At 36.7% G+C, this 124055-nt stretch overlaps 11 protein-coding genes and 1 long non-coding RNA gene across 13 annotated transcripts; 4 read left to right on the plus strand and 8 right to left on the minus strand.

Moving 5' to 3' along the window:
- The first annotated feature begins 32758 nt into the window (after positions 1 to 32758).
- On the plus strand, positions 32759 to 36814 carry LOC108224918 (potassium transporter 19). The gene is made up of 9 exons (XM_017399679.2): positions 32759 to 33033; positions 33260 to 33485; positions 33848 to 34096; positions 34190 to 34240; positions 34330 to 34590; positions 34672 to 34724; positions 34897 to 35011; positions 35103 to 35357; positions 35453 to 36814. The coding sequence occupies exons 1-9, from the start codon at positions 32866 to 32868 to the stop codon at positions 36547 to 36549; spliced, it is 2475 nt and encodes an 824-aa protein (XP_017255168.1). The 5' UTR covers positions 32759 to 32865; the 3' UTR covers positions 36550 to 36814.
- An 833-nt stretch (positions 36815 to 37647) lies between these two features.
- Positions 37648 to 39062, minus strand: LOC135146974 (uncharacterized). Its single transcript, XR_010284159.1, has 4 exons — positions 38927 to 39062; positions 38724 to 38811; positions 38167 to 38636; positions 37648 to 37966 (listed from the first exon to the last, which is right to left on the minus strand). It is a non-coding gene; the product is annotated as an uncharacterized LOC135146974 (long non-coding RNA).
- Positions 39063 to 43371: 4309 nt separating this feature from the next.
- Positions 43372 to 45291, minus strand: LOC108192984 (probable E3 ubiquitin-protein ligase ARI7). The gene has a single exon (XM_017359536.1). The coding sequence runs from the start codon at positions 45229 to 45231 to the stop codon at positions 43675 to 43677; it is 1557 nt and encodes a 518-aa protein (XP_017215025.1). The 5' UTR covers positions 45232 to 45291; the 3' UTR covers positions 43372 to 43674.
- A 1955-nt stretch (positions 45292 to 47246) lies between these two features.
- LOC135146979 (probable cyclic nucleotide-gated ion channel 20, chloroplastic) lies at positions 47247 to 57496 on the plus strand. 2 transcript variants are annotated; one of them, XM_064079030.1, is made up of 13 exons: positions 47247 to 47438; positions 47821 to 48675; positions 49284 to 49508; positions 49917 to 50015; positions 50487 to 50624; positions 51175 to 51423; positions 52286 to 52540; positions 53600 to 53745; positions 54482 to 54559; positions 55430 to 55559; positions 55686 to 55932; positions 56600 to 56762; positions 57117 to 57496. In XM_064079030.1, exons 2-13 carry the CDS (start codon positions 48196 to 48198, stop codon positions 57241 to 57243), a joined length of 2337 nt encoding a protein of 778 aa, XP_063935100.1. In that variant the 5' UTR covers positions 47247 to 47438; positions 47821 to 48195; the 3' UTR covers positions 57244 to 57496. The 2 variants fall into 2 exon arrangements, with proteins under 2 accessions (XP_063935100.1, XP_063935099.1); XM_064079029.1 differs by having other exon boundaries at positions 48181 to 48675.
- An 8501-nt stretch (positions 57497 to 65997) lies between these two features.
- On the plus strand, positions 65998 to 69967 carry LOC108226664 (homeobox-leucine zipper protein HDG11). Its single transcript, XM_017401658.2, has 10 exons — positions 65998 to 66187; positions 66533 to 66650; positions 66724 to 66915; positions 67084 to 67545; positions 67657 to 67758; positions 67859 to 68068; positions 68151 to 68331; positions 68425 to 68690; positions 68794 to 68883; positions 69405 to 69967. The coding sequence occupies exons 1-10, from the start codon at positions 66075 to 66077 to the stop codon at positions 69765 to 69767; spliced, it is 2097 nt and encodes a 698-aa protein (XP_017257147.1). The 5' UTR covers positions 65998 to 66074; the 3' UTR covers positions 69768 to 69967.
- Positions 69968 to 75854: 5887 nt separating this feature from the next.
- On the plus strand, positions 75855 to 83837 carry LOC108227461 (protein argonaute 1-like). The gene is made up of 22 exons (XM_017402606.2): positions 75855 to 76033; positions 76925 to 77721; positions 77967 to 78175; positions 78265 to 78414; positions 78536 to 78669; positions 78798 to 78907; positions 79648 to 79754; positions 79850 to 79988; positions 80069 to 80185; positions 80473 to 80580; positions 80654 to 80725; positions 81015 to 81137; positions 81227 to 81380; positions 81511 to 81770; positions 81930 to 82075; positions 82183 to 82245; positions 82329 to 82392; positions 82650 to 82785; positions 82878 to 82951; positions 83042 to 83136; positions 83273 to 83304; positions 83420 to 83837. The coding sequence occupies exons 2-22, from the start codon at positions 76933 to 76935 to the stop codon at positions 83617 to 83619; spliced, it is 3282 nt and encodes a 1093-aa protein (XP_017258095.1). The 5' UTR covers positions 75855 to 76033; positions 76925 to 76932; the 3' UTR covers positions 83620 to 83837.
- A 438-nt stretch (positions 83838 to 84275) lies between these two features.
- On the minus strand, positions 84276 to 87455 carry LOC108227462 (protein REVEILLE 7). Its single transcript, XM_017402608.2, has 5 exons — positions 87325 to 87455; positions 86138 to 86269; positions 85937 to 86048; positions 85725 to 85786; positions 84276 to 85603 (listed from the first exon to the last, which is right to left on the minus strand). The coding sequence occupies exons 1-5, from the start codon at positions 87343 to 87345 to the stop codon at positions 84611 to 84613; spliced, it is 1320 nt and encodes a 439-aa protein (XP_017258097.1). The 5' UTR covers positions 87346 to 87455; the 3' UTR covers positions 84276 to 84610.
- A 2758-nt stretch (positions 87456 to 90213) lies between these two features.
- On the minus strand, positions 90214 to 91451 carry LOC108225618 (probable aspartic proteinase GIP2). The gene is made up of 2 exons (XM_017400545.1): positions 91331 to 91451; positions 90214 to 91001 (listed from the first exon to the last, which is right to left on the minus strand). Exons 1-2 carry the CDS (start codon positions 91449 to 91451, stop codon positions 90214 to 90216), a joined length of 909 nt encoding a protein of 302 aa, XP_017256034.1.
- Positions 91452 to 96792: 5341 nt separating this feature from the next.
- On the minus strand, positions 96793 to 98250 carry LOC135146960 (probable aspartic proteinase GIP2). Its single transcript, XM_064078927.1, has one exon. It carries the CDS (start codon positions 98061 to 98063, stop codon positions 96942 to 96944), a length of 1122 nt encoding a protein of 373 aa, XP_063934997.1. The 5' UTR covers positions 98064 to 98250; the 3' UTR covers positions 96793 to 96941.
- A 1248-nt stretch (positions 98251 to 99498) lies between these two features.
- On the minus strand, positions 99499 to 100824 carry LOC108225620 (probable aspartic proteinase GIP2). The gene has a single exon (XM_017400548.1). It carries the CDS (start codon positions 100822 to 100824, stop codon positions 99499 to 99501), a length of 1326 nt encoding a protein of 441 aa, XP_017256037.1.
- Positions 100825 to 107967: 7143 nt separating this feature from the next.
- On the minus strand, positions 107968 to 109628 carry LOC108226408 (probable aspartic proteinase GIP2). The gene has a single exon (XM_017401364.2). The coding sequence runs from the start codon at positions 109480 to 109482 to the stop codon at positions 108148 to 108150; it is 1335 nt and encodes a 444-aa protein (XP_017256853.1). The 5' UTR covers positions 109483 to 109628; the 3' UTR covers positions 107968 to 108147.
- Positions 109629 to 114009: 4381 nt separating this feature from the next.
- On the minus strand, positions 114010 to 115297 carry LOC135147073 (uncharacterized). The gene is made up of 2 exons (XM_064079480.1): positions 114621 to 115297; positions 114010 to 114516 (listed from the first exon to the last, which is right to left on the minus strand). Exons 1-2 carry the CDS (start codon positions 115131 to 115133, stop codon positions 114010 to 114012), a joined length of 1020 nt encoding a protein of 339 aa, XP_063935550.1. The 5' UTR covers positions 115134 to 115297.
- Between the last annotated feature and the right edge of the window lie 8758 nt (positions 115298 to 124055).

Raw genomic sequence — 124055 nt, forward strand, 5'->3', positions numbered from 1 at the left:
CTTTGCAAATGAGTGCAGAAAGCCTAAAGTTGAGAAAAAGTCAAGTGAAAACATTGACTACAAAAAGAAATATTATGAACTTCTCAAACAAAAGGAAAGAGCATTCATCACAAAGGATGATTGGGCAGCTGGAGATGATTCTGATGAAGAGGAGGAGTTTGTCAATCTAGCTCTAATGGCCAACTCCACAGATCAAGAAGAAAACACTGGAAGCAGTAGTCAGGTATTCACTACAAACTTGGTTGAGTTAACTAAAGATGAATGCAATGCTACTATTAATGAAATGTCTACAGAATTATATCATTTGCATGTGTCTTTAAAATCTCTTACTAAGGAAAATAGTAGAATTAAGGAAGCTAACACCTTTCTAAGTGATAGAAACAGTGCCTTAGAAGCTCAATTTATTGAGTTTGAGAAGCTGAAAATTGAGTGTCAAACAGCCAAGGATGATCTCTTGGTTGTTCTGAAAAGAGAAGAGATCATAAGAAAGCAGCTTGATAAGGAACAAGAGATTATTGCCAAATGGAAATCTGGTAGGGATGTTTCCACCAATATCATCAACATGCAAGGTAGAGAGACCTTTGTAGAGAATGAGTGGAAGAGGAATAAGAAAGTTCTTGAGATATCTGAGAACAGTTCAGGTGATGAGAAGACTGATGATGATCATCAGTTGAAGAACAAAGTCTCAACTGATGAGAGTCATCAGTTGAACAAAAAGTCATCAGTTGACAAGAGTGTTCTCAAGAAGCTTAACAAGAAATATGGTCCTGTTAAAAAGAATTTTGTTAAAGGTGAGAATAGTTCTTCTGAGACCAGTGATAGTGTTAATAACACTTTTCATTCCAGTAACAAGAACAAGAAGAAGTTGGATACCAGTGAGCATAAATCTGAGGAGACTAAAAAGAAGAAAGGAAACAGAAATGGCAAAATAGGAATTAACAAGCACACCAATTACACTCCCAATGCTAGTGCTCTTAGGAAAACCTGCAGTAAGTGTGGTAGTGTAAATCATTTATCTGCTAATTGTAAAACTGTGGTTGCCCCTAATTTATCCTTGCCTATTCCTATGACATCTGTTCCTCACATGAATTTATCTGCTATGAATATGATGCCTGGTTTATTGCCTCACAATCCTTATTCTCAGCCTAACATGCCATATATGTTCAATCCTTATTTCAATGCCTTTAACATGCCTCAATTTCATTCAAACTTGCATGGAATGAACAATTTATGCATGTCTCAAAGGCCTGTGTTTGAAAACAGAGTTGATGTTCCAATTTCTCAACCAAAACCAAAGATTGAACCAATTCAATCCAAGGAAAAGGTTGAGAAAGTGGAAAAGGCTGCTAAGACTAACAAATCTGGACCCAAAGCAATTTGGGTACCAAAATCAACTTGATCTGTTTGTAAAATGTGTGCAGGGAAACCACAAGAAGAATTTGTGGTACTTGGATAGTGGATGCTCCAGGCACATGACTGGTGATTCCTCCCTGCTCACAAAGTTTGTGGAGAAAGCTGGCCCTAGCATTACCTTTGGAGATGACAGCAAAGGATATACTATGGGATATGGCTTGATTGCAAAAGAGAATGTCATCATTGATGAAGTTGCATTGGTGTCTGGTCTTAAGCACAACTTGCTTAGCATCAGTCAGCTCTGTGACAAAGGTTACAAAGTCAATTTCACTCCTGAAGCCTGTGTTGTCACCAAAGGAGATGACAACAACAATGTGGTTCTGATTGGACAAAGAAAAGGAAATGTGTATGTAGCTGACTTCAATTCTGTCAAGTCTGAATCTATCACTTGCCTTCTCAGCAAAGCAAGCACAGATGACAGTTGGCTATGGCATAAGAGATTGTCTCATCTAAATTTCAAAACCTTGAATGAGTTAGTAAAGAAGGACTTGGTAAGAGGTCTACCAAAGCTGGAATTCTCAAAAGATGGACTTTGTGGAGCTTGTCAGCTAGGAAAGCAAAAGAGAAGCTCTTTCAAAAGCAAAACTCTTTCATCAATTGTGAAGCCCCTTCAGCTCTTGCATATGGATTTGTTTGGACCAGTCAACATCATGTCTATTTCAAAGAAGAAATATTGCCTAGTGATTGTTGATGATTTTTCAAAATTCACTTGGACTTTCTTCCTGCATTCTAAGGATGAAGCTGGGAAAATCATCATCAATCATATCAAGGCATTAAACAACAATCCAGATGTCAAAGTTGGAAGGATAAGAAGTGACAATGGGACAGAATTCAAGAACTCTGTGATGAAAGAATTTTGTGAAGAAGAGGGAATTATTCATGAGTTCTCTGCACCAAGAACTCCACAACAAAATGGTGTTGTTGAAAGGAAGAATAGAACTCTTATTGAGGCTGCAAGAACCATGATTAATGAAGCTCAACTTCCAACCTATTTTTGGGCTGAAGCTGTGAACACTGCTTGCTTCACTCAAAACATTTCACTAATTACCAAACCTCATAATCTAACTCCCTTTCAACTCTTCAAAGGAAAGAAGCCAACAATTAGCTTTCTTCATGTATTTGGATGCAAGTGTTATGTTCTAAGAAATCAAGGTGAAAAACTTGGAAAATTTGAGGCCAAGGCAGATGAAGCTATTTTTGTTGGATACTCTGATGGAAAATCATTTAGAGTATATAATCTGAGAACCAACATTGTTATGGAATCAATCCATGTGGTTTTTGATGATAAGAAGATTCAAGGATTCTCAGATGAAGGATTTCATGATAATCTCAGATTTGAGAATGAAGGTGAAGGTGATCTGTATGACAGTGATGATGATGATGACATTATTCAAAATGTTGGAATTAATCCTGGAATTAATATTCCAACTGATGACTCTCTGGTGCAAGGAACAACTGCTATTGGAAACTCAACTGAAGCATCAGTTGAAACTACATTGGAAGGATCAGTTGAAACACCTCAAGGATCATCAGTTGAAAGAATATCTCAAAGTTTCAATCAGTCTAGAAATAATGAGATGTCAAATTTAGGGGGAGCTTTCCAACATGGAAACCTGAACTTCAATAATGAAGCCACATCATCAAGACAATCACTTCCACCACAAAGAAAGTGGACAAGGGATCACCCTTTTGAGCTAATTATTGGAGATGCAAATGCATCTGTACAAACAAGAAGAGCAACTCAAGATGAGTGTTTGTACAGTGCATTCCTTTCACAGGATGAACCTAAAGTCATAGAAGATGCTCTCAAAGATGCTGATTGGGTTCTTGCTATGCAAGAAGAATTAAATCAATTTGAGAGAAACAATGTATGGAAGCTGGTACCCAAACCTAAAAACAGAACTATTGTAGGAACAAGGTGGGTATTCAGAAACAAGGTGGATGAGAATGGAGTTGTCACCAGAAACAAGGCTAGGCTTGTTGCTAAAGGGTACTCTCAATCTGAAGGAATTGATTTTGATGAGACCTTTGCACCAGTTGCAAGACTGGAAGCAATAAGAATCTTCCTGGCCTATGCTGCTCATGCAAATTTTAAAGTTTATCAAATGGATGTCAAGAGTGCTTTTCTAAATGGTGAACTGGAAGAGGAGGTATATGTCAGTCAGCCTCCTGGTTTTGAAGATCCAGAATTTCCAGAGTATGTTTACTTTTTATTAAAAGCACTCTATGGACTAAAGCAAGCACCAAGGGCATGGTATGACACTCTGTCTCAATTCTTGTTAGATAATCACTTTTCTAGAGGAACTGTGGATAAAACACTATTTTACAGGAATGTAAATGGTGCCTTCATTCTGGTTCAAATTTATGTAGATGATATAATTTTTGGTTCTACAGATGAGAAACTTTGCAAAAAGTTTGCTAATCTAATGAAAAGTCAGTATGAAATGAGCATGATGGGAGAGCTCACCTACTTTCTTGGTTTACAAGTTAAACAAGTAAAGGAAGGTATATTCATAAATCAAACTAAGTACATTTATGATCTACTTAAAAAGTTTGATTTATTGGATTGCAAAGAAGCTAAGACTCCCATGCCAACAGCCACTAAATTAGAATTAAGTCCTAATGAGAAATCTGTGGACATCTCTAATTACAGAGGCATGGTTGGTTCTCTTCTATATTTGACAGCTAGTAGACCAGATATTATGTTTTCTACATGTCTCTGTGCTAGATTTCAATCTAATCCTAAAGAATCACATCTTATTGCTATAAAAAGAATATTCAGATATCTTAAGGGAACACCAAATCTTGGTATTTGGTACCCTAAAGACTCTGGATTTGATCTAATTGGATATTCAGATGCTGATTTTGCAGGATGCAAAATTGATAGAAAAAGTACAACTGGCACTTGTCAATTTCTTGGTGACAGATTGATTTCTTGGTTTAGCAAAAAGCAAAATTCTGTGTCAACCTCTACAGCTGAGGCTGAGTACATTGCAGCTGGAAGCTGTTGTGCACAATTATTGTGGATGAGAAATCAATTACTTGATTATGGATTAAATCTCTCAAAAATCCCAATATTTTGTGACAACACCAGTGCTATTGCTATAACTGAAAATCCAGTACAACACTCAAGAACCAAGCACATTGACATCAAATATCACTTCATAAGAGAACATGTGATGGCTGGTACTGTTGAAATGCATTTTGTTCCAAGTGAAGAACAGATTGCAGATATTTTCACAAAGCCTCTTGATGAATCCACATTCACAAGGTTGGTAAGTAAATTAGGTATGTTAAATTTCTCCTAATTTAGAGTGAATTTTTCTGTAATTTGGCAGCCAGAATTTGATTAATTTTGATTTATCAAAATTGAATTAATTATATTTCTGGATAAAGTCTATAATATTTCAACTGATGAACTAGTGAAATTGTTTCAACTGATGTTTGAAACAATATCCTTTTGCGTTGTTTTTCATTCAACTGATGACATCAGTTGAAGACGCTTTCAACTGATCTTCATCAGTTGAATAGGAAGTTTAAAGGGGCGCTTATTTCATCCGTTGAAAGTATTATCAGATCTGAGCCGTTGAAATTTCTTTTGTCTCTCTCCCACTTTATACACACGATCGTGTGTGTAATTTTTGTAGAGATAAATAAGAGTAATTTCTTCTCAACGGTAATTTCTCAGCCAATCACAGCAATTTTCTGAGAAAGTATTTAAGCATTTTAATTTATTTTCACTTCTTTTCATCTCACTCTTTCGAATTCTTCAAGTTCTCTCCTCTCTCTCTGTGCAAAAGCAAACTCTAATCTTTCCTCAAGCTTTCTCTGTGACTACAATGGCACCCATGAAGAAGTATACTGCACCAAGTGGGTTTATCTATGAAAAGAACAACTTTGCGTCATTTGTGGATACTAAAGCTGTGGAGGAGAAGGAGTATCACAGGATGATGGAGTTCATCAAGTCAAGCCAGCTCTCTTATGCTATGACTGAAGCTCCCATCATCTACCATGAAATAGTTGAGGAAATGTGGACCTCTGCAGAGTTTAATAGTGAGCATGAAACTCTAACTTTCTCTGTCAATAATAAAACTCACTCTGTCAATGCTGATGTTATGAAAGCATGCTTTAAGATTCCTGAAAATACTGTTTTATCTTTGCCTAGTGATAATCAGTTGGTTAATTTACTTTATGCCATGAATTATGTTTTGCCAACTGATGCCTTAGGTAAAATAGAAAGAAGGGGTCTTAGGAGAGAATGGAGTTACTTATGTGATGCATTTATTAAAGCATTTTCTGGTAAAATTAGTAATTTTAATGCCCTTACTTCCCAGATCTTACAAATGCTTTACATGTACCTGACTAATGAATATTTCAACTTTGGTGGTTTGATGATCCAAGAAATTGGGGAGAAACTAGGTGATAAAACTGATAGACCTAGGAATATTTATTATGTCAGATTTCTTATGATGCTAGCTAATCATCTCAATGATAAGCTAGTTATTACTAACAAGGAAGCCAAGCTTCCCAGTTTTGTGCAGGAAAAGAGAGTCTTTAAAGACCTCTTTAGGATGAATTTATACCCCTCCTTGGAGGTGGTGTACCTGCCAACAATGGAGGCTGGAAAGCACAAAGAGGTACATGGCTTTCCTACTACTCTTTCTCAACCCTCACCTTCTTTGCTTTCTGCCATCAGGGCTGTTGAAGAGGCCCATCAACAGTCCACACAAGTGGCAAAACCTTCTAAAGACAAGTCTTCTAAACCAACCTCAGATGCCTCCCAAAAGACATCTGTTGTAAAATCCAAGAAACACAAACCTGAGGGGAGTGTGATTGGAGGATGTGAGGGGGAGGGAAAGGGTGAACATAAAAGAAACCCTAAGAATAAGGATGGAAAGGTGTGTGCTGACCAGCCTGGCCACTCTGCAGTCTCCCAAAAGACTGTAGATGTTAATATGGAATCAAACTCATCCCTAGCAGCATCCTCCCAAAAGGATGTTGCTATTGAAAATAGTCCTCAACCAGGGACACAGTCAAAAGGGGGAGGGACACCACTTCTTCACCAATAAAAGCTTATGGGAGAAAGAAGCTGAGAAGTGAAAAACTGAAGCACTCTGCACACACACAGGCATCCATTCTGGACTTTATGCCTTTAACTTCTCAAAGTCAGATTGATGTGACTCCAATAAATGTGGAGTCACAGCCCCCCTCTTCATCTCAACCAATCACCCATATTTATGATCTTACCATCTCTACAACTCAAACACAATCCCCAACATCTTCTATGGATGTGGAATTAATTCACACCACACTTGTAAATTCTCCATCTTTGGATTTCATGGAGAAGCCCCCATCTGAGATTGATCATCATCATTTTGATGATTTGTTGGATCTTTCTCTTCCATTTCCTTCCTCTGTGACAATGTGTTCTGTGGATTTTCCTTTAAAATCAATCACTACAGACTCAACTGTCACAGCCTCTAAACCTATTTCTTCATCTTCTTCAACTGATCTCCCTCATCAGTTGACAAGTGTTTGTCCTTCAACTGATATGCTTAACAGCTCTCATCAGTTGAGTGCATCCTCTACTCATGTTTCAACTGATGTCCCTCATCAGTTGACAACTGCTGCTACTTCAATTAATTTACCTTTTTCTACAGCAGTTGATCACATGGTAGCACAGACACTTCTAGGATTGAGTGGAGTGAGCTATGGAGTGGAGAGGCAGCCTAGTGAGCTGGCAAAAGGAGAGGGTGTGGAGAGTCTGGCATTTTCTTCTAGCCAGGAAAAAGGAGAGGATAAGAGTGACCCTTTAGTAAGGGTAAGTGAGGGAGAGGTGAGTTGTGTGGTGAGCCAAGGGGAGCCCTTGATGCAAGAAAAGAGAGATAATGAGAGAAATGCAGGTGTCAATGAAGGGTTTAGTGAACAGGAGATTCAAGCTGAATATAGATCCATATTGGATAGTGTTTCACTAGACCCTGAGACTTTTACTCATGGAATGTCTTCCATTCAAGATTTTGCCAGATTGGATAATCAAGCAGCTGAGAGGCACCTTAATCTGATTCACACTACATCTTCTATGCTTAGAGCAAAGGAGGCATTTACAGCTCTGCCTGCCAATGCTGGAGATGATTTTCATTATGATGATAGTGATGAAGACCTCAATGATGCTCTTGAGGAATCCCTTGGTGAACAACCTACAACCTCTCTACCTTCATGGCTCTCCATGCAATCTGCAAATGCAATTGTTGTTAGCATGGAGCTGGAAAGGCAAGCCTCCACTCTTCTTCAATCACAACCTGGAAGCTCATCCTCCTCTCAAGCCATCTCTGCCACCATTGCCAGTCAAGCTCTGGAAAACCTCAAGCTTCACAAATATCAATCTCTCCACTTTCAGAAAGAGATAGAGCATCTCAATTCTCTCATTGCCTCTGTTAAGACTGATCTGACCAAACAAATTGATGAAAAGCTTCCAGCTCAGGTCAAATCAGCTCTTTCTGGTTCTGAGCAAAAACAACTGCAATTGGAAAAGCAAGTAGAAGCTCTGGAAGGCAATGTCTATATCTTAAACTCTAGAATGGATGAGATGTTGCAGCATCAAAGAATTCAGACTGGACTCCTTCAACATCTTCTTCTTGCCTCTGGTGCTTCTCTTCCCAGTCCATCCCTTACACTTGCTGCTAACAAAAAGGGGGAGAAAGAATTACCAACTCCTGCAGAATTAATCAGTCAAATTCCTCCTCCTTTCCACACTGAAAGGGAAAAGCAAAAGATTGAAAGGATGAAAGAATTGGACTCCATTGCAAAGAGAGTGGCTCAACTGGGCAAGAAATCATCTACATCTCTATCTACAGCAACCACAGCTCAAATCTCTTTTCCAACCACAACCACAATTCTCAGGGTAATTACACCTGAGATTGTTATTCCCTCCAAGACAGAAAAGGGTGAGCCATCATTTTAAATGAGTTCAAGCCAATTCTGTTTCCAAACAATTGTGGTTACTCCAGGCCTGGAAAAGACTCAAGCTCAATCTACTTCCACTAGCCAGGCCTGACAAAAATGAATACAAGCTTTTGGGCCAAGAAATCAAAAGTTATAAAGATTGTGCAGATGTGGCCTTAAAGGCTCATTTTGCAATCATCCACAGAGAAGGCCAGAAGCTGTTTATTGGAACTGGCCATCCTCACTACTCATTTGCAAAAGCTGAAGAGGTGGCCAGAGAATGTGAAAAAGAGGAGTTTGAATCCCAACTCTCTTTGAACCAAATTTTCTGCTAGAATATGATGCCTGGTTTATTGCCTCACAATCCTTATTCTCAGCCTAACAGCCATATGTTCAATCCTTATTTCAATGCCTTTAACATGCCTCAATTTCATTCAAACTTGCATGGAATGAACAATTTATGCATGTCTCAAAGGCTGTGTTTGAAACACGTTGATGTTCCAATTTCTCAACCAAAACCAAAGATTGAACCAATTCAATCCAAGGAAAAGGTTGAGAAAGTGGAAAAGGCTGCTAAGACTAAACAAATCTGGACCCAAAGCAATTTGGGTACCAAAATCAACTTGATCTGTTTGTAAAATGTGTGCAGGGAAACACAAGAAGAATTTGTGGTACTTGGATAGTGGATGCTCCAGGCACATGACTGGTGATTCCTCCCTGTCACAAAGTTTGTGGGAAAAGCTGGCCCTAGCATTACCTTTGGAGATGACAGCAAAGGATATACTATGGGATATGGTTGATTGCAAAAGAGAATGTCATCATTGATGAAGTTGCATTGGTGTCTGGTCTTAAGCACAACTTGCTTAGCATCAGTCAGCTCTGTGACAGGTTACAAAGTCAATTTCACTCCTGAAGCCTGTGTTGTCACCAAAGGAGATGACAACAACCATGTGGTTCTGATTGGACAAAGAAAAGAAATGTGTATGTAGCTGACTTCAATTCTGTCAAGTCTGATCTATCACTTGCCTTCTCAGCCAGCCGCACAGTGACAGTTGGCTATGGCATAAGAGTTGTCTCATCTAAATTTCAAAACCTTGAATGAGTTAGTAAAGAGGACTTGGTAAGAGGTCTACCAAAGCTGGAATTCTCAAAGATGGACTTTTGGAGCTTGTCAGCTAGGAAAGCAAAAGAGAAGCTCTTCAAAAGCAAAACTCTTTCATCAATTGTGAAGCCCCTTCAGCTCTTGCATATGGGTTTGTTTGGACCAGTCAAACATCATGTCTATTTCAAAAGAAAGATTGCCTAGTGATTGTTGATGATTTTTCAAAATTACTTGGACTTTCTTCCTGCATTCTAGGTGAGCTGGGAAAATCATCATCATCATATCAAGGCATAACAACAATCCAGATGTCATTGGAAGGATAGAGTGACAATGGGACAGAATTCAAGAACTCTGTGATGAAAGAATTTTGTGAGAAGAGGGATTATTCATGAGTTCTCTGCACCAAGAACTCCACAACAAAATGGTGTTGTTGAAAGGAAGAATAGAATCTTTTGAGGCTGCAAGAACCATGATTAATGAAGCTCAACTTCCACACCTATTTTTGGGCTGAAGCTGTGAACACTGCTTGCTTCACTCAAAACATTTCACTACTTACCAAACCTCATAATCTAACTCCCTTTCAACTCTTCAAAGGAAAGAAGCCAACAATTAGCTTTCTCATGTATTTGGATGCAAGTGTTATGTTCTAAAAATCAAGGTGAAAAACTTGGAAATTTGAGCCAGGCGCTGAGCTATTTTTGTTGGATACTCTGATGGAAAATCATTTAGAGTATATAATCTGAGAACCAACATTGTTATGGATCAATCCATGTGGTTTTTGATGATAGAAGATTCAAGATTCTCAGATGAGGATTTCATGATAATCTCAGATTTGAGAATGAAGGTGAAGGTGATCTGTATGACAGTGATGATGATGATGCATTATTCAAAATGTTGGAATTAATCCTGGAATTAATATTCCAACTGATGACTCTCTGGTGCAAGGAACAACTGCTATTGGAAACTCAACTGAAGCATCGTTGAAACTACATTGGAAGGATCAGTTGAAACACCCACGGATCATCAGTTGAAAGAATATCTCAAGTTTCAATCAGTCTAGAAATAATGAGTGTCAAATTTAGGGGGGCTTTCCAACATGGAAACCTGAACTTCAATAATGAAGCCACATCATCAAGACAATCACTTCCACACACGAAAGAGGGACAAGGGATCACCCTTTTGAGCTAATTATTGGAGATGCAAATGCATCTGTACAAACAAGAAGAGCACTCAGATGAGTGTTTGTACAGTGCCTTCCTTTCACAGGATGAACCTAGTCATAGGTGCTCTCAAAGATGCTGATTGGGTTCTTGCTATGACAGAGAATTAAATCAATTTGAGGACAATGTATGGAGCTGGTACCCAACACTAAAAACAGAACTATTGTAGGACAAGGTGGGTATTCAAGAAACAAGGTGGATGAGAATGGGTTGTCACCAGAACACAGGCTAGGCTTGTTGCTAAAGGGTACTCTCAATCTGAAGGAATTGATTTTGTGAGACCTTTGGCACCAGTTGCAAGACTGGAAGCAATAAGAATCTTCCTGGCCTATGCTGCTCATGCAAATTTTAAGTTTATCAAATGGATGTCAAGGTGCTTTTCTAAATGGTGAACTGGAAGAGAGGTATATGTCAGTCAGCCTCCTGGTTTTGAAGATCCAGAATTTCCAGAGTATGTTTACTTTTTATTAAAAGCACTCTATGGACTAAAGCAAGCACCAAGGGCATGGTATGACACTCTGTCTCCTTCTGTTGATAATCACTTTTCTAGAGGAACTGTGGATAAAACACTATTTACAGGAATGTAAATGGTGCCTTCATCTGGTTCAATTTATGTAGATGATATAATTTTTGGTTCTACAGATGAGAAACTTTGCAAAAGTTTGCTAATCTAATGAAAAGTCAGTATGAAATGAGCTGATGGGAGGCTCACCTACTTTCTTGGTTTACAGTTAAACAAGTAAAGGAAGGTATATTCATAAATCCAACTAGTACATTTATGATCTACTTAAAAAGTTTGATTTATTGGATTGCAAAGAAGCTAAGACTCCCATGCCAACAGCCACTAATTAGAATAAGTCCTAATGAGAAATCTGTGGACATCTCTAATTAACAGAGGCATTGTGGTTCTCTTCTATATTTGACAGCTAGTAGACCAGATATTATGTTTTCTACATGTCTCTGCTAGATTTCAATCTATCCTAAGATCCCATCTTATGCTATAAAAAGAATATTCAGATATCTAAGGGAACACCAAATCTTGGTATTGTGTACCCTACAAGACTCTGGATTTGATCTAATTGGATATTCGATGCTGATTTTGCAGGATGCAAAATTGATAGAAAAGTATACACTGGCACTTGTCAATTTCTGGTGACAGATTGATTTCTTGGTTTAGCAAAAAGCAAAATTCTGTTAACCTCTACAGCTGAGGCTGAGTACATTGCAGCTGGAAGCTGTGTGCACAATTATTGTGGATGAGAAATCATTACTTGATTATGGATTATCTCTCAAAAATCCCAATATTTTGTGACACACAGTGCTATTGCTATAACTGAAATCCCGTACAACACTCAAGAACCAAGCACATTGACATCAAATATCACTTCATAAGGAACATGTGATGGCTGGTACTGTTGAAATGCATTTTGTTCCAAGTGAAGCAGATTGCAGATATTTTCACAAAGCCTCTTGAATCCACATTCACAAGGTTGGTAAGTAATTAGGTATGTTAAATTTCTCCTAATTTAGAGTGAATTTTTCTGTAATTTGGCAGCCAGAATTTGATTAATTTTGATTTATCAAAATTGAATTAATTATTTTCTGGATAAGTCTATAATATTTCAACTGATGAACTAGTGAAATTGTTTCAACTGATTTGAAACAATATCCTTTTGCGTTTTTTTCATTCAACTTGACTCAGTTGAAGACGCTTTCAACTGATCTTCATCAGTTGAAATAGGAAGTTTAAGGGGCGCTTATTTCATCCGTTGAAAGTATATCAGATCTGAGCCGTTGAAATTCTTTGTTCTCTCTCCCACTTTATACCACGATCGTGTGTGTAATTTTTGTAGAGATAAATAAGAGTATTTCTTCTCACGGTATATTCTCAGCCAATCACAGCAATTTTTCTGAGAAAGTATTAAGCATTTTAATTTATTTTCACTTCTTTTCATCTCACTCTTTCGAATTCTTCAAGTTCTCTCCTCTCTCTCTGTGCAAAAGCAAACTCTAATCTTTCCTCAAGCTTTCTCTGTGACTACAATGGCACCCATGAAGAAGTATACTGCACCAAGTGGGTTTACTATGAAAAGAACAACTTTGCGTCATTTGTGGATACTAAAGCTGTGGAGGAGAAGGAGTATCACAGGATGATGGAGTTCATCAAGTCAAGCCAGCTCTCTTTGCTATGACTGAAGCTCCCATCATCTACCATGAAATAGTTGAGGAATGTGGACCTCTGCAGAGTTTAATAGTGAGATGAACTCTAACTTTCTCTGTCAATAATAAAACTCACTCTGTCATGCTGATGTTATGAAAGCATGCTTTAAGATTCCTGAAAATACTGTTTATCTTTGCCTAGTGATAATCATTGGTAATTTACTTATGCCATGAATTATGTTTTGCCAACTGATGCTAGGTAAAAATAGAAAGAAGGGGTCTTAGGAGAGAATGGAGTTACTTATGTGATGCATTATTAAAGCATTTTCTGGTAAAATTAGTAATTTAATGCCCTTACTTCCCAGATCTTACAAATGCTTTACTGTACCTGAATGAATATTTCAACTTGGTGGTGTGATGATCCAGAAATGGGGAGAAACTAGGTGATAAAACTGATGACCTAGGAATATTTATTTGTCAGATTTCTTTATGATGCTAGCTATCATCTCATGATAAGCTGTTATTACTAACAAGGAAGCCAAGCTTCCCAGTTTTGTGAGAAAAGAGAGTCTTTAAGACCTCTTTAGGATGAATTTTACCCCTCCTTGGAGGTGGTGTAACTGCCACACATGGAGGCTGGAAAGCACAAAGAGGTACGGCTTTCCTACTACTCTTTTCTCAACCCTCACCTTCTTTGCTTTCTGCCATCAGGGCTGTTGAAGAGGCCCATCACAGTCCACACAATGGCAAAACCTTCTAACAGACAAGTCTTCTAAAACCCAACTGCATTTTGTAATCTAGCTAAAAGCTTTGTAAAACTTGGAGTATATACCAAGTTAGTAGCATCAGTTGAACTTGTTCAATTACTGAAGAAAAATCTGAAGTTTAGAACTGCTTTGAGTGATGAACCAGCAGCTGTGGCGAATTGTAAAACAATCCACAGATTCTTCTATATAAAATCTCACGGGTGGATCATTCAATCCACCCGTATTTTTAATACTTGGTGTTTTTCTGTTTAGTGTGTTCTTAGTGTATTATTCTTGAATCTATTAAATTTGTAAAAGATTGTATTCAACCCCCCCTTCTACAATCTTTCTCATAGTTGGTGTAAAATAACAATTGGTATCAGAGCCAGGTTCCCAACAAACAGGGAAAAAGATCAACACTGCTAGAGAAAGATGGGAAAGAAGGATGCTGGAGTGAAGATTCCTGTTCTGACAAAGACAACTATTTTCACTGGAAAGTGAGAATGCATCTGCATCTGTTGTCCATTGATGAAAGCTATGTGAACTGCATTGAAAAAGGACCTCATGTCCCCATGAAGGTCTGCACAAGTATTGGAGCTGATGGTGAAGACATGGTAGGTAAGATGATTCCAAAACCTATCCATGAATATTCTCAAGAAGATACTGAAGAAGTGCACAAGGGACAAGAAAACCATGAATCTTCTGTTCAATGGTTTGGATCAAGAAATGATTGATAGTGTTATTAGCTGCACAAGTGCCAAAGAAGTTTGGGACACCATCAGGACCATCTGTGAAGGAAATGAGCAAGTGAGAGAGAACAAGATGCAGCTTCTGATTCAACAATATGAGTCATTCCATTTCAAGGTTGGTGAAAGTTGAGTGATACATTTAACAGATTTCAAAAACTGTTAAATGGCCTAAAGCTCTTTGGAAGAGTATATCAAGTTAAGGATTCAAACTTGAAATTCTTAAGAGCTCTTCCTAAAGAATGGAAGCCCATGACAGTCTCTCTCAGAAATACACAAGAGTTTAAAGACTATACTCTAGAGAGACTGTATGGAACCTTAAAACTTATGAGCTTGAAATGGAGCAAGATGAAGAAATTGAGAAAAGCCAAAAGAAAGGGCATTCATCTGTGGCTCTAGTTGCATCTCTGGAGGATACTGTCAAGGATAAGGGAAAGTCTCAAGTTGAAGAAACTGAGAAGTTGGTCAAAGAGGAGAGCTCAGAGTCAAGCAAAGGAAAAGAAAAGAGAAAGAAGTAGCTGATTCTGGTGAAGAAAGTGATGGAATTGATGAACATCTAGCCTTCCTGTCAAGAAGATTCTCCAAACTGAAATTCAAAAAGAATTTTAATTCTGCAAAATCTTTTAAAGGCAATCCCAAGTCTGATAGAAGCATGGTAGACAGATCAAAATTCAAGTGCTTCAACTGTGGGAATGCAGGCCACTTTGCAAATGAGTGCAGAAAGCCTAAAGTTGAGAAAAAGTCAAGTGAAAACATTGACTACAAAAAGAAATATTATGAACTTCTCAAACAAAAGGAAAGAGCATTCATCACAAAGGATGATTGGGCAGCTGGAGATGATTCTGATGAAGAGGAGGAGTTTGTCAATCTAGCTCTAATGGCCAACTCCACAGATCAAGAAGAAAACACTGGAAGCAGTAGTCAGGTATTCACTACAAACTTGGTTGAGTTAACTAAAGATGAATGCAATGCTACTATTAATGAAATGTCTACAGAATTATATCATTTGCATGTGTCTTTAAAATCTCTTACTAAGGAAAATAGTAGAATTAAGGAAGCTAACACCTTTCTAAGTGATAGAAACAGTGCCTTAGAAGCTCAATTTATTGAGTTTGAGAAGCTGAAAATTGAGTGTCAAACAGCCAAGGATGATCTCTTGGTTGTTCTGAAAAGAGAAGAGATCATAAGAAAGCAGCTTGATAAGGAACAAGAGATTATTGCCAAATGGAAATCTGGTAGGGATGTTTCCACCAATATCATCAACATGCAAGGTAGAGAGACCTTTGTAGAGAATGAGTGGAAGAGGAATAAGAAAGTTCTTGAGATATCTGAGAACAGTTCAGGTGATGAGAAGACTGATGATGATCATCAGTTGAAGAACAAAGTCTCAACTGATGAGAGTCATCAGTTGAACAAAAAGTCATCAGTTGACAAGAGTGTTCTCAAGAAGCTTAACAAGAAATATGGTCCTGTTAAAAAGAATTTTGTTAAAGGTGAGAATAGTTCTTCTGAGACCAGTGATAGTGTTAATAACACTTTTCATTCCAGTAACAAGAACAAGAAGAAGTTGGATACCAGTGAGCATAAATCTGAGGAGACTAAAAAGAAGAAAGGAAACAGAAATGGCAAAATAGGAATTAACAAGCACACCAATTACACTCCCAATGCTAGTGCTCTTAGGAAAACCTGCAGTAAGTGTGGTAGTGTAAATCATTTATCTGCTAATTGTAAAACTGTGGTTGCCCCTAATTTATCCTTGCCTATTCCTATGACATCTGTTCCTCACATGAATTTATCTGCTATGAATATGATGCCTGGTTTATTGCCTCACAATCCTTATTCTCAGCCTAACATGCCATATATGTTCAATCCTTATTTCAATGCCTTTAACATGCCTCAATTTCATTCAAACTTGCATGGAATGAACAATTTATGCATGTCTCAAAGGCCTGTGTTTGAAAACAGAGTTGATGTTCCAATTTCTCAACCAAAACCAAAGATTGAACCAATTCAATCCAAGGAAAAGGTTGAGAAAGTGGAAAAGGCTGCTAAGACTAACAAATCTGGACCCAAAGCAATTTGGGTACCAAAATCAACTTGATCTGTTTGTAAAATGTGTGCAGGGAAACCACAAGAAGAATTTGTGGTACTTGGATAGTGGATGCTCCAGGCACATGACTGGTGATTCCTCCCTGCTCACAAAGTTTGTGGAGAAAGCTGGCCCTAGCATTACCTTTGGAGATGACAGCAAAGGATATACTATGGGATATGGCTTGATTGCAAAAGAGAATGTCATCATTGATGAAGTTGCATTGGTGTCTGGTCTTAAGCACAACTTGCTTAGCATCAGTCAGCTCTGTGACAAAGGTTACAAAGTCAATTTCACTCCTGAAGCCTGTGTTGTCACCAAAGGAGATGACAACAACAATGTGGTTCTGATTGGACAAAGAAAAGGAAATGTGTATGTAGCTGACTTCAATTCTGTCAAGTCTGAATCTATCACTTGCCTTCTCAGCAAAGCAAGCACAGATGACAGTTGGCTATGGCATAAGAGATTGTCTCATCTAAATTTCAAAACCTTGAATGAGTTAGTAAAGAAGGACTTGGTAAGAGGTCTACCAAAGCTGGAATTCTCAAAAGATGGACTTTGTGGAGCTTGTCAGCTAGGAAAGCAAAAGAGAAGCTCTTTCAAAAGCAAAACTCTTTCATCAATTGTGAAGCCCCTTCAGCTCTTGCATATGGATTTGTTTGGACCAGTCAACATCATGTCTATTTCAAAGAAGAAATATTGCCTAGTGATTGTTGATGATTTTTCAAAATTCACTTGGACTTTCTTCCTGCATTCTAAGGATGAAGCTGGGAAAATCATCATCAATCATATCAAGGCATTAAACAACAATCCAGATGTCAAAGTTGGAAGGATAAGAAGTGACAATGGGACAGAATTCAAGAACTCTGTGATGAAAGAATTTTGTGAAGAAGAGGGAATTATTCATGAGTTCTCTGCACCAAGAACTCCACAACAAAATGGTGTTGTTGAAAGGAAGAATAGAACTCTTATTGAGGCTGCAAGAACCATGATTAATGAAGCTCAACTTCCAACCTATTTTTGGGCTGAAGCTGTGAACACTGCTTGCTTCACTCAAAACATTTCACTAATTACCAAACCTCATAATCTAACTCCCTTTCAACTCTTCAAAGGAAAGAAGCCAACAATTAGCTTTCTTCATGTATTTGGATGCAAGTGTTATGTTCTAAGAAATCAAGGTGAAAAACTTGGAAAATTTGAGGCCAAGGCAGATGAAGCTATTTTTGTTGGATACTCTGATGGAAAATCATTTAGAGTATATAATCTGAGAACCAACATTGTTATGGAATCAATCCATGTGGTTTTTGATGATAAGAAGATTCAAGGATTCTCAGATGAAGGATTTCATGATAATCTCAGATTTGAGAATGAAGGTGAAGGTGATCTGTATGACAGTGATGATGATGATGACATTATTCAAAATGTTGGAATTAATCCTGGAATTAATATTCCAACTGATGACTCTCTGGTGCAAGGAACAACTGCTATTGGAAACTCAACTGAAGCATCAGTTGAAACTACATTGGAAGGATCAGTTGAAACACCTCAAGGATCATCAGTTGAAAGAATATCTCAAAGTTTCAATCAGTCTAGAAATAATGAGATGTCAAATTTAGGGGGAGCTTTCCAACATGGAAACCTGAACTTCAATAATGAAGCCACATCATCAAGACAATCACTTCCACCACAAAGAAAGTGGACAAGGGATCACCCTTTTGAGCTAATTATTGGAGATGCAAATGCATCTGTACAAACAAGAAGAGCAACTCAAGATGAGTGTTTGTACAGTGCATTCCTTTCACAGGATGAACCTAAAGTCATAGAAGATGCTCTCAAAGATGCTGATTGGGTTCTTGCTATGCAAGAAGAATTAAATCAATTTGAGAGAAACAATGTATGGAAGCTGGTACCCAAACCTAAAAACAGAACTATTGTAGGAACAAGGTGGGTATTCAGAAACAAGGTGGATGAGAATGGAGTTGTCACCAGAAACAAGGCTAGGCTTGTTGCTAAAGGGTACTCTCAATCTGAAGGAATTGATTTTGATGAGACCTTTGCACCAGTTGCAAGACTGGAAGCAATAAGAATCTTCCTGGCCTATGCTGCTCATGCAAATTTTAAAGTTTATCAAATGGATGTCAAGAGTGCTTTTCTAAATGGTGAACTGGAAGAGGAGGTATATGTCAGTCAGCCTCCTGGTTTTGAAGATCCAGAATTTCCAGAGTATGTTTACTTTTATTAAAAGCACTCTATGGACTAAAGCAAGCACCAAGGGCATGGTATGACACTCTGTCTCAATTCTTGTTAGATAATCACTTTTCTAGAGGAACTGTGGATAAAACACTATTTTACAGGAATGTAAATGGTGCCTTCATTCTGGTTCAAATTTATGTAGATGATATAATTTTTGGTTCTACAGATGAGAAACTTTGCAAAAAGTTTGCTAATCTAATGAAAAGTCAGTATGAAATGAGCATGATGGGAGAGCTCACCTACTTTCTTGGTTTACAAGTTAAACAAGTAAAGGAAGGTATATTCATAAATCAAACTAAGTACATTTATGATCTACTTAAAAAGTTTGATTTATTGGATTGCAAAGAAGCTAAGACTCCCATGCCAACAGCCACTAAATTAGAATTAAGTCCTAATGAGAAATCTGTGGACATCTCTAATTACAGAGGCATGGTTGGTTCTCTTCTATATTTGACAGCTAGTAGACCAGATATTATGTTTTCTACATGTCTCTGTGCTAGATTTCAATCTAATCCTAAAGAATCACATCTTATTGCTATAAAAAGAATATTCAGATATCTTAAGGGAACACCAAATCTTGGTATTTGGTACCCTAAAGACTCTGGATTTGATCTAATTGGATATTCAGATGCTGATTTTGCAGGATGCAAAATTGATAGAAAAAGTACAACTGGCACTTGTCAATTTCTTGGTGACAGATTGATTTCTTGGTTTAGCAAAAAGCAAAATTCTGTGTCAACCTCTACAGCTGAGGCTGAGTACATTGCAGCTGGAAGCTGTTGTGCACAATTATTGTGGATGAGAAATCAATTACTTGATTATGGATTAAATCTCTCAAAAATCCCAATATTTTGTGACAACACCAGTGCTATTGCTATAACTGAAAATCCAGTACAACACTCAAGAACCAAGCACATTGACATCAAATATCACTTCATAAGAGAACATGTGATGGCTGGTACTGTTGAAATGCATTTTGTTCCAAGTGAAGAACAGATTGCAGATATTTTCACAAAGCCTCTTGATGAATCCACATTCACAAGGTTGGTAAGTAAATTAGGTATGTTAAATTTCTCCTAATTTAGAGTGAATTTTTCTGTAATTTGGCAGCCAGAATTTGATTAATTTTGATTTATCAAAATTGAATTAATTATATTTCTGGATAAAGTCTATAATATTTCAACTGATGAACTAGTGAAATTGTTTCAACTGATGTTTGAAACAATATCCTTTTGCGTTGTTTTTCATTCAACTGATGACATCAGTTGAAGACGCTTTCAACTGATCTTCATCAGTTGAATAGGAAGTTTAAAGGGGCGCTTATTTCATCCGTTGAAAGTATTATCAGATCTGAGCCGTTGAAATTTCTTTTGTCTCTCTCCCACTTTATACACACGATCGTGTGTGTAATTTTTGTAGAGATAAATAAGAGTAATTTCTTCTCAACGGTAATTTCTCAGCCAATCACAGCAATTTTCTGAGAAAGTATTTAAGCATTTTAATTTATTTTCACTTCTTTTCATCTCACTCTTTCGAATTCTTCAAGTTCTCTCCTCTCTCTCTGTGCAAAAGCAAACTCTAATCTTTCCTCAAGCTTTCTCTGTGACTACAATGGCACCCATGAAGAAGTATACTGCACCAAGTGGGTTTATCTATGAAAAGAACAACTTTGCGTCATTTGTGGATACTAAAGCTGTGGAGGAGAAGGAGTATCACAGGATGATGGAGTTCATCAAGTCAAGCCAGCTCTCTTATGCTATGACTGAAGCTCCCATCATCTACCATGAAATAGTTGAGGAAATGTGGACCTCTGCAGAGTTTAATAGTGAGCATGAAACTCTAACTTTCTCTGTCAATAATAAAACTCACTCTGTCAATGCTGATGTTATGAAAGCATGCTTTAAGATTCCTGAAAATACTGTTTTATCTTTGCCTAGTGATAATCAGTTGGTTAATTTACTTTATGCCATGAATTATGTTTTGCCAACTGATGCCTTAGGTAAAATAGAAAGAAGGGGTCTTAGGAGAGAATGGAGTTACTTATGTGATGCATTTATTAAAGCATTTTCTGGTAAAATTAGTAATTTTAATGCCCTTACTTCCCAGATCTTACAAATGCTTTACATGTACCTGACTAATGAATATTTCAACTTTGGTGGTTTGATGATCCAAGAAATTGGGGAGAAACTAGGTGATAAAACTGATAGACCTAGGAATATTTATTATGTCAGATTTCTTATGATGCTAGCTAATCATCTCAATGATAAGCTAGTTATTACTAACAAGGAAGCCAAGCTTCCCAGTTTTGTGCAGGAAAAGAGAGTCTTTAAAGACCTCTTTAGGATGAATTTATACCCCTCCTTGGAGGTGGTGTACCTGCCAACAATGGAGGCTGGAAAGCACAAAGAGGTACATGGCTTTCCTACTACTCTTTCTCAACCCTCACCTTCTTTGCTTTCTGCCATCAGGGCTGTTGAAGAGGCCCATCAACAGTCCACACAAGTGGCAAAACCTTCTAAAGACAAGTCTTCTAAACCAACCTCAGATGCCTCCCAAAAGACATCTGTTGTAAAATCCAAGAAACACAAACCTGAGGGGAGTGTGATTGGAGGATGTGAGGGGGAGGGAAAGGGTGAACATAAAAGAAACCCTAAGAATAAGGATGGAAAGGTGTGTGCTGACCAGCCTGGCCACTCTGCAGTCTCCCAAAAGACTGTAGATGTTAATATGGAATCAAACTCATCCCTAGCAGCATCCTCCCAAAAGGATGTTGCTATTGAAAATAGTCCTCAACCAGGGACACAGTCAAAAAGGGGGAGGGACACCACTTCTTCACCAATAAAAGCTTATGGGAGAAAGAAGCTGAGAAGTGAAAAACTGAAGCACTCTGCACACACACAGGCATCCATTCTGGACTTTATGCCTTTAACTTCTCAAAGTCAGATTGATGTGACTCCAATAAATGTGGAGTCACAGCCCCCCTCTTCATCTCAACCAATCACCCATATTTATGATCTTACCATCTCTACAACTCAAACACAATCCCCAACATCTTCTATGGATGTGGAATTAATTCACACCACACTTGTAAATTCTCCATCTTTGGATTTCATGGAGAAGCCCCCATCTGAGATTGATCATCATCATTTTGATGATTTGTTGGATCTTTCTCTTCCATTTCCTTCCTCTGTGACAATGTGTTCTGTGGATTTTCCTTTAAAATCAATCACTACAGACTCAACTGTCACAGCCTCTAAACCTATTTCTTCATCTTCTTCAACTGATCTCCCTCATCAGTTGACAAGTGTTTGTCCTTCAACTGATATGCTTAACAGCTCTCATCAGTTGAGTGCATCCTCTACTCATGTTTCAACTGATGTCCCTCATCAGTTGACAACTGCTGCTACTTCAATTAATTTACCTTTTTCTACAGCAGTTGATCACATGGTAGCACAGACACTTCTAGGATTGAGTGGAGTGAGCTATGGAGTGGAGAGGCAGCCTAGTGAGCTGGCAAAAGGAGAGGGTGTGGAGAGTCTGGCATTTTCTTCTAGCCAGGAAAAAGGAGAGGATAAGAGTGACCCTTTAGTAAGGGTAAGTGAGGGAGAGGTGAGTTGTGTGGTGAGCCAAGGGGAGCCCTTGATGCAAGAAAAGAGAGATAATGAGAGAAATGCAGGTGTCAATGAAGGGTTTAGTGAACAGGAGATTCAAGCTGAATATAGATCCATATTGGATAGTGTTTCACTAGACCCTGAGACTTTTACTCATGGAATGTCTTCCATTCAAGATTTTGCCAGATTGGATAATCAAGCAGCTGAGAGGCACCTTAATCTGATTCACACTACATCTTCTATGCTTAGAGCAAAGGAGGCATTTACAGCTCTGCCTGCCAATGCTGGAGATGATTTTCATTATGATGATAGTGATGAAGACCTCAATGATGCTCTTGAGGAATCCCTTGGTGAACAACCTACAACCTCTCTACCTTCATGGCTCTCCATGCAATCTGCAAATGCAATTGTTGTTAGCATGGAGCTGGAAAGGCAAGCCTCCACTCTTCTTCAATCACAACCTGGAAGCTCATCCTCCTCTCAAGCCATCTCTGCCACCATTGCCAGTCAAGCTCTGGAAAACCTCAAGCTTCACAAATATCAATCTCTCCACTTTCAGAAAGAGATAGAGCATCTCAATTCTCTCATTGCCTCTGTTAAGACTGATCTGACCAAACAAATTGATGAAAAGCTTCCAGCTCAGGTCAAATCAGCTCTTTCTGGTTCTGAGCAAAAACAACTGCAATTGGAAAAGCAAGTAGAAGCTCTGGAAGGCAATGTCTATATCTTAAACTCTAGAATGGATGAGATGTTGCAGCATCAAAGAATTCAGACTGGACTCCTTCAACATCTTCTTCTTGCCTCTGGTGCTTCTCTTCCCAGTCCATCCCTTACACTTGCTGCTAACAAAAAGGGGGAGAAAGAATTACCAACTCCTGCAGAATTAATCAGTCAAATTCCTCCTCCTTTCCACACTGAAAGGGAAAAGCAAAAGATTGAAAGGATGAAAGAATTGGACTCCATTGCAAAGAGAGTGGCTCAACTGGGCAAGAAATCATCTACATCTTCTACAGCAACCACAGCTCAAATCTCTTTTCCAACCACAACCACAATTCTCAGGGTAATTACACCTGAGATTGTTATTCCCTCCAAGACAGAAAAGGGTGAGCCATCATTTTTAAATGAGTTCAAGCCAATTCTGTTTCCAAACAATTGTGGTTACTCCAGGCCTGGAAAAGACTCAAGCTCAATCTACTTTCCACTAGCCAGGCCTGACAAAAATGAATACAAGCTTTTGGGCCAAGAAATCAAAAGTTATAAAGATTGTGCAGATGTGGCCTTAAAGGCTCATTTTGCAATCATCCACAGAGAAGGCCAGAAGCTGTTTATTGGAACTGGCCATCCTCACTACTCATTTGCAAAAGCTGAAGAGGTGGCCAGAGAATGTGAAAAAGAGGAGTTTGAATCCCAACTCTCTTTGAACCAAATAGAGGTGGATGAAAGGTATGCTATTGAGCTGGAAGAGGAGTTGGCAGCTGAGTTTTTAAATGAGAAAGGATTGCCTCTTGAATCTTCTCCCAAGAAAAAGAGAGTCAAATCTAAAACTAAGATGCCTGAGGCAGCCAAGAGAAGAGAAGAAGTGCCAGAAAAGCCTATCTCAAAGCCTTCTTCTCCAATCAAGGATACCACAGTAGTACATCCAGATGTCAACTTCCATGATGAGCCAATAATGCCAAAGGAGGAGCCAATTGACTTGGAAGATATTCCAATTCCAGCTTTTCTTGTCCAAGAATCTTCCAAGCCAAAGAAGAAAGTCAAATCTGTGGCTAAAAGGATGGCTAACCCTCCCAAACCTCCAAAAGAACCTGAGAACTCTGATGACTATCTCATCATTGCTAACATTGAAGAAATTTCTGAGTTGGATCTGGAGCTGGATGATCTTCAAGAAGTAAGGGGAATAGAAGCAACTTCAAAGTTACCTGAAAGATTGGTATTCTCTTACAAAAACAAGGGTGATGTCATCTGGCCTCTTCACAGAGTTCTGAATTCTGAGGGATTCAGTTCTCTAACAAAAATATATGGATCTATGAAGAGGACTGGAGGATTTACACCACCTGCAAAGCAAATGGTATTAAAGAGAATCCTTGAGATCAGGAAGGAATGGAATTCAGATGCTAGTCTACAAAGAAGGCTGAAAATTCCCTACACTGGAAAGAAAATTCATCATGAACCTACTCCAGTCATGGAATTTAGGGACAATCAAGGTGTTAGGAGATTTTTCAGACCTAAAGATCAACTCAAGGTTGCTAGCTTGAATACTCTGAAGACTCTCCAATCCAAGCTCAACAGACAGGATAGTGATGAAGAATGGTTCTACAGGATCTTTCAGAAACAGATTAATATTCTTGAAGAAAAACTTAAGTCCAGAAGAAGAAGATCTTCTAGGAACAAGTAACTGCTCAGTCTAGAGGAGCATAATCATCTGTAATCTTTTCTAACTCTTGTATTTAAATTCTGCATTTTATTTTATTAATGTTTTGTTATCATCAAGTGTAGAATTTATGTCTGCATCTTCTCCAGTCATAAATTGGGGAAGATTGTTAGGAATCAATAATTTTTGATGATAACATAAACATTTTTGTAACATGTCTTACTTAGAATCTTTATCAAATTTCAGTTGTAATTGTTACATTTCTTGTCTTTGGGAATTATCAACGGATGGGTAGAATAGGATGGCTAATTGTAAATATCCAATGCCATGTAATTTTATCTAAGTGAAGGATATTCAACTGATGAGATGTAACTGTTCAACTGATAAAGACTGGATGATGTTTCAACTGATGAAGATCAAGCATTCAACTGAAGACAAAGTGTTCAACGGATAATGCTGAGGAATTCAACTGATGAGACTGGAACAGCATTCAACTGATGGAGTCTGTAATTCATTCAACTGATGAGCCAGGCATTCAACTGATAAAGTCAATAGCAGTTGAAAGCAACCAGAACCTTCAACTGATGAAGCAAAGAGCAGTTGAAAGTGACTAGAGCTTAAGTCTGACAAATCACATGGATCGAATTACACTAAAATAGACATGGAAGCCTAATTAGGAAAATAAAGAAGAAGCAGAAACATACTTATCTCATGCAGTGCAATCTGGATCAAATCAAGATGATGGTCAAAGATGAAGACATCTCAGAAAGCATGCATAAGACAAAGTTGTGCAGCATTGTTTTTAGATTAGAGTGCATTTTGTAATCTAGCTAAAAGCTTTGTAAAACTTGGAGTATATAACCAAGTTAGTAGCATCAGTTGAACTTGTTCAATTACTTGAGAGAAAAATCTGAGAGTTAGAACTTGCTTTGAGTGATGAACCAGCAGCTGTGCGAATTGTAAAACAATCCACAGATTCTTCTATATAAAATCTCACGGGTGGATCATTCAATCCACCCGTATTTTTAATACTTGGTGTTTTTCTGTTTAGTGTGTTCTTAGTGTATTATTCTTGAATCTATTAAATTTGTAAAAGATTGTATTCAACCCCCCCTTCTACAATCTTTCTCATAGTTGGTGTAAAATAACACACGTTTAGTCTAGCATTTGTAGAGCCTACCATTTGTAGAATTTATCATCTGAAAAGCCTGCCACTTGCAAATCTTCTAGCTACAGAGTCTACAAAACCTATCAGGGGCCGTTTGGTTGGAGAGGGTATGAGATTGAAATTAGGAATCAGATTAAGGTGGTATGGGGTTGAGATATCATTCCTGATATCATGTGTTTGGCTGAGCCAGTTGAATAAATGTGATTGAATTAAAATATTTATAAGTTATTAATTATAATTAATTTAAAATATTATTAAATAGATACTTATATATATTTTTGAATCATTAATTTCATTTTTACTGATAATTTACATGAAATGATATAAATAGAGTTGAAAATAAAAGGAAAAAAAATTGATTTCAGAAATCTATGTTTTAGACCCGCCTCCCCTCTTGGGTATGAAAATCCCATACCTACTTGTGGGTTTAAGCTGAAAAATATCTGTTTGTGTAATAAGTCAGAAGTCGGCTTAAAGTAAAAATAAGCCCGAAACCGACTAAAGCCAGAAGTTAGTTTGAGGTACTTTTTTCAGTGACTTAATTTTTTTGAACTCTTTTTTAATAAAAATCACCCAAAACTTATAAATCACTTTTATTTTTATTATTATATTTTTAATAACTCATAAGTTAATAATAATTCAAAATTTCTGAAACAGACATTTTAAATTCTCAGTTTATCAAGTAAGTCACGTTAAATCATAAATCAGGTTAAGTCGTAAGTCATAACTCAGTCAACCGAACTCAAAATCTCAAGATATAAGAACTTACCAAATAGTAATAATAGCAAATAATACTATCCAAATAGTATACATTTTTAAAGTACGCGTAAATATAGTTAGGGGTCGTTTGGTTCGAGCAGTGGTATCGGGTTGGAATGAGGAATCGGGTTAAGTTGGTATGGGTTTGAGGTATCATATCTGATATCATATGTTTGGTTGAGTGCTGGAATCAATATATATATAATTTTTATAAAAAATAAGTTATTAATATATATTAATTAAAAATATTAATAAAATTATTATTGTCATATATTTTTGCATCATTGATTTAATTTTGTATCAAACATTAATATTTCATTACTTAAAGAGAGGAAAAAAAAATAAAAAATGAATATAGCTCATACCCCCATCTCATACCCACCTCCCCACTTGGGTATCAAAAACCCATACCTTGGGGGTTTAAGGTATGGGTTTCAGATTTTATTTTTCTCAACCAAACACCAGGTATGGGTTTGATATGGACAAACCCCATACCTCATTCCAGAAACCCACGAACCAAACGACCCCTTAGTTCTTTACGTGATAGTCCGAATTCGGACACAAAATTATAAATCATAAATAAATATATTATACTAATCTAAATTTACTGATTTATTTTTATTCTATAATATTACATCTATTTTCATTCTTGTTTTTCTTAAATCAATTTTTAAAAGCTCATATTTTTAATATTTCATTTTTACAATTGACATGACAATTGTTTATAATTTATTATTTCTTAATTAATTATTCTGAGTTTTAATCATTTATCCCCCTGTTACTGCTTGACACACTTTTTAAACTTTTTATAAAACATAGCTCCACTAATTATTTTTAAATTTTTTTTTATATAAAAATATAAATGTGATACTTTTTACTAAAAAAATCTTAAAAATAAATTACAAAATTATACTTTAATAAAGTATTAAAACCCGTGTCGCGGCCTCCGTCCTCCTAGTATATTATTGGTTGGGACGGAAGTAGCAAGATGATATTTGATATTTTCATAAATTATTTCAATCTTATAGTCCAATATAAAATGAACCACAATTAGTTTAATTGTCATCCCCACACACTCTCCCGAAATGGGTTCGATTAATGCAAGACTGAACTCTACCAATGAAACCCTCAAACTTGCAACAACAATCACAAATACTTAGAGAGGTGTTTCGTCTAATCTTCTGTTCTCGTTGTGATGGCATGCGTAAATATTATATAGATATCCCGGTGATATCGAGCATTTTGTCGTCATCCGATCGGTAAAAAATTAAATATATCGTTATCGAGCGGCTGCGACTTCTTTCTTTGTTTAGCATTGTTGCCTCAATTATTTGCGACGCAGTATATTCCTTTTGCTAAAACAAACTGGGTTTGGTACTACACGGCTCCTACACGCATATGCTCTTTATTTTTCTCGACTTCTACAAAAGTAATGTCAACCAATTTGTTGTACATTTATATTTTTATTTTAATATTCTATGACAAAGTGATTGAAATAATATAAAAATACAATGAGAATCAGACAAGACTGAAAAATATCGTTAAATTCTCGCTCACCCTAAAATATACTAGACATATAATTATTTTATTCGTGAAACGTATCACATTATTTAAAAATGGATGAGATGAATAAATACAAAAGAATTTATGACAGGGAGCTCAAAATGAACAGAGTCGAATTCGAAATGGATTTTATCTTTTTGGAACCTAATAAATCCAAGAGATTCTGTTCAAGATTAAAAATGAAAATGCACTAGATGCACAAAACTGCCGTTGCATCAAACAGTCACGTTTCTACATGTACTAATCGGGACGATTTTTCTTATTCTTGTCAATATTTCCACGGAGAAAAGAACAATATACAATTTTTGTTTTCATTCTCTTAAACTGTAAATTCCATTTTTGTTAGTAAGGTTTTAAGCTGTTTACGGAAAAGACGAAGTAAGACAACAGGGAAACCTTTTTACAAAGAACAGAAACAGATGAAAACGTGCATACCTAGGAGAAACTTAAGATAATGAATTATTTTTTATGGTGCATTAAAATAATGAATTATTACTTTTGTCAAAAAAAAAAAAAAAAAAAAATAATGAATTATTACTACTACAAAATTGTGGTCAAACTTAGGGGGTGGTATTGTATCATGATTTTTAATGACTTTTATTGACTTTTAAAATCTAGGTGTATTCAATTAAGATTTTTGAATACTCTTTAAAAGTAAAGAGGTATTGTATTAGGATTTTTAAAAAGTCTTTCAAAGTTTGAGGTATTGAATTACAACTTTTAAAGAGTTATTAAAAGTCAGTTGTTATTCAATATATCAATGACTTGGGTGGAAAAATATAATTGATAGACTTTTAATGACTTTCTTTGGAAAATTGTATAGAAAATTGCCAGGCCATTATTGTCAAGATTTGACATGACTTTATCTTCCCCCAATTAATCGGTCGCTGGCTGTTAATGAAAAATTTCTTGTTCTAATCTTTGGTTCCATGTGCAAATAAAACAGGAAGCTAGCTTCTTAAGGTACTCACTACTCAGACTATTATTTTTTGAATCAACTAGAGATATGTTAGAATTCAGAAATCACAGTTCAAAATACCAATTGCGTATACAGACCAGCTGATGTTCAGCAGAATGCATTTTAAATCAAAAACTATGCATATAGCAAATACCGGCATGATATACAGGCATGATTTCAGTTATGAATTTTATATCGTAGCTAATCAAACCAACAGATTTTCAAATGCTTAATCAACAATGTCTGATTCACACCCTTTTTAACAGGCATGTTGATACAGCATAACTAGCGTTACATATCCCAGAAACTAGCTGAAGTAATTTTTATTTTTGCCTATAAATTGCAGAAGTTCAGTGCTAGAATATAGTAACTCAAAATAGTTTGTAGTATATCCTACCACATCACCTATCACACTATAAACCTCCTAACAGCTAGTTTCTGGGATATGTAACGCTAGTTAATAAAAAGACAGAAGCACCTACTTAATGCCTTTCTGAGTTCCAAACTTAAGACATCACCTAACAGCCACGCTTTTATAAAATCTTAGTGCACCATATCAGTAGCTTGTACTATAGTATATATAATACAACAATAATACCCTGTAATCGATTTTGTAGTCGTCACATTTGAGAAGATACACCCAACTTGGGTTATAGCAGAAGATCGAGAGGGTATAGCAAAAGGTCCCGAGGGTTTCAAAGAGGCTATTTATAATAATAAAAGTCTATTAAAGTATTTGAAAGTCATGAATTTGTAAAAAAAAGTCTGTTAAAGTTTTTAAAAGTCATTGTCTTAGGAGTCATGAATTTTTTTTGAAATCTTAAGAAGTCAACAAGAGTCATTAAAAATCCATAAAATCCACTAAAGTCATCCTCCCAATATTTGTCATTAAAAATCATGATACAATACCAGCCCCTTAGTTTGCTACACGTATCTGATTCGTGTTGTGAGATCGAGGTTTATTTTATAATTATTAAGATTATAATATTTAATCTTGCAATCTATGAAATGTACAGAAATATTAAATATAGAAAAGTAGTTTTATATAACATCACTTACTCGGAGTTCACTCCGTTTTTACTCAGATTCAGATTTACAGGGGTGTATTCGATTGAGATTTTAATGGATTGTTTTTAGTCTTTGAATTTTAATGGATTGTGTGTGATTTTGATTTTGTGCGGATTCTTCATAAAATGTCGCAGAGTTTATAGTATTTAAGCACAATGCTTCAAAATCTCATTGATTTTGATGGGATTTCAAAAAACTTAAAATACACTGAAGAATGCCACAAAATCCATCATTTTATGAAATGCAAAAAAATCCATCAGCATTTGAATACCATCAGATTTTAATGGATTTTAAACAATCCCAATTGAATACCTCAAGATTTTAAAGCATAATTTAAAATCTCAATTGAATACCACCGGATTTTGTAGCATAATTTAAAATCCCAATTAAATATCTCAAGATTTTAATGGATTTCAAACAATCCCAATCGAATATTCTCCCCTCGGATTTCAAGAAAGCAAAAAAATGTTTTAAAATCCCAATTCAATACACCCCTCTTAATCGGGATATTCGTTAAAATATCATCAAAACAGTGTAGATCGAACACGAGCAAAATAGCCACTGCCTAAGCCTATCTTAGTCTTGTACACCATCAACCCCCTATTTAGGTTTCATTAGTACAATCCTAAAATATAATGAAATAATAATTACTTAAAATATAGGTAAGCGAAAATTTGTTTTCCTCCAACGGTATTCCCTATAATCATCTTTATATTTGAAAAATAATATTTTATTAACATTTAATTATGATGAGATAGATAAAAAAGGGAGGGAAGATAAAAATGAAAGAAAACGAGAGAGGGAGATGAGGTGAAAAAAATAGAAGTTTACTTTTCAATCTCTAAATAAGAGTTTTGTTTTCTCTTACCTAAAAATTTTAGATAAGAAGAGGATGGTTGGAGTGAAGAAGTTTTACTCAAACCCCTGTTTTTGTTCACTTAGGTTCGTTAAAGATAAGGGAGATGTTCACCGTTGCTCTTAAGACTCAAGATTCACCAAAATATCATCAATGTTAAGTCAAATTGATTCGAGACAAGATAAATCAAGACCACCTAATCTCGAATCGGTCTCATAATTTCATCCATTACTGACTTCGGCTCAAACTCATCAGAAACTACAATCTACAAAATCTCCCATCCTCTTAAAAATAATAAATTTACAATATACATGATACTTAATAATTTTTACCGGAATAAAATTTTATATAATATAATAATTTATATCATACATATACTATGAAATAATTAATGTTTACACAATATGAAGACAGGGAATACGAACATAATGACAATGATCGGAAAATATTGAGAGGGATGTGTGAATTATCGTTAAATTTGTAAAATATTAACTGATTTTTTATTTCTACTTTCGATAGATTTTCTGAACTCTGATAATATTCTGATCATCGAAAAATAAATATATAAAACTGCTTAAAGCTAAGTTATACGGGAGAAACACGCCATTCGTTATGCTGCAATGCTTTAAACAATACATGTACATACCGCAGTTTTTCTCATTGTAATTAGACATAATGAACAATGAAGTTTCAGTAGTAGCTAGAATGTTGACCTCTCAAATTCTAGAATAGTATATTGATCAATAATTGAACTTATATTAATATTAATATAATATTAAGTTATTTCTCTTTTCCCCCTTTCTCCCCTACAAGTAATAACACAAATAATATTATATAGGAAAAACAGATTTTTTTCGCCACCCAACTTACCGTGTATTTAGAAACTTACCAATAAACTATTATTTTTTTCTTTTTGTCAACAATGTTAGTTTTGGATTTTGTTTTGATCACTAACATTAGGTTTGGATTTGATTATTTAACATTATGTTATTTTTTTAGCATTATTAAAACATAGTTATAGTCTCAATATTATGATGATATGATATATATCTATATCTTTATATACATTTATATACAGTATTCTGTATGTCTTCTAGGTAGTTTACCTTGAAGGACGAAAATTTGACAAACATATTAAGACTCTTCAAAGATTTAGTTTCATCTATTATTTTAATTTTCTTTTGAATAAAAATTATGATATCATATATTGTTTTATAAAACTCAAGGTTAGATGTCATCCGCAATTATTTATATTATTGTACAAAAATAAGGACGAATACTGCTCATTTATGTTATATCACTCCTTCCGTCCCTCCGCGGAAAATAACCGCGGATACATTAAAAACCCAAGATTAGATCTGAGCCCTTGAAATATAAATCTAACGGCTTAGATAACCCTTATTTCACACGCGTTGGCTAAGTAACGACCCATTAGTTATTAGGTTATTTAGACTCCTCGTATTTTTTGGTAACTGAATAACTAACTAAATGGATTATCACCTCCAGTAATACATAGGAAATTTCCGGGCATGAAACGACCTGATGAGTATGAGTTATAGAAAACGGAGTGAGCAAGTAATCTTTATGCAGAACTAGTGACACATGCTCTGAAATATATTTATATGCACATACGTCTGTACAAATGCTTTTAAATAATCCAATAATGGATCCTACATTGTACTACTCACATAGTTTATATTTAGGTACATGCACTAATCTCTGACTTTTGAGTCTATAAATACACTCTCACAAAATGCAAATCAACACAACAAAGAACTGCAGTTCTTAAGCTCCAGTAGCTATTTTTCCTTTGAAATTTTAACAAAATTTCGAGGAAGAAATGGCGGATCAGTCGTCTGAGAAGGTGGAAGTAGCTGCCACGGTCACGGACAACAATGAAACGATGAAAGGTCGAAAGATGTCGTGGGCAAAGCTCCGTCGAGTTGATTCACTGCAGATGGAAGCCGGAAGAGTTTCTTTTACTTCCACCCATGCTAATCACTCTCAGGTTTTGTATAATTATGTTTATTTACTTATCTCTCTGCGATATCCTAGTTATTGAATTAAAACACGATCGGATGTGGCGGGTTTATCATCTGTTGTCCCGAGACACCCAGGTTCGACTCTAGCTCACCCCGAGAAGTATTAGAACAGATACTCATTTGTTAGGCAAGTTATATATTTAAACGGTTCAAACTTGTTGATGAATACTCAAGTTATATATTTGTGTGCAGGCAAGTTGGGGCAGGACACTGAGCTTAGCATTTCAGTGCCTAGGAGTGATATATGGAGACGTCGGGACATCTCCGCTCTACGTGTATTCCAGCACTTTTACTGACGGTATCATCAAGGATAACGATGACCTCCTTGGCGTGCTCTCGCTAATTATCTACACCTTGCTCCTCTCCCCTCTCATCAAGTACGCCTTCATTGTTCTCCGAGCCAACGACAATGGCAATGGTAATTTTTATTTTGCTCAAATCTTAATTTGTGCCGGTCAATTTTTTATAACCGTCTTCTAGTGTTATTTTCCGCTACAAGGCAAAAACTATAGACCCCTGCATTCACAGAATTTTTTTAGGAATAATGCTTTCTAGCGCTAGAAAATAGTTGTATCAGTCGCTTGTCAGACCCTGTATATAATTGCTCACTGGTACAACCCGGTGGCCACCAAGAGTTGCTATTTAGTACAAAGTCCTGAATATGGCTGAATTACCAAGTCAAAAAACTTTTGTTTTTGCTTAATAAGTCTAAACTTTATGATTAAGCTATTTTGGGATTAAGTGCAAATGTAAGCGAAAACCTAAACACAAATGATGCAGGTGGAACATTTGCACTATACTCTTTGATCTCTCGTCATGCCAATATGAGGTTAATTCCAAATAATCAACCGGAGGATAAGGAGTTGTCGAACTTCAGACTTAACACCCCATCCAGCCAGTTTCAGCGAGCTGAGAAAATTAAAAGCAAGCTTTCGAAGAGTATGCCTGCCAAAATCATGCTTGTGATGGTCACCATCCTTGGATGTTCCATGGTCATTGGTGACGGTATTTTAACACCTAGTATTTCAGGTATTTGTATAAGTTATTGAACACACTCAGATTACGAATAAGATGACTTACTTACTTTGGAATCAAGATCTAATTCCTGTAAATCCTCTGTAGTCTTATCAGCAGTGGGTGGAATCAAGAACAAAGTGGACTCCCTTGACCAAAGTACTTGCTCAACTCATTACTAAATTTGTTCCAAAAGTTAATTCATATAGCTAATTTTTCAAAATTATGAAACTGGGGATTGTGTACAGATGCTGTTGTGGGGATTTCAATAGCAATACTGGTAATTCTGTTCTCTGCTCAGCGATTTGGGAGTGATCGGGTGGGATACACATTCGCTCCAATCATTGTCGTCTGGTTTACATTCATAGGGGGCATCGGCTTTTACAACTTATTCAAACATGACATAACTATTCTGCGTGCATTCAATCCAAAATACATCATAGATTACTTCAAAAGAAATGGGGAGAAAGGTTGGAAGTCGCTTGGGGGAGTAGTTATGTGCATCACAGGTGAGATATATGAGTAGTTTGCTCCTTACATGGCTAGCTAACTAGTTTGTCGTAGTTAAAACTTTACATATGAAATTGCAGGCACTGAAGCTATGTTTGCTGACATTGGCCATTTCAGCGTATTAGCAGTCCAGGTAAACATATTTAATTCTTGCGCTATATGTGGTACAATTTATATACGTTTCACATTGCCTGAGTAGTTGAACCTACACAATTCGGCTGAATATATAAAAAGAACCTACACAAAAGTTAATTTGTTATCTTTTTGTTTTGTCATCCTGACCTGCGGCCATTGTACTATCACAGCTTAGCTTTACTTCGGTGGTACTACCTGCACTACTAGCTACCTATATCGGCCAAGCTGCATATCTCTCCAAAAATCCGGGTGATGTGGCTGACACTTTCTATGCTTCTATTCCAGGTTAGTACTATAACACAAACCATATACTGTAAATAGAAAAAGGTACTATTGAACTTCTAATTCCAACATGAAAATGGATTTATTCATGCAGAAAAAGTTTACTGGCCAATGTTTGTAGTTGCGGTGGCTGCTGCCATTATAGCCAGCCAAGCTATGATATCAGGAGCTTTCGCGATTATTTCTCAGGCTTTAAGTCTAGGTTGTTTTCCAAGGGTGAAAGTAGTTCACACCTCTGCCAAGTATGAGGGTCAGGTTTACATCCCGGAGCTCAACTACATGATCATGATTTGCTCCATTTTCGTGACTTTTACTTTCAAGACCACTGAAAAGATTGGCAATGCCTATGGTGAGTAGTAAAAATCAGTTGAAACTTTTTTCCTGTTTTGATACCTCAATTACAAGTGAACTGGAATTGGAATAATAACATATACATTCATGCAGGGATCGCTGTTGTAGGTGTTATGTTCATCTCCACGTGTCTGGTCAGTCTTATTATGCTTATTATATGGAAGGTGAAATTATGGTGGATCGTGCTATTCTTTACGGTGTTTGGTACTCTGGAGGGTGTATACCTTTCTGCTGTCCTATCTAAATTCATACAAGGGGGCTATCTTCCTATTGCATTTTCACTTGTCTTGATGTCAATAATGGGGATATGGCACTATGTATACGTTCAAAGGTACAAGTTTGAGCTCGATAACAAGGTGTCTGCTAGTTATATACAGGACTTGGCAACAAACCCGAACATAAACAGAGTCCCTGGCATTGGGCTACTATATTCCGAGCTTGTCCAAGGAATTCCACCAATATTTCCTCATTTTATTGAAAACATTCCATCTATTCACTCGGTACTTGTTTTTGTATCCCTAAAATTCATTCCTATCAGTACTGTGATGCTTGAGGAGCGATTTTTGTTCAGACAGGTCGAACCAAGAGAGTACAGGATGTTCCGTTGTGTGGTGAGATATGGATACAAAGATAAGATAGAGGAGCCCAAGGAGTTTGAAAACCAGCTTGTGGAAAACTTGAAGGAGTTCATGAGACATGAACAATACATTGTCGAAGCTGGTAATGGCATAACTAAGGATGAACTGATGGCACCTGAGCCTGTTCACGACACAGATGTAATACAAGAATCAGCAGACAAAGCTGACAAGGTAAAAGGAAGAACCAACTCATCTACAATTCACACTGAGGAGTCACTAGCACAACTGAATAACTCCCCACGGATTTCTTCTTCAAGCTCCATCAAATCATTCCGAGCAGCCAAGTCACCCAATACTTCAAGCAAAATTATCAGTGGACCTATTCTAGGAGTTGGAGAGGAGTTGCAGTTTGTGCAGAATGCAAAGGAAAAAGGCGTCGTTTATCTTCTGGGAGAAGCAGATGTGATCGCCAAAGAAAATTCCTCCGTGTTCAACAAAATTGTTGTCAACTATGCCTACAGCTTCCTCAGGAAAAATTTCAGGCAAGGGGAGAAGACAATGCAGATCCCTCAGACTAGGCTTTTGCGAGTTGGAATGACTTATGAAATATAATCTGCAATCCGTAACAAAATAAGATGGGAGATCGCGTGGCTTGGTAGGAACCAGATGAGCTTTTATATGCTTCCATCTGACTGGTCTACTTAATAGTATCTAATAATTTGTGGAATTGTATGTTAGAAACACTATAAAATCGGCAGCCTAACTATTATCTGTTGAACTGCACATTTTGATAGCGTAATCTATATCTATGTACATGGATTTGAATATTGTGTTTCTTGGATGATTATAAATGTAAAGAGTGAAGTTTTAAGTGTTATATTCCTCTGTTCTACATTCTCAAATCAATCTTTTTATCGTTCTCCAGTTTCAATCTTCATCATCTTTTGCATTCTCATACTCTTCTCTCCTGTTGTTGTCTTACCTCTAATTTCTCATCAAAATCTTTATTTCACTCCTACTTAAAACAACTCTCATGTGTGGGATGAATACCGATTGTTCCTCAGTTTTCCTTCATCCCCACATTGTCTCTCGTTTTTTGTTATCTCCAGTGGCGGAGCAACAAGGTGCAAGTAACGGGGATATTATTCACTTGGATGGAATGGAATGAGGGGAAAATGAAATGAAAAATTATATAAAAAATTTTAATGAAAAAGAAGAAAGTATGAGGTAATAGTGACTAAATATGAATTAGTTTAAATTTGTTGTGATAAAGATTGTAAGGAAATATGATAGAAGAAATGGAATGAACATTCCTTCCAAAACACGGATGTTAGAATGTTAGAGTACGATACAAACACACTACAAGAATAAATAATTGCATCTTATACACATCCTATAAAATACATTCATAAAACTATACCAGTTTGCTTCACTTAGATGTTGTAAAATGGTTCTCACATAAATTCCCCTGCATTTGTGATATGAAAATGCTGAAACACATGTGTCTCTGATCACCATTAAGAAAATAATGGATGGCCACTGCTCAAATTTCTTTGTCAAAATGTCTTTTAATTCTTTGCTTAAAAACTGTATAGTTGACATGCCACAAGTTCTAGACCAAGTAAACTTTCTAGGCATTATTCCTGTATAGGAACTATTCCATTGAGAAAAAATCACGACAAATCCAGTTGAAAAAATATAATTCCCTGTAATAAAACACAAAAGTCCCTAGAATCATTTCTAGTTACACAAAATAACTGAACCATGAATATTATTTCTTTAAAAGATATTCAGTTGGTTTCTTGATATGCATAATCATTAGAAGCCAAAGGTAATGGAGCAATGATCCCTAAATTCTTGTAGAAATATAAGATACTTACTATAGCTACTATTGCTGCTGCTAATCATAATATAACTCAAGATGACAACTCGAGAAAGCTCACAAAGCAACTTGCCAACATGTTCCAATTCGTAGCTGGAGATCTGCTACCTTAACATGCCCCCACCACCAAAACGCCTATATAGTGACCTGCATTGAGAGGGATATGAGAATATCGTTCTATAATACTATGCTACACTAAGCAAAAATTAAGCATCTTAATGCGAAACTCTCAAGTGAAGGTAGAGAAAACATAAATAAACCCATGTTGAAACCTGACTTGAAGACTAATGTGCAAACTGGAATTAATTAATGTAAGAGTTTGCTTTAGTCATAGTCTTTTTCCTTACAGATTAAGCTCTATTCTGTACAATTGGCGCGTAAGTACATAAAGCGTATTGCATCAGAACTTGATGCAGTAGATGGACCTGAGAAGGAACCAAACAGAGAACTTTTGGTTCTGCAAGGAGTCCGATTTGCTTTCCGTGTATCTTTTGATTTGAAAATCACCAGTTCTCATATTTAATGATAATAGTACAAAAGCGATTCGCAAACTGCATGTACATGGAGGCTAACAACTCTATCTTCAGTATTTCTTAGTCGTTGATATAAATTTGTTTTGAAATTTCAGTTTGAATGAGGCTTTGATGCAGAGAGCATGAAAGCATTTGAAGAACTAAGAGCATCTTCCTGATGGGAAAGAACCTTCATCAAATCCTTGAACAGTAACCACTCTAGGTTCATTAAATGTAAACCAATTTTTAACCCTGTCTCCATACACATCTGGAAACAGAATTCTGCATAATCAACAAAATACTTCCTGTACAAAACAATTGACATTTATAAATTTGTGAGACTATGCTCTTGTTTTCATAAAGGGTAAATTTATATTTATTGCAGTACTTACACAATTTCGCGGCTTAACAGTCCACTATATCTCTCTTGAAGTGCTTGAGGGACATCATAGTGATTAAGATTAACAAAAGGTGTAATACCTGCATTAAAGCACAACCAAAAAGGATTTTGACTTTACAAATTATATTTGCACTTTATTATAGTTTCATTTGAGATAAATATTTGTTTGATATCCAAATCTTATACAAGTCTAACCTTAATCAAAAGTACTAAACATATACATTTCAGAGTCTTGAACGCGATTGTAATCACCTTTCTGAAGCAACTTCCTTCTAGTTAACAATACCAGTTCCATCTGCATACAATTTACAAAACAATCAGGGCAAACAACACCCCCCCCCCCCCCCCCCCCCCCCCCCCAAACTCTGCAAAATACAAAAACAGCATAGCAGATGCAAATATATTTGATTAAACCATCTAAAGACTAAAATTAAATCAGACTGTGACCATAATTCCCCACCACTTATTCACTTACTATGTATCTGTGATACACACCTCATATTATTATTTTCTTGCCATATCAGATTTTAGAGATTGTTTCTCTTGCACACTGGCACCAAAAAGTATGAGACTCCACTTTTATAGTAGTCCCACTGTTGATAGGTATCATATCTAAATAATAACCCATCAGTATTAGTATCAGGTATGCATTACCATAATAATTATAGTGTTGCCATAGATAACCTGGTCATATTTACGAAGCATGCAGAATAGAAAAGGGGGCATTTCTAAATTCTTAGATGACATGCTAATTATGTTTCTTCAGCTATTGAATGATTTCAATTTTTTTTTAAAGAAATACTATCATAAACAGTGACACTTTTAAGGCATATTAAAGGCAATACAATCATAGTTTCAAAGAAGAATTCCACTCACCTGATAATTTATTAAACCCCGTCCTCGTCCTCATATGGTGCAACTTTCTAAGAAGAACAGGATTCATATATCTCTACACACAGAAAGCAAAGAGTTGTGCACATGAAAAGAACATTAAAATATACGTGACCACTGGCAGAGATATACAAGAGAATTATAGTGGGGGAAAATATGTTTTGATAGGTAACCTGAATTACATATGGCTGTATAATATTTGAGGCTGCTCGATGAAGTTATTTTTGCTTACAAGAAGACTTATGAATTCATTATAGGAGAAAATGCAGATATAGAGTCTTTAACTTAGAGGAGCAGATGAAGAGTTGTAACACAGAAGATCAGAAGGGCAGAGGCCTATGTAGGAAGATATAAAATATATCATAATTGGACATTTTCTTACGTGGCTGCTGAATGGACTGTATTATATATATAATAGATGTATGTGGTGCCATCTTTATCGAGGAATCCAAAGGTCATATAATTCAAAATGTGCAAGTCGGCTAGAAATAAAAAGTAACCAGTAGGAAAATTATTTTCCAGCATCAGCTATTCAGCTGACAAACAATGTAGTAAGAGATTGAGAAACTAAGGCAGAGAATAAAGGAAATATAAGATTACAGCTTCAATCCAATGCTGAAGAGCCAAAATCTGTGTTTTGGGACTCATACTGATTTGAGTCTTTTAACCATTCTCTATCAGAATAATACAAGAGGCTTGCAGATATTCAAGGAAGGAACTGGCTGGCTAACAGTCCAACCACACACCGGGGTTTTAGTCGTAAACATAGGTGATCTAACGCAAATACTCTCCAATGGATTGTACCCTAGTGTTCTTCATCGAGCCCTTGTGAATAGGAAGCAACAACAGATTTCTGTAGCTTACATTTACAGGCCTCCAACAAATGTTCTTATCTCTCCGCTTCCTAAATTAGTAGATCATTATCACCTCTGCCTGTTTAGGCCTATCACTTGGATAGAGTACTTGTAATTGAAAAGTAAACACTTCGCAACACAATCATGGGAAATCAGTATATAGTATATACTTAAGTCTTGCTCTCTTTCGAATTGAAGTAAGGGATGCATCTATAACACTGTTTTCGCCTTTCTCAATAAGATCAGTTGGGATGTTTGCGGCACTTAGTTTATGCAAATAATGAATCGCCCTCTTTCCAATGTTCGCCATGTCTATGACCTGAGAAGAAACAAAGTTTCACAATATTAACATACGCAGATCTTAACAATCAGCAAACCGCAATGAAGAAAAGTAAAACCAAAACTATATACGCTCTGTTTAGAAACTATAACTTATCATCTTGTTAAAAAGCAAAATATTTAATTTTTGAGAGATTCTTGAAATGTTGCTTACATCAATTAAAAAATAATTTTATTTAATATGTGTTACTTGTTGATTATGTAAAGAATAGCACGATCCACCATAATAATATGACAAGTATAATAAGACTGACCAGACACGTGGAGATGAACATAACACCTACAACAGCGATCCCGGCATGAATGTATATGTTACTATACGAGTTCCAGTTCCAGTTGACTTGTAATTGAGTTATCAAAACAGGAAAAGAGTTTCAACTGATTTCTACTACTCACCATAGGCATTGCCGATCTTTTCAGTGGTCTTGAAAGTAAAAGTCACAAAAATGGAGCAAATCATAATCATCTAAATTCTCAATGATTCTTTTTATCCTTCCCCAGTTTCAATCTTCATCATCTTTTGCATTCTCATATTCTCCTCTCCTATCATTGTCTTACCTCTAAAACTTAGAACAACACATGTGTGGGATGAATACCTATTGTTCCTCGTTTTCCTTCATCCCCAAACTGTCTCTCGTTTTTTGTTACCTCCAGTGGGCGGAGCAACAAGGTGCAAGTAACTGGATATCAGACAGACTGTCTACACTTAAAGACGGGATTAAAGGTATACGAGATAAGTGAACTTAAAATTTCCAGAATACTCTGATCAAAAGTACAAACATACAAAGAGCATACTTAGTTATCAGAACAAAACTGACAACATATCAGGTTCCTACAAGATGATCAAAAGTACTACATACAAAGAGCATACTTAGTCATTAGACGTCATGGCATGCTTATATGACGTTGATCTGTCATCGGTTCCATATCATATAAAGATCTTAGGTTCCTACAAGATGTTAAGAATGATGAGCATGGTAGTTATGGAAGAATGATCACACTTGATTCCTTAGAGTTGTGGAGTTACAATGAAAAACAGTGTTTTAAGGAGTTGTTGGAGTTCTCTAAGTGCCGTCTAATCTGTGTCAAAGTAAGGTAAGATGATGGTCCTAGTGAAATAATAAAGATACAGAGAGACGAGAAGAGAAAGGGTCGTATTGGCCTTGTCACAGTAATGCCTAGTGATGGTTCCGGTGAAATGTTAGAGTTGTACAGAGGCGATGAAGAGCGGGTCTGTTGTGATGATTCCAGACTTCCAGTGAAAGGAAGTGTGGAGCTGTTGGCCATATGACATTGATGTGCGGTGATGGTTCTGGTGATAATTGAATCTGAGGGTTATGTAAGTGCCCCTCGCATTTGAAACGTGCTTCTGGCTTTCTCTCGTCGTCGTTAACTGTGAAAGATTGGAATCAGAATAGGGCACAAGTCCTTGTTTCTCTTGCAAATACAGAGAAATGTTTAAGTATTACATAAGTTGCTACTGTTTTATATTACATCAGTAGGAGTCTGAGATCAAACACATAATTTGAGTAAGACCGAAAGAAGGGCTTCAACTGAGCTCTAAAGAAACTAAAATTAAGTGGGGAAAAGCTCAGGACTATTTAACGACCTGGAAGTTGAGCAGAGGGAGGTTTAAACGCAGGAATAGCCCCCGTCCGGGAACTATGAGTCAGAACTGAACTGATACCAGATCAGAATTCATCCACATTCAGTTTGGTGGAAATTCACACAGCATACATCTGTGGATGTGTAGGAAAACACATAAACAGCTAGTAAGAGGATTAACGACTATTTGTTTTTCTTCGGCTTTTGTATTGGGGTTTCAGACAGTTTTACCTTATTTTGCTATTCCTAGAAGCTAATAGCTATATTTCAAGGGTGCAAAGTAATATTTGACCAAACATAAACAAAACACGACTAACTCTTATTTTGTAACACGATTCACATCCAAAATAATATGAATAACAAACTCGTAACATCAACTGAAGGGGATGGATGATGATGAAAAGGCTTTATGGATGTAATCAATCTCATTTGATTAATAAGTGTTCTGTTCTGCAGGAATAGATCGGCCTCTTCTAGACTACTACAACAAAATAAATCCAATTTGTATACACAGAAGTGCAAAAAGCGCAAGATGGGGCAATTTCCCAGGAAGAGATTATAGGCTCTCAGCCTATCTTCTGTTGCTTCAGAATGGAATGGTGCTCCACCATGCCAAGATGTGAGCACGGGGCCATTTCTAAAATTTTAAGGCTCTTAAAGTTCATCAGTCCACATTGTAGAATAATGAGCTGAGAGATTCTGTCAAAAAAAGAGAGGAGAGAGAGAGATAGAAGCCCTTCATACTTTTATGAAAAATTCTCCAAATTTTTGGGCTTCGGATGGAGGGGCAAAAGAAAAGAAAGACGGAAGACATATACACAGGACCCCACAAAATCGACCTTAAAACATAAAATTTCACCCATGTTTTGTTTCAAAGGCAAGCAGTAAGCACTCTGATGACAAACTCCAGGGTTTAACATATTGTACTGACAGAACATATATGCACAGTAGTTAAATAATAAGTCTATCAAACTCTTAACCAAAGGAATGGAAACATGAGAATTGGTCCTACAAAATATATTACATAGTTAGGCAACTGCAAGAAAAATCAAGTCTTACATCATAATTTATTCTACTAAAAAGTGGCTGAATCACCCAGCTCTTTTGTGGCTTCTCTCTTTTAGCTCTTTGATTTGATGCTGGAGGACCCTGCCTTCGTTCAATAAATGTTCTAGGGTAGCGAAAACGAAAACTGGTAAAAGCAAGATGTAGTGAAGCTGAAACATGTTTTCATACCCAAAGATTTGTTCTTCATTAGTTGCTTGAAGAGCCTGTTTTCAATTTTTTATTAGCACTTCCAGAATCTACGTCCGCTAAACCATTCTCTAAGGCTTCGACTAAATTTGCAAAGTAAGTTTTAGTGACACTAGTGAGATTTGCAAGCTTTTCACGAAAAGTAGTATTAAACTCAGCTGTAGTACCATCACGAAGGAATTCTGTTAACTCCTTCTCCGCGCAATGATGAAGGTTTTCCAGAGCAGCCTCCGCCTCACCTTGCAAGTACTCGAATAACTTTGTCTTGGCTATATTATCCTCTGGTAAATAATAGCCATAAGCATATGTCCACTTCAATACTCGCCTACATTCAACTATCTGAGTCCATGCATCCAAAACAAACTTCAGCTGAGAGCTGCTTTGAGCATGTTTTGCCAAAAGCACATCATGATTCTCATCACGCATCCTCTGCAAATCTGCAAATGATTTCTTCATAGACTTGTTATTAGCAGCCCACCTCTCGAAATAATGTGTATACCTCTCCAATGATATCCTAGCCCTTTGCTTCACTCTCTCCTCGTCATTGTTCTCTTTAACTACCCTCCCAGCATAAGAATTACACGAATTATACGCATGTTTGCCCCAATCGTCAAGACAAACCCAACAAAATGAGTACCCACACGGCTTCCTACATGTCATATGCATACACCCATCATTTTTCTCAATTGGCCTCCTACACTTAGGACAAGGCTTCGTATACACAAGTATCCACGTCGTATTCTCACTCTCTGCATTATTCTTCTCCACCCACTTAGCCACCGTCTCACAATCCACTGGACGATGACCATCCTCACCACAATTACAACAAAAGCAATACCCACACCCACAAACAACATCATACCCCTCTCCACTCCCCACAACATCATCATACTCAACCGCAAAGCCACAATCCGGCCCCGGACACCACTTAACCTTCTCATTCCCTTCCACATAAGCCCTAACACAAAGCCTCTCATACCTCAATTTATCATCACCACCAACAATCACACTAACCAACTCATCAGTCACCACAACATCACAATCCGGATCCGGACACCTCAACGACAAGCATCCGGACCCCTCACTAATCGCATTACTAATATATCCATTCCAACAACAATTACAATACTGATGATCACATAAAACACAATTATCCACCCTAACATCACAAACAAAATCCTCGAAACATATAGAACAATTCAATTGATCTAATTTTTCAATTTTTTTAGTACCTACATGTTTTTTCCTCGACTCCGCCAATCCGACATCTTTCCGAGTCTTCCCCTCATCCGTGAACCACGATTCCTGCAATTCATTAACATTCCACTTAAACTTATTAAGCAAAACCCTAGCAACACCACTAGAAACATACAACGACGTCGTAACCCTCTCGATTCGATCGTCCTGGATGCGCTTTATGTCCTCCTCAGATAAAACCTTGTAGCTCTTCTCGCGGTGATCGCCAGAGTTCGTTTCGGGCGTAAAATCGGAATCGGATGACACGACGTCGTCGCTGACGTCATGGTCATCGGAAAAGGTGTCATCTTCAGTGTCCATGTCGGAAAGGTGAGAAAATATCTAAGAATGCAGAAGAATGATCGTAATAATTAATATACCGAGAAATACATAGAAAAGATATATAGGCCGGCTATTTGGGCCTAGTGATACTACAGCTGGACTCAAGCTCGGACACCAGTAAGAAAAAAAATCTATTTGAAACCGAAATCGAACCGAAATCAGAAAAAATTGGAGAAAATCGATCCGAAAATAATTGATCAGAAACCAAAATCGAAATTGAAAAATTAAAAACCGATCCGATTTAAATGGTTGGGTTATACCTTCCAACCGAACCAAACCGATTATTAAAATAATATTTAAATAATAAATATTATATATAATATATTAATAAATATATAATGTATATCATATTTAAAAATTAAAAAAGCTATTCGAATGTTTTTAAAAACACAATTCTGTATCTTTCGGTTTATATTGTAGAACAAGTGTCTTCGTATGAGATGTTGTGCCCACATTCCCAATTTAGTGGTGAAGAATGGTTTAAAAGAATGATACGAGTCAGATTCCAAATGAACAAATTGAAACTTGCGAGAATTCGTATGTTGGTTTCAGGTTTCATCTGTTGCTTCAGAGGCTACCTTTAGCATTGGTGGACAAATTATTGATGTGTATCGGAGTTCGCTTTCACCAAAAACAGTTGAATCTCTGGTTTGCAGTCAATATTGGTTAAGGACTTCCAAAATTTTAACTGATCTTATGGGGGAACTGGAAGAATATCTACAATATGAAAAACTAGAAAATGGTAATTATGTATTTAGATTCTATTTGCTTTTCTGTTTAGTTAATATTGGATTACTGCTTTACTAATTTAATTTTATGAATACTTGTATTTTACAGATGAGCTAAAAGTTGGAAGCTTGTTTCACAAGTTGGACTTCGATGATTGAATTCTGAAATTAACCAGCTTCAAGTAGCATTTTTGGATAACTCAGTGTTTAAGAGCTTCAGATTGAGCACGGTTGGATAGCTCAGTGTTTAAGAATTTATCCACTATCATCTCAGGTCTTGGGTTCGACCCTGACTCACTTCGAGATTTGTGAGAACAGATACTCACTTGTAAGGTTATAAGCCATATTTGTCAAAAAAAAAAAAAAAAGAAAGAAGAAGAAGCACCTTTTGCTTGCATAAACAAATTATGTCTTTTAAATGTTCATGATTCCTTATTTAATCCAAACCAAATATTACCTTCCAATTTTTATCGTAGAATCATATTAATTCCACCATTATATATTTACTTATATCTAATTTATTTTTATAAACAACGCACTAAACAAAAATAATTGATACCAAACAAGCACGAAGTCAAAGGTTAAAAATAATACATGACCAAAATACCATGAGTTTAGTACTATAAAACTAGTTCTAACTTATAAAAATTATACAATTTCGTATACTATTTTTATTAAGTTAAAAATTATGATTTATTATTGATCGCTCATTATTTTAAATATGTTTTATATAAAATAATCAAAAAGACACCGTGCATTGCACGAGTTATAAGTTAGTAAATTAGAATAATATTACGTACCTCAAATTTAGTCTGATTTGAACTGATCATACATTATCAACTAAATTTAATATAATAAAAAAATTGGGGAAGAATTCAGGACTTGCCATTTTTCCGTAAACTGTTCAATTAAAATCAATTATTTGTTAATCATGTAATTTAAATAAAAAGTAAGAAAAAATTGAGGTTACTAACCATTATACTCTATCAAAAATTCAGATTTATTAATGGAAAATGAAAGGAAATCTCAATTAGTAATTAGTAATCGTTTAACGAATTTCTATGGTGTGCCCAAGGGCACACAATAGTCAAATTCTAGCTTTTGATTGGTGGATGGATAATAAATGTAAATGTCCACCTGCATTCACATCAATTCCACCAATCAAAACAAACTATTTTCATGAAAGTTAGTGATTATTGTGTGCAGTTGGGCACAGACCGATCTTTTAATAACGGCAAGTATATTCCAACAAATCAACGCTTTTTCTCCACGAGGTCTCCTTGTTTTTTCCCACCGATATCTTCATTGTACCAGCGCTGTAACAATAAACTCATTCAACTGTCCCATCTTAATACTCATACATATTCTTGGAATCAGTACAGACACTGATACACACACATATATACAGACAGTCAAATTGTAGAAGACCTTTTAGTTCTACATTCCAGCTGCATGCAGGTTCTTGATTGAATGCTTTGTTTTCTTTTGCTGAATTTTGCTTTTATGATAAAATGTACAACTAGTTTACTACTCTTTGTGTTTTTCGTGGTGCGTAAGGTATGCTTGAAGATTGAGATAGATTTGTTATGTTTAATTGGGTTGAAATTTCTGATGCCCCTGTTTTTGTTTTGTTGAAAATTTGCAAAGATATTTTGGGTTAATCCGGATTTAGGTATTTTTTTCCCGCTTCTTTTCTTGATAATAACCGAAAGCGAATTTTTTGACTCCATTGGAATTTATCGTATTTGGTACTTTAGTTTATCTGTTTATGGCGTGTACTGTAATTTGGTTGTTCAGTCTTGGTTAAAGTTATCTTGAACATCCATTTCGGTTTTGTCAGAGGACAATGGCATGGTTTCGAATGGAACTGCATGAAAATTGTGCTAAAGGCCTCAACTTTACAAAGGATGCTTGTTTTCTTCTGAAGAAGAATTGGGCCCTCAATCTATTTGGCTGAAAAATTCAAACTTAATTTTGATTCTCCGCTGTTTATCCGTGTGGTCAGATGATACTTTTGTAGTATAAATTTTAACTTTCTTGGTATTTTCATGTCCTTGTCTGCAATTGTTCTTAGTTCAGAGGATTGCAGCATATTTGGTTTTTTGCCTTTTACATTATTTTGTGTCAGATATACGTCATGCATTTCATTTGTTGTAGTGATCCTGGTTGACTATCTACTCTCTCTATCTTTTGTTTTCAGTGTGCAGCTTGAGTAATGGATGCTTCTGACAAAGCTCAGGAATATATGAAAACGAATGGAAATGAGAAGCCTAAGTCTAGAAGCTCCACAAATGGAATGCGGAGTGCATCAATATCCATTCCGATGTATTCTCTGGATTGCAGTGATACAGAAAATAGTTTCTCAGGTCGTAGTGGTCCGTTGTGTACTGAAAGAAAAATATCATACACGCAAATGAGTGGTCCTCTTTATGCAAACCTTAAAAATGACAACTGTTTTCAAGATACACAAGGTGCAATCGGGAGCAGAGCAACTGAGGCAACATTGGAGAAGTACCCTTCGGTCAATGGATTGGTTCAAATTGATTGGCCACATAACAATCATGTGGTAACAAATGAAAATTTATTAAGTTCTGGTCAACTCGGAATGTGTAATGACCCGTATTGCACAACATGCCCCACTTACTTTGAAGGGCAGCGAAAGAACAAGAAAGTATCCAGTATATCTGATCAGAAGGTTTGTCCCTCCCCTTGGCCACTATATCTTTATCTTTTTTTCCCATCCTATATATCTGATTATTTATGTCTCCATCTTTCCTCGTCTTAAAAAATTGGACTTCTTGCTGTACGTGTATGTGGTTTGACTATGTAGTTGCTCCATTGTTTGATCAAAGTCATTTTTTATCTGAAATTGGGACATAATTTCAGACTTGTAGACCTAGCTAGCTTAATTTTTAGAAGAGATATAAGTGTGTCCACCACCATCAGTCACAAATGCTGCATCGCTAAGTTTGTTTTAGAGTTCTGACACAACACTTGAGAAAACTAGAATCTTCCATATAGGGCTGCAGATAGTAGCAGGCTCGACTCAGATTCAATTCAACTTTTGTCAATAATATTCAGATCCAATTTTAAATGATAAAAATTTGAGATGTACTGACACGTGAGTGTTTCTCTAAATTATTGTAAACTTATAAGCTGGGAGTATGAGTCTTCATTCTGTTTTTTACAGGTACAATGATTTTTGTATAGTCAGTGGCAGTAAGATGTTACTTTTTTTATTTCACCATTCTATGTATATTGCCTCTGTGTGCCCTCTGAAGTTAACTAATTGTGTTTTGGCAGAAGCTTCCTTATATCAATTACCAGCAGTTTCCTATCCCTACCATCAAACAGGGAGATGCAAAAGGCTGGGCATGGAGAATGTTTTTTTCTCTGTATCGATGTATTCCGGGAGTCATGAATCCACATGCTAAAATCGTTCAATACTGGAATAAGTTCTTTGTCATCTCGTGCTTATTTGCGGTTTTTCTAGACCCACTCTTCTTCTTTTTGCTATCTGTAAAGAAGGTATGGACATTTCCCTATGAATGATGAGAGCTATAATCAATCATTAATTCTATTCTTTAAATTCGCTCTGAGGTTTCTCCAATTACTCTGACAAGTCTCTCTTGACTTGGATATAAATTCTTCTTTAACTTCCTTAATTGTGGTAGTGAGTCATGAGAATGAATGTCCTTTTCCAAATTATACTATGCATTCCTCGACTTCAATATAGATAACCATTTTGACATTTAAAAGTCATTTGATCATTACTACCACACATTTTATTAATGCAAACAACACGTGTCATAGTTATCACCTTCATCTTTTTTATCACCTTCATCTTGGTAAAAAATGCTTTTGTGTGCAGGCTTGTTTTTATTTTGGAATTCTTATAGAAGAAAGGCAACTTAGATGCCATTCTCTTTGTAACAGGAACACAAATGCATAGTATTTAACGAGACCATGACAAAAGTTCTTATCACTCTGAGAAGCCTGACTGATTTCATTTACTTCTTGCATGTGCTTCTTCAGGTAACCAAGTTTTCTTTATACAAACCATTCAGTGTTCATATCGTGAAAGTTGGTTTTGCTACATACTGTGAACAACACTACATATTGAAGAGTGGCTATCACGAGATTCTGAACCAAAGTAATTGTGTATATAAATAATATATTGTAGTGTGTTCTTTAAATTATTATGTGTGTAGAAACCGGGAATTAAGCAGTGGGATGCAACTAAACTGTTCATTATCAACTGGTAACATATAGTTCTTAGTTTTGGTGAATTGAGTTGTTTATGACTACCTTATAGCCTAGAATATGTTAAAGTCATGAAAGTGATGCAGCAAAAACTTTAAGCACATAATGACAATATGACATGTTCTGAGTTAGTCCTACATGTTGCTTGTGTTGATCTCAACGTGGCAGATGAACATATTGTGGTGTTCTTGATACTTATATTTGATAATATTCTTATATGCTTTATAACTTGCTGCTTTGCAGTTTAGACTGGCGTATGTTGCTCCTGAATCAAGAGTTGTGGGTTCTGGTGATCTAGTTGACCGTCCAAGGAAAATAGCTCTCAATTATCTCTACGGGCACTTTCTTATTGATTTCTTTGTAGTGCTACCTCTTCCCCAAGTATGTAATATATATATCACTTCCCTTACTATTTTTGTATGTGCGAAAATATATATATTTATTATTATCGATGATTTGGACAAATTAATCATATTCTAAGATTTGCTGATGTTTAATTGGCTAAATGAGTTAGTGTTGATGATTAAAATTATAAAATTTATAATTGTTTTATAAATTATAATTGGTTCCCTAGTCCAACTCCTTCTGTAATTATAGAAACCAAACTCTAAAATATTAAACTTGCCGAAATAACTAAAAACAATTCATTAATAATTGGCACAACTGTAATAAAGGGTCCAGTTATTTGAACAAACACAAATGTATGTTTCCTGAATTAGTCAAAAGTGTTATATCTTTATGATTGTTCACTTTTAATGGAAGGTTTACAAGAGACTGAATAATTAAGTGGAAAAAAGCCTATTGGTTGGAAGGCCAAGTTTAGAAACTGATATAGCTTTTGTATATCTAAGATGTATCTTTTCTTTAACTGTTTGCTCGCTTTTCTGTCTACATACACATGGAAATAAATTGGGTCCTCCTAAATGTGTAGATAATTATATGGCTGGTACTCAAAAAGTTTAAAGGATCTTCTGGTGCAAATTATGCAAAAAACTTCTTGCGAGCAGCAATTCTTGTTCAGTATATTCCGAGGTTGTATAGGATTCTTCCTATGCTTGCTGGTCAGACGGCAAGCGGCTTTATCTTCGAGTCAGCGTGGGCGAATTTTGTTATCAATCTCCTCACATTTGTGTTGTCTGGCCATGTGGTTGGGTCATGCTGGTATCTCTTTGGGTTACAGGTGGGTCGAGGTTTAGCATAATCTTGCTCTATAATTTTGATAACTGATGGTTGCATCTCAAATGTGTAATTTCTTTATGAACATTACATATGCTAAGTTTGAAAATTATATGAAGCATTTCATTGTATTCTGTACAATATAAAGATTTTTGTTTTTTTAATAAATCTTGATTAAACGCTAAGCTACCTGAACCACCTTCCTAAAGGCTTTTAGAAGAGGTCACTATTTTGGTCCATTGAGTAATAACTTTTTGTCTCCTCATTTTGACATCAACTGATTAACTGCATACATTTTCCATTATTCATTAGAGAACTTTTAATGCCTGAGGATATTATAGTGGATAGTTATCACAATTGTGCACTTTGCAGTGCTAAATATAACTAAAATAATAGTTCTGCTATGTTCCACCACTGTTTTTATCTTCTGTATTCTAGATCCCTTCAGCATTTATGATATTTGGAGCTAGTGCAACTTTTGGATACATTTACCTCTTCGAGTATATTGGCGAATTAGATTATCCTGATACATTGAAATTTCATATATTTCTTTGGTAAAAAAGCATTACAAGATGATATGCCATGTCATTTCTAATGTTTGAGCTTTATCAACTTCGGTATCTATGTTTTAGATTATTGTGGAAAGTATATTATCCTGGAATATTGATATTACAATAACGTGGTATGCCACTATCATGTTTCACATGTTGACATAATCTCCTAGTATATTTAAGCACAAGTTTATTTTGGTCCGACATTTCACGAATAAAAGTTGTGTCACTTCTATGTGGTGTTTCATATATTTTCTTATTAGGAGCATAAGTTGCTATCCTTACATTTCTTTTTTCCGCCCCTACAACTTGCAGAGGGTAAATGAATGTCTCAGAAATGCTTGTGATGAGCATTGGTGTATAAAATTTATAGACTGTGGGCAAGGAAATGAAAATGAGAGGTTCAGAGATAATCTAGAGTCATGGAAAAATTGGACAAATAATGCCACAGCTAGTGCTTGTTTTGGTGAAGGCAGTTTTCCATATGGAATTTACGTGCAAACAGTCAATCTTACCACTGAATCTTCTCTAATTACGAGATACATATATTCATTGTTCTGGGGTTTCCAGGTACCTTCTAAATTTCTTTAATCCTTTTGTTTTTCTTCCATATACGTTGTTACCACTTGTGTGACATAAACACGGCCTTTGTTATAATGGTGGGTTCAGACATGTTTGGCATGACCTTTTAGTATGATGGATGATAACCTAATAATTAATATAGTGAAGTTATGTTAATTTTCTTCATATTCAAAGTTTTAGAAGAGTTCCATCCTGATCAAGGATCCTCAATTGACAAAAAATACATAGTCGATAAAGTGTGAAAATAGTTTCTATCATGCGCCTTCTGTCTGTACGTGGTAGGCAGAATACAATGCATTATTAATGTTCGACCAATTTCTCTCTGTTGATGCAATGATTGGCAGTAGTTCTCAAAAATTCTCAAAAGTTGTACAGATACATAAATTTTTGGGGGAACATACAAAAAGTTTGAACAACCTCTCACCCCCTTGCCCTCGGAAAAAAAACAACAAGAAATAGCTATGTTATGCGGACTCTTCATTTTGTCTCGAGTAACTGTGTCGGACACTCGGACATGGGTATGGACACTCCGGACTGTAATATATATATGAACTGTTCTAAGAGTCTTTGATTTATAAAGGTTCTGGAAAAAGTATGGAACTACAGAATTTAGATTGCCGTTATAGGTGATAAAACAAATGAATATGCACAAAAAGATGTCATTTTGCTATCTTTTGAATATACCATGGACGAAAATATAGCCCTAAAATAGCCATGATTATACCACTAATCCAAGACAGTAAATAGATACATATAATTGAACAAATTATCTGATCCATATTCTGTTATTAAGTCCTTTTAAATGTGTTATAGTATCGATCTCTTAAACTTCTAAATGATTCAGTGGTTCGACAATATGTTGGCATTATGTCATGTATAGTTATTGCATTGAATTCGTCATTGCAAGGTGCATTTTCGTGCATCAACAACTGAAAACAGTATAAACTAATTGTATTTATAGAGTACTTTTTTCTATGTATGTATTCAATTAAATAACCATAGATTTGGTGTGTTTGTTATTGAAGTAATTTACTATTTTTAACTTAGCAAATCAGTACTCTAGCTGGAAACCTTACTCCAAGTTTCTATGTTGGGGAAGTTCTGTTCACCATGGCCATCATTGGACTCGGTCTTTTGCTTTTTGCTCTTCTCATTGGTAATATGCAGAACTTTCTACAAGCACTTGGTCGCAGGTAATTTTTAAATTTTTTTATTAGCATCGATTTTAGCAAAGGCCATATGAATATCTTGGATTACAACAGTCCTATGTACAGGCTCCAATTTCTTCCAATTGACTATAGAACTTTATGTACCTACCTTCCTATTAGAGTATGCCTGTTCTAATTGTCTAATTTAGTAAAAAGAGAGCTTTTTTACTTGGACTTTAGAGATCCCAAAAAACATATCCTAGTTCTCACTGCATCACCAGAACAGTTAAACTTTAGATATTCCCAACAGTGAAGGATAGAATGACCTGGTCAGAAAAGTATAGATATCCTAATTTTCTCTTTAATAATTAGAAGTTCAAATTTTTCAGTAGTCTTAACACTTACAATAATTAAGGAAACTTTTAGAAACCAGACAGATATTGACAAGAAGAGGTGAATTCCCTTTCCTATAAATTGAGCATCTATACTATTCGATACATGCAAGAACCCAGTCACTACTCTGAAACATTGCACTCTATTACATATGTCCACATCCAAACATTGGTAATATATAAAACTAGCTATAAGTACTCTCATGTGAGATATTTGAATGGAAAAACAGGTAACCATGTTGATGGTAACTAAAGGGATAAATTATAGTATCAAACTAGCAATTTATGTAACTTTCACAGGACAGACTAACAGTGAAACCATCAGCTAGTGTAATCTATTGTAGCACTTAATATAAATATTCATATTTTGTTGCAAACCTATTCTTTAGGAGACTAGAATTGTCTTTAAGGCGTCGAGATGTTGAGCAGTGGATGAGCCATAGGCGTCTGCCAGAGGAACTAAGAAGGTAAATTTCTGGTTTCTTCCTTTTTTAAACTTGGACATTCTATTAATCATCCTTTCAGTAAATATCCAGTTATTAATTCCTCAATTGTCCATGTTCTTCTGTATCTTCTGTTTTCAGATATTCTAAATGCGTTATGCTATCTAACTGTTCATTGAATATAACCTGTATGAGAATTATGGTTTGCCACTTGAACTCTGTTTTAAATATAAGTTGATTTATATCAAATTAAGACTTACCTTCTTCGTTCTACATAATATTTCATTCTGATTGTTTACTGACTCATCTTGATCCAGTGGCTTTCACACGATGATATTCTTTAGCAAAAACTAATATACTTCGTCAAAAGCATCAGCATATGTATAGTCAGTTTACAATGTATATTTTTATTACAACTTTGTCAAACAATTAAGTTAAAACCTGATGTATCACGCACATTATATGTATTCAAGTATAAATATATAAAAAGCATTTTCTATTTTTCACATGTTTATTGCTAGTTTTGTAGCAGTTTCACATGAAGCCTGACGAGGCAATTAACCTTGTACAACTAACATTTTTAAATAACATTTGATGTGGCTGAATTATGAATTATGGACATGCTGTTTTGGTTGCTCTTAGAACTCTAAATGGATGATTGCTAGAACTACATTACTTTGTAAATCTAGTGTGTTTGAACAATGGGTCCTTTCTCCCTTTCCCTCGTATTGACATCTTACAAACACACACTTTTTCCCCATGCAATGTATAAATTAGCTCCGTATGAGATGACATTTTTGACTTTTTCTTTTTAAACTCAATATGCAGTATTTGTAATTTTGTATTTTTGATTTTGGCTTTAATTAAAGTCGACTTGTTTGAGAGCATGCGCAGGCAGATCCGTGAATCGGAACGTTATAATTGGGCTGCCACTAGAGGGGTTGATGAAAGTATGCTGTTGGAGAATTTACCTGAAGATCTTCAAAGGGATATACGGCGACATCTCTTTAAATTTGTAAACAAAGTGAGCTTGAATACCTTACTGCTATCTTATGCTATCTTTTGGTTTTGATTGCTCTCTTTGCACCAGTTGGCCTCCTTAGCACACCATAGAATTTTTTAAAGATATATTAAACTTCTGTATTTCCAGGTTCGAATCTTTTCTCTGATGGATGAACCAGTCTTAGATGCTATGCGTGAGAGACTGAAACAAAAAACATATATCAAAGGAAGCAGAATTTTAGTTCCCGGAGATCTGGTTGATAAGATGGTATTTATTGTTCGAGGCAAGCTTGAGAGCGTAGGAGAAGATAAAAATATAGTTCCTTTGTCTGAAGGGGATGTTTGTGGAGAAGATCTTCTTACCTGGTGCCTTGAGCATTCTTCTGTAAACAAAGGTGCTAATGCATTTTCTGAATTTTCTATTGAACTTCTTTTGTTGGCATTAATTATCTTGAACCCAGCTGCATGTTACCATTGCTTCAGACAGATTACTATCTATTAAAAAAACAATTATATTTAAGATATTTTTAAAATGTAATCACAGATGGGATTACATCAGCTAGGTAACTTCGTTGGTTGTACCCTTTATTCCATAGCTTATCGCCCATAGGCTCTCTCATTTTTCTTATAGTTAATCTCAGCCCTCTATTGTCGGAGGCAGGATAGAGTTGCACACTAAACTCCTCTCATTTCTTCCGGACTGCAACATATAAATTCAGCAGATATATTCGATTAAACTACTTCTATACTGATCCTAAATGAAGTCACAGTTCTTATCTCTCCCTTCTGAATTACGACAAGGTTACCTAAACATCTGGGTGGATAGTCATATAATTTTAGTGCTCTGTATAGTTTTGTAGCTTTCTTAATTACATTTACTTTTTTTGGATTTGGTCGAACTTAAGTACAATCGTTGTTCATTTTTAAGATTTAGCGTAAATTTTAAAGGTTTCACTTAAATTATTATTGTTCTGAATTTTTTTTCCTTTTAATATGTTAGAAGAAGTAACAGTATTAGCAAAATTATACATCTTATATCAGAACAAGATCGTTTCTCTGCAGATGGAAAAAGAATCAGGAGTCCAGGACACAAGCTGCTTAGTAATAGGATGGCAAGATGCTTAACAAATGTAGAAGCTTTTATACTTCGAGCTGCAGATCTCGAAGAAGTTACTAGTCTTTTCTCTAGGTTCCTGAGAAATCCACGCGTTCAAGGTGCACTCAGGTAAAATCATGTCGCTCATTAAACTGTTGTAATCAGATATATGACGTAATTGACTCCCAGTCTACCCATCAATTTACTACTGAATCATGCATCCATAATCTACTAAATTAACTGGTATACTAGTATTGAGGTCGCAACATGTGGATTTGATAGGGTTTGTCTTGAATAATTTGGGTAATGGGAACTTGTGTGGTTACGACGGTAATGCAAGTTTTACCCGGGTGGAACACCAAATCCCCTTGCGACTCAGCTTGTCTTCCTAAGATATACGAAAAATACCATATATAATAATTAATTCAAATAATGAAAGAAGTTTATCACATTTCATATCATAGTATATTCTGCTACTCGCAGGTATGAATCTCCTTACTGGCGGTGTCTTGCAGCAACTCGGATTCAAGTTGCATGGAGGTATAGGAAAAAGCGGTTGAATCGTGCAACAACTGTTAGTTCTACATATAACCATTCCCCAGGAAACTAATGATAGTCTATACGCATCATACATGATACATGCATTATAGTTTAGGTCATCTCGAGCTTGTTTTGTGCGTTAAGCCAATTTATACTATCTATAATATGGGTATAATCTAAATTGCCAACTGAGTACCTCAGCTATGAGGTTGGTGCACTTTGTATACTTCAACTAGGCAGAAGTAACAGACGTAGTGAAAAGTGTGTATTGCAGTTAGTTTGCTGTAACACCGTTAGTTTGTTGCCACGCCTCTTTGTACCAATCAGCTTGCATGGTTTGTTTTTTCCGAGAGAAAGAAATAATTAAATAAATAAAAATCATAAGGTATTTATAAGAATGATCGAGTCGAACAAATATTGAATAAATTAACACGTTTGTCTTCATATCAAAGATGAGATAAATAAGCGAGGTTGAAATTAATGATGGTATATTTATAAACCGATTTAATAACACTTTCTAACCCCTAACTTTGGGCCAAACGTAGTTCAGTATCTAGATTTTAAACTGCGACAATTTACGATTCACAGTTTATAATCTCTTGCAAGTTGCACATTTTCCATCCATTTTTCAATTATCATTAAATTGCACATGGGTAGGCGGGTAGCACCGATAAGAATCGTGGATAGCCATGTATGCATGTTTTTGTTTTTTGAAATTCTTGATGGTACTCTCGTAGAATTGGTTTTTTTCAATGGTACCATCGCATTTTTGATTTATACCGATGGTACGATCGTATTTTTAATTTATTCTCTATAATACACTCGTGTATTTTTAATTTACTCTCTATTGATTTCAAACTGTAAAACAAATTGTATATTTGAAATTCTTGCGAAAAATTACATAAAATAAACTCTTAAATCATGTAAAACAGAGTCAAAATGACTGAGATATATTCAAACTTCATAATCAAACTTTGATCATTAATATCTCACTCCATAACTAAATTTTGTATTTAAACTAAGAAATTTTTTTAAAAAAATATTATGACACTATATAGGAGTCTTGAAATACTTAAAAAGTGCAAACAGCCAAGGTACACGGGATGGACGAGCAGTAATATATTTGGATCATCCTTTTTATTTACTACTCCCTCAGTTCCCTCATTTGTTTACATTGAGGGACGGAGGCTCGACACGCATTCTAATGTTCTTGTAAAACATAATTTGATAAATTATTTTGAATTTTTTTTCTTGTGAATAAATATTTGATGGTTAAATTTTTATACAAAAAAATATTTTAAAAATAAATTATAAAACTATGTTTTATATGCGTCTTGAAAAGTGTCGAGCAATGTGAAAAAACTGTAAAGACATGAGAGGGACAGACGGAGTATATGAGACAATGGATTTAAAGCGACGTATTTTGCTGAGAGGGATGGCAAAAGTGTAAAATTATCCTACTTTAGAGACATTTTCAATACTCCCCCGTCTCTAAAAAGATTGCCAGTTTAAAAGGTCGTCATTATTCATAACACGAGATAAATTATTAATTTACGTCTAGTTTATATGATAAAAATATAATCATGAGTGATCCAGTTGGATTTGTATTTATGAGTATTTTAATACGGTGAATTTTTTATATCTAATATTAATATAAAATTAATGATAAAAAATATGTACGGACAAATGTGATAAAAACAGACGAGAAAAGTATTTAGGGAACCGAGGAGGTAAGAAAAAGTGATTCTCGTACATATTCTGAATTTGTAATCACTCCTGAATTAACTCAGCTTCTCTTTCCAATTGCATAGCGTGGGACCTAGAAAACAAGCTGCAGAAAGGTGTCTTCTTTTGACTTTTCTCCGGCAGAACTTCCTCGTAATCAGTGCAATATCCCGGCCAGTGAATTTCCGGCTTACCATATCAGAACCAAACGTATAACAAGCCGCACAGTACAATTAAGTTCGGCGGATATCTCTCGTCCTTAACTATAGAACTTTGAAAATTAAAGAAAAAATTTGACTTAATTACCAAAAAAAATTATTAAACTTATGTGATTTTTTCATTTTAACCATAAAACTGTTTTTGTTACAGAATAATGCAAAGCATATGATCGCATAGAATGGGATTTTTTGAGAGAAATTCTGCTGAAAATGGGCTTTTCTCAATGGTGGGTGTCTCTGGTGCTTAAATGTGTTACTTCTGTTAAGTATACAATCACTCATGGAGAGCATGAAATGGGCCCAATTGTCCCTTCTCGTGGGATTCGGCAGGGAGACCCCCTGTCTCCCTATTTATTTATCATTTGTGCTGAAGGCTTCTCTGCTTTGTTAAGGAAATACGAGCTAAAGCAATTGATACATGGTGTCAAAATCAGCAGAAAAGCGCCTATGGTTTCTCATATGCTCTTCGCTGACGACTCATACTTGTTCTGTAAAGCTGATCCAGTGGAGGCTAAAAGGATTCTTGAGATTTTGGAAATGTACGAAAAAGCTTCAGGGCAAAAAGTGAACAGAACAAAATCGTCAATCTTCTATAGTTCAAATGTTCTGCAATACAACAAAGATTCAGTAGGTCAGTGCCTGCAAATGGTGGAAGCGGATGAACACTCGACATATCTGGGTCTTCCAAACTTAATTGGCAGAAACAAATCAGCTCTGCTTGGGTTTTTGAAAGATAAAGTTTACACGAAAATTCGAAGCTGGGAAGGGAATTATATCTCGAGGTCTGGAAAGGAAATATTGGTGAAGCAGGTAGCACAGACATTGCCATCTTATGCAATGAACGTATTTCTACTTCCTTTAGAAATCACAAGGCACATTGAGAAAAGTTTAACAAAGTTCTGGTGGAACTCTTCTCAAACCAATGAATCGAGACTTAATTGGATGTCATGGGAGAGAATGGCTAAGCATAAAAACGCTGGTGGCATGGGGTTTAGGCATTTCCGAGATTTTAACATTGCAATGCTAGGCAAGCAGTTGTGGAGGTTAGCCAGCAATCCGAACAGTCTGGTGTCGAGGATGTATAAAGCTAAATATTATGATTCATCGGATATCTTCCACGCTGAATTAGGCCATAACCCAAGTTTTATCTGGCGTAGTCTTCTCGAGGCTAAAAGTTTATTCACTGATGGTGCACGATGGAGAGTTGGGGATGGGTCAAGAATCCAAATTCTTGAGCAGCCGTGGCTTTTGTCAAAAGAGAACCCCTACATCACGTCGTCGCCAGATCCTTTGCAAGGAAATGTGGTTGCTTCGTTGTTACGTGTAGACAGAAAGGAGTGGGATTTAGATGTAGTAAAGGATGTGCTGAATGAGAGGGATCAAGCAAGTGTTTTAGCTATCCCGTTGTCTGAGGCTAATAATGAAGATCAATTGTACTGGTGCTTGGAAGAAACAGGTAACTATTCGGTCAAATCAGCATATAGACTTTTGCAGACTCAGAGGGGTGATTGGAACCAGGAAGAGAATGACAAGCTCTGGCAAATTCTATGGAGCACAAAAGCACCCCCGAAGGCTCTTAATACGGTCTGGAGAGCTTTATCTCAGTGTCTTCCAACTTTAACCCAACTTCAACAGAAACGTGTCAATGTCCAAAACATCTGCCCAGTTTGTCAAGAGGAGGTCGAAACGATTGAGCATACTTTAGTGAATTGCAGAAATGCTAGACAGTGCTGGATAATTATGTTTCCTGGGATCCAACTTCAAGTTGTCAATTGCTTCAAATCATGGCTGAAGTTGATGTTCGACAATATCAGTAGTAGCAAGCATGCGGATGTCGTAACTTTGTGTTGGTCAATTTGGAGATCACGGAATGATGTTGTCTGGAATCAAAGACACACTAAAGTCACTAAAATAGTTGCGGATGCAAGGCAGTACCTTATACAATGGAAAATAACCCAAACCAGATCCTATGTGACTCCTCTCCAGCCGCTAGTAGAGGGAGACGGAGCTTTAGTATGGGTTAAGCCCCAGCCAAATAAAATTAAGGTATCAGTGGACGCTGCTGTCTTTGACGATCGTGGTGGTGTTGGTTTCGGACTCGTGGCAAGAGACTCTGACGGCCAACTGATAGAAGCAAAGGCAATCTTTCAACCTAGTGTGGTTTCGCCTCTGTTAGCAGAAACCATGGCCTTCAAGGAAGCCTTAAGCTGGATGGAAACTCGAGGCTGGTCGGAAGCTACAGTAGAATCTGATTGTTTGGTAATGGTGCAAGCAGTCAGGAGTACTACCAGTTTTAGATCTTATTTTGGTCTGCTTATTGAGGATTGTCGTAATTCTCTTTTAAGTCTAAACAATGTGAAATTGTTTTATGTCAAACGGTCTGCTAATATGGTGGCCCATCAAGTAGCTAGGGAATCATATTATTTGTCAGATCGTATTATCGACAGGAGTTCTGTTCCTAAGTCGATTCAAGACTGTATTATGTTGGATTTGAATGCTTAATACAACCCAGCTTTTCGTCAAAAAAAAAAGTAATACAAAATCTATTTGACATAACCCAGTTTTAATGAATCTCTAACCATGGTTAATTTATTGTTGACATGAATGTCACATGCTGCACAAGACATCAATTTATTTTTAATTTTATTTTAAAATTTTACATAATTCATTATAACTACTTCAAAAGTCAACTATATTTATATTTTCTTTTTGTGTATAAAAATTCAAATGATAAATTTTTATTTAGAAAAAATAATAAAATAATTTATGAAACTAAATTTTTTAGAAGTATTAAAACGCGTGTCAAACTCTGGTTCTTGAAGGTGAACTACCTGGGGCACATCCGAAGTACTACAAATAAGATATAGACACATATCAGATCACCAAAATATTGCAAACTACCACTATATTTTAATAATGCTGAAAAGAATAATATAGTGTTAATAATCAAATCCGAACCTAACGTCATTGACCAAAAAAAAAATTCATAGTTTAGTGCTAAGTTCCTAAATACACAATAAGTTGGGTGACCAAAAAATCTATTTTTTCTTAAATATATCAATTCGATATAAATCAATATAAATCGGATGAAAAATTATCGATATATAGTATTGATAGACGGTGGTTTCAAAAAATCACACTAACATCGTTGCCTTCAAACATAAGTTTCAATATGCTCTGTCTTTGTGTAGATTGTGTGAATTAGGAATTTGACCCTTAATGAGATAGTAAAAATATTAATAAAACCCATATACCAAATAATTTAATTAATAACTTGATAATATATGTGGCACCCATCTTGATTTTAACTTAACCATGATTATGAACTAGTGAGATTGGGTTTTTAAAATAAAATTTTATAAAGTTACTTGCTTTATCCTGTAACAAATATATTATTATGGTTAAATTGAAAAAACCATAATAGTTATATAGTTTTTTTGATAATTAAGTCAAAAAATTTAAATCGGTAGAAATTTTTATTTTTTTTCGAAACAATTTCTGGAAAATGATTCCCTCCATCACACCGAATTCTTGACGGTTTTTTTTTTGACATTTTACTCATTTCTTTATATTACAAAACTTAAAAAAAATAGTCATTGGGTCGCACGAATTTCCCACTTTTCCTCCATTTTCACACTATTTGTACTCCACTATCTCTCTTTTATACATTAAAAATCAACAACACTTCTCCCACTTTTTTTTTCTTTTTCATTATTTACACAAACCAAACGTAAAAAATTGAACAAGACGGATAATTACCGACAAATTGTACTGACATTCTGCATAAAGTATATACTGAATACGAGTAAAGTTCTATTGAGACCACTTTTATTGGAGACCGTGGAGACCACTTATATTCTGCAAGTGAAATATTGCATAAAAACATTACAAAACGTATAATTTTGCACATCATGTTGTACGAAATCATTATTTCACTTTAAAATCTTGAATATCATAAAAGTTTCGCATGTAGAACATTACAAAATGTTATATTCTACGAAATATATTTAGTTTGCATGACATTGTTCAACTTGCAGAACATACATTATATACTTATGAAACATAGATGATCTTCAACAATTTTAATGAATACATGATATTTGTTGAACATACTTCACAAAATAATGTAAGTGGTGTCCACGGTCTCCAATAAAAATGGTCTCGAACTTTACTCTACTGAATCCGTTCTAATATTTTTTTTATAAGGAGTCGAACCGAATAACACAATATGATAAAGTATCCAACTGCCAGCATCACTCTTTTAAATTAATCAGAAAGATATTATATTTAATTTACTATATTAACTAAATATATCTCATCTCAATTAATTAATAAACCATGATATATTAATATTTAAAATATAATTATCAATATAGCAGTATCATAAAAAGAAAATGTGTTACAGATTTTACAAAATTTCCATAATATCTTATAAATACAATTTAATATATCATTATAGTGACCTCATATTCTTAGTATTATCCTCATATATATTAATAAAATCTGACGACACCGACATTTTTAATTTGGCGTTTATTTAGCCAGATATAGTCCCCTCTGTCCTTTGAATAGTCATGTACACTATTTGCACGCATTTTTGAGACTCTTATAAAGTCTAGTTCTATAACATATTTTAAAAGTTTCTTTTTTTCAAATAAAAGTTTAAACATCAAACTTTTATTCAGAGAAAAAATTTAAAAAAATATATTAAAAAATTATACTTTAAATGAGTGTGCCAAAAAGTAACGTAAATAAACGAGGGGACAGAAGGAGTATATACTAGAGGCGGAAAATGAAAATAGAAAATGCTGATTTCTCGAAATTTAGTTAGAGCATCTCAAACCATTGAAAGCCATTAGCTAAAAGGTGAGTTGTCATACTAAAAATAAAAAAATTTAGCCAACCGCTCGAAAAACTCAACTCCAATTATACTCAGCTGTTGTCTATAATTTTAGCCAACCTCCTATGGATGGCTAAATTTATTGATCCTCTACAGGTTTGTAAAAAATGTGGAGGAAGATTGCATATCATTTATTACCATATTGAACTAATATATTCTATTTTAACAATCTAAAATATTAATAACATATTATTTTTAAATTATAGCCAATCAATATAGCCAATACCGTTGAAGTAAAATGTCATACAGGTTCAACAAATTTTACATAATATCTTACATGTCCCATTTAGCCAACGATTATAGCCAACGCCATTGGAGATGCTCTTAGAGCATCTCCAACCATGAAGACCCCTTAGCTAAAATTCTAGTTGTCATACCAAAAATAAAATTATAGCTAATGGCTTCAAAAATTCACGCTCCAACCATTCCCACATGTTATCTATAATTATAGCCAACCTTTTATGGATGACTATATTTGTCGATCCGCTACAAGTCTGTAAGAAGATTACACATCACTTATTACTATATTAAATTAATATATTCTATTTATAACAATTCAAAATATTAATAACATACTATTTTTAAATTATAGCCAATCAATATAACCAATACCATCGAAGCAAAATTTTTATAGGTTCAGCAAATTTTACATAATGTCTTACATGTCCAATTTAGCCAACCATTATAGCCAACATCGTTGGAGATGCTCTTAGCATTAAATATAGTTCTTCTCTGTTTTTTTTATAAGTATTGGTTCTTCTGATTTTAATAATACTGTGATCCTCGACTGTCTATATTTTAATAATTGGTTTTAGCATGTGACCAGGAGCACACTAAATCTCTATATTTTTCGAACAATTACATGGCTAATAACAATGATCACATCATCAATTACCGTATTAAAACAATACATTCAATTATATTAACTTGAAATCATAATAAAATGCTATATTTAAAATATAGTATCAATACAGTAGTATCATAGAAAAAAAATTTGTTACAAATTTTACATAATATCTTATAAATACAATTTAATCTATCAGTCAACCTCATATTTTTAGTATTATCCTCATATATTAATAAAATCTGACGACATCGACATCTTTAATTTGGCGTTTATTTGGCCAAATATGGACTATATATTAGAGGCGGAAAATGAAAAAAGAAAATGCTAGATTGCTCAAAATTTGACTATATATTAGAGGCGGAAAATGAAAAAAGAAAATGCTAGATTGCTCAAAATTTAGTTAGCACGAAATAATTGGTTCTTCTCATTTTAATAATACTGTGATCCTCCGCTGTTCATATAATCAATCAATTGCAGGGGCCGTATGGGAGAGTTTATAATAAGTACTTCTTATTTAAAGTAAAAAAAAAGAAGTAAAAGTTAGAAGTTAATTAAGAATCATAAGTGATTAAATGTTTGAGAATAAAATAAAAGTCATGAAACAAAAGCTAGAAATCCTAACTTTTTATAAGTGCTTCTCCAGTTTTTACACAAACAGTATGAATAAATGCTTTTAATTTAAAACTCCAAAAACGGAGATTTTAAGCCTCGCCCAAACAGCCACGTAATTACTCATCTATGTGTCTAGTTATTTGGTAAAAAAAATTCGAAGAGGAACACTTCAAATTATTCAAAATAAGAAACGTACGCATTACTGTGAAAACACGTTTTTAGCCATAATTTGAAACACATGATTGGCTCGAAGCACAGTCAGCAAATGATAAATACGTACAAAAGATCTTCATGATAATAATCGAAATGGACGCAAAATCCATAATAAATCAGACGTTACAATAAAAGCTGTCAAGCCGTTTATCGGTCAAATTAATTCCACATCTTCCACCGTAGATTTTCATTCAATCTCCCATTCAATATTTACAATGAAAAAGCACCTTTATTAATATTTTGTGGGGTCCCCTTAATGTATATGTTGAAAGTATTACAAAGATTCTTTAAAGACACAAGTACTTGTACTATCACTACGTGCCTTATATATTGCACTGCTGCAAATTTATAAGTTGCTCTGCTTTGTGTTAAGTAGATTTATTTTAATGGCGGATAACGGTGACAATGGTGGTGGTTCCGGCGGAGAAGGGTCGCAGAGTCGGCGGAGAAAGAGCCATTATCAGCGGCACAATGCTCAACAGATTCAGAGGCTTGAAGGGTATCACTGATTTTTTTTTTTTATGAGTAGTGTTGCATTCATTTATTTTTTCGGGTTTCGGAAATTTGATTTTTTTAATTTTTGTTGAGGAATGTGTTTGATGATTGTTTTCTTGAAGAGAAGTGGTGATTTTATTGATATGTGTGTATGTGTGCATAGCTTTGGATGATTTCATTGTTTTATGGTTGATCTGGACGGGGTATGGTCTGCTTACATCTTATTTTTCGAGGCCTTTTTGGCTAGGAGTTGATGCAGTGTATATGTTTGGTTTGGTTGCAAGGTGATGAGTGTTATTAAAATTGCTAATTTTTTTATGTTTTAATTTTAATTTGTGTTTGATTGAAGGGCGTTCAATGAATGTCCTCATCCGGATGAGAAGATGAGAATGGAGCTGAGTCGAGAGTTGGGATTGTCTCCGCGCCAGATAAAGTTTTGGTTTCAGAATCGGAGGACACAGTTGAAGGTTTGTTGGTATTAAATTATTTTTGTCTTTGTTCGTTCTTGGTTTTGTTTGGTGCTGATTCAAATGTTTTTAGGCTCAACATGAGAAAGCTGATAACTTTGTTCTTCGCTCCGAGAATGATAAGATTCGATGTGAAAACATAGCCATCACTGAAGCACTTAAGAATGCTGTGTGCCCCGCCTGTGTTCGTCCTGATCAGTCTGATGAAGATGTCTACTTGAAAGAAAAAAAGTTGCGGGAAGAGAATGCTATGTTGAGAGAAGAGGTTTGTTTCATAAGAGCTGTGATCTTTATTGCGTTTTATGAAATAAGATTTTATATTAAATTTAGTAGCATGCTCTATAGTGAATTACCTTTTTAATTACGTGCAATTATGTAAATGCCCTTGAGCATCACGCGGCAAGTTTTGAATGTGATTAACTGTGAAATGCAGCTTAAGAGAGTCAAGACCATAGCTGCTCAGTACATGGGAAGGCCCATCTCACCGCTCCATCTGGGGCAGCCACTTCATTTATCACCGATGGATTTATCAAGGGCAAGTTCAGGGCACAATGGGATGACTGGTCTATCGCTTGACCCTGATCTTCTTTCAGGAAGCTCCTCAACCTTTAAAACTTTGCCATTCCAGCAAATTTTCATTTCAGATATGGACAAGTCTCTCATGATTGATGTTTGTCGTAATGCTATGAATGAATTGATTAAGCTCTTGGAAAACAATTCACCTTTCTGGATAAGGTCATCAGCTGATGGAACTGAAGTCCTTAATTTAGAAGCTTATGAAAGCATCTTTCCAAGAGTTGGTAGAAGTCCGTATGTTCGGATCGAATCATCAAGGGATTTAGGTGTTGTGATCATGAGTGGTTGTTTGGGTTTGGTTGACATGTTCATGGATGCGGTTAGTTTTAATGTTCTCTATATAACTATATATGGTTAATACTCTAACTACCAAAATGTCGTGACATGAAATTCTGACGTGGTGTGGTGAATATATATTTTTACTTTGCAGAACAAGTGGATGGAGATTTTCCCTAATATTGTTTCAAGGGCATCAACCGTTGAGGTTATATCGACTGGATTGATGGGCAGTCGAAATGGCCAAATACAGCTGGTTAGAAATTTATACAGTTTATTTACTTTATCCATTTTTGTATACTATATGTATAGATTATAATACAAACTTCTTGTAAATGAATGTGTTCTTCTTCTAGATGTATGAAGAGTTGCAGGTGTTGTCCCCATTAGTGCCAACACGTGAATACTACTTCCTTCGTTTTTGCCAGCAAATTGATCAAACCACATGGGCTATTGTTGATGTTTCCTATGATTTTCCCCAAGAACTCCATTCTAATTCTCAATACCGAGCTCGTCGTCTACCTTCAGGGTGCTTCATTCAAGATATGCTCGATGGCCGCCTGAAGGTCCTGTTTTAAGTCTATAGCAACTGAGTTTTTGTGTGGCGTTTTATAACTCAAACTGTCTTAATATATTTCATGATAGCAGATTACTTGGATGGAACATGTGGAAATCGAAGATATAAGACCAATTCATAGTCTTTTTAGGGAATATATATGTAGCGGGTTAGCATTTGGTGTTACAAGAAAGCTTTCTGCACTTCAAAGAGCATGTGAAAGGCTTACTTGTCTAATTGATGCTGCTAATTCTTTTTCTCATCTTGGAGGAGGTGAGCCTTCTACACGCTTCACAATTTCATCTATTGTTATATATGTTTGTGGTGTCACAAGTAACCGAAAATAATTTTGCACATGTTTTTCAGTAATTACTTCCCATCATGGTAAAAAAAGTTTGATGCAACTTTCCCAAAGAATAGTTAACAGTTTCTGTTCTAGCATCAACTCGGTTAATGGGCAGCAAGTGATGCTCTCTGGGATGAACGATTTTGAAGTACGTGCAACTCTTCAAAAGTGTACTGATCCTGGCCATCCTAACAGCATGGTTCTTAGTGCAGCAACTTCCATTTGGCTCCCATTTTCTCCTCAGAAGGTTTTCGATTTCTTGAGGGACGAAAGAAGCCGGCCTCAGGTAAGATTTATTATATTATTAAGTTTATTTTTCTCTAGCCCAAAAGTCCATGCATATGACTTTTACTATTATTTGATAATCTTTTGTTTGTTTGATTGATTAGTGGGATGTTCTCTCTAATCACAACCCTGTGCAAGAGGTTGGTCATATTGCGTGTGGATCTCATCCAGGGAACTGTATCTCTGTTCTCAGGGTATGCTCTTTAGCTTCTGCTTTATTTTGTACCTCTGCTCTCTACCTTTTTTTTAAAGGCAATGATATTTCGGGGATGCCTCTATCGCTAACCCTTAACAAACATGTCATTAGTGACCCTTAACTCTTGTTACCGAGAGAAGATGGTTAAACTACAATATTACTGATATAATTATGTTTGCATACTTGCCCTTATTAATTTAGGTAATTGTAGTTGGGCCGCCTTAAAAAAAAATGAAATAAATAAAGTTTTGATGAGTCCATCCTTTCTTTTATTAACTCGGATCATAAAGATAGTGACTCGAATTTTGATGATACAAATTTGCAATAGTTGGTAGGTAGATTTATGCCACTAAGACGCTACCTGCTTGATTGTTCCTTTTTAATAAACGAGATTTCATTACAATGCCAGAACAATATTTATGACGATGTCATTACTAGTTACTACTTCCATCAAGTTCTTGATCTATATTTCGTAATCATCATTAATATACATGTAACTTAATATCTTGTCATGACCAGGCCTTCAATACCAGCCAGAACAACATGCTAATACTTCAAGAAAGCTGCATTGACTCATCAGGTGCCCTTGTTGTGTACTGCCCCGTAGACCTACCTGCAATAACCATAGCCATGAGTAGTGAAGACTCCTCATTCATCCCTGTCCTGTCCTCGGGATTCGCGATATTACCTGATGCTGGGAAAAAGCTGGGTGCTGGAGAAATGGCTGTTGGATCAATTGTTACTGTAGTGGTGCAAATAATAGTGAGCAATTTAACTTCCGGTAAGCTGAGCCAGGAGTCGGTGAATACAGTTAATAACCTCGTGGGAAACACCATACAGCACATCAAAGCTGCCTTGAATTGCTCTCCTTGTTTAGATTGAGGTGGATTAAATTTGCGTAGATGTTAATGCATGGATCTTTATTACCATGTACAGATAGTTAAGAGAAGTTGAAGGTTAGTTGAGGTCTCTGAATTTTTATCATCAATATTACTGATGCAAACTTTTATGGCTGCATGTTAATTCTGCTGCTGATATTTCTTTCTCCCCTGCCAAATTTCAGTACTATTTTCAATTTTCAACTACTACTCTTCTACTTTTTCTTGATTTTTTATTAGATTTAATGTCAGTAATTTAGTTCTGCTTTGTTAATGTGGGAGTGAAGTGTGCAGCCTATTTATTGTTCTAGCTGTGATTTACTGCTGTTATATTCTTATATCCACCTTTTTAGTCTATGTGAGTCTGGTTTCCAGCCACCATTGGATGACCCCTGATTTTGAGTGAACCCGTTTTACAGTGGGATGGACGGTCGATATTAGAAATTCTTAACTTAAGATACACTTATATTGTGTTTGGTTGGGGTGAATGAAAATGGAGGGAATGGAATGATATTTGAACTATAATTTAGTTGAATGTATAATAATTTCATTCCTTCCACCATTCAATTCCTATCAACCTTAAGTAGAGCTTAAACCCTCCATTTTGTGAAGGTATGCTACATTTCTTATCATACCTATTTTCTATCCAAATCTTATCATACAAAATTTGTACTTACTCATTTTTTTTCAAAATCCTCCCTCCTACACTCTATTATTTTCTTTTATCTATTATTTATACTCATTCCATTCCATTCACCCCAACCAAAACACAAGGAATGGTAAATATAGCTTTAGGCAAGTCGGGCTTCTCTAATTTCGACCATTATCCCGTCCATTAAGTATCACCGGTAAATGGTGTAAGATGTGTTTACTCAAATCAGTTTAATATCCGATTGTGACAGGACTAGCTGCTAACCAGCTTCCTATGCTTGTAAAATTTAATACAGTTCAAATATTTTCTAAGATATATGAACATAAGTACTGTTTTTTCTTTTCTTTCCTCTTGCTTTATCAAGGCAAGTAACAAATGATTAAGCTGTAGACTAGGGTTCCTGACTCTATTCTTTTCTGGGCTTGGTTCGAGGCTCTGTTATCTAGACCTATAGATAGTACTGGCTGGTCCTTGATAATTTGCAAATGATGTGTACCATGTACTCGTAACTGATGCTTTTCGTGTGACTCTTTTCTGAAGATCTGACAATCGAAACATCTGATCCCCGACAAATGACAGTGGCAATGGCTAGTTGATGTTCTTAAAATCTTAAACATTGATTATGAAAAACGTATTTGACAAAACCAGGGGAAAATGAAGTTAAAACGCAACTGCAGTCTACTGATGCAAAGTTGTTCTTGGATTATTTGTGTTCATTTTTAATACTACTTTACATGTATTTTGTTTGGTTAAGATTAGGCGCTATATACACTATACCAACGAAGAAGTGGTGATTAAACTAGGATTGAGGGAACGAAACGAGTGGACTGTGCTAAATGACAGCAAAATCGCCCCTTCAAGAATCAAGATGCTATGATGACTCGGGCCATAGAATTTGAAAGTTTATCTAAAGTTAAGAATTTTTCTTGGCGAATATTTCAGATAAAGAGCATCTCAATTGTGTACGAACAATGTTGATGCTGCAATGTGTGTGTGGTGTAGTGGAGACTGGAGACAATGCTTGGTGGTGTGTACTGTTTTCCGAAAGTGCTGGTATAAGACTCAACTGAGACTTATCGCAGGCTCGAGTTGGCATTTTTTTTTTTTTGAGTTAAGTTATCGCTTAGGCAAGCAAGCAACAACACATAAATCATAAACTCTCTCTTTTTGAACGTTGCCTGGGGGCAAGGCCGGATGAGTCTGATTTTCGACGAGATTTTTTAAGTTTCTGAGCTCTTTTTTGGTGACATTTGGAGCCTCAAATTTGGATCTTTTCTCTCTGGACTTTGAGAAAAAAACTAGAGTAAATTACAAAGCGTGGACCTACACTTACACATTTATGCACTTTGTGTATCATTTTTCAAATCTAGCAAACTGTGTAGCTTCAGTTTTAAGATTCTTGCAATATGTGTATTTCCATTAAGGAAAATGCTTGGTGCACATAATTGTATACAAAAACATGTACATAATGACATGTGGCGGATTTTAATTGGATGCCCCCCTGCATTTACACCAACCACCCCAATTAAAACCCACCACATCATTTGACACATCATTATGTACAAATTTTCTGTACACAATTATGTGCACCTAGCACTACTCTTCCATTAAAAATCATTTAACGCTGTTAGTAACTTAGTATTACAGGGGTAACAGTGGTAATGTGTGACTGAGAGGTGAGAGTTATATCTGTGTTCTGCGTGTATGTATGTACTGCTCCGCTATGTTATCTAAGGTACTGTTTGGGGTTGCTGTTGCAGACAGCAACAGCAGCTTTTTGCTGAAAAGCTGGTGAAAAACTGTTTGGTAAATCGAAAAGCAGCTTTTCCGAACAGCAGCTTTTAACTGAAAAGCTGCTGTTAGAAAAAGCAGGTCCTCCCATGCTTTTGGAAAAAGCTGCTTTTCAGCTTTTGCAGAATGCTGTTATAGATTTCATTATAAAACCTCACCAAAAACATTATTTTTTTTAATATTATAACTCAAAATAAGTAAATATCAAAAAATTACCAAACAGTTATCTGATTTCTACAACAGCATTTATTTTACCAGCACTTTTTCTGACAGCACAACAATTTTTAACAGCACTCCCAAACAGACCCTAAGTATGAAAAACAAAATCAAGCTTTCCTTTGGTTTTAGATATTTAAAACTTAAATTTTTAATCAAAAAAAGTTAAATATAAGATATTTTAAAATACGTGCTAACCCCGTCTCCCAAGTTAAATAATTAGGGATGGAGTAGTAATTATGTAGTATTATATTCTTGGGTCCCAACTGAATACAATTATTAAATTTTTTTTTGTAAATTGTATGATAATTTTAAAACTAAATTCTGAAATTAAATTTCATATACACAATTAAATGTGTACCAAACAATATTAAAACCCTTGAATAATAAAAATATTTAATGGGATGTAATTTTGTTACATGAATAATCATTATGTTATAAAATTCTAATCAATATATATGTCTTTTAAGCAATACATAATATAATAATAATAAAATAAAATAATAATAGACTTTTTAGCTTAGTTTTTATTTAAAGAATTTATTTATTATCTTTTCAAATATCCTCGAAAGCTCTCATGGCTCCTTATATTTACATTATAGAAATTTTATAAAATTATTTCGTAAGTAAAAGTATTTCGATTTTAAATTTTAAAATATTTGGGTTATGTTTTTCACATGTAAATTGATGACGAATTTTATTAGCTCGTAGATATTAAAGAAACTCTTTTGAGCTATACTCTCCTCCATTGTGTTTACGTAAGTACTTGATTTTGTGGGTTGACTCTCCTTCGATTAAATTTTTAAATACTTGAATTTCATAAATGTTTCAGATTTTTCTTTCATAAGAAAGACCTGTACACATCTTAAAAAATCATCAATGAATATAATCATATATCGCATTCCTCTAATCGATGACTGATTAATAGGCCCAAATACATCAAATATACCAACTCCAATGGTCTTTTACTTTAAACTTTGAGTCTTCATATCGCAATTGATGTGCTTTATCGTACTGACATCCTGTACATACGATATTTGTTCTTAATGCAATTTGAGGAAGTCCATTAAGTATCGATTTCTTCATCATCAAACTTAGCTTTATAACGTGACCCAACCGCATATGCCACAACTCTGATGTCTCATTTCTTTGTGTCTTGTCTTCAAATGCAGATTCTGTAGACATTACGTAAACTGATTTTAACTTATGCCCCTGTATTATTGGTTTTTCAGAGATATTAAGGTCTTGAATTACCTTCACATTGTTTGGATCAAAGACAATATAGTGATCTCATGAAGTTAATTGAGTCACAAATAATAGATTCTTCTTCATTCCTAGAACATGATAAATATAATGTAGTGACACTTTATTCTGATTATACCGAGGTATAACAACCGCCTTTCCAACATGAGCTATTGGTAATTTCGAGTTGTCGGCTGTTACCACTACCTGATTTCCCCCATACTCAAACAAGTTTTGCATCTTATGTTTATCGTTCGTCATGTGATTTCAACATCCAGAGTCTACAATCCAATCATTCTTATAATAAATAATCTCTTTTGTTGTCATTTAGAAAGGAGATACATCTTCATCATTGTGCTTCTTCACCCACGCTATCTTCTTCGTTAGTGCTGGATGTAGCAATATTACTATTTAAAGACTTCTTATTTGACCAGCCATCTTTATCCATATGGCGCTTTTTTTTTCATAATTATAACAATTTCCATCAAATCTCTTAGTATTATCTCGATTTGCAGAAGCTCCTCCTGAACAAAAACCTCTCTTCTTAATGACTTTATGACATGCATACAAAATTCTTGAATCTGTCCCTACTCTGCTGTTTTACACCGTCTCTGCAGTTGTGCTTGGTGTAGAGTGCTTCTTCTTCACCTTTTAGCGAGACTCCTTCCATTTGCTTTGTCATGACCTCTTAAGCTGCTATCAAATTTTCATACTAAGCAAGAGATGATTGTGTTGGCTAATCTTGCACAACACTAATAAAACTCCTGTATTCAGGCTTTAAGCCATGGATAATTATGCTTGTTATCCTGGCTTTCTGAATAGTAGTCGTTGAATCCAAATTTGAAATTTTACGACATACTGACTTCATCTTATGGAAGTATTTAGAAATCGTCATTTCTCTTTGTGCCATTGATAGTAATTCATTTTCCAAAATTAGTAACATGGTATTATTCTTCTTTGAAAACAGTGTTGTGAAAGTGTCCTGGGCTCTTTTTCGGTGGTTTTACATCCCGAATATGATCTAACATTTATTCCTGTGGTCTTCAAAGCAAACATTGTTTTGTCTGCTTTAATCTTCCGCTTGTGAACAACATCCTCAGTTGTTTAAATTCTAGCCATTTTGATTTTTGCCTGGTTACTTTTGTTTGCTTTATTTTCCTTATAGCCGATATTATTTTGTGTTTAGCTCCCATCTAGATTTTATATGCAGACCTTGTGTTGGTACTTTGTAAGCTGACTACAATCTTGGTTTTACTTCGAATGCAATATGTAGACCGAGTGGATGAAGATCCAATTAGTGGCTATCCTCAATTTGTTTAGGCTTTACTTTGTTTTCTTTTATTATAGTTTTCCTGCGCGATTATATATCACTTTCTTTGTGGTTTTACAAAATGTTTTGTTAGTCGGTAATAATGGAGATTATTTGGTTGCAACTTGCTATATCTCTATCACTTTGATATGACACTCTGTGTTTTGTTTCAGGTTGCCAAGAAGAAAGGCGCTTTCTTATCAGATATTAAAATTTTATTATTTAAATGTCCCCGGTCATCTTACATAAACTTTCCTGAATGAAAGGAACTTCTCGGTCAAGATCTTGTCGAATCTGCTCGTTGAGATTTATTCTCATTCTTAAAAAAATTAAAAATTAAAAAAATCCATACCATATTTGATATATTTTGATGTGATTTATAAATTTTTTTATTTTGGTTTTTAGTTTTTATTCTAAGAGAGGTCTGTAGTGGAGTAACACCCTATTTTACGATGAAATTATAAATATCACATGTTAACCTGTGCATGACACGAGTTATATATTAATATATATTAAAACTTTATTATTACAACACTATTATCCTCTAAATCATATGCATTTAAAAAATAAAGCATAATATATTTGAACTTTTTAATGATTTTAATATCATATTTGATTAAGTTTTTAGAAAATGCAAAAATATGACTTATCCGTTACTTTTCCAAACATAACAATTTCACAACTTTTAGAAAGCCAATCATATCCACCACCTTTGCCCCTTTCTCATGATTAACGTTGCCATGTAGGCACTCCACGTCACCCACCAACCTCGAAGGCCGACCACAACCCCAAACACTTTCCACACGTCCACGTCATCTCCGAGTCAACTCGTGGCCACTCGGGAGCTACAAACAATAACGTAGGGTCAAAACCGTCAATTCACAGACACGAGCCTCACCAAAACCAAAGCATTTTACAAAGCAACAAGAGAGTCTCTCACACACACACACACACACACACACACATACTTAGAGAAAAATATATACGTACAGGCGGTGTTAAAGCTGTTTTCCGATCAATTAGCGGTTTCACGGAGGCGGTTTGGAGGCGATTGTAAGCGGTATTGTGTGTTACACCGTTAAATTGAGCTTTTTTTGGTTGATTTCTCCTTTTTTTTTATGTGTTTTGTGTGTGTGATTGGTGGATTTTTTGCTTGTTTTGGGTTAATCACACTTGTTTTGGTTGGCTCTGTGAGTTTTTTGTTCTGTTTTGCGGTAATTTTTTGATTGTATGTGTTTTTTCACCTTTTATTGTGTGTTTTTGACGATTTTATGGAGTTTAGGTGGATTTTGTTGATTAAACGAAGTGTTTAATGTGTTTATTTAGGAGATGTTTATATATTGTGCTTATATGTGTGTGTGTGTATGTTGCTGTTAAGTGGTTTTCTATATTCTTGATATATTGATTATAGTGTGTGTCTGTTGTTGTCAATTGCTTTTGTACGTGCTTGATATATTGATCAGTCGAGGGAGAGGGTGGGGGAGGGAGTGTGTGTGTTTGTTGATGTTAATGATTTTAAGTGCCTCGGTAACTAGTATTTGATAAGGTTCGAACCCTCAACATCCCGTAAAGGGAGTGAGGGAGATACCATTGAACCAAGAGTTTGTTGGTTGCTGCGTATAATATTTGCTTGAGGTTTAAAGCTGAATTATTAGGTCAATGTCAATTGTGTTTGGTAGAGGGTATTTGACTGATTTGTCCTTGGATACTTGCTTGAGGTTTAAAGCTGAATTATTAGGTCAATGTCAATTGTGTTTGGTAGAGGGTATTTGACTGATTTGTCCTTGGATATTAGATTAGCTTGCTAGATTTGGCATATGGTCTAAATTCTGTTCTGTAATGTGCTATTGTGCTATATCATTGCCTCTTATTCGATTGTTGCTGATTCTGTCATTGTACAACATATTTTAAACTTATTGTTTATGTTGTTGGGTCATGTCTCTGGATATAGTTGTAAGCATGGTGAGAAAGAGGAGAACTGAACTTCCAGGTGGAGGCGAGAGCTCGGGGCCCCAGGATTCTAGTGCAGGACATGGTGCACCCCAACGCCCTCCACAGCAGCAGCCACAACAGCAAGGACAGGTTTCACCTCAACGCCCTTCTCAGCAGCAGCAGCAGCCCCAACAGCAGCAAGGAAGAGGGGCACCTCAACGCCCTCCACAGCAGCTGCAGCAGCAGGGAGGAGTTAGAGGTTCGGCCCCACAGCAACCGGGAGGTGCATACCAAGGGCGTGGTGGATATGATGGTGGGCGTGGTGGCCCGCGGGGTGGAATGGCTCCTCAGCAGTATACTGGGGGACCTCAAGAGTTTTTTCAGCAACCTCGTGGACCCGTGCCCCAGAGCCGTGGTGGTGTGGCAAGTGGTGCCCGTGGAGGATTTGTATCATCTGCTGGTGGACCTTCTAGGCCATCAGTTCCCGAGTTGCACCAAGCTACCCAGGCTCCCCAGCAAGCAGGGGTAATGACTCAGCCCATGCCTCATGTATTACCAGCAGAAGACACTCAATCTGTAGCCAGTCCTGTAGTCAGAGCAGCTAATCCATCGTCCTTGCAGTTGACACAAAAGTTTCAGCAGATCTCTATGACGCCAGAGTCATCTTCGACCGAGGCTGTTCAGTCTATTCCCATGTCAACTAAATCTTTGAGATTTCCACCTCGTCCAGGAAGGGGAAGCACTGGTTCCCGAGTTATTGTTAAGGCGAACCATTTCTTTGCTGAACTGCCTGATAAGGATTTACATCAATATGATGTGAGTTCTATTGACCCTTTTAATGCAATCTTAAAGATTCGTTAATCAGATTATTAGCTGTTATAATCTATTATATAATATAACAGCTGATCCAGTTGGTAGCATGCTTGTTTTTAATGTTGAAGATTCTAAAATACAAGTTAAATCTGTTTATTAAAGTCGTATCTACAGAGTATTTGCTTTCTGGGATCAAGTTATGTTATAGTGTGATCTTTTAAGTAAATAGGTTTCTTCATGTCGCCTAGGTTTCAATCTCTCCGGAGGTCAGTTCTCGTGGGGTGAATCGTGCTGTGATAAACCAGCTTGTGAAGTTGTATAAAGAAACTCATCTTGGGAAGCGCCTTCCTGCTTATGATGGCAGAAAGAGTTTATATACAGCTGGGCCTCTTCCTTTTATCTCCAAAGAGTTCAAAATTGTTCTCACTGATGAAGATGATGGATCGGGCACTGCAAGGTATATCTGGATGTAATTTATATAATAACTTTTTTGAACGCGGAAGTAGGCTTTGTTGTCGCTATTTGATTCACCTGCCTTGAATGCAGGAGGGAACGGGAATTTAAAGTTGTTATCAAATTAGCTTCACGAGCTGACTTGCACCACCTGGAGATGTTTCTAACTGGGAGGCAGGCTGATGCACCTCAAGAAGCTCTGCAGGTTTTAGACATTGTTCTAAGGGAACTGCCTACTGCTAGGTAAAGGTTACATGGACTTGAACATTGCTACTCATCTGTATTTATATATAACTAGACATGTTTAAGTAGATGGCCTGACATGAGCAATTGAGTTTTATTTGGTGTGGCTGTTATGCGTTAGGTTTTCTCCTGTGGGACGGTCATTCTATTCTGCTGATCTTGGACGAAGGCAGCCGTTGGGTGAGGGTCTAGAAAGCTGGAGAGGTTTTTACCAGAGCATACGACCAACACAGATGGGATTATCACTGAACATTGGTTTGTGTTTGCGTTATAATAATGTTGTTAAATTATGACATTGATTACTGTAGCTGTATATAGTTTTAAGATTTTTTTTGCATAATGTCTATTTTGTGTTACTAACACAGCTATGTTCTGTACTACAGATATGTCCTCCACTGCGTTTATTGAGCCTCTTCCTGTTATTGACTTCATCTCGCAACTGTTGAATAGGGATGTTTCATCGAGACCATTGTCGGATGCTGACCGTGTGAAGGTTCGAAAAAATTTTGAAATTTATTTTCTGCAGTCTTGGTAGATCATCAAGATACTGTCTAGATTCGCTTAAGTAATTTTAACTTTGTGTAATTCATTTATACTACACATTTCATGGAAAATGATTCTATGCATTACTCCCTCCGTCCCATAACAAACAAGCATGCTTAAGATGTTAAAGAAATCACATCTAAACATAATTATTCTTTATAAAATATATATCAAATAAAAGTTTAGAATCTAAACTTTTATTTGATATAAGAATTGAATTATTTTATTGAGTGTAGATATTGTTTTTTGACACCTCAATATACATGTTAAAAACTAAAAAGTCAAACATCACTTAAAATGAGACAGAGGGAGTATTATTTTTATTCGTAATATATACCGAGATTCTGTATGAGTGTGCTTGTTAGAACCCTTGGGTTGTGTCTACGGGTTTGAATTTTCTATGCCACTTGTATGGACCTATCTGGTCTCTTCTGGTAGTCTCAGTTTAACATCTTGGACTATATATACATATATGTATATGTATAATGTAATTGATAATTGTAGATAACTGATGCTATATGTTTGTTTTTGTTCTTACATTTTTCCTTGATTGATATTATATTATATTCTCTTTAAGCATATCGTTTTATCAAGTCTATGTAGCTTGCTCTGTATGTTCCATTCTCTGCCTGTTTGTCATTTATGTGTGCAATAGTATCAATCTTAGTCCATTCTTTACTTGAATGCCAGATCAAAAAGGCTTTGAGGGGTGTAAAAGTTGAGGTTTTACACCGTGGAAGTATGCGCAGAAAGTATCGCATTTGTGGGTTAACATCACAGGCGACAAGAGAGCTCACGTATGAATTAATGACAAAATGTTACTTTTAGTTTTTTTTTCAGGCTTTGTTCTTGTCTGACATGGTACACTTTGTATGTATGTTTATATACATAGTTTCCCAGTAGATGACGGAGGTACTATCAAATCTGTTGTGGAGTATTTTCAAGAGACATACAAGTTCACGCTAAAACAGACTCAATGGCCTTGCTTACAAGTTGGCAATCTACAAAGACCAAATTATCTACCCATGGAGGTTTGTGCATTGCTCTTTTCTTTAGTGTTTCTAGGATGGCCGTGTATTAATTTAAAACCTCCATGAGATACTCGTTTCAGGTTTGCAAGATTGTAGAGGGACAGAGATACTCGAAAAGGTTAAATGAGAGGCAGATTACAGCATTGCTAAAAGTTACTTGTCAACGCCCTAGCGATAGGGAGAAGGACATCCTCCAGGTTTTTTTTGTCTGCAACACTTCTCTTGTTTATTGTTTTCAATTTTATTTCCTTTTAAGGTACTGTCTTGTGTGCTTGCTGGTAGTATCATTTGATTTGTGGTGTTTTTACATACTAGCAAATTATGCATTTGAATTAAAATAAATTTAAAGTTGGAATATTTTTGCGTCTCTGGATTTTAACCTGGTCTGCTGAATGTATGTGGTTGGGATCTCTGATCTCTCACTACATGTTTCGTGAAATAAGATTAACACAATAATGTCCTCTTCTTCTGTTTTGTCCTTTAGACTGTTGAGCATAATGCATATGCTGACGATCCTTATGCAAAGGAGTTTGGAATCAAAATTAGTGACAAGCTAGCCTCAGTAGAAGCTAGAGTTCTCTCTCCACCATGGGTAATGCTAAATTGTAGTGGTCATACACGTATTCCCGCTGGTTACTTTGGTGATTGACTCCTTTCCTGTGCAGCTAAAATACCACGATACTGGACGGGAGAAGGAATGTTTGCCTCAAGTTGGCCAGTGGAATATGATGAATAAGGCAAGTTTTATATTCAACAAAATAAAGTGCTACAATCAAGCGTGTTGACTGGCCCACTTTTTTAAGATTCAGTGGTTAAATATGCTATCCTTCTTTTCTTCATATAAAAATATAATTTGTTCTCGACACTAACAAGCTGGCTGTTTGAGTTCTCGTTGCTATTTGCTTTGAATGGGTTTGTTTAAAGTTGGACGTTGCATCTGCATACATGTGTATTGAAACAGAACCAAAAACATACCCCTAGCCCATCTATCATATTGTTCTGATCAATTTGATTTTTCTTTTTCAGAAAATGGTTAACGGGGGAATTGTCAATAATTGGATGTGCTTGAACTTTGCACGTAATGTTCAAGATAGTTTGGCCAGTGGTTTTTGTTCTGAACTTGCACAAATGTGTACAATTTCAGGAATGGTACATAATGCAAGTCTGCTTTTTTGCTTTAATGTTATCTATGACCTTGGCTTCGTGAACTAAAAATAAACAATGTGTTCCATGTGTAGAGGTTCAATCCTGATCCCGTTCTCCCTCCAACCAGTGCACGTCCTGATCAGGTCGAGAGAGTATTAAAAACAAGACATCAGGAGGTTATGAAACTCAAGAAGGAGCTTGACTTGTTGGTTGTGATTCTACCAGATAATAATGGCTCTCTTTATGGTATGCAATCTGTAGCTCTTAGATGATTATAATATTCACTTTTGGTGGATGACTTATTTATTTGATTTGTGTTTGCGCACTTTGTCTGATGATATTCGTTTCATTGAGATTTCGTTTTGATGATTCGAAGGTGACTTGAAAAGAATTTGTGAGACCGAACTCGGAATAGTGTCGCAGTGTTGCTTGACAAAACATGTCTTTAAGATGAGCAAGCAGTATCTGGCAAACGTGGCCCTGAAGATCAATGTCAAGGTTGGAGGAAGAAATACTGTTCTTCGTGAGGCAGTGTCTAGGCGGATTCCACTTGTGAGCGACCGACCTACTATAATTTTTGGTGCTGATGTCACACATCCTCATCCTGGAGAAGATTCTAGTCCATCAATAGCAGCAGTATGATTCAAGTTTTCATTAAGTGTTTTTATATTCTTGATTTGTGTTATGATGTATTAATATATATACAGTTGCGGTGTTGCCTCTATTAGACCAGTATCCTTCATTATCTACCGCTGTTGCTTTCGTTGATTACAAGATATGTTGCTAAAATTTTAGGTGGTTGCATCTCAAGATTGGCCTGAGATCACCAAGTATGCTGGCTTGGTCTGTGCCCAAGCCCATAGACAGGAGCTCATCCAGGATCTGTACAAGAGCTGGCAGGATCCGAACAGGGGGACTATAGTTCATGGTGGCATGATTAAGTAAGATCTTTTCCCCAATCTTTAAATGATTAACAAATAAACCAGACTGGTTCCGTTTATGTTTTGTGGTTTCTGATCAAGTTGTTGATTATGTTTCTGTGCTCTAGGGAGCTGCTGATTTCATTCCGCAGAGCAACTGGGAAAAAACCTGAGCGCATTATTTTCTACAGGTATTATAACGTCTATATTGGGACATATCGTGGGGCTCTTCTATCTAATTTACCCTTGTTCTAATTATGAACTCATCATGCAGGGATGGTGTTAGTGAGGGGCAATTCTATCAAGTTCTTCTCTATGAGCTTGATGCGATTCGCAAGGTGGTATTTTGGGATGTTTGCAGATTATATATATATATAAAAATCTATTTAAAATTTAGGGTTCCGCAGTAGAACCTTAGTGGTTCTATGACACTATTTTAAGGACTGGTTCTCCCTTAAGCGCGACCCTATATATATATATATATATATATATATATATATATATATATATGCATTTTTAGCTTTGCTTGTGAAATATAAATTTGAACCTAATGTACTTGTTCCTGCACCTTTCATGTCTATAACTCCAATAAAAGGCATGCGCTTCATTGGAGCCCAATTATCAGCCTCCCGTGACATTTGTTGTGGTTCAGAAACGCCATCACACAAGGTTGTTTGTCAACAACCATCGTGACCGTAATCAAGTTGATAGGAGTGGAAATATTTTGCCTGGTAGACCTTCGTTCCTTCCCTCTTGTGTTGTGATATCTGTTATACATTGCAGGGCTATTACCTTAAATTATTTTGTACTGTTCAAATTACAGGTACTGTGGTTGATTCTAAAATCTGTCACCCCACTGAATTCGACTTCTATCTGTGTAGCCATGCGGGCATTCAAGTAAATTAATTAACCAAGTGGTTCATGGTCAGGTTCATTTGTAGCAGTTTTAAGAAAATTCTGATTATTTTGGCTTCTGTGCAATAACAGGGAACCAGCCGGCCAGCACATTATCACGTTCTGTGGGATGAGAACAAGTTTTCTGCAGATGGATTGCAATCCCTTACCAACAATCTATGTTACACGTAAGTACATATTTGTTACTAGTTGGCAACTACATAGTTTTACCGTGGTGTTTTAAATTGCTTAAAATATTGGGCAAAGCTATTTATTGAATCTTGGTGGACCTAAATTTATGCCCCCTTTTCCTGTGCTTTTCAGATATGCCAGGTGTACACGATCAGTTTCAATTGGTAAGCTTCTCCCCTTAATTCTGTAGCTCTTTCAGACATTTTTAAATGTTTGATGTTAATTTCCAACTTTCTTGCCAGTGTCTGTATTTAATTCCATTTTGTTTTGTAATGACAGTGCCACCAGCATATTATGCTCACTTGGCAGCCTTTCGAGCTCGCTTTTACATGGAACCTGAGACTTCTGATGGTGAGTCAATGGCGAGTGCCGCTGGTCGTGGAGTTGGAAGGAACACCAGGGCAGTAAATGCCAATGCAGCTGTTAGGCCCTTGCCTGCTCTGAAAGAGAACGTGAAAAGAGTGATGTTTTACTGCTAGAAGAAATCTCAGGTGGTTGTGAATCTAATGGCTGCAGCTATTGCTTGGACTATGACATCTGCTTTCAGCTACTTGGTTTTTATTTCAGCTTTCAGTATTTTGACCATGTGAGCTTAATTTGTTCCAGATATGGATTTGATCAGTAGAATTGCTTAACCATCATTATATTGGTAAACTGCATATGTTGCCCTTTTATTGTTAAGGTCATGTTATCTGTACTTTTGACTATCCATGCACAACAATAAAAATATGCAGTCAGCGGGAAAACGAAAATGTGAACACATTCTAATATTATCAGATATACAAAAAATACTGTAACAATATATTTCAAATATTACACTTTATGCCAGAAATGTTGTATATATACAAGTACAAATTTGTGTATTTACAACTGAATATTTGTTGTATACAACCAATCCAAAGGTGGCCTTGTTATAAATGGTGCATTTGCATTTTTCCCTAAAGCCATCCTTTTATCTGCGTCTTCATCAGGGCTTGAACCCTTGAAGATGCAGATAAAAGCCCTGAACCCCATCCGAGGGGCTCATATGTTTGTCATGGACTTGAACCCTTGAACACCATTTACTGCAAAATAGAGGAACACGCCTGGTATTCGAGGTTAGTATGATGAAATATGTACCTTTCTAGTTGCATAGTACCGGAAACAAACACTTGTATATAATTAACCAAGGAGCTATACGCCACAACCGATTTCAGGGGAGTTCTAGTTCCTCTGGTGACTGTAAAATTTGCGAAACGAGGCATTGCATGCAGGACTCTAACTATCATCAAATCCCATAACCATTAGGCCTCTGGGACATCGGCAAATCTAAAATCCAAACAATGAAGACTGAAAATCTTGTACATTTTTTATCAGTTATAATTTCACCGTTCTCCGATCTTTAGCTTGCTTAAACATTTTCTAGTGCTACATGATCTGTAATTGACTGCAACACACGTCAACAGGAAGCTCAAATGTTGCGAGGGGGTACTAAGAACAAGCACGAATCTTTTTCGTCTTGCTTTCTTCAGAAACATTTACTAGTGACAGTGTGTCAATTTCTTCGGCACATCTTTTGTACGGGACAAATCCCCTGCTGTTCATCCTTGGCTGAATGTTAGTTCGATATTGAGACCCATTAGTAGTACCAGGGTATGTTTGTATACCATATATTTCATTGTATGATCTGCTGGTTGAATATAAGGAGCTTAGATCTCCAGTCCCTTCATCTACTAATCTTAGTTCCAAGGACAGATTCACAGCAGCTCGAAAAGTTCTTGAAACTGCATCTGTGCGCCTCTTTTCTTTGTTTAAACTCCCTTTGGTTTCGTACAGGCTTTCACAGGTCCGCGTGCTACTGCAGAGCAACTCATACGACACCTGACTTTCCATGTTATCTGTTGGGATTGCTTCAAGGAGCTTCTTGTTTTGTTCAACGAGTCTATCGTCATGGGCTCTTTTTGAGAAGAAATCATTACACTCTTCTGTTAATGTAGATGGCCTTTTTGAATCTGCTATCAGAACCATTTTTCCGAATAGCTTGATGCTTGAAGATGGTGATAAATTCTCTGTCTTAGAGCTAGGAATCTCTTGGACCGACGGTGGTGATTCATTTTCTGTTGCAAATGAATGAGATGTCATGCCCTCGTGATCTTTTTCCATTGAAGACGTATTGCCAGAAGGAGGGTTGGAAGTGCATGATATTGGTGACAGGCAATGAGTATTCAGTTCTGAAACTGCTGGGCAAGTCGTGTCTGAACCAATCGTAGGCAGGACTGAAGTTGAAGATAGGTTCTCCATGTCATTAAGAGAGGCATTGGTGGACAAAGATCTGTCTGGCTGATCTGAAACTACTGATCGTTTCATAAGCAGGTCAGCCACTTTACGGGGATATGGGTGGAGAGGCTTCTTTTTAGGTCTAGGGGGAGGAATTTCAACCAAAATTTGGGAGCTAGCACTCACAGAATTCAAATCTCGTGCAACCTGAAGAGTAAATACGTAACCAAGTTACATAAAAGCATTGTAAACAACCTAGTTTCATCCTAAATGATTTAGCAACCAATATATACATAAAAACATTTAACTGAATCACACTAAGATCTACCTTAGAAAAAAACTTCTGAGCATGGCTTCGAATTTGAACTGCCGTCTTTGTGCCTATATGTTCTGTGTATGTAAATATGAAACGGGGGGTTCAAAGATTGAATTGAAACAATTATGGTACGAGAGTCTACAATACATTAACACAAACAATAATCAGATTAAGGAAACCGGTCAAGAGTATGATAATTTCAGTAAACGTTGTGAAAAGTTCACCTTCTATATGCCGCCAAGCACGGCCATACAGCTTTAAAGCTTCAAGAAATCTCTGATGCTCGTCCTCTGTCCATTTTTCTCTCTGCTTTGTTATTGTATAAGGCTTCCTGACCTGTTTAGAAGGAAAGGCAGACCATTCTTAATTTGAACTAAATTAACACCTTAAAATATAACTAGCACGCAGCAAGATAGAGATGAGACCTTTGGCATATATTCATTCTCAAAGGAACTGAGAGGTTTGGGGTCTAATGTCTCGGACTGCAAGTTGCCACCAGTAGGAAACTCATGTCTGCACATATCAGAGATATTCTGGCCCGTGTTTTCAGTTTCACCCTGTAGATGAAACACAAAATATGTGTGGCCTTATTAGCGTCAAAAAAGGAAAGGACTCTGAAGTATTACTTCTCATCAGAGACTAAGCTATCTATGGTAGAGTCAAATAAAAGTATACGGGTTATACTGCTGATGAATCATAAGCTCAGATCCAAAACAATTAATAACACCAGAATTGACACACCGACACCCACATACTGCAGTTCTCCTCATTATATGCAACCATAAGTCTACGTATATATGAACAATTAGCCTACTTATTACACATGTATCATCTAACAAAATTTCCAACAATACTGATGTGTCTGGTTAATTTCTTATGTGATTGAGCACAGCAAACTATGCCTAACAGAAGTTTCTCGAAATTTAGTACTCTAGAAATGCTAAGTTTATCTTTTTGAAATTATTTTTCATGCCAACAGAAACTTGACGACATAATTGCCCTAAATGTGATCTGAGAACACTAGGACTTTGTGATGATCCATATGTTACAGTTTTGCTAAACTGGGATTTGAGTCTATATCATCTACTTAATCTATTAACCCGCAAATCATCATAGCATATGTGATCGGTGATCAGCTATTTATAACATAGTAGAAAAGCAATTTCAACTCCATCATCAAACCAATGACTAACTTGAAAACCAATTAGGACATGTTCTGTCCATTCCATACCATAGCCGCAACTACCATAGTACCATTAGAATATATAGTGACAACACATTCTTGTCAAATTATCGGTTCTCCTAAAATCTTAACAAAGAAAAGGCCTTACTTCTAGCTAATGCACTAAGCACGACCTTCTCGGATACAAGTTCATAGTAAAATTCACTAATTTTTCTCCAAACAATACCAATAGTTACCAAAAACCACAACTAGTCAACTACAATAACATAACAGCACATTATTATTCCATAAATATGCATTCAACCAATCCACACTACAAAAAATATACATGTAATCCTTACTAACATCATGATGACACATAAATTGAGAGTACGTACTTAAGAGCATCAACCCGACATGGAAATTGTCATAAAATAATCACAAACTTACCTTCATTTCTTGAACCATCATTGCCACTCCCCTATGCAAAGTCCTCGCAAATTTAAGACAATAGTACTAAGAAAGAAGGGAAAGAATCAAATATGGTCAATATATAGAAAATAAAAAATCTTGAAAAATTTAAAGAAGTGTATAGAAATTTCAAGAAGTGAAGTGGGGTAGGAAAGAGTTGGAGTACTTGTGGCTGAGAGAGAAGGGACAAGATTGTTTGGTACACATGGCCTCATGGGCCTCTCTCTAAATGTAAGTATGAGTTTAATATCAAAGCTTGTGGCTGTGAGAGATGCTTGGGATGAAAACAAGTACTCTAAGTAGCAATAAGCTGAAAGCAGGGCCACCAAAAATATATCTTCATTATTACATTTACATAGTATCTTGTGACAGATGGTCAGATTTTTGCACCACTAGTTCGCACCACTTGTTTGCACTTTGGATATAGCTGGATTAAGTATTTGCCTCAAATTATTCAAATATTTGTTTTGCTGCATTTTCTCTGATTAAATCAATTAACAATTTAAAACCGGATTTAAATATGTCAAAATTTCAATGAGCTTAATTTGAAGTTCAAATTCACATTATTATCTTGAGTTCACATCCAGTTTCTTTGTTTTTTTTTTGAGAAGTACTCAAATTGTTTAGTCCAGAGTTTAAAATCGAGTATACGGAGAGATGTAATGGCTATTTTCTTGATTGGCCATCCTTTCGACAACAAATATAAATATCAGGTGGCCCACTTTATTTAACTTATATGTTAAAGAATTGTCCAAATCATTGATAAATAATAGTATATCACAAAAAAGTCAAAATATCAAAAGAACAATTTATGTAGGGTTCTTAAAACTGTTAAGTTTAAAGCCTCCAGAACTTAAAATTTGAGTTACTTTAGAAGTTTACATTGAAAAACAAGAATAAAATTGCCAATGACTGATAGTAAAACTTCTGAGCTGAGTCATACTGAGTTCTTAATATAAATTGCTGGGCGGACAATAAACAAAGTACTTATCAGTAATCAGAAATGATGCACAAAGCATGCAGAATGCAATGTTGGTTGTTTGAGAATCCTCAAAAGATCACTCCTTTCTTGTTGATATGATCATTTCAAATTCTCAGTCCATAGTGCTCAAGAGTATACTTAAAATCTTGGCTTAATGACCTTTTAGCCCTCGAAGTATGGGTGGAAGTTCCGATGCGGCCTCGAAGTTTAAAAACGTACCTTTCGACCCTCAAAGTATCTTTGTCGTACCTTTTAGCCCTTTTCAAAAATACCGGTATAAATCGGGGGATAAACTTGACAATTCACATTCGGGGTAAAGTTTGGGCGTACCTTTTAACCCTTAAAGTATACATCTCGTTCCTTTTAACCCCTAAAGAATACATTAAAATACATTAGATGTTCCTTTTAACCCTTAATGTTTAATGCCCCTTTTAACCCTCACGTGTGAAATGTCAACTTTGTCCACCCCATTATAAACCCGTATACGCCATAAGGGCTGAAAGGTACGAAAAAGATACTTTGAGGGTTGAAAGATACTCCCTCCGTCCCACCCAATTGTTTACATTGGGTTTGGGCACGGAGGTTAAGAAATATGTATAAAGTAGTGAAAAAGAGGAAGAAAAGTGGGTGAAGTGGTGGGACCCATCGATTTTTAATATATAAAAGAGAGATAGTGGAGTAAAAGTAGTGTGAAAAGGAAGGAAAAGTGATAAAGTGGTGGGACCCATTAACTATTTTGGGAAAGTTTTGTAATGTAAAGAAATGGATGGGACGTCCAAAAGAGGTAACTGTAAAGAACCTGTTGGGACGGAGGGAGTACGTTTTTAAACTTCGAGGCCGCATCGGAACTTCCACCCAAACTTCAAGGGCTACAAGGTCATTAAGCCTAAAATCTTATACATAAAAACTGTGCAGGCTATCGACGGAAATGTGTGCTGCATTATAAAGTTCCATATTGATCGTCTGTAGAGTGTTCTGCACCCAGAAATGTGGTTGATGTTAATAGGTCTTCGCATTGAAGATTGGTTGATGTTCATAGTTCTAGTAAAAATGATAACTAAGCAGAATTAAAGATTTTAGTATCGTTCTCAGCATTTGTTTCCTCTTCTTTGTGTTAACTGTTATGTAGAAAACTTATTTTGAGATGCATGTGCATACTCTCTCCCTCACTCCTTATGTGTTGATCTTGTAGGAAATGAACTAGAAAATTAGTATATGCTGAGAATATAGTTGATCATCCCAGAAAATGAACGGAACAATTAGTATATGCTAATAATAGATGAAACTTTCACTCGCCTAGACAATTCTGCAGGTGAACTTGTGTTTATTGTTTCAGAACTGTTGATCTTTTACGCGCGTAAATTAGAAAGTTGTTTAAATGATGCTAGCTTAGTACCTCAGACCGAGAGAAATGGATAGAACTCTCAAAATCCAGATGTAATTTCCTTATTCTTAGTTGAGGAGTTGAACTTAATTACCTAAGGCTGCACTTCTAAGTTCAAAAACTGAATAGCTTATGATGAATGTTTTTACTTTGCTCTGATTTTCTATATTTACCAGTAATCAATTACATCTTAACATTTTACACGGATTGCAGATTGCGTCTAGTTTGTTGCTGTAACATTAATCTCCCATAGACTTACTTTGGTTTATTTCCTGATTAACAAAAATATATCATTATTTTAAACACTGTAACAGCTTATTCAGCAGTTAGCAGTTCGACAAAATCCCAAGTTCAGAAGATGAACATGTTCTGAAAAGACTAGGGGCAATATCTAAACAGAACTTGTGTCCAAAAATCCTATATGACTCTAGATTGGTAGCGAGTCGTATTTCGGGTTAGAAGTGAAGTGCTGATTCCCACCCTGCAGGTAACAAGATTGAATTCAATAAGATGATCCTCCATTTGATGCCCTCCTATAATAACAGAGGTTCTTGGATATGATCCCACATCCACAAATGCCAGGCATACATAATACTTTTTTGCTCACTGACACCATTGAATTGGCACCGTAAAATCTCCAAAACTTGTTACCTGCTAGACCAATATCAGTGAAAGGCACTACAGGTCCTGTCTGGCTTTTGTCTATATTCTTTGCATTGAAACAAGCTCCAAATGGCACGACCAATGCTACGTTTTTCATTTTTCTCAGTGCCGCAGTCTTGCTAAAAGCACTAACGAGACTGCTATATATGGAAGTCTCTAGTTTTGTATAAGGAGTAATGGTACTAAATTTGGTACCCCCGTAGCCTTCCTTGTTTATGGATAGCAAAGAAGCATTAATTGTTACTGGTTTGTTATGAACACTAATAGATTTAACATCTATGGAATATTCATCCGAAGGGTCACCAGTTGTATACACCAGTGTAGTACTAATGGGGTTAATGGAAAGTTGTGTGGTGATCAATTCTTTAGCAATATCTTTACTGTATGGTAATAAAATATATGGCCATCCGCATATAAACATGTGACCGAGTGCATATTCAGATGTAGATGGTATGCAGAGAGCAAATTTGTAAGGTAGCTTAAACTGTGTCGACATTTGTGCAGGTAATGAAGTTGTTAGATTTGCAAGGCCTACCATACCTGTAGTTTCATTAGATAGACCTTTCAGGAGATCTGAAACTGCACATGTGATTGGGAATGGCTCAGGGGATTGGTAGCTTAATCCGACTGATAATCCATTGGCATAGACTCAACGTATAATGCATCCTCTCCGAGGCCTAATGGATTGTAGGAGTTGACATTGCAGGCATCTTTAATGCAGCCTGGAGTGCTCGTGCTAGGAAGAGCGCAGTGTATGCATCCGTCGCCCATATATATCTTAGAGCCACAAATGACGGGACGATAGGTTGCTAACGCGTCACAGACTCACAGCTGAAGCAGGTATGTTGGCCTACAATATTTATCACGAGCTCCACGTGGTTGTTTCCGCTGTAAACAACTGAGGGAATGTGGTCTCCAGATCAATAATGTGTTCAAAAAATTCGATTTTAAAACACCTGTCAAGATTGATGGCTGGATTTCGTCATTGTGAGGCCAGATTTGGACAGTCCACAGATCCTCCATCAATATTCCTATTTGCTTCTTCAGTCTGTCCATTGGACTTTTATTCAATCCCATGACGTCCTATGGTAAGTCTACTGTGCTGGAATCTTTGGCAACGCAGAAACAATTGGGTCTGGAACCGTGTTAACACTTCGGCTTTCGGAGTAAGATCAAAACCGAGTAGTATGTTAATAGAATGGCAGAAAGCTTGGGAAGGAAGGGCAGAAAGAACAGCACAACAATCTACAGTGGAGCGGAGGCGGTGTAAACCACCCGCTGGGTGGATCAAAATAAACACAGATGCAGCTTGTGTTTTGGGAACTGAACAGGTAGGCGTAGGATGCATTATTAGAGATGAATGAGGTAATTTTCTTCGTGCCCGAAGCAATGTAGTCCAGGGAAGTTATCATCCGCGAGAAGCAGAGACCATAAGTCTAAAGGAGGGCCTAACCTGGACAAAGGACTGGAAGAGCAGTAAGTGTGTGTTTGAGTGCGATGCAAAACTCTTGGTTGATGCAGTTAATGGGAGCCGGGGAAATACAATTACTTTCATGCAATCGTTGAAGATTGTATTGATTTACTTAAACACTTTGATGAAGTGTTAGTCTTGTTTGCTCATAGATATGTGAATATGGTAGCACATAACTTAGCAAGAGTTTCATATTCTATGTTAGGTCCACAGAGTGGCTATACACTGCTCCGGACTTTATCGTCTGTATGCTTGATTCTGATAAAGTTATAAATTTGCAAGTGTGTTTTTTCAAAAAGAAATAATAATTGATAGTTCCATACGAATTTTATCATGCTCAAATCGACTCGTGCAAAAACTTGAATAGAGAAAGATAAGATGCCATTATATTATCTTTAATATTTGACGACGGTCAAATTCAACTTTATTTAGCTTGATTCTATTCCCAACTATCGTCATATTGTTCTGTGGGAAGAAAAATTTAAAAAACTTATTTTAACTCTTTAACTTTACTTAGTACTAACTTAGCCAACTAACAATAAGTTCTTTTTGATACATATGTACATATCGTTAACCATCACTATATCCCCACCTTCCTCATCATTACTATCAAAATGCTGATATGTTTTTGTAATCGTAAAAGTTTCCATCAATGTAACATATGTTGATAAGGATGGAACAAATTGGATAAAATTTGATGTCAAAGCTTCAAAAAACTGAATCACTGTTGGTTGGTGAGTTGCAGAAGGTCAATGAAAATGTCAATAGTAAGGGAGTTTTGAAAGCTGAACATGTAATACATATATTCAATTCTGAGCTTTTATTTTCCCTTATTTTGTTGAACTCTGTTAGGAATCGATAGTTTTTGATGATAACATAACACAATGTAAAATGTTCAGGTTAGAATCTTTATCATTTTATCAGTTGTAATGGTACTTGTATTTTCTTGTGATGCATCAACAGATGGGTAGAATAGGATGACTAATTGTAAATATCCAATGCAATGTAATTTTATCTAAGTGAAGGATGATCAATGGATGAATCAGTAATATTTCAACGGATGAAGTCTGCACAACTTTCAACGGATGAATGACCAGAATTCTCAACGGCTGAATGTAAATCAATCAACGGATGAGCCACATTTCAATGGATGAACAAGCAGCCGTTGAAAGTGACTAAAGCTTAAATCTGATAGATCACATGGGTTGATTACACTAATTTGGACATGGTAGCCTATTTGAGACAATAAAGAAGAAACAGAAACACATCTGTTTTATGCAATGCAACTTGGATTATTTGAAGAAGATCAGTCAAAGATGAAGACAATTCAGAATACATACATAAGACAAATGTGGTACCGCAAAGTGTTGTTTAGAGTGCAGTTTTTGTATCCAAGTTAGCTTTGTAAAACTTTGGATATATAACCAAATTAGTAGCAACATTAGAACTGTTCGAAACATTATCAGAGCTAGAGTTTTTATTGTAAGTTCTAGTGTTGAAAACCAGCAGTTGTGAGTTTGTAAAAATCTACAGATTCTTCTTAATATATATTCACGGGTGGATCAAACAATCCACCGGTATTTTTAAATACTTGGTGTTCTTAGTTTTGTGCAATTTTTTGTGTTTGCTTTCTTGAATCTTTTAATTTGTAAAAGATTGTATGCAACCCCCCTTTCTGCAATCTTTTTTATAGTTTGGTGTAAAATAACAAACTCGGTCAGGTCTTTTATATGTTTGTATCTCTTTTTAGTATTTTTTGGTTTATATGATAATAAAGCAACACAAAACCGTAAGTAAATGATAGATTTTTAGATATAAATAAATAGAAGAGATTGAGAATAGACTGTGAAGATATAGTTTTTGATTCAAGTAAATGACTTAAGTACGGTAATGTTAATATTAGTTCTGATTCATGTCAAATAAGAGAGAGGATAACATCCATTTTCATATACTCCATTAGATGATGATGATGATGATGATGATGATGATGATGATGATGATGATGATATTATTAATAATGATAATGATATGATTGTCTTGGCTATATAAAGCACTTTTAGAATTTTAATGATTCAAGTAAATGAATTAAGTAACCTAATACCTACTACCTAATGATAACAATAGTATTAATAAATTCTATATTACTATTTGTCTTGACAATTCGCTTGATTTATGTCATATTTACAAGTCTCGAGCAAGTCTGATTTTGTGAATCCATTCATTAGATATAAACAAACTAATATTCGTGGAGTAGGGGCATGTGGAGAATTGTATTTAGTCTATGATAGAGACTCGTGAAGAATTTGCTATGAAATGTGTTGAACTGGTGGATAATAGCATACCTTCTAACATAGCTAGAGAAATATCGTTGTTGTTTGGCACGCCAATATTATAAAGTTGAAGAAGGTGTTGTCTTACAAAGGAAAAGTTTACATGCTACTAGAGGATGTTGGTGTAGATTGCCATTTTTTTGGTATCTTTGGAGAAGGGAATAATCACTAATGAAATCATTAAGGTAATAAGAATACCATTTGTGTCCAAATTATACGCTACCGTATCACTTGTATCTAAATTCTATGCTATTATTGTGCATTAATATTATTATTTGTGTATATATGATTGGATCAGGCAGCTTCTATGAGCTCTTACTTATCTTCACCAGAGAAATATCATTCACTCAGGTGCCTAGACTTAAGATTTATGATTTTGGAAGTGCGAGGAGGTTTAATGATATCCTAATGCTAACTCCGCGGGTAGTTAAAAAATCACAAGAGTAGTATCCAAAATGATAATACAATTTATTATTTTTTATAAAATTTAATATCTTTTTGTTTATTTTCAGGAGACTACCCTTCTTTTCATGGCTCCGGAGATGCTAATAAGGGATTAAAGTGGCCACTTGGTTGAGTCACTGAAATGGGTTCGATAAATCAAGTTGGTCAACGAACTCAAACTGGTCATTTAAGACAGTTACCGGTGCATTCTGTTAGTTTTCCTAAACATTTTTGTTTAATTGCAGCTAATTTTCCTAAACATTTTTGGTGTATATCAAGCATGTCGAGTAAGTTTAATGTGTATTTTCAACATCATTGTAATTTTGATATTTTGAATTTTTATAAAATACTCCCTTTGTTTCATATTACATATCCACTATATATGAATCATAAGTTACACGCGTACATTGAATATTATACACACTATTTCTGAGATAAAGCTGTTACATTGTTGGGTTGATTAAAAAGAGTTGTTACCCTATCAGATAGATGTGTTACCCTATCAGAATAATGTTACATCTGATAAGTTTTAATAAACTAGCTTTTCCGGTCATAAAATTTGGATGTTACTAGCAAAATGATGTTATTATGATTATAAAATCAACGGTGATTAAGTGGGTTTCTCGGTTTTCTTGATAAACTGAGTTTTCTTAGGATCTTCCTCATATATATATATATAGTGTTTTGATGACTCATTTTGATTTGTCTATTAATCAGCAGCTGTCAATCCCTGTAACATTTTGAAGGATTGTTTTGACTTGTATCGATTGACCTGATCAATTCTCCGTTCGATAAACACGATTAACAACTATATATGTGTTGGCGTTTAGTGCACTAATCTGGTTCACAAATGACGAACACTGATTTCGAACTTCGTACCGTCCTTGATAAATATCTTAATCATTTCATTCAGGGTTAAACATGCTTCAAATACTGATTACGAATAATCAATATGACGACACTAGAATCCACTAGCACTTAATACTGAATATGTAGACAGTTTTTGTTCCCTTAGAACTTTACCGAGGCGTGAACATATTAATAAATTTCTTCCAGTGACATGTGAATACTTCATTTTTGTTGTTGTTTGATCCATTATCCATCTGGTCTTCAATCTGTAAATTCTTGTATCATATCATTTCTTGTTTTAATAATAGTGTTAGAGATATCCCTATTACAAATTACGTTACATTATGCTCTAGAAATTATATTTTTGGAAACCTTTTGAAAAGTCCATTTTCTCCTGTCACATTATTTTCCATCTTCACAACGATAAAGGATAGGGGCTGAGCTAATGCCACGATGGCATGTGATCAAGAAGTCTCTAACCCAAATGTTTCGTGTTAAGAAGTTAAAATTTTTAAGAATTTTGCTAAGCTATAGGTTTAAATTACAAACAAACACTTATCCAACCATGAAAATGTCTTGGCTAAAAAGTGATTTGGCAATTGGCATAACAAAAATAAATTTATAATCAATGTCTAGAAAATATCACACTCCAACCATCCTTATTCTTTTTTATAATTTTAGCCAACCTCTTAGATGACTATATTTGTCGAACCTCCGTAGGCATGTAAGAGCATCCCCAACCCTCACAAGCCCTTAGCTAAAAGTTCACGTAGCTTTCCAAAATTAAATTTTATAGTCAATATTCACAAAAAATAGAACTCCAACCACAGCAACCTCTTGTGTATAATTATAGCCATCCCCCTATGGATTGCTATATTTGTCGATCCGCTACAGATTTGTAGCGAATTCCACATCATCTCCCGCAATTTATTTTCCTCCTTATCACTGATTGCATATTATTTATTATCATATTAAACTGATATATTCAATTTATAACAATCTAAATATTAATAACATACTATTTTTAAATTATAGCCAATCAATATAGCCAATACCATTGAAGCACAATGTCTTACAGGTTCGACAAATTTTACATAATGTCTTATAGATCCAATTTAGTTAACGATTATAGCCAACGCCATTGGAGATGCTCTAAGAAATTTGTAGAAAGATTACACCTCATTTATTACCATACTGAAGTGATATATTCTATTTATAACAATCTAAAATATTAATAGCATACTCTTTTCTAATTATAACCGACCAATATAGTCAATAAATCGAAGCACAATGTCTTATAACCAACCCCATGAGAGATGCTCTTATAATTTATAAGAATAAATTTGCACTTTATTAATTAAAATAATAAGTAACTTCTTTTAAATTAACTCTCCGGCAAATCTAGGACAGTGCAAACTTCTGTTCATGGCATTGCTCACACTGTCCAACCAGAACTTATTTCTAGGAGATTAATCATATAGCTCTGGATTGGCTGCAAGTTGTATTTCGAGTTAAAAGTGAAGAGCTAATCCCGACCTCAGAGGAAACAAGATCGAACTCAATAAGATAATTCTCCAGTTGATACCCTCCAATGATAACTGAAGTTCTTGGATATTTTCCTCCATCATAAAAGGCCAGGCATAACACTTGTTCACTCACTGAGACCATCGAATTGGCACCGTAAAGCCTCCAATCATTCTTGGCCCCTGCGAAACCGATATCAATGTGTGGCACCACAGGTCCTGTCTTGCTTCTGGAAATGCTGGTGGCATTGAAACACAGGTCAAAAGGTCCATCTACTCTCTTCATTTTCCTGTGAGCTGCAGCCTCAGAAAACGCGCTGATAAAAGCGGTGTAGATGGAAGTCTGTAGGCTTGTGTAAGGAGTTTTAGTACTGAATGTGGTACCCCCGAAGCCATCTTTGTTGATTGATAGAAAAGAAGCATTGAAAGGGACAAGTTTTTTGTCAATGCTGATAGATTTAATATCTATAAAATATTCGTCGTAAGGGTCTGTTATTGTGTAAATTTTGTCAGTGTCGACAGGGTAACTGACGAGTTTTGTGGTGATTAATTTCTTAGCAATGTTTTTAGAATACGGTGGAAATATGTATGGCCCTCCGCCTATAAACATGTGGCCTGGAAAATGTTCGGATGTAGAGGGCAAACAAAGAGCAAATTTATGAGGTAAATTGAACTGGCTTGACATTTGGGCATGCAAGGAAGTAGTTGTGTTGACAAGGCCTATCATACCTTTGCTTCCACTGGCCAGGTACCTCACAAGATCAGAACACGAAAATGGAAATGGTTGAGGGGATTTATAGGTTAATCCGACTGATACACCATTCGTAGACTGAACAAATAAGGCATCCTCTGCTAGGCTGTTGTTGACAGCTTGTAAAGCGTATGGATTTGCATATGTGACAGCACATCCGTTGTTGATGCAGCGTGGCGGGACAGGGATCAGAAGACTGCAGTCCATGCAATCGTAGCCCCTGTACCTTTTACATTTTTCTGTGTTGCAACTGATGGACTTATAAGTCGGTAAATCAAAGTCGTCACAGTTAAACCAGGTGTGCTGGTCACCAAGAGCCATCACTAGCTGCACACTGTTGTCTGGTTTGGATATGTTTAAAGTAGTGTAGTATTGGAGTGTTTCTGTATCTTTCCTTATGGGAAAAATAAGGCCAGTGGGCTGTGTTTTTTCCGAATTAGCTACATTTGAACCTGAAAAAAATGCAAGTGCAGAGAACAAGATGATTAGACTATGGCGATTTGACGAAGACATTGTTTTCAAGATCTGGTTTGCTAGTGCAGAACATAGTCACATTTATAGGAGAGTAGTCTTCAGATCTGTCAAGAATCCACCATATTCGAATCTAGTTTATTATACAAGCACACATGATGAGTACCATTTTTTATTGCCACTGTACTGCCAGAATAGCTGGATATGGAAGACCAGATATGGTATGAACACACTTGAAAACAGTCCATAAATTGCCTTCTAAGGATCTGTATTACTTGATTTGTAATTTAAATTTAGTTTGACCAGAATTTGTATGCTTATAAAAATAAGAAACCACCTGTACTGGTTGCTCCTGCTCAATGCCCTTTCGAAATCATAACAGGCTTATATCTTTGTTTCGAACCCTAGCAAAGGGCACGTGACCCTCTCGAAGTCAATACAGTATCATACAGAAAGTCTAACAACCATGGAATTTGGAGATTCACACCCACATATATTTATTCCCGGCATCTTATAATGTGCCCGTTTGACTTAACTTATAAGTAACTTACAAGCCGTAAAGGCTGAAACAAATACCACCATCTCTTCTGGCATCTTGTTATCTCTTTAAGTAAAGCCAGAGCATCACTGGTACATTTAATTTAGTCGACATGCAAATTAAGCAAGTCTGTATGTTTTTATAAAGCAAAGTTTATCAAGGGAAAAATGCACCAAAATTACTAGCTTTTTTGCATCGAATCACTATGTACTCTTGTACTCTTATCACATATAAAGAAGCTTGACAGATTAAGTAGTGATTCATAGTTTACAGACAGACTAGAAAGGATTATCTAAACATCCGGAGTAACTTGCTTACTTTCGGTTAAATGATATACTTTCTTGAATGAAGGAAACTCTGTCCATCCGGATATTGTAACTTCCAATCTTGGTATAATACAACCGTTTTATGACAAAAGAAAAAAACAATTCAAGGTAAGAAAATTCTTGAATCCTTTATTTTTATGCCAAATTTAGCAGAGGACGTGGCATGAAGAACTGGTGGGTTAACGCTAAAATATTCATAAGCAGTACCTTGTTAATTCACCCAGTCTAAAAATTGATAACAAACAAAGATACTTCTGATCAGCATTTAACCAAATTCCAAGTACAAATAACACTAATATTTCTGAAGAAAATACAATTTGAAAAGAAATTAAACAGTCTTATTCATCAAAAAAAAAAAAAAAAGTCCTCACTAGACTCGAACTAGCTTCTGATGCTGGGGATTATATTAAATCCATGAAATCTAGATGCCTCGAGACTGGCTGCAAGTTGTGTTTCGAAAAGAAAGTGAAGTGCTAATCCCAAGTTTCTTGGAAACGAGATCGAACTCAATAAGATAATTTTCCATTTGATGTGATCCTATGTGAATTGAACTTCTAACAAACGGTGCATCCACAAAGGCCAAGCATAGCACATCATTGTTCACCGCGACCATTGAATTGGCACCGTAAAATCTCCAGTGTGTGTTGCCTGCCAGACCAATGTCTATATATGGCACTACAGGCCCTGTCTGGCTTCTGGCAATTGATTTAGAATCAAAACACGCTCCAAAGGGCGCAACAGAGGCCACTCTGATCATCTTTCTGAATGCTGCAGCCTTGACGAAAGCACTAACAAGACTCTCATAGATGGAAGAAGTTAGTATTGTATAAGCAGAGGTGGTACTAAATGAAGTACCCCCAAATCCATCTTTTTCGATGGATAACAATGAGGCATTGAAAGAGACAAGTTTATGATCGACACTAATAGATGTTACATTTACGTAAAAATCATACTCAGCATCTTCACCTGATTGTGTCACACCCCTGATTTTAAGGGGGTTTTCAACTAGTGGTGTAGTGATCAGTTGTTTAGCAATGTCTTTACCATATGGCGAAAAATAATATGGCCCTCCACCGACAAACATGTGGCCTGGTGCATTTTCAGATGTGGAGGGCAAACAAAGAGCAAATTTATGAGGTACCTTAAACTGTGATGACAATTGTGCATGTAATGAAGTTATTCCATTTCCGATCCCTGCCATACCTCTGGTTTTATTGGATAGATTACCCAAAAAATTGGCATCTGAACAGGTGAATGGAAATATTGGTTTGGGAGATTTGTAGGTTGTTCCTACTGATACACCATTCGTAGTCATGGCAAATATGAAATCCTCTCCGAGGCTTAGAGCACCCTGACCGAAAAAGATACCATATGGATTATTTGAATAGAGAGTACAGGCCCCGACAGTGCAGCCTGGCGTGCGAGACACAGTATTAGGCTCACAGATCATGCAAGGCTCCCCTTTTTTGTTATACGTTCTACATTTATCAGAGTGGCACATAATGGGCTTATAGGTTGGAAATTTATAGCCGTCGCAAACGAACCAGGTGTGTTGGCTAAAAAGATCCAGCACCAGTGGCACATTGTTTCCGCGTTTGGAAATTTCAAATGAGGTGTAGTACTGGAGTTTATTTGCGTCTTTCCTTATAGGAAAAACGAAGGCCTTGGGTTTGAGCTTGGCTGCATTTGAAACTGCAAATATCGCGATGACAAAGAATAATAAGCAGTGATGAATGAAAGAAGACATTGTTGTACAAGTGGTTTACTAGTGCAGGAGAGACCGACATTTATAGAAGCTGTAGTCTGCAATTCTGTCAAGATTGATGGCCGGGAATTCGAGACCTGGTTTAGCAAGTAGCCGTTTAGTATTAGCAACACATGCATGGCAGGAAGTGAGGGAGGTTTAACCATATATTACTGCTAGTGTATTAGAGGTAACATCTGAATTTCTAGCAGGTAACATCTAAGTTTCTAGCAGTCCTATAAAAAAGTATTTGATATTAATATTAACAATTATCTGAAGAATGAACTATCATATACATTTTATTAAAAATACATAAATAGATGGGAAGTCTCAAATTTTGTAAAAGAAATAGTAGTGCTAATGATGTACTCACAGAGCTTAGCATCTCTGAAAAAGTATTACGAAGGAAAAAATTTACCAATAGTTTGAAAAAAATTCTACAATCTGCAAAAACAATCCATGGTATGAAATTTAATCTTCAAAGAAAACGTTGATTCAGTGGTTTGCATTGTATCCTTGCTTAAATTAAAATGTCGCTTTGTCGAGTTTTACAGCTCTGGGGAACCAGTCGAACTCACAAAGATAGTTTTATATATGTTGCACTTTCTGACAATTGAACTTCCGCAAAGGCCAGGCATAACACTACTTTACACTGAGATCATTGAATTGGCAGCATAAAATCTCCGGTGCCAGACAATTTAATACTATGTAGAGATAATTGCATATCGCACCCCCTAAGTATCGTTCAAAAACGATATTGTACCCATACTTTGAGAAACTCAACTCGCACCCCCTATCTTTACATTTCACGAACGATACGCACCCCTTCCGTTAAATTCCGTTAAATTCTGTTAACTTCCGTTAAAATACTCCTTCCGTCTCAATTTACATGTCCTTTTTGCTTTTCGCGGGGTCAAATTGACTAATTTTTGACCGACTATTAGAAAATATTTATTTATTATTTTAGGAAATAGAAAGTTATATATTAAAATAAACTAGATTTACTTTTTTAATGATTTTTTTTAAAAAAAAAATTTGTTTAATTAAGCTATCCCCAAGTCAAAATGATTTTACATATCAAATTTTTGTTTGATAAAAGTGTATATTTTATAAAAATATCACATAATATTTATTTTTATATTTAAAATAGTTTATATTTTAAGTACTTAATACACATACCACTAAAAATTTAAAATAATTTGATATGTAAAATCATTTTGACTTGAGGATATCTTCATTAAATAAAAATTTAAAAAAAAATATCACCAAGAAGTGAATTTAGTCTATATTAATATGTAACTTTCTATTTCCTAAAATAATAAATAAATATTTTCTAATAGTTGGTCAAAAATTAGCCAATTTGACTTCTCGAAAAGCAAAAAGGACATGTAAATTGAGACGGATGGAGTATTTTAACGGAAGTTAGCAAAGGGGGGTGCGTATCGTTCTTGAAATGTAAAAATAGGTTGTGCGATTTGAGTTTCCAAAAGTATGGGCACAATATCGTTTTTGAACGTAAGTTAGGGGGTCCGGTTTGCAATTACTTGTATAGTGATTTAACGGAGTTAACGGCGTTAACGGCAGAGGGGTGCATCTCGGGTTTGAACTGTAAAGATAAGGGGTGCGAGTTGAGTTTCTCAAAGTATGGGTACAATATCGTTTTTGAACGATAATTAGGGGGTGCGATATGCAATTACCTCTACTATGTATGTATCGGCTATAGATTAAGATTTGTTACACGCTGATGAGACTCTTCTCATCTTTCTTAACGCTGCAGCCTTGCAAAAAGTACTGACGAGAGTTCTGTAGATGGAAGTCTATGATTTTGTTCAAGCAGTCGGACTGCTAAAATGTACTCTCTCCGTCCGAGTCATTTATATACAGTTTCCTCTTTGGATGTCCCATCATTTCTATACATTCCTAAAATAGCAACTTTAAATAATGTAAAACACTATTACACCACTTATTTTCTTCCACTATCTTCATTTTATAATAATAAAAACACTATTACACCCACTACTTTCCTCCACTATCACAAATCTATAATTAAATACAAATGGATCCCGTCACTTTACCCTTTTTTTTTTTCTTTTTTTTTGACGAATACCCATTTTTCATTTGACTTTACTCATTCTTACTCTTTTTCTTGGTCTCCGTGTCTTCACCAAATGTATATAACTTATTGGGACGGAGGGAGTAGTACCCTTAGAGCATAGGCTCTTCAAACAAACTTTTAACTTTAAATTTAAATATCCGATAGACTCTTCACACAAGTTTTTAACTTTAAATTTAAACTAAGACATGAAAATTTTGTTTAACTTATCAGTAGGGAGGCAAAATAATCCGATCCGAAATCTGAAATTTTGGATATAGTGAACCCGATATTTTGGATTTAGATTTAAGCTTTTAACTTTTAACTTAAATTGTGTTGTGATTTCTGCCGTAATGAAATTCACACCATGTAAAGCGGCTGATTTCGACAGTATATCCTGACGGTCAATACTTTCGACCAAATATAGTCGGAAATATAACCGGCCGAAAATATCCGTGTGAAATTATAGCTTGCGACACAATTATCGAAAATAATCAATTGAAAGAAAAAAATATTACCTCCAAAGAATGCTAAAGATTTCTCGTCCATGATTTTGGTCGAAATAACGTTCGGTCGAAAATATTATTTGTGTCAGGAAATCAACAAAAATTTCGTTAATGAATTTCTGTTGACCACATTTTTTTAAACGGATTAATATATTCGACCGTATTTGATTAAAACTATATATAGGACTGCGTCTAGTCGAAATTATATTTGTCGGAAATAGCCACTTTCTCACTGGTACGGTGGTGTATCTGCAGGGCGAGGGCCTGTCACACCTTTGGTTCCATTAGATGGAGCTCTCAGAGGTCTGAATTTGAAAAGGTGAATGAAATCCTTGGGTGAGTAGTATGTCATCCGACTGATGAACCAATAGTGGTCTCAACACATTAGGCATCCTCTAAAATATAAGCAGGCTTACCGAATTGTTTCTAAACATATGGAAAGAAATGTCTGCCCAAAATTATGATCTCAATTTGAGAGAAGTCAAATCTTTTACCACACATTTATATACATCATGATAATTCTTGAAGAATATAATAACCTGCTATGCCCATCAACAAAATTATGAAGACACAAGTTCAGAGAACAACTTATTTTGGAAATTGAAGAAATTAAACAGTCTTGATCAAACTCAATGAGATAATTTTCCACTTTGAGGAAAATTGTATTTCAGATCAAAAGTGAAGTGCTAATCCCCAGCTTTGAGGAAACGTGATCAAACTCAATGAGATAATTTTCCATTTGATGCGCTCCTATGACAACTGAAGTTCTTGGAGATTCAAATTGATTGATGGATGCTAGACATAACACGTCCTTCTTCACTGCGACCATGGAATTGGCACCGTACAATCTCCAATGCGTGTTGCCTGCCAGACCAATATCAATATATGGCACTACAGGTCCAGTCTGGCTTTTTACTATAGATTTAGCTCTATAACAGGCTCCAAAAGGTGGCACTGATGTTACTCTTTTCATCTTTCTGAACTCTGAAGCCTTAGTAAAAGCACTAACAAGACCGTTGTAAATGGAAGTCTTAATTTTGTGTAAGGAGTAACAATACTTAATAGAGTACCTCCAGTATTAAATCGAGCAGCCCCTTCCCAAGTTTCCTTGATGGATAGTAAAGAAGCATTGAAAACCACAGGTCTATGATCGACTTACGTAATATTCATATGAAGGCTTGCCTGGTTCAAACTCAGGGACTACACGAATAGGGTTAACGACAAGTGGTGTGGTAAGTAATTCTCTGGCAATGTCTTTACTGTATGGATGAAAATAATATGGCCCCCCCACCTATAAACATGTGGCCGAGTGGATATTCAGATGTAGAGGGCAAACAAAGAGCAAATTTATGAGGTACTTTGAACTATTTCGACAATTGTGCATGTAAGGAAATTGATGTATTTCCGAGGCCTGCCATACCTTTGGCTTCATTTGTCAGACCTTCCAAGAAATTAGCAGCTGTACAAGCGAACATAAACGGTTTGGGAGTTTCGTAGGTTAATCTGACTAATAAAAACCATTGGTATCATCAACAAATAAGGCTTCCTCTCCGTGGCTTTAGGCTTCAAAAGAAACTATGAAATCACTGTAATTAAGCAGGGACAGCACAGGCATTGTAAGTGCAGCCCATGCATCTTCGCGTAATGTTGTCATACTTCTTGCAGTTACTAGAGCCACACATAATTGGCTTATAGGTTGGTAACTTAAAGCCAGGGCAATACAACCAGGTGTGTGTGCCACCAAGATCTATCACAAGAGGCACATTGTTTCCTCGTGTCGAAAATTCTAAGAAGGTGTAGTACTGGAGTCTTTTCGTGTCTTTCCTTATAGAAAAAAATAAAGGCCCGTGGCTTGAAACCGAAAGCACTGCAATAGCAAAAAATAAGAAGATTAGACTGTAGTGGTGGTGAATGGAACAAGACATTGTTGTGAAGAAATGGTTATTATCAAGTGCCAAAACCGAGTGCAACAGAGACCTGTATTTATATACAGTGTCGGACCTAAGGCGGGGCTAGCCAAGGCTCCATTTCAAATCCGAACTTTTAGTAAAAAACCAGTAAGAAAATCATTTAAAGTCTCCACCGAGAGGGAAAATTTAGCAATATTTAAGATTTAGCTCGACTGTTTTCTAATTCTAGTTTTACAATAGAGTAGTATGTACCCATATTTGTCAAGATTGATGGCTGGCCAAACCTAGGTCTTGTTTAGTTTATGCACATATGGGAATGAGCTGAGGAAGCTTCACACTACTTTAATAAAAATTTGTCGGTCACATGATCCGCAGAATGAATCTAACGTTAACAGGGGAGTGTGCATGGCAGCGACATATATGGAGAGTACATATTAGCATGAAGCATCTTTCGAGATTAATACATAAAATCTAGTAGCACTTAAAAGATATAGTTTAGTATATATTTTTCCCACCGGCTACGGCCTACTGTGCTAGAAATTATCCAAGTTGATTTGGTATTTAAAGAATCTACTTGAGTCGAGGGAGTATTTCAGAATGGAAGTGATGAGCTGATCCCGGCTTTGAGGAGTAGAGATCGCACTCAAGACGATAATTTTTCATTTGATGCCCTCCAATGACAATTGAAGTTGTTGGAAATTGCCCTGTATCCACGAAAGCAAGGCATAACAGATTAACAATTCTTTAGTCACTGATGCCTTTTAATTCGCACCACAAAACCTCTAGTCCTTCTTGCTTCCCTACAAACCGATATCCATGTCTACAGGCCCTGACTAGCATTTGGCATAGGAAATATTTAATGCGTGTTACAATAGACCATCTCTTATGTAGCCAGCACTAGCAGCAAGTCTAGCACCAATAGTTCAGAAAGAATGAAGAACAATTCTGGTCAGATTCTGGTCTTTTGTTTTCTGCACAAGTAACTAAATATATTGACAAGTTAGAGCATCTCCAAGAGGCTCTCTATTCAAGTGAAAAAATAAAGAGCCATGTATAAATTAGAGCTAGAGCTCCAAGAGGCTCTTAGAATTTCAAAAAGTTAAGAGCTCATTCTCTAGGATAAACCCTTAACCATTTGGGCTATCCAATCGTGCTCTCTCTCCACTTTTTTAGGAGCCACAACTTGGCTCTTAACTTATTTTTATCAATAAAAAATTATTTCCATCCAATTCATCCCCACTATTGAATTTGGATCTTTGTAACAGTGGAGCTCATCATGAATAAAATATGATATAGAGAAAAAATATAAAGATCATTGTTGAAGTTCATGCTCTTAACTTTATACTAAATTGCTAAGAGCTATATTTTCTATATTATATTTAAGAGGCTCTTGCCTCTTGGAGATGCTCTAAAGAGATGTAAATATATTGGCTCTTAACTTGAATTTTGAGGAGGAAGTGGAAAAAAGTTGCCCCAAGAGACTCCTAGTAGCTCTTTAAATCACCAAGTCCATTCTTATAAAGAGCTCTAAATGACTCTTAACTAATATTATATATTATATATTCTTTCTCTCACTACTTCATTTAGGTTATCTTACGAAGCACATTATATAATAATAAAAAATGAATAAAGAGTGAATATGAAGAGTATTGTTGGAGATGAACACACGTTAAACTATTAAGAGCCAATATTTTAAAATATATTTAAGAGTGAGTAAAGAGTCTTGGAAAAACTCCAAGTTGTACAAGGAGAACTGATAACTTGGGATATATAGTATTATCTTGTTGATACTTATACTCCCTCTGTTCCTTACTTCCTTCCTGTAGTTTACAATTGGATTGGACACGGAGATGATGAAATAGAAATAAAATGAGTAAATTATAGTTAGCGCGCATGGGGGACAGTATGGGAGCTTGTATTTTATATATTAGTCTGCTGTACTAGCTGATTCGTTTTGGTTATAATATTGGTACTAGATATGGCCAGATAAGATCAGATTTGTCATTTGTATTTTTCTGTCAAATTGTCCTATAGATCTCGATATGACCCTAGATTTTTGTTGTTTTTTTTTTGTTTTTTTTTGATAATTCTAGCTGTTATGTCTTGTTAAGATACAGTAATGTAGATCAATGTCGAGAAAAATATTTAGATTATTCAAACAAAAAGGCTTATATTCTCAGAGATAATACTTTCAGGGCCATTGAGCAATTTGATGGTGCTGAGGTGTCCGATTCGATGTCCTAGAGTTAGATCCCATCCAACAAAACAGTATCTGATGCCAGATTCTCCGTTTTCTATCAGAAAACACAATCTTCTAGCTTTGGTAATCAGGATCAACCAGCATTTTAGGAGGCCTAGTGCATATTCAGATGTAGAGGGCATGCAATGTAACTTAGACTGTGTCGCGATTTGTGCAGGTAATGAAGTTGTATTTGGAATGGACGAAGCCATTTCATACACGACACGGAAACACAACACTAATTTTCAGTGTTGTGGCCACAATGATGGAGTAGTTGATCATAGTTTTCTAGTACAAAGAAAATGGTTTGCCAGTGCAAATTATTTTTTGCTTGTCCAAAAGTACATCAAGACTTGTGTGCTCAATTAAAATGTGCCTCGTTTACAGAAGCGACGCATATAAGATATAAAGCATCGTTTGATTGCTCAATCAAAGAAAACGACTAGAGTCGTATAGATGACTCTAGTCAGCTATAGGCATCGATTTAATAAAACTCAAACCCTCGACATCCTGTTACATAACAAGGAAATATGGATATCCACTACTTGTGATGCTGGCACCAGAAACTGATCCTTAAATCTATAGAAGTCGAGTCTGAGAACAAGTTGAATTTCGAAATAAAAGTGAAGTGCTAATTCCCACTTTAGGGGTCACGAGATCGAACTCAATAAGATAGTTTTCCATTTGATGGCCTCCTATGACGACAGAAGTTCTTACAGACGACCCTCCATCCACAAATGCCAAGCATAAAACATCCTTCTTTACCAAGACCATCGAATTGGCACCGTAAAATCTCCAATGTTGCTTGCCCCCCGTCAGACCAATATCAATATACGGCACTACAGGTCCTGTCTGGCTTTTGGCTACAGATTTAGCTTTGTAACAGGCTCCAAACGGTGCCACAGCCGACACTTTTTTCATCTTCCTAAGCGCTGCAGCCTTGGTGAAAGCACTTAGGAGACTCTCGTATATGGGAGTCACTAATGTTGTATAAGGAGTCACAGCACTTAATGTAGTACCTCCGGTGCCTTCTTCGTTGATAGATAGCAAAGAAGCATTAAAGGCGACAATTTTATGATCGACGCTAATAGATTTAACATCTATGAAATATTCATCCAAAGGGTCACCTACTGAAAATACGTTGGCAGTACTGACAGGGTATCTGACAAGTTTTGCGGTGATTAGTTCTCTGCCAATGTCTTTATTATAAGGCGGATAGAAGTATGGCTTCCCACCGATGAACATGTGACCAAGTATAAAATCAGATGTAGAGGGCAAACAAAGAGCAAATTTATGAGGTATCTTAAACTGTGTTGACAATTGTGCATGTAACGAAGTTGTTGTATTCATAAGGCCTATCATACCTTTGGTTTCATTGGACAGGCCTCCGATGAGATACTCATCTGATTCCAGACACGAGAATGGAAATGGTTTGGGGGATTGGTAATTGAATCCAACTGATAATCCATTTGTAGAGTCGACAAACAAAGCATCCTCTCCTAGGCCGCGGCCTATTTCTCTAGTATTAAATGGATTTCTGTAGTCGACAGCACAGGCATCATCCGTGCAGCCTACATTCACAGCAGGGTCAGAACCACAGCGCATGCAGCTGGTGCTCTTATAGTCTTTACATTTTCTAGAGTGACAATCGACGGCCTTGAAGCTTGCAAGTACCTCCGCGTTACAAGTGAACCAAGTGTGCTGGCCACCGAGGTCCAGCACTAGTTGTACAGAGTTTTCTCGACTGGAAATGTCTAGTGTGGTGTAGTACTGGAGAGTTTTCGTGTCTTTCCTGATAGGAAAAAGAAAGGCCGTGGGTTTCGGTTTCTTAAACGTGGCAGCACTCGAAACAGAAAAGATTGCAGCAGCAAGACATAAGAAGATTACAGCATAGTGGTGAATGGAAGAAGACATTGTGGTGGAGAGATGGTTTTGTTGTGCTAAAACAGAGTCCAATTTATAGAAGAGCAGTATGAATACACATCTGTCAAGATTGATGGCTGGCTCATGAGTAACATAGTTTAGTATAAAGACACATGGGAATTAAGAAGGCCTTACCATATTTAATTGCCACTAGCTTTACCATATTATGGGATGGAAAGATCAGATTTTGACAGGCTATCAATGCTGTGGGGCTATTTCAAAGCTCACTTGTTACTTTGTTGTGCAATCACTGGTGTAGTTTCTTAACCAAAAACTTTACATTGAATTAGAACAATAACATTACTAATTAAGGAGAAAACTGTGTCTTGGGGTGTTGTATTCAGGATTCTCCTGAGATACAAAAGTGAAAGATCGATTCATAATATCACAAGTCCTACCCATGTTTGTTACAGCCTTGAGGATAGTTTCTTTAAAAATAATATTATTATATAGAGTCCGGGTAATTCAAGACATTTTTAAAAATAATATTATTATATAGAGTCCTGGTAATTCAAGACATTTTTAAAAATAATATTATTATATAGAGTCCTGGTAATTCAAGACATATTATAGGATCATTCCAACAACAACCCTTGTTTTGTTTTTGTTCCATGTTATTATTATATTAATAAATTTAAATTAACAAAAAATAGTGTGAAAAACGAGAGAAATGAATATTTAATTCATAAAAAAAAAAAAAGGAATGAAGAATGGCTGTGCATTCCTTAAAATTTGAGACATGAAAAGTGGATGTTAACTTTTCAGAAAGTAGCATACTGTTAGAGCAACTCTTTTAATAAATTATTTTAGATCTTGGCTTAGAACTCTGTTGCAATTGCTCTTACTAACGTAAATGCTGAACTTAATAAAAGAAGGAGAGTTTAAAATTATTATTTTTGATTTTTTTTTAAGAATAATAATATCAATCATATAATTTTATTCAAAAAAATAAAATTTTGAAAATAATCATTTTTAACATGTGGTCAAATGACTTAAAAATGCGTAAAAAAAATAAACGACTTATATTTCAAAAACAAATAGAGTATTATTCTCTTCCCATCCCCGTACATTTACACCATGTAGCATCTTTCGGACAGTTAAGTGTAAAAAGTACTGAGGGGAGGGAAGTCGAGAATCAAACTTCAGACACATTTCATTACTCACTCGTGCACTTTTTGTTCAAATTGAGTCTAAAGAAGATAGTGCAGAACAGAGCAGTACTCCTTCCGACCCAACCATTTCTAAAAAGAATGTAAAAATTGAGTAAAGTTAGATGAAAAATAGGTATATTGAAAGTTTACTACTTTTGAAATGTATACAATTAGTGAGACGTTCAAAAAAAATTATATACAAATGAATAGGACAGAACATTTATAGAAAGTACGGGAAAAGCCTCTTGCCATCTTCATCTTTCAAGATTGATGGCTGGGAAATTATATACTCGAACTTATTTTTTTACAATTTTTTTTGTTTCTCGACACATATTTTAAATCGCGTATAAAATATAATTTCATAATTATTTTCAAAAAAAATTCTTTTTCATATAAAAATTTAGATATTCAATTTTTATTCAAAAAAATAAATTTAAAATAATTTAATAAATTATATTTTATGAGAGTATTAAAATGCGTTTCTAGCCCTCGTCCCCCAATATAAATAACTGGTGGGGGCGGAGGGAGTATATATTTAGTAATCATGGAGAAAAGTGTGGGAGCTTAACGATATTTATTTGTCTGCTGTACTAGCTGATTCGTTTTGGTTATATTATCGGTATAGTAATTAAATATGGCAACATGATATCAGATTTGTTTTTGGTCTGTGAAATTGCCCCGGAGATATGAATCTAAATTTATGTTTTTAATCAACACTACTACCTCTGTTTCATTAAGTTGTATATGTTGAGGACGGATCTTAAATTTTTATTCAAAAAACCTTTTTAAAACTAAATTATATAACTATATTTTAATAAAGTTTTTAAATGCGTGTTAAGACCATCTAACAAACTCCATGATTTATGGAAGCTCATTAGTGGAGCTGTATGAGAACAACTTAGAAGTACATAGTTTCTATGAAGCTGTAGGGAGGTTCTTAATGATCTATTGATAGGGTATAACCCGGATTGGCTTAATCTGGACCCTGGATTGGCTTAATCCGGACCCTAGCACGATATGACCCGGAGATGATCCCGGACTCAGGAGACTATCCCGGACCCAGGAGATGGTCCCGGACCCAAACACAACCTATCCACTCTTCTCCCGGACCGGGACACAAGAGTCCAAGCCGACACCTGAACAAGCCACATTCTAACATGAAAAGGATTGGCTTAACCCGGATTCTGGATTGGCTTAATCCGGACCCGAGCACGATATGACCCGGATATGGTCCCGGACCCAGGAGATGATCTCAGAACCAGGAGACGATCCTGGACCTTGGAGATGATCTCGGACCCCGGAGATGATCCCGGACCCAGACGCAACCTATCCATCTTTCCCCCGGACCGGGACACAAGAGTCCAAGCCGACACCTGAACAAGTTGCAGTCTGACATGACAAGGACAATACCCAATGCCAGCTACTGACACTATGAAGACAAACCTCATAACACTCCAAAATACTATTCCTTAGCTGACACCTGGACAGGTGTTAAGCATCCAAGCCCTACAGATGGACAGCAGGATCCAAGGTACACATCCTTAAACCCTAATCCTTGGCCTATAAATAGACCAAGGATGAGAGGCTTAAGGATCTTCTTCTCCACACTCTCATATTTCTCACACACTCTCATATTTCTCACACACTCTAAGCCATCATACACAGCAGCCATACACCTTCACCCATCACACATATATAGCTCATTTCCCGTCTATATATTTTCCGACGCCTGTACTCATTCTTACGCCGGAGGCGCCGCGGGGCTTAAACCCCCCTCCGGTGTTGTTTTGCAGACACCCGTCCAGCAGCTACACCGCAAGACACCGGTACACGGCGGAGGAAGCACCAGAACGGGATTTGGCGTTATCATTTGGCGCTAGAAGGAGGGGAAGGTTGTATTCTCCGTCCTGTGGTCACGGTGCCACTGGACTCATCTTCATCAGCAAACTCCCGAAAAGAGAGTCCCGATTCAACCATGTAAGCTTCAAAACGCACTCAAATCTTTCAAAACCCTCTCACCCATGATTCTCTTTGTTGTGTGCATGTTAGCAAACCCTGTCTAGAAGAACCCTAAATTTGTCTGTAGTACATCAAGACACCTTGTCCTGTAGTCCCTTACACCTTTGTCATTTAACTATTTCTAGCATTTCTTGAAGTAGTAAGTTGACTATCTGCTTACACTATTTCTATCATTCCACTACTGTCTATACTGCACACATACACTTTCACCAAAAAGCAAGCATACTCCCTGGGTAGTTCTTGTTTGAGTTGTTCACTATAATCATGACAAGGGGTGGAAAAACCCAAACCCAATCAACCCGATCCGAGCAGTTCAACCCGGTGGACCAGGACAATCCACATCAGGATCTCATCTCTAAACCACTCTTGACCGGGATCAATCCAGAAGAGACCCGGATCAACCTAGACGATGCTCGGGTCACAATTGAAATGAACCAGTTAAAGTGCATCGATGTCCCGGTGACCGCAGACCATGTTACACATCTAACCAACATAGAGTTGGCCGAAGCAATCCGGTTATACCAGGAACAACGAGCCGAGAACCTCAAAGGACCCAGGTTGATTCCTGATTCTGAAGACTTTGAAAATTCCCGCCAATCCCGGGGTTCCGTCTTTGACCGGATTGGTGACAAAGTAAGGAAAAAGAAGCAGAGGGAAAGTGATGCCACAAGGCGAAAGATCCTGGCCAAAAAAAAAAAGAACACATCCGGAGAGAAGAAGAAGAAAAGCTAGAGCAAAAAATTCAAAGAAGGATCCAGTTATAAGAAGAAAGGCTCATGAGCAAGTCCCGCTCCAAACGATCTAGGAATGAGCCAACCCAAGAGCTGATCTAAGACCATGAGAATAACGAGTATCAGACCAATCTATGGGACATGATCCATGAGCTGTAGAAGAAAGTTAGAAGGGACTCCGGGTACGGGAGTATGATAATGAGGCACTCTCGGCTTATATGAGATGTCTTCAAGAAGCAATCAGCAAGAAGTTTTTCTAAGCAACCATACTAGTCCTGACTTAGATGAGTCCGGACTACGCAATCATACTAGCCCTGATTCAATAATGGGTCCAGACCAAGCAATCATACTTGGAAAAAAATTCTAAGACAAACAACCAAAAGCTACCCGGGTTCACTTTTCAGTTACCCGGATTGGCTTAATCTGGACCCTGGATTGGCTTAATCCGGACCCTAGCACGATATGACCCGGAGATGATCCCGGACCCAGGAGACTATCCCGGACCCAGGAGATGGTCCCGGACCCAAACACAACCTATCCACTCTTCTCCCGGACCGGGACACAAGAGTCCAAGCCGACACCTGAACAAGCCACATTCTAACATGAAAAGGATTGGCTTAACCCGGACTCTGGATTGGCTTAATCCGGACCCGAGCACGATATGACCCGGATATGGTCCCAGACCCAGGAGATGATCTCAGAACCAGGAGACGATCCCGGACCTTGGAGATGATCTCGGACCCCGGAGATGATCCCGGACCCAGACGCAACCTATCCATCTTTCCCCCGGACCGGGACACAAGAGTCCAAGCCGACACCTGAACAAGTTGCAGTCTGACATGACAAGGACAATACCCAATGCCAGCTACTGACACTATGAAGACAAACCTCATAACACTCCAAAAACCATCCTTAATCTTCTGATCCAGTTCAGCTTCTTTCCGGATTTCAGCCTCCTTGATCTTAGAGGCCATCCCGGCTTCCAAAGCCTCCCGGGCTGATTTCTCCACATCGAGATCCTTCTCCAACTTCACCACCCTGGCAAGAGTAGAAGTAGAGAATTCTCTTTCCTTCTTCAAACTGGCCAAGGCATGGGTGTTGAACCCGGCCAGACGACCACCAAGCTGACAAAAAAGCATCAGACCAGGATCAACAAAAACCAAAAATATAGAAACAAGGAAAACTAAGCGAAATACGAAAGGAAACTGAATCCGGGTTAGGAGGTTACCTGTCCCCACAAGTCCCCTATATCCTTGAAATTCTCGGCAAGCCCCTGATCTTCCATCATCTCCCAGTCCTGGTCAGAAGGGAGCTCAGACATCAATCCAATCACCTTCTTAACCGGATACTTACCAAACCGGGGCACCGGCCGGGAACCACCCTCGAGTTCGACCCCCAGGTCCACCACCTCCATTGCAGACTTTCCCGGATCCTCTTCCGTCATATCAATCACGTGCTTCTGAGAAGAATCAGTCTTTTTCCGCTTCTTCTTCGGCTCATGGACCGGACTCTCCACCTCGACAGCATTAGAATCCAACTCCGGATCCTTCACCTGCAGCTCCGGGTCCGGGGTGGCACTGGAATGACCGGTCCCTTCCGTCTCATGACGGGAAGACCCGGACTCCCCCCTCTTCGCGGCCCCCTTTTTCTTCGCCGACTTAGCTTTTGGCTGTGGCTTTGGAAGGGTATGCACTCCCCCCAAATTTCTCAAAGCAGCAGCAAAAGAGTCGTTGGCAGACATAGCTCTCCAAAGATCCGGGTCAAAATAGGGAAGACCTGTCAAGAATCAAGAGAACCCGGGTCAGTAAGAGAACAAGACGGCAAATCATACAAAGAAGAATGTCACAATAAAATATCCTAAGGAACATGCAGATTACAAACAAAAGAACCCGGACAAAATAAGCAACATGCGGATGACAAACAAAGGGACCCGGACAAGACAACAACACGCACATGACAAACAAGGAGACCCGGACAAGATACTACAAAAGCACAACCAAAAACTAAAAAAAAAAAAAATGCAACTCACAGCCACCCTCGTGCAATTGGTCGTGACACATAAATGTATCCCGAGTCAATTGAAATCCTAGGCAATTACAGAACTCAATCAACTGGGCCCGGAACTCCCCAGCCGCCCCGGGCGCACCAAAGTCCGTCCTCACTTTCTCGTCATCTGTCTCTATGTAAGGCATAAAAGCCAAGTCCAAGCCCTTCAACATAATTACCTCGCCATTCCATCCCTTCAGCGAGCTTTGATGGATAACCGGGCTTATGAACCCGGAGCCCAAACCACACTCCTTCGACCGGAAGCGCAATTCATACAAAGGCCTTACCCCTGATTTCTTAAATTGAAACAACATGTGGAAAAGTTTCAACGTCGGGTAATAATTCATCTTGTTGCACGCCCACAGGAACCAGGTCATCCACTTGACCGCGTTCGGCGTCAACTGCATCGGTGAGATCCTCCACTCATACTTACATAGATGTTTGAAGAAAACATGCCATCGGGGATTCCACCCGGACCTGAGATGCTCCATCCACACTGGAACAAAACCGTCGGCCGGACGGTGGTAGATCATTTCGCCGGGTTCAGGCCATCTCCATTCGATCTCAGAAGGCAACTGAAAAGCCGCCCGGATCATCCGGTCAGCCGCATCCGGGGACATCTCCCTGATATGATTCTTCAACGGGAACGGAACCCGGATCCCAGTCAATTCCCGGAAACTCTCATCAAACTCCTCTTTGTTGTAAGGAGCCAAACGTCCGTTCGGATGCTTGCATCTATAAAAACCAGACATATTGGTATAGAAGCTCTTCTCCTCCACCAGTGGACCTTTGGTGACAAAATACGACTTACCATTTCCCCACATGCCCTCCGGGGTCATTATTACTTGTCGACCGGTCGAAATCACCACATCCTGACGCGCGGAAACGACCCCGGACTCCTCAATTTCGCGCTCTGCCATCTTAATCCGGGCACGATGAGATAAAGTCTGGACCTCGTCACACTCTGTGTCGCTGGAAAACTCTCCGGGAACTCCCGAATAAGGGACAATCTCTTGCCTTGGCCGCTTAGAAATCCGAACCCGGGCACGATGCGCAAGAGCGTGAGAACCGTCGGACTCACTGTCACTAGAGGACTCCACAGGGCCCGCCAAACAAGCAATAATCTCTCGTCTTGACCGCCTAAGGATCCGGACCATGGACCTAAATAGAGAAGCAGCCCGGGTCAGTTTTAAGAATTCACAAGTCGTTACAAGTTTCATCTAGGTCCGGATCCTGTCCTAAACATATATGAAGAACACCAAGGCAAAAAGAAACGACTCAAGTACAAAAAGAAAAAGAGAACTACCCGGATTCCCTCAACCTGAAACGACCTACCCGAGTCCCGAGCTTATAAGCACCTCATCGTAAGAAATTTCAAGTACCGAGCAATGAGAAAAAGACTGTACCCGGATCCATATTATCTACAATTGCAATGAGAGAAGGGGACCCGGATCCTATGGGTTCTATAAAATTGCAGCACAACAAAATTCTCCTAAGTACGAAACAAGGCAACCCAAAACCCCTACCCGGATTTGACATATATACCCGGGTCGGGAAACCTACTCTTCGCGATTATATACACCATCTACAAAACACCTAAAACAGCCATATCCTAAAGCTACCCAACCCGGGCATACTTGTCGTACCCGGGCTCAGTTCAAACCCCCGAAAAACCCAACAGGCACAAACAGTTTTATAACCATTTCAAACCAAAAATCAAGATCAAAACTCAAACCCTCACAGTTATACACATATCTATACATATACATCCAAGAACATTCAAATGCAAACGCAACCAAAAACCAGACCTTCGAAACCGAAACCCAGGGTTTCGAATCCCAAACTCAAACTCTTCAAACCCAAAACGCGCAAAACTACCCCAAATCAACATATAAACCCCAAAACACGCATCGAAAGGAGCATCACAAATCCATCTACACAACTTTAAAGCAAGGAAAATCAAAGCATAGCAGCAACCAAAGACAAGCATTTCGAAGAAGAAAAAACCATGCATTTTGAAATAACAGAAGCACGATAAAAAGGAGAAAGGCGAAGAAGAGGGCGAGAAGCTTACCGGAATTTGGGACGGGAACAAAGAAACGAAACAAGCGACGGCACTAAAAATCCGGCGAACCCCAGCGGCAGAACACGAACGAGCGGTTTTTGAAAAAATGGCAGAGAAAACAAGTGAAAACTAAAGTGAAAATAAAGAAGTGAAGAGGGGATGCGTGTATTTATACACATAGCCGCAGTAATAGGCCACGTGGCGGTTTTCTATTGGCTGTGTAAGAGTTATTACAGCTGTTTGTCATTATTTCTCCTCAAAAGACGCGACAATTCAACTTCCAAGACACACAACCCGTCAAATTCTGCATACCTCAAACGATTCACCATCCCTCACCCGGATATCTTTACCTACCCGGATCCACCAACACTGAAGCACGAAGGTCGACGAGATTCACTCAAACCCGGATCCCTCTACAACAAAATCTCTAACCTTGCCCGGGTCCATCCAAGCCAGAATAGGTCATCAGCAAAAACTCTGCTCTAGTCCGGATCTATCCTGGCCGGGGGGCAAACATAGACACCCACTCTTACCCGGATCCACTCAGTCGGGGAAGCAAAAGAACAAACTCCACTCTACTCCCTCACATAGAAAATCTATATAAGGGAGTGGGGGGCAAATGATAGGGTATAACCCGGTCAAGCCACACCCGGATCCTTTTGGAAGAACCCGTGCCCCGGGTGGCCATCAACACCCTGGGGTGTCCTCCGGGCTCGCCGGGTCATGCAACTCGGACGGCGTAGCTTACCCGGACACTGAAGAACATGCTACTCACCCGAGATAGGAGATAGACCCGGGTATTTCTCAACCACACTCCTCGACCAGGGTCCAAACTTGTACCAGCCGACATCTACTGCACGAAGCACAGACTGACACAATGAAGACAAAACATAACGGCCGACTACTGGCGATAGAGACAAGCCAAGGAACATTCCAAAATACTACTCCTACGCTGACACCTGGACACGTGTAGGGGATCAAGCCCCTACACGTGTAGGACCAGGATCCAGGTACACACCCTTGAACCCTAATCCTTGGCCTATAAATAGACCAAGGATCAAGAGTTCAAAGGGAACTTCTCTTTACACTCATTCTCACACACACTTACACCCAGCATATATTCAAACACTCTTAAAAACCCTCAGCTACCAGCAACCACCAGCCAAACACCTTCACCCACCACACATAGATAGCACTCTCTCTAATCTTTATCCTTCCGAAACCCACGCTTACTCTCACGCCGGAGGCGCTTTGGGGCAAAACCCCCCCGCCGGCGTTGTTTTGTAGGCTCCCATCCAGCAGCTGCACCACGGAACCACCAGACACGGCGGAGGAAGGACCGGGATCGGAGTTTGGAGTTATCATTTGACACTATGAAAAATTTTCCAAGGCAAAAAGCAAAAACTACCCCGGTTCAATTTTGAGAACCCGAGTACCCCGGTTCAATCATGAGCTATCTTACTTGGAAAAATTTTTCTAAGGCAAACAAACAAAAAGCTACCCCGGTTCAATTTTGAGAACCCGAGTACCCCGGTTCAATCATGAGCTATCTTACTTGGAAAAATTTTTCTAAGGCAAACAAACAAAAAGCTACCCCGGTCCAGTTATGACATATCTCTTACTTGGAAAAATTATTTTCCAAGGCAAACAAACAAAAAGCTACCCGGGTTCAATCATGATCTATCTCTTACTTGGAAAAATTTTCCAAGGCAAAAAGCAAAAGCTACCCCGGTTCAATTTTGAGAACCCGAGTACCCCGGTTCAATCATGAGCTATCTTACTTGGAAAAATTTTTCTAAGGCAAACAAACAAAAAGCTACCCCGGTCCAGTTATGACCTATCTCTTACTTAGAAAAATTTTTCGAAAAATTTTGAAGGCAAAAAAGCAAAAGCTACCCCGGTCCAGTTATGACCTATCTCTTACTTCGAAAAATTTTTCGAAAAATTTTTGAAGGCAAAAAAGCAAAAGCTACCCCGGTCCAGTTATGACCTATCTCTTACTTGGAAAAATTTTTCTAAGGCAAACAAACAAAAAGCTACCCCGGTCCAGTTATGACATATCTCTTACTTGGAAAAATTATTTTCCAAGGCAAACAAACAAAAAGCTACCCGGGTTCAATCATGATCTATCTCTTACTTGGAAAAATTTTCCAAGGCAAAAAGCAAAAGCTACCCCGGTTCAATTTTGAGAACCCGAGTACCCCGGTTCAATCATGAGCTATCTTACTTGGAAAAATTTTTCTAAGGCAAACAAACAAAAAGCTACCCCGGTCCAGTTATGACATATCTCTTACTTGGAAAAATTATTTTCCAAGGCAAACAAACAAAAAGCTACCCGGGTTCAATCATGATCTATCTCTTACTTGGAAAAATTTTCCAAGGCAAAAAGCAAAAGCTACCCCGGTTCAATTTTGAGAACCCGAGTACCCCGGTTCAATCATGAGCTATCTTACTTGGAAAAATTTTTCCAAGGCAAACAAACAAAAAGCTACCCGGGTTCGATCATGACCTATCTCTTACTTGGTAAAATTTTCCAAGGCAAAAAGCAAAAACTACCCCGGTTCAATTTTGAGAACCCGAGTACCCCGGTTCAATCATGAGCTATCTTACTTGGAAAAATTTTTCTAAGGCAAACAAACAAAAAGCTACCCCGGTCCAGTTATGACATATCTCTTACTTGGAAAAATTATTTTCCAAGGCAAACAAACAAAAAGCTACCCGGGTTCAATCATGATCTATCTCTTACTTGGAAAAATTTTCCAAGGCAAAAAGCAAAAGCTACCCCGGTTCAATTTTGAGAACCCGAGTACCCCGGTTCAATCATGAGCTATCTTACTTGGAAAAATTTTTCTAAGGCAAACAAACAAAAAGCTACCCCGGTCCAGTTATGACCTATCTCTTACTTAGAAAAATTTTTCGAAAAATTTTGAAGGCAAAAAAGCAAAAGCTACCCCGGTCCAGTTATGACCTATCTCTTACTTCGAAAAATTTTTCGAAAAATTTTTGAAGGCAAAAAAGCAAAAGCTACCCCGGTCCAGTTATGACCTATCTCTTACTTGGAAAAATTTTTCGAAAAATTTTTGAAGGCAAACAAATAAAAAGCTACCCCGGTCCAGTTATGACATATCTCTTACTTGGAAAAATTATGAGTAAATGGCAGTTTGCCACCACTATGTTTGGGGTTTTTTGCAGACTAGTCCCCTTCTATTGTTTCTTGCAGTTGACATCCCTTATCTTTTTTGCCGCCTCGATTTGCACTCAAAATCTCACTTCCGTCAAATAGCACCGTCAAGTTTAACGGAACCAGGGATATTTTTGTAAATTCGCGTATTGAACAAATGCCCCTTCGTTCCCCCCCTTCTGTGTTACAACGAGCGCGCAAACACAGTACTAACAAAAACTCTCTGTAGAACCCTAGCGAAGAAAATCAAAAAATGCGAGGTCGATTAAGGAAGCAAGATGGTGATCCGAACCCTAATATTACTTGGGCTGAAGTTCCGGCAGAATATTGGAAGCAAGTCCTTGAAGAAGGAGTGGCACCCCCGATCATTCGTGAACCATCTCTACCAAATGGCTACGAAATACCAAACTATGCAAGTAATATTCTGATCTAAGCGTATTTTCATTGATTTTGTTATATGTGCTACTCTTTGTGGTTGCATGTCGAGTTTAGGGATTTTTTATGTTTACTGGTTTAGGGTTTTGTATTGATTTGCTATATGGGTTTTGTATTGCTTACTATATGAGTTTAGGGTTTTGTATTGATTTGCTATATGGGTTTAGTATTGCTTGCTTAATCGTAGTGTTTTTTGGTTGTATGTCTTGCTTAAAATTAGTCTTGCTTAAAATTAGTCTGAATTATGGTTTCGTGTTGCTATGTTCCCCCAAATTACAGGCGATTCCATTTACTTTTCACTTAAAGTTCATCATGGTGGTTTTTTCACTGATAATTTTGAAGAATATACCGGAAATAATGTCGATTACTTTGATATGTGCTCTGTGAATCAGTTCTGTATGGTCGATGTAGAGTCCATGTTGTCTGATTTAGGACTGAAGCTAGGTGGATATGATTTATGGTCATGTATACCTGAAAATAAGCTATCACAAGGTATTTTGGAGGTTGAAACTGAGGAGCAACTAGGGGTGTTGGTTGATTTACTGGTATATGGTAAATGTATGGTTTTGTATACAACAGAGAGGGCAGAAGGTGAGGGGTGGGATGATTTTTCATTCACACAGTTAGAACTTGATCAAAGGGAGGAGAGAATTAGTTGTATTAGGGAGGAATGTGAAGAAATTAAGGAGATTAATGAGGATCCTGATGTGGATCAAGCTGATAAAGTGAGTTTCCATGGTGATGAATCTAATATAGATTCATCTGAGAGTGAAGTTGAGGTTGCTCCGAAGAGAAAAAGGAGAATTCCTCCTCCAAATCCTCCCTTCAGAACTAGAAAAAAGGGGAGATACTCAATGCTTAGGGTAAGTTAATTATCATCCTCCTAATTCAATTTAAAACTGCTATTTTTATGGAATTTTTTGATGAAATTGTATTGTTATCTGACAGGGGCTATTTAAAAACACTGAAGACACTCCTGTTGTCTTGGATGATGATGGAGAAGAACCCAGCCAACCTAGCCAAACAAAGCAGAAAAAGAAGAAAATTTCAAAAGAAACCAAGAAATGTGAGGCTGAAGCTGAGCAACCTACCCAAACCAAGCAGAAAAAGAAGATAATATCAAAAGAAAGAAAGAAATTTGAAGGAGTGGTTGAATCTGGGCAATGTGAGGCTGCTGAGGAATGTGCAAATGAGGTACCTCATGAACCTGAGGAACCTCATGAATCTGAGGTACCTATAGAGGAGTGGTTGAATAATATTTTTGGAGAGGACGATGAAGCTCCTAAAACATCTGATGAAGGACAAAAGCCTGATGAAGCTGTTGAAAGACAAGTGAAAGAAAAGTCAGATGACAAAGGCAAAGGAAAATGTATGGAGGAAGATGACCAAACAAGTGAAGGCAGTTTTGACAGTGGAGACGAAAGAATAGCTATTTCCTCATGTGATGAAGCTGATCAAGATTGCACAGAGTTTAATGAGCTGACTGATATGGAAAATCCAGAGTTCAGGATTGGAATGATGTTCACCTCTGGAACTGTCTTCAGAGAAGCTGTGAGAAGATACGCAATTAAGAATCAAAGGCCAATTAGAACCAGGAAAAATCAGAAAGACCAAATCAAGTGGGTATGCGCTCCTGGATGTAAGTGGAAATGCTATGGGCTAAAACACAAGAACAGTGACACAGTGCAGATCAAGGGCCTAAACCTGAACCACTCATGTAATCCAACTTGGGAGCAGAAGCAAATAAATTCCACACTGATTGCCAAGTTATACGAAGATGAATTGAGGATGAACCCCAAGTGGGCTACTGATGCTTTTCATGCTAAAGTGGTCAATGATTTGAAGTGCAAAGTTAATTTGTCAATGATCTACAGAGCTATGAGAAAAGCAAGGGATAATATAGTGGGGAAGCATGAAGCTGAATATGCAAAACTTTTTGCATATGCCAACCAAATCATGAAAGAAATGCCTTCCTCTACTGTTAAGATCATGACAGAACCAAGTGAAGTTGAAGGACAAGTGCAGAGGTTCAAGAGATTCTATGTTTGCCTAGGGCCATTGAAAGAAGGATTCTTGGATGGGTGCAGGCCACTCATAGGACTTGATGGCTGCCATTTGAAGGGGCCACTAGGAGGTATTCTCCTCACAGCTGTTGGTACTGATCCCAATGATGGGATGTACCCAGTTGCTTGGGCTCAAGTAGAGGCAGAAACAAATGATAGCTGGGATTGGTTTCTTGGACTGCTGAAGAGTGATTTAAATATGGAAAATGAGGGAGCCTACACTTTCATCTCAGATAGACAGAAAGGCTTAGTTCATGCCCTAGAGAATCAAGTGCCTGCAGCTGAACATCGTTTTTGTGTAATGCACCTTTATCGGAACATGTGGAAAGATCATAAGGGGATAGGGGTTAGGAGATTGTTATGGTCTGCTGCCAGGTCCACTACTGATTATTTTTTCAACCTGCACATGGATGCTTTGAAGAAGGTAATTGTTTAGCAATAATTACCTTCTCTGTAAATCTCTCCATATTTGTATTCTAACATTTTCACTTGCAGGTTGCTCCAAAGGCTCATGAATGGTTGGCAGCCAAGCCTAAATCCCAATGGAGTAGATCTGCATTCAGAGACACATGTAAAAGTGACATGTTTGTCAATAATAATTGCGAAATTTTTAACAATGCAATCAATAAATTCAGGGATATGGGCATTGTTAGCATGTTCAAGCAGATTCACATTACAAGCATGGAAAGAATTCAGAAAAGGAAGCAAAAGATGGAGAGTAGAAACACTACTTTATGTACAAATGCTTTGAAAAAATTGCACAAGTAAGTTTAAATGCTTTATTTACACTACTGTATGTATAATTGCAGCTAGAATACCAAATATTGATATTTGTTGTATATCAATGGATATTAAATATTTGTTGTAGGTCAA

Source organism: Daucus carota, chromosome 6 (assembly GCF_001625215.2).
Source record: "Daucus carota subsp. sativus chromosome 6, DH1 v3.0, whole genome shotgun sequence".
Lineage (NCBI taxonomy): Eukaryota > Viridiplantae > Streptophyta > Magnoliopsida > Apiales > Apiaceae > Daucus > Daucus carota.

What these genes read in the sequence shown, in the direction of transcription:
- LOC108225618 (XM_017400545.1), bottom strand. Translation starts at nt 91,451, where the DNA reads ATGGGATTGAATAAAAGTCCAATGGACAGACTGAAGAAGCAAATAGGA. An exon ending in CCAGCCATCAATCTTGACAG is followed by an intron (nt 91,002 to 91,330) that starts GTGTTTTAAAAT and finishes ATGGATTATCAG; the next exon opens with TCGGATTAAGCTACCAATCC.
- LOC108224918 (XM_017399679.2), top strand. Translation starts at nt 32,866, where the DNA reads ATGGCGGATCAGTCGTCTGAGAAGGTGGAAGTAGCTGCCACGGTCACG. An exon ending in TTTAACACCTAGTATTTCAG is followed by an intron (nt 34,097 to 34,189) that starts GTATTTGTATAA and finishes AATCCTCTGTAG; the next exon opens with TCTTATCAGCAGTGGGTGGA. An exon ending in AAAGATTGGCAATGCCTATG is followed by an intron (nt 35,358 to 35,452) that starts GTGAGTAGTAAA and finishes ACATTCATGCAG; the next exon opens with GGATCGCTGTTGTAGGTGTT.
- LOC135147073 (XM_064079480.1), bottom strand. Translation starts at nt 115,133, where the DNA reads ATGTCTGCCAACGACTCTTTTGCTGCTGCTTTGAGAAATTTGGGGGGA. An exon ending in TAGGGGACTTGTGGGGACAG is followed by an intron (nt 114,517 to 114,620) that starts GTAACCTCCTAA and finishes CTTTTTTGTCAG; the next exon opens with CTTGGTGGTCGTCTGGCCGG.
- LOC108192984 (XM_017359536.1), bottom strand. Translation starts at nt 45,231, where the DNA reads ATGGACACTGAAGATGACACCTTTTCCGATGACCATGACGTCAGCGAC.
- LOC135146960 (XM_064078927.1), bottom strand. Translation starts at nt 98,063, where the DNA reads ATGGCTCTTGGTGACCAGCACACCTGGTTTAACTGTGACGACTTTGAT.
- LOC135146979 (XM_064079030.1), top strand. Translation starts at nt 48,196, where the DNA reads ATGGATGCTTCTGACAAAGCTCAGGAATATATGAAAACGAATGGAAAT. An exon ending in TTTTGCTATCTGTAAAGAAG is followed by an intron (nt 49,509 to 49,916) that starts GTATGGACATTT and finishes TCTTTGTAACAG; the next exon opens with GAACACAAATGCATAGTATT. An exon ending in CTGCCAGAGGAACTAAGAAG is followed by an intron (nt 54,560 to 55,429) that starts GTAAATTTCTGG and finishes GAGCATGCGCAG; the next exon opens with GCAGATCCGTGAATCGGAAC.
- LOC108227462 (XM_017402608.2), bottom strand. Translation starts at nt 87,345, where the DNA reads ATGATGGTTCAAGAAATGAAG. An exon ending in AGAATGAATATATGCCAAAG is followed by an intron (nt 86,049 to 86,137) that starts GTCTCATCTCTA and finishes CCTTCTAAACAG; the next exon opens with GTCAGGAAGCCTTATACAAT. An exon ending in TGCTTGGCGGCATATAGAAG is followed by an intron (nt 85,787 to 85,936) that starts GTGAACTTTTCA and finishes TTACATACACAG; the next exon opens with AACATATAGGCACAAAGACG.
- LOC108226664 (XM_017401658.2), top strand. Translation starts at nt 66,075, where the DNA reads ATGGCGGATAACGGTGACAATGGTGGTGGTTCCGGCGGAGAAGGGTCG. An exon ending in CAGATTCAGAGGCTTGAAGG is followed by an intron (nt 66,188 to 66,532) that starts GTATCACTGATT and finishes GTTTGATTGAAG; the next exon opens with GGCGTTCAATGAATGTCCTC. An exon ending in TTTTTCTCATCTTGGAGGAG is followed by an intron (nt 68,332 to 68,424) that starts GTGAGCCTTCTA and finishes CATGTTTTTCAG; the next exon opens with TAATTACTTCCCATCATGGT.
- LOC108225620 (XM_017400548.1), bottom strand. Translation starts at nt 100,824, where the DNA reads ATGTCTTCTTTCATTCATCACTGCTTATTATTCTTTGTCATCGCGATA.
- LOC108226408 (XM_017401364.2), bottom strand. Translation starts at nt 109,482, where the DNA reads ATGTCTTCTTCCATTCACCACTATGCTGTAATCTTCTTATGTCTTGCT.
- LOC108227461 (XM_017402606.2), top strand. Translation starts at nt 76,933, where the DNA reads ATGGTGAGAAAGAGGAGAACTGAACTTCCAGGTGGAGGCGAGAGCTCG. An exon ending in GATGGATCGGGCACTGCAAG is followed by an intron (nt 78,176 to 78,264) that starts GTATATCTGGAT and finishes CCTTGAATGCAG; the next exon opens with GAGGGAACGGGAATTTAAAG. An exon ending in GTAGCCATGCGGGCATTCAA is followed by an intron (nt 82,952 to 83,041) that starts GTAAATTAATTA and finishes GTGCAATAACAG; the next exon opens with GGAACCAGCCGGCCAGCACA.